The sequence below is a fragment of the Mobula birostris genome, chromosome 8 (assembly GCF_030028105.1).
Source record: "Mobula birostris isolate sMobBir1 chromosome 8, sMobBir1.hap1, whole genome shotgun sequence".
Taxonomy (NCBI): domain Eukaryota; kingdom Metazoa; phylum Chordata; class Chondrichthyes; order Myliobatiformes; family Myliobatidae; genus Mobula; species Mobula birostris.
This window is the reverse complement of record NC_092377.1, coordinates 49,524,588-49,631,591: the sequence shown is the minus strand read 5'-3', so window position 1 is coordinate 49,631,591 and position 107,004 is coordinate 49,524,588. Positions and strand designations below refer to the sequence as shown.

The following is a 107,004-nucleotide window of genomic DNA, read 5'->3' as shown; positions in this document are numbered from 1 at the left end:
GATAGGAGAAACTACGATGACGAATTTGTTCACTAAAGTGGAATAGAACACTGTATAAGTAGTAACCAGCTTCAATTACAAATAACACACAAGACAGAGCCTAAATAGTTTGAGAGTGGAATTCACTAGAACGCTATCATCATAATGAAATGTAAAACATATGCAGAATCCATTCTTAACTTTTCTGATGAGATTATTTAGCATTTTAACAATTGTACATGTCAAAAGTATTAAACCATGGAATGTACTTACTGAACAAACCACAGATCACAAGATATAGGACAAGAATTAGGCCATTTGGCTCATTGACTCTGCTCCACCATTCATGGCTGATTAATTTTTCTCCCAACCTTTTTCTCATGTCCTCGCTCCCTAACCCTTAACGCCCTACAAATCAAGAACCTAGCAACCTCTGCTTTAAATATTCACAATGACTTGGCTTCCACTGCCATCTGTGGCAATAAATTCCGGATTCACCACCCACTGGCTAAAAAATTGTTCATCTCTGTTCTAAAGGGATGCCCTTCTATTCTGATGCTGTGTCCTCTTGTTCTAGATTCACTCACTGTTGAAAACATCCTCTCCATGTCCACTCTTAAGCAGGTCTTTCAATTATTTGGTAGGTTTCAATGAGATCCCCCTTCATTCTTCTAAACTTCAGTGAGTACAGACCATCAAATGCTCCTCAGCCTCAACAATACATCCTTATTTTTATATTCTAGTCCCCTCAAAATGAATGCTAACATTGCATTTGCCTTCCTTACTACTGAGTTAACCTGCAAATTAACCTTTATGGAATCCTGCACGAGGAATTCTTAGTCCCTTTGCACCTCTGATTTCTGAATTTGTTCCCCATTTAGAATGCCTACACTTTTATTCTTCCTTACATTTCCCTACACAGTATCCATCTGCCACTTCTCATTTGTCTAAGCCCTTCCGCAGACTTCCTTTCTCAACACTACCTGCCTCTCCACCTACCTTTGTATTGTGTACAAATTTGCCACAAAGTAATCAATTCCATCATCCAAATCATTGACATATAACATGAAAAGCTGCAGTCCCAACACTCACCTCTGTGGAATTCCACTGGTCACCAGCAGTTATCCAGACAAGGACCCCTTTATTCCCACTCTGTCTCCTGTCAACCACTGAAGTCAGGCTAACCGGCTTATAATTCCATTTTCTGCCTTCCTTCCAGGAGATGAACCCTCTAGTCTGTCCTGCCTGAGCATTACGACATTTCCCTGACAAGCAATACCTCCTCCACCATCATGCCTGAAACATTGAGCTGCTAGTCTTGCAACTAAGTCTCACTAATGGCTACAAATGTGCTGGTTCGTGCTCTCATCTTAGGTAATGTGCCTTACCTATATTTGCATTAAAATAGACACAACCCAGAACATTAATCCCCATATGCTGAACTTTTTGGCTCCCATCTTTGCATGTAGGCTGAACATCTACTTTCCCCACACTACTCACTAGCTCCTCTGGTTTCCACCCAGATAGAATCATTTTTCTTGGTGTGCCCCTTAGGGAGGGAGGTGCTGCTAAAGATTATAAAACTAGATAACATGTTTAGTTTGAGGGGAGAAATTTAAAGCTGATACAAGAGGCAAGATTTTCACAGTATGTGGTAGCTACATGAAACAAGTTGTTAAGAGGAAGCAAATACCTGGAGAGGAAAGTAGTAGAGGGATAGGGGCCAATTGCAAGCACAAGATTAGTATAGATGAGAGGAATGAGTACTGTACATCTGTCAGAGGTAATAAGAAATAAATTTTGCAGCTTGTAGATCTTGGGCAGAAAGTGATGCAAGGTTGGACTACTAAGTCTATGGAGTTATCCCATTGTACTGTACATCCTAAGTGAGGATGCCATGTGATAAGGAGTCAAGAACGTAGCTTGTTCTTTTTCCCATGCAATTGGTGCCTTATTCCACACTTGGAAATTGAGATTGAAAAATACTTTTGCAGCAACTTTGGTAAGTACTTGCAATGTATTTGTATACAGTACAGCAAATGCAATAAACAATAGTAGAGTTAAGGTGATAACTATTTGCATATTTTATTCCTATAGAATGTTCTCTACAGTGAAAGATTTAAAAGAACAAGTAAAAAATTAAGATTTACTTGTTCAGTATAAATTCAAAGATCACCATCATGCACTGATAATCAGATGACAAAAATGCAAAATTGTACTTTAAGGTCAATTAATTTGAACAATTTCAACAATTTATAATTATTTAGATTCCTGAAGTAATTGAGACATTGATCTTGAATGGCACAGGCACGGTCAAAATCAAGGATAAAATTTTAAATGTACCTATTTTCTAAGGGGCACACTGCATCTTGAGCATGGGAGGAGGGGGAAGGCTTTGGTGCTCTAATGTTTGCTGTCATTCATTCTTTGGGTTTTCTTCTCTTTGTTTCATGGATGTCTGCGAAGAGTAAGGATTTCAGGTTGTATACATTCTCTGATATTAAATTGAACCATTAAAAAAACAATTCTGTCTCTGGATGGGAACCAGAGTACCAGGGCAGCTAATGGGAGTGGTGTGGGAGGAGTACATACAAAGACAGGAACCAAAAGGTTGAGTATGGTGAGATTAATGTTCCCCTAGCTGTGTCGACTTCAATGCAAAGAGTAATGTACAGCATGGATCAACACGTGGGATTATTAAAAGTTCCTATAATAAAGCATTGCTCCCAATTTAAGAGATCTTAAGTGAATCTACTGTATTTACAGTTTAAATTTTTTTAAAACCAAAACTGATGTACACATACAAAAGGACAGGTATAATTATTGATCTTTACAATATTAAACAAAATGTATTAAGGTGTGCTACATCCTTTATTAAATGCATAACTGACAAAAGTTTAATTTTTCTGTATCATATTTAGACACACAATGTTCATTTTCTGAATAAAGATTTGCTCAGTCACAATATCACAACTGAACAGAATGCTAGAGAGGCTCTTAGTAAAGCTGGAGGAAAAATAAGTCAAACAAAAACTAAACCATTTTTCACATTTTCAAAAGGATGTTGCAGTCTTTTCAGATAAATCAATACTTGTAATAAGAATTGTGAAATGCACAAAAACAAAGAGCAACTAAATATTTAAATCAAGATCCATACCAGTCTAGCATCTTCTGTAGAAATGAAGAAAGATGACAAATATGTTATATTACACATTCTATCATGCTTAATATTCTATTTCATTTTCTCCCTATTTTATGGACATCCAATGTTCTGTTCAATCATGTAGCTAGTATGAACAGACTCAGTCAATTACATGTTGATATTGCCATACTTTGTTGCACATTTGGGTATTAATTGCTTAACATTCACTGAAAACAACTATATTTTATACAGGAATATACAAAAATGTTGGGTCTAAACATCTGGCAGGGTTTATTGACCAAGATGCAGTCTTCGCTTTGGATATTTATAATTAACAGAAGTATTTGTTTTTCTCTTCCTTGAACTACGATTCTTCAGCAATTTCTTTTTATCTGTCTCTATGGGAGTGATATCCGTTTTTCCAAGGGGAAAAGCCTGTCCTTTTTCATTTTGGAGTTCCATCCCTGTATGGTTTGAGAAGACTGTCTTATTTGTCTGTGAGTGCTTCATGACAGAAACAAGATGTAGAGTTTGCAAAAGTCCTTGTGCTTTCTCCATAAAGGCTGGTAACTCCTAAAGGAAAACAAAAATATGGTTATTAGTGCTATTACACATTTATTTAGTTCAAACCATGGAAAATACACAAAAGCTAAATGATTTTTCACATCTTTTTCCCCCAGGTAATTCCTGCCCAGTTTGCCAAGTCAAGACATTGCACAGCCTCAGTAATCAAAGTACTTCATCTAAAAGTTACCTCTATCAAATGAAAAAATCTTAGAAATTAAGGCATAACAAAGATGGGAATTCAAGAAAATGTCTTGCAGCAGCTCTTTCAACGGAACCCTTTGTAGCTGCAATTAGTGCCAGGAGATCTGTGCACATTTCAATAGTACCAATGAGGTAGTAACAGACCAGTAATCACTAGCATGTTACTCATGTAATATATGACAGATGTGTGCCCCAATATGCTACACTAGCATCACAGTTGATGTAACCACAGCTGACTTAGTGCCCAGAAATTCATATTTAGACATGGTATGGTCCCAAGTTCAAACTAGGTAACAAATAAACTAACTGTCAGTCCCACAGGATTAGAATAGCAATTAACAGTTTCCCTAACTTACATCATTCGCTCCAATGTTTTACTATTCAATTGCAGTCACTGAATGGAACTCTATATAGTTTGTAGTGTTATTCTTGGTCTCTTAATATTGCCATCTAGTGGCTAAAATAAAAAAAACATATCCTACAGTCCTGATGCAGGTTAAGACTTAAAATGTCACAATTTCTCATCCCCTCCCATCCCTAAACTAATGAAGCTCAAAGGCATGGCATAAGATGTCTGCATGGATATCCTGCTACAATAGTTTGTTCTTTCAGATTCCAGAAACTGCATGTCTCCTCTGGGCAAATTTAACTGCTGGTTAACAATGACGTACATTAAAGGATTGATTCTGAATCACATGAAATTATGGACCCTGATTCAGACAACCAATTAAGATTTTTTTGTCTGGTACTTTTTTTGGATGGACAAATATACGAATCGCCATAATTATCAAAAAGTTTTATGTAGGCACTTAATTCAAATTCCAATACCCATCTTACTTTAGAGAAATTTTCACACTGATTTTTGTACTTTATTATTTGGAAGATGGAACTTGAAAGCCCCTCTAGGAGAACAGAAGGCCTCACACAACAAACAAGGGTAGGACTGAAAGACCTGAATACTTTCTAAAAACTCTAGTTGAAATGTTTCTGAAATTTGTTAACTGCTGATCGAGTTTCCTCTAGATAAAACTCAAAATATGTGGAATTCTTACCTTCATGGCTTCACTCATATCTTGACAATTTTTTGATGTACTTTCCAATATTTCTGCTTCCTTGAACACTAATGAAAAGCATACATATTAAAATTGGCCAATGCACAAATACCAAAAAGAGTTAGCACCTAGTGGTTGGGGTGTCATGTTGCAAGGTGTTGTTGGTGAGACCACACTGAGTATCGTGCAAACACGAGGAATTCTGCAGATGCTGGAATTTCAAGCAACACACATAAAAGTTGCTGGTGAACGCAGCAGGCCAGGCAGCATCTCTAGGAAGAGGTACAGTCGACGTTTCAGGCCGAGACCGTTCGTCAGGACTTGTGCAGTTCTGGTCAATCATAGGAATGATGTTTGTAAGCTGAAAAAGGTACAGGAAAGATTCACCAGGATCTTACAGGGACATGAGTACAGTACAAGTGGCTGGAGAGACTGGGACCTTTTTTGCCTTGAGCACAGAAACTGAGGGGTGGAGAAAGTCTTTTTCCCAGAATAAGGGAGTCTAAAACTAGATTACATACTGTAAATTTAAGGTGAGAGGAGAAAGATTTAATGGGAACTTGAGGGACAACTCCTTTTCCTCCAACCACACAGAAAGTAGTGAGCATGTAGAACACGCTGTCAAGGAAGTAGTAGAGGTGAGTACCATTACAACATTTAAAAGATGTTATCCCTGATGTAAAAGATTACTTGATAACTACCTTCTGTTGTTTTATTGTGTTAATTAACTCAGGTCTATAGCAAAAATTTATGCTAGGTGATTACCTTGTTCTGGATGGGTTTCCATTTTCATTTGCAGATCTACCATTGGCTGATAAAGCTTCTGCAACAATGAAATGTATTAAGTTTATGACAGTAATAAACAAAATCAGTTAAAATATTTTACTATTAAAGTAATACTACTTTTGAAGCTTGTACAGACTGAGTAATAGTGGTCTAGAATGCAGACTTAATCATGCATGGTAAAAGGAATCAAGGGGGCAACCAATTTCATCACCCTTTACAATTAGTACACAGACCAAGATGTGATACTAATTGAGATGTAAAGAGCATAGTATATTTTGCTGCATGTCAATACCTCTGCATATCAGCAGGCAGCACAATTTCATAACTTCTGAACATCACTTAAAACCAGTCTGTACTGCAAAGCACGGCTAGACCAGGTGATGGGAAATAGTAAAGAACACCTAAACAAGTGAAAGATCGGGCGTTAAAATTTTCAGTGGAGATCTACGAAGAAGGACATGGGATGTTTTGTGTTGCTGGGCATCAAAAACCACTCAAACCACATGGGCATAAAGGCTGGTAAGCAGAAAATTAGTGAACGCCTCTTTCTGGCTGGCACAGCTAGTAAATCTTTGTTCTTTCCTGATTTCTGGCGCCATGGGGAGCATTCATGTTCTCCTTGTGACTCCATGGGTATCCTCACACATCTCAAAAAGTGAAGGCAGGTAGGTTAATTGGCCATATTAGACTGTAGGTGAGAAGCAAGTTGATAGTTGTGTTGCCACTGTAGCATAGTGATTAGTGTAATGCTATTACAGGTGGAGTGTTGAAGTTCAATTCCAGCTCTGTCCATAAGTTTGCATGTCCTTCCCGTGAGCATGTGGGCTTCCTCTGGAAGCCCCAGTTTCCTCCCACATTCCAAAGACGTACCAGTAAGTAATTTAATTGATCATTGTAAATTGTCCCGTGATTAGGCTAGGATTAAATAGGTAGGCTGCTGGGTGGTGTGGCTTATTGCGCCGGAAGGGCCTGTTCTGAGCTGCGTCCCTAAAATAGCGGAGAGAAATTTAAAAAAGATTAGACAACGGGGTCACCCGTTGGGGCACCCTTTGATGTGACCAGAATGAACATTAAATTTTCCTGAATGCCATTGGTATCACTTTGCTTTGGAAACTGAAGTAGAAAACCTCAGTTTATTGAAGAAGAATGATGCACAGCAAAGCAAATATAGCTGCTCATTTAACGAAGGACACTTTTGATGGCATCATTTCTGGCTTATCTGCCATCCAGGACATCTCAAATGTCCTCTTTTCTTAAAGATCATGGTTTCCCTTCTGCCGTCATCAATGATGCCCTCACCCGCATCTCCTCCATTTCCTGCACTTTGGCCCTCACCCCATCCTCCCGCCACCACAACAGGGACAGAGTTCCCCTTGTCCTCACCTAGCACCCCACCAGCCTCCGGATCCAGCACATTATCCTCCGCAACTTCTGCCACCTTCAACAGGACCCCACCACTAAGCACATCTTTCCCTCTCCACCCCTCTCCGTTTTCTGCAGGGTTCGTTCCCTCCACGACTCCCTGGTCCACACGTCCCTCCCCACAGATCTCCCACCTGGCACTTAGCTCTGTAAGCACAAGTGCTACAGCTGTCCCTACACCTCCTCTCTTGCCACCATTCAGGGCCCCAAACAGTCCTTCCAAGTGAGGCAACACTTCACTTGTGAGTCTGTTGGGGTCATCTATTACAGCAGTCCCCAACCACCGGGCCGCGGACTGGTACCAGGCTGCAAAGCATGTGCTACCAGGCCGCGACGAAATGATATGAGTCAGCTGCACCTTTCCTCATTCCCTGTCATGTACTGTTGAACTTGAACATAGGTTGCCAACAGTCCCGTATTTGCTGGGACATCCTGTATATTGGGATAAGTTGGTTTGTCCCATACGGGACCACCCTTCTCTCGGATTTCTCCCACTAAGGTAGAATGTTCCTATAAAACCTTTTGTGCCAAAATGGTGTGAAGCGAAGGAGCAATTACCATTAATTTATATGGGAAAAATTTTTGAACGTTCCCAGACCCAAAGAATAACCTAATAATTTAATACCAAATAACACATAAAACTGAAAATAAATAACACTAACATATAGTAAAAGCAGGAACGATATGATAAATACACAGCCTATATAAAGTAGAAATAATGTATGTGCAGTATAGTCGGGAAGATGAAGGCAAAGCTGATTTGTGGGGAAAAAATTCGGCATGTACGTGCATGCGCACATCACATGCGCACACAGGTGCCCGCGCAAGGCTTCATGGTCATGGTAGTCCTTCCTGGTGTAAAGTGTCCCGGGATTTGACTGCTACTTTTATCCCTTATTTGGGAGTGCGAAAGTTGGCAACCCTAACTGTAAAAGACATGCCGAGGTGAGTTTAACCCTATTTGAAACCCCCCCCCCGCCCCCAGCCCAGTCCACAAGAATATTGTCAATATTAAACTGGTCCATGGTGCAAAAAAGGTTGGGGACCCCTGATCTATTGCCTCCGATGCTCCCAGTGCGGCCTCCTCTACATCGGTGAAACCCAACACAGATTGGGGGACCGCTTCGTTGAGCACCTCCACTCCGTCCGCCACAACAGACAGGATCTCCCGGTTGCCACCCACTTCAATTCTGCTTCCCATTCCCATGCAGATATGTCCATACATGGCCTCCTCTACTGCCAGGATGAGGCTAAACTCAGGTTGGAAGAGCAACACCTCATATACTGTCTGGGTAGCCTCCAGCCCCTGGGCATGAACATAGAATTCTCCAACTTCTGGTCATTCCCTTCCCCTTCGTTTCACTCTGCCCCCTCCCCCAGCTGCCTATCACCTCCCACATGGTTCCGCCTTCTTCTACTACCCATTGTGTTTTCCCCTATTCCTTCTTCACCTTTCCTGCCTATCACCTCCCTGCTTCCCCTCCCCCAGCCCTTGATCTTTCCCCTTACTGGTTTTTCACCTGGCACCTACCAGCCTTCTCCTTCTCACCTCCTTTATAGGGCCACTGCCTCTTCCCTCTTCAGTCCTGACGAAGGGTTCCGGCCCGAAACATTGACTGATCATTTCCATGGATGCTGCCCGACCTGCTGAGTTCCTCGGGCACGTTGTGAGTGTTGCTCTGCCACCCTTGTGCCTTTCGTTGACATTCACCCCCACCCCCCCCGTCTCTTCATCCCTTCTGCTGTTTGTTGTTTGCCTCTGATCCTGGAGACATGCATGCCTCCCCTCCTCTGTCTCTTCTTCTCTCATTTTTTTTGTCCTGACTCTTTGATCCTGGAGTCGTGCGGCCCTGGCCTCATCTGATTCTTGTTCTCTCCCTCTCCTTGCCACTTCCTGACGACGTCTGGCATCATCTCTTGACCATAATGTCCCCCTTCCCTTTCCACGCGGCATAATTAGGCTGACCATTTTTTTTTTACCCTAATGCTGGATAGAAGATACAAAGCACTAACACCAAAGGATGCTGATTATTCTTGATGATGTGGTTGGCGCTCTCCTAAATGGATGTGATATAGTCACCGCTGTCCTTTGACTGCAGCAAAGGGTTTTATGGGTGTCCTGGAGTACGTCATTACAATAAGATTTAATTATCTCTTATTGATGGGTGGCAGTTAGATCTGTCCCAATCCTGCACATGCTGATGGTGATGATTAGCAGAATGTGACCCCTCAAAATAGAGCTGCCCTGCCCTTTTGCTCCGGTAGATGTCGCTGCTGAGGCTAGCCGTGTGCATGCGTCGGGCTGTCACGTCCCAATTTCCATGATGGCCGATCGCATCTCGGGTGAAAGCCAGCCTGTTGATTTTTGGCGAATGAGAAATCTTATACCAATATATAACCCTGAACTTTGCCTGCATTCTGTAAGTTAGCGCATTTTAATTCAATTTAGCCCAAAAAAGTGCTGCTGTAATGCACCGTTTGCGCTAATTGGAGGTCACAAAAACAGAAAAAACAGAGCGTGAGAGTTTTAGTAGTATATAGATTAGAGTAGGATTAGTATTACCGGGGCTTGAAGATTGGTGTGGGCTTTGTGGGAAATGGTTCAACTCTCAGTTATTAATGCAATACTCTGGACTGATCTCCATGTATAATTACATTAGTTAGGGATGAGATCACAAGAGAATGCAAATGATTTTTCTGATTTATTGACAATGAAATGCTTCCACAATAGTGAGCTCTCACAACAATAAATTCCTAGTGAAAAAAGGTGAAGACAGTTGTTAATGAAATTAAAATTTATCAAGTATTTTCAGGGCAACGATATAGAACACAATATTGTGAACTTTGTGCAGAAGTAAGTAGGAGAAAGTTGGGAGGCAGAGAAAGTGAAAAGGTAATTAGCTTACACTTTGAAACCTGGGATTAAAAATGAATAACTATGCATTACAACACTGGTATCAGTCTTATTTTGCCCAAAATTTGAATCAAAATGTGATATAAAAAAGAAAAAGTTGAAACTGAGAACGAAACTCATGATGCAAGATTTTGTGTTGAGAAAGATAAACACAAGGAATATATATATATGACCAATAGGAAATCTCATGACAACTGGAGATTAGGGTCATGTGAAAGCAAACTGAATTATTTGACAATGAATGTTCAAGTAGTGACAGTATTCCTTTCTTTGAAACCCTGACTTGAAAAAGAAAAAGACTACGGTTATTTGCTTCCACTCTGAACTTTGCCGTTTTAGAGTTGAAAGTTGTTTAATCCATAATACACTTCAGTTTTATTTTGGAAGCATTAAGATCTTTATGTTTATACATGCATTATTCCTGAGATACTGAAGTGCATTCTGCTGTGTACTTTACACACTGATACTGCCAGATTCCTGTCCTTGCACTGCACACATTGATCCTTCTGTGTGTCCCTTCTCCACATCATCTCTTTCTGAACTGAGTTTTCAGAACAGAAATAGTCAGGAAAGGGAGGAGCAGCAAAGAAATTGACAATGATTACTGTAGCTAAAAACTTAAGTGTGATCCAATATCGTAGAATTGCAAAATAAAAATCATAGCGGTAGGGTGCCTGGTGATTTAGTTTAGAATCAAACGGAGCATTAACTAATGCACTTTTTGAAAAGAACAGTTGCTGAATGTCTGTGTTTGAAATACAGTAAATACTCCAAGTACAGAAGGTGGCACAGTGATATCACTTTCTAAAATCTCCAGTGAGTTAAGGACAATTGGGATGCAGCACGTGCTCCCTATTGACAGTAGGGTAACTCCTAGGGGTTCTGCTTTCTTTCCACACCCTAAAAACATTCTGGTTGTTAGATTCATTGACAACTGTGAATTGTTCCCAGCAGGGGTGGCTCATGGAGAATCAGATGGGTATTAATGAACACATGAGAAGATAGGTTTAGGGATGTAAATGGTGGAGTGAATCTGAGACCTAGCATCAATGAATCAAAAAGCCTCCATTTGAAAAGATACATTTCAAATAATGTAAGCTAGATTGCTTTTCCGAAGTCCCAGTTTGCAGGAGGATTTCTTTAATTACTATTCTTTTAAAAAGAATACTTGGATGTTAATAACCTGTAACAAGATAAACTGGAGTAGACCTGTGACCTTTTACCTCTACCACTTTCCTACACTTAACCCATACTCCGATACTATTAATATCTGAAAACCTACTGTACATATCTCTAACAAGAGAAAATCTGCAGATGTTGGAAATCCAAGCAACACACACAAAATGCTGGAGAAACTCAGATCAGGTAGCATCTGTGGAAAAGAATACAGTTGACGTTTTGGACTGAGACCCTTCAACACTCCGCCCGAAACATCGACTTCTCCCTGGTAATGACAACTTCACTAACTTTTGCCCAATGACACTTGAACCTCTGGCATACTGACAGTGTCTTCCACAATGAAGACTGATGCAAAATACTTATTCAGTTTTTCTGCTATTTCCTTGTCCCCATTACTACTTCTCCAGCAACATTTCCAGCAGTCCAATATCTATTCTTGTCTCTCTTTTACTCTTTATATATCTGAAGAAACTTTTGGTATCCTCTTTAATATTATTGGCTAGCTTACATTCAGATTCCATCTTTTCCCTCGATGACTTTTTCTGTTACCTTCTGTTGGTTATTAAAAGCTTCCAAAATCCTCTAATTTCCTACTAATTTTTGCTCTATTATATGCCCTCTCTTTGGTTTTCATTTTGGCTTTCACTTACCTTGTCAGCCACAGTTGCATCACCTATCTTTAGAATAATGCTTTGGAATGCAATTATCCTGCGCCTTCCGAATTGTTCCCAGAAACTCCAGCCATTGCTGCTCTACCATCATTCCTGCTAGAGTTCCCTTCCAATCAACTTCGGCCACCTCTACTCTCACATCTCTGTAATTCCCTTCACAGACTTCTAAAATCTTGAGAATGCAGGCTTAGTCCACTTAATCTTTAATTAAACACAAACCTGCCAAACCAAGAACTAATTCTAATCCCCTTTTCATAAATCCATGAAATCTGGAGTAATACAAATCACGTTATACAAGGGGTGATTGATAAGTTCATGGCCTAAGGTAGAAGGAGTCAATTTTAGAAAGTCTAGCACATTTATTCTTCAACATAGTCCCCTCCTACATTTACACACTTAATCCTGGGGTCATGGAGCATACGGATCCCTTCTTTGTAGAAGTCGGCATCTTGGACCTCCAGAAAGTGGTCCACAGCCAGGGGTGATTGATAAGTTCGTGGCCCAAGGTAGAAGGAGATGAGTTATACAGCTCTCATTACATGCATATGCAGTTCAACTCTTTGAGTGACTATGCAGAAAGTTTGAAGTTAATAACAAGAGGAGGAGAAGATGACGGCGCGACAGCAGCGCGCGCGGCCTCTCCGGTGAACGATATCTGTAATCTGTCAAGTAGGGGACCGTGCACAATTCTGATTTGATGGAGACAGACGTGAGAGTACGGAGGAACATCTGGAAAACTTCTGAAATGCCCGCTTCACTGCCGCTGCTACTGTATGGTAACCAGAATCTCTGGAGCAGAAGGCCTCGAATCCTCGGCTTTGCTTGCTTCAGCAGCCGGGGCTAGGTCGAAAGTGCTTGGCAGAGGATGGCGCTCGGGAGGCTGCACCGAAGGGGCTGGTTGGAGGCTCGACGTTTTCGGACAGATGGACTTGGTGTCCGCTGCTTCCAAGGCATCGGCAAGTTGACGGTGCCTGGAGGTTTATGGCAGGGAATTTCTCCCTTATGCCGCCTGCTATCGGGGACTCGGGAGTCAATCGACTCCGGGACTTTGAGACTTTTTTTACCGTGCCCATGGTTTGTTCTTCATCAAATTATGGTATTGCTTTGCACTGCTGCAACTATAGGTTATAATTATGTGGTTCTGTCAGTGTTAGTCTTAGGTTTGTCCTGTTTTCTGTGATATCACTCCGGAGAAACATTGTATCATTTCTTAATGCATGTATGCATTTCTAAATGACAATAAAATAGGATTGAGTGTTCTCATAATCTAATCTCCTTCTACCGTAGGCCACGAACTTATCAATCACCCCTCGTACAATACATTTACAAGACTATGAAATGAATAGACCATTAAACAGTACAGCACAGGAAGTGACTCTTAAGTACGAGTACTGACTATGCTTATTTTAACTAATCTCATATGGCATACATCCTTCCACCTATTGTGCCAATCTAGAGGTTCTTTATCATATCTGTTTCTATCACCTTCACTGGCAGCACAATCCAGGTACCTACCAGTCTGTTTAAAAAAAACTTCGCTTCATAAAATCTACTTTAAACTTCCCTCCCTCTCACCTTAAACTCATGCTCTCTAGTATCTGACATTTTCACCCTGAGAAAAAAAACTCAACAGCACAAAAGATACAAAATCGAAAACACATACCAACAATTCCCTTTCTGCTTTCATGATTTTAGCAAGATGTCCAACGACCCTTCTGGGAAACTGTTTACGTTTTGAGGCTGTCTCCTTAATACATTCATCCAAATCGTCATCCAAGTTCTTTATGTCATTTCCTGAAAATAAAATTGTTAAAGCAAGATATTTAGTAAAAATTGGCTTTTTTTTGGCCAGATATTAACACCACCAATTACTTTAGGAATTAATAGCACAGCCTATCGAACTTACTTTCTCTACAGAAATAAAACAGAAAAAACATTAAAATCCTGTTGACTACCATAACACTTCAACATTTAAATTCAGAAAGATTTAAATTACAAAGTAACTTCTTCTGCTTACATAACCAGAATTTAATTGAAGTGCAATGTCTGCTGCCAGCATGCAAAAAATAAAGTTATGAGGTTTCATCATAATTCAAAATTTTGATTTGAATAAATCAAACCATTTAAATAGAATTGAAACAAGGTCAATTGTTAAATGTCCATTGCAATTTGAGATACCTGTACAAAAAAAAAGGACAATTGATGGAAATTAATAGTACCCTAATTATAGTTTTATTTAATATGCATACCTAGTCTTAGTTCCCATAGATGAAGGAAATGCAGACTGCAGAGAGCAGGATGACACCAAGACTCAAAGTTCTGTAATGAGCAATGGATGGATTCCCACAGCAAACCATTTAAAAGCACTGACAGAGGAATCAAGTCAATTCCATTCCATGTCACTAACAGCTAATATTATATATTTTCTTTCATTTGTTTTTTGCTGTTGCACCAGAGGATTTTGAATAGGATGTCCAGGTTATTCCATTCCAGTTAAAAATGCTTTCAACTCTTATTGATCAGTGTTCAAGGATCAAATTTACACTGAGTTTAACTCAAAGTATCTCCATCTTCTGTAACAGAATCACTTTCAATTACTATAATATGCTCCTTAATATTATTCCTCTAAGTGCTTGCTAAATATATTTGTGTATTAATTTGAGGACTAAGCTCACAGATATAAGGAAAGATGGTGCTAGTGTACAATGCTCCGTCAGTCAACACCTTCCAGATAGTGCATGAAAATGTCTATTTTAATTCCTTCACATCTGTTTCTCATCTTAAATGTATTTCTGGGACTGTTACAGCCTGTAATTTACAATTTGGAGATCCACTGAGTGATCCATTGCTTTGCTGTTTCTGAGAAGATTCTGGGAAGTGAGCTTGTACTTGGTGGGGCTCGATGCAAAGAAATTTAGAGGCAAATTTCGACTCCATTTTGCTGATTGAAGCATTGAGTAAGATTGAGACATAAAGCAAATGCAAAAGGTGAGCGAGAGATCAGTGCTGACAGCCTGTTTTGGCTGTGAGTGGATAACCATAGTGTGGCTAGCCATGGTAAGCAGATAGGCCTCTGCCTCTCTTTCGATGAATGTCAGAGGATGCTTCGTGGTTCTGTGTTTATGGATTGTGGACTTTTTATGACTATGGTTTTTATATTCTGTGTTTTTGCCAATTCCTTTCTACTTTGTTGTGCAGGGGAAGGGGATTTGGGAGTTGTTCTTATTGCGTTTTGTGCGGAGGAAGGGGTTTGGGGGTTGATGTTGCATTTTCTATGGGGGAGGGGGTTTAGTATCGATGTTCTTGCTGCACTTTGTGTGGGGAGGAGGATTTGGAGGTCGAGGTTCTTGTTGCATTTTGTGCAGGGGAGAGGGTTTTGGGGGCAATATTCTTGCATTTTGTGCATGGGGAGGGGTTTGGGGGTCAATGTTCTTGTGTTTTGTGTGGGGAGGGGGATGGGGGTTGATGATGACGATGCCATTCTTTTTTGTGCAGAGGTGGGTTTGATGTTTCTCTCTGGGTGACTTTTAAGTACTTTCTTTATTTCGTGGCTATCTAGAGAAGACTAAACTCAGAGTTGTATACGGATACGTACTTTGATAATAAATGAACCTTTGAACCTTATTGAACAACTCTCAATCTGGACAGTGACAGTGTTCCCAAAAAAAAAAAACTTGGTCTAGCTAATACTTCATAAGAACATGGACACCCAAGAATAGTTTAAAATGGAGACACAACAGAGTGTAATATGTTGGAAATCTGGGCAACTCCCAAAACGCTAGAGCAATTCTCAGTGCGACAGGCAGCATCTATCGAGCAAAATGGACAGTTGATGTTCCTGGTTGAAATCCTCCTTCAGGACTGGAAGGAAAGACGGAAGATAACGGTATAAAATGATTGGGGGGGGGGGGGGAAAGAGTGTTTGCTGGACAGAGCTGTCAAGTGATGAGTGAAAGGTGAAGGGGTAGACAGGCAGATCAGGGTGGGGAAAATGGGAATGATGTAAGAACTTGGAAAGTAATAGGTAGAAGCGAAGATGATGAAATCTCATAGTAGTGGACCTTGAGGTGAGAAGGGGAACCAGAGAAGTAGGTGATATGCAGATCGAGAGAACAGGAAAGGGTATTGGAGTGAGTGAGATAAGGGAAAAGACAGTAGTGACAGAGGTAGTGGATTATTCTAAGTTGGAGAAATTGATGTTCATGCCATCAGGTTGAAGACCACCATGGTGGAATATGAGACACTGTTCCTCTAATGTGCATCAAAGCCTCAATTTAGCAGTAGAGGAGAATGTGGACAGCCATGTTGGTATGGGAGTGGAAAGTGGAATTAAAATAGCTAACCAATTAAGCAATTGAGCTGGACAACTACAATCAGAATTCAAAGGTAAGACTTTTTGTTAAGTTCAATATTTATCTTTTCACCTCTACATCCACCACATACTCTGATAATGAGCTGGAATTTAGTGCTCCATACCATATCTCAATTCATCATCCTCCGCAACTTCTTGCCATAACATTCCATTGATAAGGATGTTCTCCTGAACAGCTGTTTCAAATATCTACAAAAATTAATGCACATATTAAAAAATAGATATACAATTTAACCATAAGATATAGGAGTGGAATTAGGCCATTTGGCTCATTGAGTCTGCTCCGCCATTCAATCATGGGCCGATTTTTATCCCTCTCATCCCTATTCTCCAGCTTCCTCTCTGTAACCTTTAACACCCTTACTAATCAGGAACCTATCAGTCCCCACTTTAAATATACAGGTGCCCCCCGTTTTTCGAACGTTCGCTTTGTGATACTTTGCTGTTACAAAAGACCTACATTCGTTACCTGTTTTCGCTAACAGAAGGTGTTTTCACTGTTACGAAAAAAGGCAGCGCATGCCCCGAGCAGTCAAGCTCCTCCCCCGGAACTGCATTCTAGCTGGCATCGCTTAAACACGTGCCTGTGAGCATCTGTGCTTTATGTCGATTTATTTTGAGCATCCATTTGCAAGATGAGTTCTAAGGTGTCGGAAAAGCCTAAAAGAGCTCGTAAGGGTGTTACACTTAGTGTAAAACTAGACATAATTAAACGTTTCGATCATGGTGAACGAAGTAAGGACAAAGTGAGTTTGGCTTGTGGAAGTTAACGAAGATGATGTTGAAGAGGTTTTGGCATCCCATGACCAAGAACTGATAGATGAAGAGCTGATGCAATTGGAAGAGGAAAGGATAACAATCAAAACCGAACGCAGTAGTGAACAGACCGAAAGTGAAGTTGTCCAAGAATTGAACGTGAAGCAACTGCATGAGATTTTCGCTGCAGTGATTGCAGAAAAGTACCACTTTAATTTTGAAAGGGCATATTTGCAGGATGGTTTGAGTGCTTACAAAGAACTGTATGATAGAAAAATGCGCGAGGCTAAGCAATCAAGCATACTGTCATTTTTCAAGCCTTCCACACCAGCCACAGCAGATGACGAACCTCGACCTTCAACAATGAGGCAGGCAGACATAGAAGAAGATGACCTGCCTACCCTGATGGAAACAGACGACAATGAGATGACATCTCAGTGTCTCACCACCCCAGTGGTCCCAACATTCGGGCCGCAGACCGATACATTGCCGCGAACTGTGCAGTGGTGCAGCGGTAGCCGGGACGCACCCAGCACATCTTTAAGAAAAAAAAGCCGAAATAAACAAGCTAATTAATTTGGTGCCGGGCAGCATCTAATTAATTAGCTTGTTTATTTTGGCTTTTTTTCTTAAAGATGTGCTGGGTGTGTCCCGGCTACCGCTGCACCACTGCATTCTTCGCGTATCGTTATCGGTCTGCGGCCTGGAGGTTGGGGACCACTGCACCACCCCAACCTCCGACGACTCAGCCTAACACACCATCATCAGTGTGCTTGGCGCTGTCTTCCCAATTCCGGTAAGTGATACTACACTGTACATACATTATTTCTACTTTATATAGGCTGTGTATTTTTGTGTTATTTGATATGATTTGGCCTCTTCATAGCTTAAAGGTTACTGGAGAGAGTGTTTCTGCCGAGGGTGCTTGCTTGAGATTTTTGCTACAGTGGACAGTGTGGCAATGATTGTAGAAAAGTATTCTTAGGCTGTGTATTTATCATATCATTCCTGCTTTTACTGTATATTACTGTTATTTTAGGTTTTATGTGTTATTTGGCATGATTTGGTAGGTTATTTTTTGGGTCTGCAAACGCTCACAAATTTTTCCCATATAAATAAATGGTAACTGCTTCTTCACTTTATGACATTCCGGCTTACGAACCGTTTCATAGGAATGCTCTACCTTCGGATGGCGGGGGAAACCTGTACCCAATGATTTGGCCTCCACAGCAGTATGTGCCAATGCATTCCAGATTCAGCACCATCTAGCCAAAAGAAAACTTCTCATTTCTGTTCCATAGAGATGTCCTTCTATTCTGAGCTTGTGCCCTCTGGCTCTAAACTCTCCCACTACTAGAAAAATCCACTTCACAGCAGCTCTAGGCTTTTCAATATTCTGTAGGTTTCAATGAGCACTCCTCGCATTCTTTGAAACACCAGCGAGTACAAGCCTGGAGCCATCATAAGCTCCTTGCGTGTTAACCCTTTCATTCCCAGAACCTTTCTTGTAAATCTCCTCAGGACCCTCCGCATCATTTCTTAGAAATGGGGCCTAAAACTACTCATAAAACTCCAAATGTGGTCTGACCAGTACCTTATAAAGCTTCAGCATTACATTCTTGCCTTCTATATTCTAGTCCTCTGGAAATGAATGCTAAATTGCATTTGCCTTCTTAGTACTGACTCAACCGACACTAGGATTCCCAAATCTGTTTGCACCACTGATTTCTGAATTCGATCCCAGCTTAGAAAACAGTCCACGATTTTATGCATTTAACAAAACATGGCCATACACGTCCTTCCACTATAACTTGGAAAACCAAACTACCCTCCCCAGTGCCTCACCCCTCCATCCTCCTCCGTCTCTCCACCTATACCCACTCTCTCTGTTCCCCCCCCCCCCCACCACCACCTCCACCTCCACCTCCACCTCCACCTCCACCTCGGGGCCTTTGTTCACCCCACTCACCCGCCGAGCCTCCAGCTGCCGCTCTCCCTGCAACCGATCGCACAGAGCCTCCGACAAGCGCTCAAGCGCCGCCGTCACCGGCCGCTTCGAGCAGCAGAGCACTCGGCCGCCCGGCAGCGCCATCCATCCACCCGTCGGTGCAGCTCTGGAACCACTCCAACACTAGGAGACTTTGCCGCCACTTTTCCAAACAGACGAACTTCCGCCGAGTGCAACCCTAGAGAATTCCGGTGAAAAACATTACTTCTAATACCGGTTCCGCCAGAGCCCTGGTCAGCCACATCACGGAAGGAATGTGCGTCCCAATTTTAAAACAAATGGTTTAGAGCCCAACCTGGTATTGCTCGTGAAGAATATTCTCCCCCCCCCCGAGAATTCCTAAAATAAGCAAATCCGAAAGTAAAACGCTGCACTTCACTAATGTCAAAGGACGGTGAGGTGCATCCTGTGGCGTTCCGGGCAGTATGAGCGGATTTATCGATTGTCACTGTCACTTAGCGGCGCAGGATTTCCTAACAGTAAGACCTTGGGCTCCAGGCCCTTTCATTCTCAGCAAAAGCTACTGCCCGCTTAAAATGTGAATTATTATTGTGTAATATTTCAGGTCTGCATTCCTGGGCGGAGGATTCATTCCTGGCGGCCTTGCTGTTTCGAGCTTGGCACCATTCTTTCAGACGGGAGAAAACAAACAGGGTGATCCTGATGGAGGGTCTCGGCCCGAAACGTCGACTGTTTACTCTTTTCCATAGAAGCTGCCAGACCTGCTGAGTTCCTCTAGCATATTTCAGCATCCCATATTTTTTCTTGTTTGAAACGAGGTGATCCTTGTGTTTTTTCCCCAATGAAATCAAATTAATAACGTTTATATTGCCATTCAGTATTGCAGTATTAAACCTTTTAATAAAACACATTTACGTTCTTCTTAAGAAGACCTTCGGGCTGGAGGGATAATGTTTCGTATGTCAATATCATTGATGCTAAACGGGCTGTGCTTAACTCCATTAATGGCAGAGGTCCCTGGACAGGACTGGTTGTAGACAGTTCTTGGCACCAGAAGATTAACAAGCTTCAGGCAGTCCAGACCTTCCAGCAGTAGTCAAAGCTTTTCTTCATATGTGGCAAAGCAATAGTGTATAGAGTTCAGTCTAGCATCATGCAGCTGGTCAACATAAATCTCGACGAAGACAACTGGATTAATTTCTAGACAGTCTTCAAACTATACAGGAAGGTGAATGACCTTCTCAGCATGCAGCGTATTTAGATTCCTGGTATACATTAATGGTCTAATAGGAGTTGGGTGTTCTCAAAATGAATCAAGTGACTTGGTGCTTGTTTGAAATTTCTGTTGATGAGGCACTCTGTCAGACAGAATCTTTTGCATTTTCCTCCAGGACAGCTTTGTGGTGAAAGGTGCTTTTCCAAATAAATTTTACAATGAAGGACCGGTAGTATGGCATGGCCCACCTAAATGGAATGTTCCATGGCACTGACCCATTCTTCTCCACATCAGGGACAAGTACAGCCTCGACAAGTAGTGACATCTGATAATTGAGTACCCAGAATTTATACAGTGCTTAGTTTAGCCACAATCAAAGGTAGCCATCAGGTGATGGTTAAGTTACATTCTTCCCCTCTTTCTCAGGAGAACTATACATCACATCCCTGTGGATATGATCCACTTTGGATTAATAAATTAAGTGGCAGATGAACAGCTACATTGCTGGAGTGGCATTTGGGCCACTCCAGTACCACACATAGCAACACCAATAACATTGTGTGCTTGATGACCAGATTCTTTCCTGTCTGAGAAAGTGCAACTCCTGCATTCCCAGCTCTGTTATATCATGGCTTTTCACTCCCAACAAATTCCTGCTGCATGCCCTGGCTCCTCTGAACCAGATTTTGATAGCACTTTCCCATGTAACTGAAGGAAATGCAATGCCTGTGCATTCACCTTTTTCCTTCCCACCAACCAAGAATTCAAATAACAGTCCAAGTGAAGCAGTGATTCATTTGTACTGCATTCAGTGCTCATGATGTGGCCTCCTCTACATCGGAGAAATCAAACAGTTTGGATCACCTGCAGTGGAGTAGCAGCATTCAATTCACAGGAGTGACCTTGAACTTCTGGTTGCCTGTCATTTTAATTTATTGCCCCTCTAGCATATTAAGCCCTGTTTTTGGTCCCCTGCACTGTTACAGTGAGGTCTAATGTAGGCTCTGGGAACAGTACTATTTTTGCTACCCTGCTTCCCTTCCCTCTTTTATTTTTTCTTGCACGATATACATCCCTGTAAGCCAGGCTGTAAAATGTCACCCAATTCAAAACTGGTGCCAGATGCTGATCAATCTGCGGACTGACAGTGAGTCTGTGCAGAAGATGGCAGCACTATTCTTGCAATGGAAAACTTTTTGGTTGCCTATGCAAACTTTATTCACAGCCAGATGCACTCTATCAACTCTGTATGCTTCAGAACCAGAATCAGGTTTATTATCATCGGCATGGACATGAAATTTGTTAACTTAGCAGCAGTTCAATGCAGTACGTAATCCAGCAGAGAAAGAGGAAAAAAATAATAAATAAAATAAAACAAAACAATAATAAATAAATAAGTAAATCAGTTACATATATTGAATAGATTATTAAAAATCTGCAAAAACAGAAATACTGTGTATTAATAAAAGTGAGGTCGTGTTCAAAGCTTCAAACTCCATTCAGGAATTGGATGACAGAGGGGAAGAAGCTGTTCCTGAATTGCTGAGTGTGTGCCTTCAGGCTTCTGTATCTCCTGCCTGATGGTAACAGTGAGAAAAGGGCATGCCCTAGGTCCTGGAGGTCTTTAATAATGGATGCTGCCTTTCTGAGACACCGCTCCCTAAAGATGTCCTGGGTACTTTGTAGGCTAGTGCCCAAGATGGACCTGACTAGACTTACGACCTTCTGCAGCTTCTTTCGGTCCTGTGCAGTAGCCCTTCCATACCAGAGAGTGATGCAGCCTGTCAGAATGCAACTATAGAAGTTTTTGAGTGTGTTTATAGACATGCCAAATCGCTTCAGACTCCTAATAAAGGATAGCTGCTGTCTTGCCTTCTTTATGACTATGTCAGTGTGTTGGGACCTGGTCAGATCCACAGAGATCTTGACACCCAGGAACTTGAAGCTGCTCACTCTCTCTACTTCTGATCCCTCTATGAGGATTGGTATGTGTTCCTTCGTCTTACCCTTCTTGAAGTCCATAATCAGTCTTTTGCCCATTAAGTCTTCAACAGCCTCCTCCAAAATACGCTACCACCAATCTTTCTCCACGCAGTCCCAGTCCTTTCCCACTGATAGCATCCTCAGATCAGTCTGCCCTGACACTGTCCCTCCTTGATACTTGAAACTTCCCAAGAAATTCTAGAATATTAACTCCCAGGGGAAAAAATAAATTAAACATTTTTAAAGCCATTGCTGTAACATTTCATTTGATCTTTAATAGCTTTGTAGATACATTCATTAAGTTTTTTACCATTGAGCCAATAGATTTGAAAGACCAAGATTATGCAGTATTTGTAACAAATCGTTTTCTGGCTCTTTACACTTAATTGTAAAGATATAACAAAAAAATAGCCACTAATACTGTACTGGTTACTGACTACAATCCAGAAGTCTTTGGTGAAAAGTATATGGAGGTGTTTGTAGAATCAGGCTTCAGTGTGAGTACCTGCATGATAAATAGTACAGTATGGCCTAATGGTTATGCATGCACAATATGAGGAGTGAATGGACCACAAAACAAACCACTGAAAGAACTCAGAAGGTCGAACAACATCTGTGGGGTGTGGGTGAATGGCGGAAGAAATTGTCAATGTTTTGGATTAAGAACTTGCATTAGGACTGAAATTGACTGATAGGTTGTTCTAAGGCAATAGAATTTTTTCTCATTTTCAACCTATTTGATTTGAACATAGCAGACACCTGTCATTTTAATATATATTTTTAAACAATGATAAATTTCTGCTTTTAAGATGCTATCATGTGGATAAAGGAGTTGATGAGAGCAGCTGGTTCAGTGTAGTTTGTGACCCGTAGAAATGAAAGATAAGTGATTGGCCCACTTGGTTGCAGTTCTAGTCTGATCCTGCGCTAAAAATATCATTTTATTCTTGGAGTTTATGGGACTATATAGTTTAAGTTTCCAAGCAATCATACGAAAGCAATTATATTGTCTTGTGAATAACTGATTTTAAAATTGCATCAAAGGCATAAGGATAACAAGGACATAAGGGCAATGTCTCATTGACTTTCTGCTGTGAAACAAGCTAACTTGCGTTAATGAACATTGACTTCTCTAACTTCCGTTAATGCCCCACCTCCCCTTCGTACCCCATCCATTATTCATTTATTTATTATATATAAATATAATTTTAAAAAAATTTCTCTCTCCTTTTTCTCTCTCTGTCCTTCTCACTATACTCCCTGACATCCTCTGGGCTCCCTCCCTCCCCCTTTCTTTCTCCCTAGGCCTCCCGTCCCATGATCCTATCATATCCCTTTTGCCAATCAACTTTCCAGCTCTTGGCTCCATCCCTCCCCCTCCTGTCCTCTCCTATCATTTCGGGTCTCCCCCTCCCCCTCCCACTTTCAAATCTCTTACTATCTCTTCTTTCAGTTAGTCTTGACGAAGGGCCTTGGCCCAAAACGTCGACTGTACCTGTTCCTATAGATGCTGCCTGGCCTGCTGCATTCACCAGCAATTTTTATGTGTGTTGCTGGAAATGGTCAGCATGCTTTCACTCCATTAACCAATGCCAAGGGCACCAGAGGGCAGTATTGCCACATATTCCTGTGCAGAATTATAAGCAAGGTTCAGCCAAGGGTCAAGTACTGGAAGATTGGAGGGTTACAATGTGCCTTTTTAAAAAGAGTAGCAAGAATAAGCCGGAGAGTCTAACATCATTGGTGGGAAAGTTACTGGAGGGGATTCTGATTGACAGGACCTACCAGCATTTTGGCACAAGGACTGTTGACGCCCCCTCCCCTCCTCCGGGGGAGCGCGTCTTGGGGTTGGAGGTCCATGCAAGTCTGGAGTTTGAGGGCTGGAGATAAAGTCCATGATCAGTGAGTTCTGGGATCGATAATGAAGGATAACATCTGAAGGTCGAAGACCAAAGTTGGTTAGTCCAGAAATCAAGGCATGATGGGCAAAGTCTCTGAGTTGGCATGTCTGAAAATCCAAGGCCAAAATCTGCAAGTCTGTGATCCTGGCCCAGGAAATGTGGGTTGGAGGCCTAGAGGCGGTCTGTCCTGGGGTCAAAGGCTTTTGTTTGTGTGTGAGTGGGTAGGAGGGAGGAAAGGGGCTTGTTTTGTTGTTGTTTTGTTACTGTTGTGGTTTGTGTTGTTATACTGAACATTATGGGCATGCTATGTTGGTGCTGGAATTCGCGGTGTTATTTGCGGGCTGCCATAGGTCGTGTTGGTTGTAACTCAACAAATGACACATTTCACTGGATGTATCAATGTACATGTGATAAATAAATGAATATGAATTCAGAAAGATGAAGAATGATTAGGATAGTTATCTTGTCTTTTTGCATGGGAAATCATATCTCGCAAATTTCAGGGAGTGTTTTTGAAGAGATGATGAAGAATATTGCCATGGGCAGGGCAGAGATAATTGTCTACATGAGTTAGCAAGGTTCTGAATGGTAGATTAGAAGATTAGATCACATGGAATCCAGGTGAACTGGTTAACTAGAGACTAAATTGGCTTAGTGGAGGGAGTCAAGGTGGTACTGGAGTATTGTTTTCTAAATTGGATGATTGTAACCAGTGATGAGTTGTGTGGATAAGTGCTGGGTCCACTGTTAATCTTTTGTATTAATGATTCAGATGAGAATGTAGTTGGCATTCTCATCCAACTTGTTAATATAGATGAAGACCTAATGATGTTATAATGGGCAGTGAAGATTACAGTGGGATAGAGATTGACTGGGGAAGTGGGCCATGAAATGGCAGATGGAATTTAACTTGGATGAGTGCAGGTGTAACGTTTTGATAAACAAATCTGGAGCAGGACTTGCACAGTAAATATCAGAACGATGAAGAGTATAGTAGAACAGAGAGATCTAGGGATTCAGATACATAATTCCCTGAAAGTGTCAACGCAGGTGAACTATATGGTTTAAAAAAAGCATTGCTATGTGTGCCTTCTTCAATGAGTTATCAGAAGAAGCTGTAGAGGCAGGTACAATTAATTAAAAAAAAATTAGACAGTTACACGGATAAGGAAATTTTAAGACATATGGGCCAAATGTGGGCAAGTGGGACTGATTGACTTCATTGGCATAGATGAGTTGGACTGAAGGCCCTGTGAAATATGATACTATGAATGATAAAGTTTCAAATCATTCATTTCTTTTGCTGATTACAGAACTTAATCGCAAAAGCAAACAGGTTTGATCAATCCACCTGGCAACACATACCATATCAAGAAATGTTCGTGTGATGTTAACACAACGAACTTCCTGCTGCTCCTTACTTTGTAGCCTTGCATACTGAAGGTATTATTTCTGGTTTATTTTATTAATCAGGCGTTTTATATCATTCATGTTATTTTGGTGAGTCTATTTTACTGACGTATGTGTTCTGGATCTTTGCACTGGCAATATATATTAAATAAAATTTTCTTTGATCTGAATTTTTAGTGTTCAAAACATCAAGGGCATAAAGCTCACATGACCACTCCCAATGTAAACAGCTATTCATCCTTGACTTTTGCATTGGTCTCAATATGCATTGACCTTAGTTCTGAAGAAGTTGCTATCTTCCTGCCATCAATCGGGATGTTAACTCCTCAAAGGTTTATAAAACTAGACAAGCAAAAATTATTTGCCATCGATAAATAAATATTACAGCAGTACATCTTCTATTTTCAATAATTTGTAAACTTGGTTGAATGATTTTATAGTATTTCTTTTCTAAAGCTACAGCCTGAATTTTAGCCGTAAAATGCAATCATTGTAGTCATTTTCATTTATTTGCTGGTATACTCACTTCTGAATCAAGGAGTTATGAGATCATTATGATGTAGCTGAGTACATGATCCAGACTGAGAATAAGTGCAGTAATTTGTGAGTAGTGTTTTTTTTAAGATAGTGCTTTAAATAGTTTCACAGAAGAATAGAACTCTTTTTAGTATCATAGTATTCTACTTTCAAGATTCAAGTTTTTTTAATGTCATTTCTAGTTCCCAAGTGTAAAGGGTAACAAAATAATTGTTACTTCAGATCCAATACAGCCAGCACAAAAAATCACAATATGATAATATAAATAGATAAGATAGCTTATATACATAGATTAATTGTATGTCCATAAAGTGACTCTAGGCACAGAAGTGCCTGTACTTCTAAAAGGACTGACAGGAAATGATAAAGGAGTGATGGTTGGGGTGTAGTGGGGTGGATTAGTGGGTGGAGGTGTTGATCAGCCTTACTGTTATAACTGTTTTTGAGTCATGTTGTCCTGGTGTGGATGCTACATAGCCTCTTTTCAGATGGAAATGCGACAAACAGCCCATAAGCAAGGCTGGGTGGGATCCTTCATGATGTTACTGGTTCTTTTCCGGAACCTTCTGTACATATGTTCTTATTGGTGGCGGTGATGCATTGGGCAATTTTTGACTACCAGTTGTAGAGCTTTCCTGTCTACTGCCGTGCAGTTTACATACCAACCAGTGATGCAGCATGTAAGGATGCCTTCTACTGTGCCTCTATAGAATGATGTGAGTATATATGTGCATAGTCCAGCTCTCTTCAGCCTCCTCAGAAAGTAGAGGCATTGGTAAGCTTCCTTGATTGTATGGAATGTGTTCTGGGAACATGAGAGGTTGTGCGAGATATGCAGTCTCAGGAGTTTGAAACTGCTCGCGGTTTCCACTGTTGTGCTGCCGATGTAAAGAGAGTTGAGTGGTGTAAATTCTTCTGAAGTTGATGACCATTTCCTTTATCTTGTTGACACTGAGGAAGAATTAATTTGCCTGCACCAAGCCTCGAGTTATATGCACAATTATAACATCAACGGTGAAGTCAGATACTTTTGTGTGCCAGCAGTGTAATGTTGAATTTTTGTTACAAATGTTCTGTATTTTTGATGTCCATCTTTATGGACGTTGTTTAACAAATATAGTGGAATCAAATTGTGTGAAACAAAAACGGGTTCAGTTTGTTTTGACATTAAAGATTCAACGCTCTGCTGCCGGGGAGTTTGATGTGTCTAATGTATTCTCCATCACTAGAGTGACATGGACATTATTGCTCCTGTCTCCTTCACGCCCCTACCCAACTACTATCTTTGCTTTCTGGATTGTCATCCAAACAATCATCATCTCCCCAAGTTAAACAACCCTTCCTCTTACGCCTTCTTTCATCTACCTGAACAATTTCTTTCCCATCTTGATACTTGCCAAGTGATCCCTTACAACCAGTTATCTCATTCATCACTCTGAATTTCCATCACCCTGAACTCTTCTGTAACTTACACCCTCCTCCCCCACCATCCCCATCCCCAGGACATCCATATCGCTCCTCTAAATCATCTTTCCAACATTACCACCACTTTCCTGACTACATCAACCCACTCCCCAAACATTTCAAATAAACCACCACCACAATTGCTTCCCAATACTTATGTCCTTTCTTAACTTCCTGCTTTCAGCTGGTGGATTCTGGTGTTTAATTCTGAGGTTCTTTTAGAAGTCAGGAACGAGGCATAAAACTTGTTACTTCACAATTGAACAAAGGGACAGGCCTACTTGAAGAGAGAAACTAAAGTAAGATAGCCCATGGCACAATGCAAATACTTTCATACAAGGGTCCCCAACCTTTTTTGCACCGCAGACCGGCCGACTGGGCGGTGGGGGGGGGTGTTGGTGTTCCAGCAGGGTAGCAATCTTTCTCACTCCCAAGTAAGGGACAAAAGTACCGGTCAAATACGGGACACTTGTGTTTATCCCGAGAGAGACTACCATGACCATGAAGCCTTGCGCAGGCACCTGTGTGCGCATGCGAGTACGTGCCGATTTTTTTTCTACAAATCGGTTTTGGCATAATCTTCCTGATTCTGTTAAGTTAAACTACACTGTACATACATTATTTCTGCTTTTATAGGCTGTGTATTTATCATATCATTCCTGCTTTTACTATATGTTAGTGTTATTTTAGATTTTATGTGTTATTTGGTATGATTTGGTAGGTTATTTTTTGGGTCTGGGAACGCTCAAAAAATTTTCCTGTATAAATTAATGGTAATTGCTTCTTTGCTTTACGCCATTTTGGCTTACGAATGATTTCATAGGAACGCTCTACCTTAGCGGGGGAAATACGGGACAAGGGCGGTCCCAAATGGGACAAACCAATTTAGCCCAATATACGGGATGTCCCGGCTAATACGCATCAGTTGGCACCCCTATGTTCAAGTTCAACAGTGCATGACAGGGAATGAGGAAAGCTGCAGATGACTCATATCGTTTCCTCATGGCCTGCTAGCACATACTTTGTGGCCCGGTACTGGTCTGCGGCTGGGTGATTGGGGACCACTGCTTTAATACTATAGAGATAAGAAAAATTTCACAGATAAAAATAATCCAGTTAGAAAATATTTATTTAATACTTTATCAGCTAATGAGAAAATATTCATTCAGAACAAAGAAGGTAAGAAGCTTCCAGAACTATACTTTGTGTAACACTAAACTTTTATGTATATAAAGGATACTTAAAATACAGGCAGATGATTGATTGTTAAACAACAAAGAAAATGACAATTAAAATTAAACAGTCGGATCCAACGCTTCCATAATTATATCTCTACCCCTCTATTACAGATCAGACTCAATAAAATTTCTTCATAATCTACATCCTCATCCTGTGCAAATGTAGAACATGGCAGAAATAGCTTTGTGTGTGTTTAACCAGATATAACCAATCATTTTGTGCATGTGCCTTGGACTTCTTGCATGATTGAAAGCAGCCTAGGGATCTTGCAGAACTGAGACTCATGCTTTACAAATCTAAAGCTTTTGAAACATTAAATGGGAGACTTAAGGCAAATCGAGACATGAGTTGTTAATTCTAAAGCAGTGTTAATTTGTCTAGAAAGAAATTGCACATCAATAATGGTATTCAACAGAAATAAAATATAGTTGCTAGTTAACAAACGAACACTGCTATCATTAATAAGTGACATTTTATATTTGTGTTGTGGGTGCCATTGTGGAAGTTGTGGTAAGGCAAGGGTTAAAGACAATGTACATGTAAAAATAGTCTGGAGCAGTTGTAGTCAAGTGAGACCTTTAAATGGAGACTGCCAGAGTTACTACTACAGCCGAAATAGACTAGGGTGACCATGGCACCGTGTACTTAAGCCAGATGAGTGAGCAGTCTTGTGAGACTTTTCTAGAAAGGCTTTCCTAAAACATAGCATCTCTTTACACAATAGGAGGTGCTGGAGACAGACAAGATGGAAATAACGGGACGATGTCAAACACACCCAAGAGCTAAGAGACATTTGCTTTACTAACTTTAAAATATCAGCTTGAAGTTTCGATTGACTTTTAACACCCCTATTGTGAATGGCGATTTGACTTTCCAAACAAGGCACTCAGACAAATTTACCAAATGGTCAATATCTATAACTGATAAGCTAATTCTGTATAAAAATAGCAGTTTTCTGTCCTGGCTTCAGAACAGTGTGGACCACAGGGGCCCATGCTGTTCTTCTTGTGCACAAGTAAAAAGAATGCTTGAGTCCTAAAAGTGTGTTTGTTCTGGGCCCAGTTATTTTATTATTGGCAATGACACCATTACTGATCTTGTTCCTTTTATTTTAGGATATTGATGCAGTGATAGAGCAATCTAAAAAGGTAAGTGCTAATGTATTTCAATTAATCAATCCTTTGATTAAATAAAATACAATATAACTATGTGTGTTAGTGGCAAAGATATCATTTACACACAAGCTTTGAGGACCAAGTAACCCTGAATTGCATTGCACTTATCAGAGTTCTCTGATACTTGTCAGATTTTTCCCCACTTTCTTTCTGGGATCGTATTTGGGAAATAAGCATGTAACTTTGAAAATAATCCAAATTCATGATGGATTAATTGGCTACTCTCAATTATCCCTGGGGTAAACTAGAGGTTGGGAAATTAGGGGGTGGAAGGAGAGAGAATAGGTTGTAGGGAAATAAATGGACTGAAGAATTGCTCTGGCAGCTGGAGTCATCTTGTGGGTTAAGTAGCCTTGTTCTGTGTCGTGAGAAAATAATGATTTTTGTCTGACATAAAAATATTCTAAAGAAATGTGTTACTGCTTTGTCAATAATACTTAGTGTATGAATAGCTTGATGGGACTTCAACCACTGTCTCTACCCAAGTGCAACATTTGCCCATTTCACAGCCTCTGGTACAATAAGCAGCACAGTAGATTGTCACTCCAGCTGATCTGGAGGAAGTGTATTAGGAATTGGTTATCATGTGAGCATTTCTGCTGAATATGTGATCTTTAATTGGAATTGGCCTATATTAGACTGCATAACAATGGCTGTTGCTGGTGCAACTTGTCAATGCGGCATCTTTTCGTTTTACAGGTTGGACTCCTCGCTCTTGTGGCAGTAGCAGAGCATGCTGGAGAATTTGAGAGACTAATAGAGCTTTCAAACAAGTATGTGTGTCATATTTTCATGGATTTGAAAAATCTCAAATCTTTAAATTGCTTTCATTCAGATCCTGTGATTTGGAAGTGAACAGTAGGGATCATGCATGTTTTGATTGGTCCAATGCTGAGATAGCTGACACCAGTTCCAATTTAGTAGAGGTGCAATATAAAAAACAGAAGCAGAATTAGACTAGTTAGCCCCTGAGCTAATTCCGCCATTCAATAAGATTTTGGCTAATCTTCACCTCTATGCCAGTATCCTGCATGAAATGTATTATTGCTTGACTCACTTAGTTTCCAACACAAAACCTTCTGTTAATCTGCATCTTGAATTTACTTAGCAGCAGAACCTCTGCTGCCTTCATGGGTTGAAAATTCCTGACCCCTGGGTGAAGAACTTTTTGCTCATCGCTGTCCTGAATAGCTTGTCTGGTATTTTGATACTCTAACCCAGGGAATACATATGCACATAACCTCAAAGTTCACAATAAATTTATTATTGAAGTACATATATGTCACCATATGCAACCCTAAGATTCATTTTCCAGCTGAGATACTCAGTAAATCAATGAAAGACCGCACGCGTGAGGACAGACAACCAGTGTGCAAAGGACAACTGCAAATATAAAAGAAAAAAAAGAAATAATAAATAAGTGAACAATAAATATTGAAAACATAAGATGAAGAGTCCTTGATAGTGAAAGCTGTTTGTAAAGAGAGGTTGCTTCCGGGTTGCGGGGTTTTACTTCCGGTTTCTACCGTGGTGCATGGTGAGAGAACTATGCGCACTGGGCAGAAAGAATGGAACTAAAACCCCGCGACCCGGAAACAATCTCTCTTTACAAACAGCTATCAGTAGCTGGAGTATTGCTGTGTTACCATTATCCTAATTAGTATTACTTATTTTTATAATGCTCACATTACAACAGTATTTGTGTATTTATTTTTCATTTTTTTTGGGATCTACTGGGAAAGTCTCAAAGATCAACCGGTCGATCACAATCGACCAGTTGGCGATCACTACTCTAAAGCATACAGGGACAACTAGCTTAATTTCTGCTTAAAGTATCCCAGTCTGATGAACCTTCACTGGAGATCCTCTATCACAAGTTTATTTTTGCATAGAAGTACCAAGTATACGCCAAATTCCATGTGTGGTTCACTAAGGCTCTGTGTAATTGCAGTAGGCCACCATTACTCTAATAGTCAAATCCTTTAGCAAAAAAGGCCAGCATCTTATCTGCCATCCGAATTGTGTGCTGTAACTAAATGTTAACTTTCAGTAATTCATGTACAAGGACACCCACCTCCCTCTGAAAACCAATGCCTTTCAGTTTATTACCAATTCAAAAATAAATCTTTTTTTTTTGTTTTCTACCAACATCGATGATCTGACATTTTTTAATATTCTATTCTATAGGGCAGTGTATCTGCCATATTTGTCCATTTACTCAGCCGGTCTCAATTCCTTTGAAGACTGTCTACATGCTTCTCCCTGGCAAACTAATTTACGTCATCAATAGAATGGATAAAGTATGCCTGGATCTCTCACTATTTTTGGCATCAAATCACTTGGCTAGGAAAAACAAGTCAGCCAGCAGACAGCAGGTCACAGTTTCTGCGGAAAGAGAAACGGAGTTAATTTTACATGTTGAAGACCCTTCATAAAAGCTAGCAAATAGAGGAAACAAACCAATTTTAAATTACAGGGAACTAAGATGGGAAATGGAGTCAATGGATTTCTCTGAGAGCTAGCATAGACACAGGCTATGAATGGCTCAAACTATGTCATAAGAAAATATGAAAGGTATTTCCTTTGCCCTATCCATTCCCCACTGTCCTCTCTGCATTCCTTAAACTAATTTCTTTTCTATTCTTCCCAGGTCTTATGAAGGACCCTCAAATTGCAATGTTAATTCTGTTTGACCTTTCTCCAATTCTGTCTGACTTGCAGACTTTTTCCAGCCTTTTCTGTTTTTAATTCAGATTTCCAACAGTTTTATTAAATATATATTTTGAATACTCTGGGCTTGATCTATTGTCTTTGCATCCTTGACAGAATCTTGCTCCCTGTAAGAATAAAAATAATGCACAATCTAGAAAATGCAGAAATGAATCTCTGAACTTTCTCTTTGTTCTTCATGCATATTTTTATTCTTTAAACTGGCATGGAATGCCCTTCTGTTTCATTATTCTTCCTATATAATTTAGATTGTAGTTTGATGTTACCAAATGCATGGTTTTTAAGTTTTGAATCGTTCACTGATGACATTGTTAAAAGTATAGGGGGGGTGGGACTTCAGGGGTAAAGAAACACAATCAAAGTGATAATTACTTTTCATAACAACAGTACTGATATTTATATCTTCAGAGTTAAAATTGCAATGTGATTGGATATGCAATCCTTTTAGAATTTGGCCTCTTGACTGAAGCTCCATCCTTTGTGCCAGAGTTTGTGGTCATGCTTTCCATTGCTTGGGCATAATGCTCTGAACTTGTTTCTTATACTAACTTACTTTACTCTATAAAATCCTTTTTCACCTACTTAATCATTCCTCTTTGTAATATTTCCCCGGCTCAGTATCCTTTTCAAATTAAGGCTCTGTAAATCACCTTGGGAAACCTTTCTATTTAAGTATGTAATATTAACATGTACTTAAGAAAATGCCTCCCTGAGTATTCATTGAAAGGAGCAAATTTGGTGGGACAATACATGTTTTGCTGGGTAGCTTACCAATTCAAAGTTTATTTGCGACAAAAATGTGTTACCTTGTTCTCCTCTCCCAATGGAAGCCTTGTGAGATCAGCACAAGCTGGATTTGTAAGATCATAAGACATAGGAGCAGAATTAGGCCATTTGATCATTGCTGATTTACTATCCCCTTCAACCCCATTCTCCTGCCTTCTCCCTGTAACTCTTGACACCCTTACTAATCGGGAATCTATCAACCTCTGCTTTAAATACACCCAATGATTTGAGCTCCACAGCCATCTGTGGCAATGAACTCCACAGACTGACCAACCAATGGATAAAGAAATTCCTCCTTATCACTGTTCTGAAGGGATGTTCTTGTATTATGACGCTGAGCCCTCTGGTCCTAGACTTCCCCACTACTGGAAACATCCTCTCAATGTCTATTCTATCTAGGCCTTTCAATATTTGATAGGTTTTAATGAGATCCTTGTCATTCTTCTAAACTCCAGTGAGTACAGGCCCAGAGCCTTCAAATGTTCCTCATACATTAACCCTTTCATTCTCATGAACCTCCTCTAGACCCTCTCAAATGCCAGCACACTTTTTCATAGACAAGGAACCCAGAACTGCTCACAACATTCCAAATGCAATCTGACCAATGCCTTATAAAGCCTCACCATTACATTCTTGCTTTTAAGTTATTAAAATGCTAATTTCTTGCTCTCAAAATAAATGCTAATACTGCATTTACCTTCCTAAGTACTGACTCAACCTGCAAGTTAACCTTTAGAGAATCTTGCAGGAGGTCTCCCATGTCCATTTGTACCAGTGATTTCAGAATTTTCTCTTCATTTAGAAAATAGTCTACCAAATTGCATGAGCATTTATGTACTTCCCTACACTATATTCCATCTGTCACTTCTTTATCCTTTATCCTAATCTGTCTAAGTTCTTCTGCAGATGCCCTGCTTCCTCAACACTGATTAGATTCCCCTCCACTTACTGTTGTATCGTCTGCAAGCTTGGTCACAAAGCTATCAACTCCATTATCCATATCATTGACAAAACATGAAAAGAAGTGGTCCCAAATCCGACATCTGTGAAGCATCACTAATTACCGACAGCCAATCAGAAAAGATCCCCTTTATTCACACTCTTTGCTTCTTGCCAGTCAGCCAATCATCTGTCCATGCTAGTATCTTTCCTGTAATACGGTATATCCTTGCTTAGCAGCCTCATGTGCAGCACTTTGTCTAGGTCTTTTGAAAATCCAGGTATACAACATCCACTGACTCTCTCTTGTCTCTCTTGCCCATAGTTTCCTCAAAGAATTCCACCAGATTTGTCAGGCAAGATTTCCCATCCAGGAAACCATGCTGAACCTCCAACTACTCGAAAACCTCATCCTTAATAATGGACCCTAATGAATGTGACTGATTAATGGACTCTAATCTAAAAGAAAAGAGCAGGAAAAGGGATTCTGGGAAATCATTATCATTTGTTCAGGAGAGAATTTGGGGGAAACAACAGTTTGTGCTCAATGGAAAAGAGTATAGTCGATGTTTTGGGCTGAGACTCATCAGCAGCTGCTGCAGAACAGCAAATTTCACAACATATGCAGGTGATATTAAACCTGATTCTGATAAAAAGTCATAACAACAAGTTGTAGATGAACCAGTTGTCTGCAAAAAAATTGAAGGCAAATTTGTTTACCCCATCTTTTTGTTATTTTTCTTGATGTTTCTGGACCATTCCTAACAAGCCCAACTGCTCTCTTACATTTATAATTTTTTTTGCCACTTGAGTGATTTCACCGACGTGATATTTTGATGCATCCTTGTTACACAGTGTCATTCTGCTCCTGCTTCTCTCAAATCTTAAATGTAAACTTCCTTCATACCCATTTCATCAATGAAATTGTATTCAATGCTGTTTCGGAACTTTGTCTCAAACAAGATAAAGTCTGCAGATGTAGAAATCCAAGCAACACACACTGCTAGAGGAACTCAGCAGGTCAAGCAGCATCTATGGAAATGAGTGCAGTTGAGATTTCGGTCCGAGACCCTTCAGCAGGACTGGATAATAAAAGCTGAGGGGTAGATTTAAATGGTGGGTGGAGGGGAGAGTGAGAAACACAAGGTGGATAGGTGAAATCTGAAGGGGGAGGGATGAAATACCGAGCTGGAAAGTTGATTGGTGAAAGAGTACAGGGCTGGAGAAGGGGGAGTCTGATAAAAGAGGACAGAAGCTCATGGAAGAAAGAACAGGGGGGAGGAGCACCAGGGGGTAGACAAGGAGATAGGGAAAAGGGATGGGGAATGGTGAAGGAGGGGCATTACCAGAAGTTGGAGAAATCAATGTTCATTCTATCAGGTTGGAGGCTACCCAGACGGAATATAAGGTGTAGTTCCTCCAACCTTAGTGTGGCCTCATCACGACAGTGGAGGAAGCCATGGATAGACATAATCCAAATGGGAATGGGAAGTGGAATTAAATGGGTTGCCACTGTAAGATGCCACTTTTTCTGGCGGACAGAGCTTAGGTGCTTGGCAAAGCAGTCTCCCAATCTATGCCAGGTCTCACCGATATACTGGAGGCCACACCAGGAGCACCGGACACAGTATATGACCCCAACAGACTCACAGGTGGTGTTGCCTAACCTGGAAAGACTGTTTGACGCCCTGAATGGTGGTGGGGGAGGAGGTGCAGGGGCAGGTGTAGTACTTGTTCCACTTGCAAGGATAACTGTCGGGAGGGAGATAAATGAGGAGGGAGGAATGGACAAGGGAGTTGCTTAGGGAGTGATCCCTGCAGAAAGCAGAAAGTGGGGGGAGGGAAAAATTGCTTGGAGATGGGATCATAATTCTTCGCAACTTCCGCCATCTCCAGCGGTATCCCGCCACCTTTGAGTCTGTTCAAGAAATTGTTGTTCATACCTCAACAGATCGATCACTTATTTTATCAAAGAAACATGATAGCCTACAAAATTATAGCTGGCAGTGTTTTGAATGAATATATATATTTTTTAAAATGCCAGAAAGATATTCCGTCTGGGTAGCCTCCAACCTGATGGCATGAACATTGATTTCTTGAATTTACGGTCATGGCTCCCCCCCCGACCCTCTTTCACCATTCCCCATCCCCTTTTCTCTCTCTCACCTTATCTCCTTGCCTGCCCATCGCCTCCCTACGGTGCTCTCCCCCCCCCTTCTTTCTTCCATGGCTTTCTGTCTCTTTCACCAATCAATTTCCAAGCTCTTTACTTCACCCTCCCCCCATCCCCGTTTCACCTATCACCTGTGTTTCTCCAACCCTCCCCCCCACCTTTTAACTTGACCCCTCATCTTCTTTTCTCCAGTCCTGCTGAAGGGTTTTGTCCTGAAACATCAACTCTACTCTCTTCCATAGATGCTGCCTGGTCTGCTGAGCTCCTCCTGCATCTTCTGTGCGTTGCTTAGATATCCAGCATCTGGAGATTTTCTCTTCTTTCAGTTTGTACCCAAATCATCCTTTGCCTTTCAAAAGGAGGAGGATCAGGTCAGACAGCCTGTTGGAAAGGGGGTGGGGGGGAATAGTAGGTTAAGGCCTGGACCCACTGCAGTTTGCCTATCACCACAATAGGTCAACAGCAGACGTAATCTCAATGGCTCTTCACAGTCTTAGACCACCTGGACAATACAAATACTTATGTCAGGATGCTGTTCATTGACTATAGCTCGGCATTTAACAATATCATTCCCACAATTCTGATTGAGAAGTTACAGAACCTGGGCCTCTGTACCTCCCTCTGCAATTGGATCCTTAATTTCCTAACTGGAAGGCCACGATCTGTGCGGATTTGTGTTAATATCTCCTCCTCGCTTATGATCAATATTGGTGTACCTCAGGGGTGTGTGCTTAGCCCACTGCTATACTCACCCTATACCCATGACTCTGTGGCAAGGCATAGCTCAAATACCATCTATAAATTTGCTGATGATACAACCATTGTTGGGAGAATCTCAGATGGACAGGGTATATGGGAGCGAGATATGCCAACTAGTGGAGTGGTGCTGCAGCAACAACCTTGCACACAACATCAGTAAGATGAAAGAGCTGATTGTGGACTTCAGGAAGGGTAAGACGAAGGAACACATACCAATCCTCATTGGGGGATCAGAAGTGGAGAGAGTGAGCAGTTTCAAGTTCCTGGGTGTTGAGATCTCTGAGGACCTAACCTATTCCCACATATCAATGCAGCTATAAAGAAGGCAGGACAGTGTCTATACTTCATTAGGATTTTGAAGAGATTTGGTATGTCAACAAAAACATTCAAAAACCTCTATAGATGTACCATGGAGAGCATTCTGACAGGCTGCATCACTGTCTGGTATGGGGGGGGGGGGGTGCTGCTGCACAGGACCTAAAGAAGCTGCAGAGGGTTGTAAATTCAGTCGGCTCCATCTTGGGTAGTAGCCTACAAAGTACCGAGGACATCTTCGGGGAGTGGTGTCTCAGAAAGGCAGTGTTCATTATTAAGGACCTCCAGCACCCAGCATGCCTTTTTCTCACTGTTGTCATCAGGTAGGAGGTACAGAAGCCTGAAGGTACATATTCAGCAATTCAGGAACAGCTTCTTCTCTTCTGCCATCCAATTCCTAAATGGACATTGATCTCGTGAACACTACCTCACTATATATTATTTCTGTTTTTGCACGATCTATTCTTCATATGTATTCTGTAATTGATTGATTTATTTATTGTTATTATTTTTTCTTATTCTATATCATAGAAACATAGAAAACCTACAGCACAATACAGGCCCTTCGGCCCACAAAGCTGTGCCGAATGTGTCCCTACCTTAGAACTACCTAGGCTTTACCCATAGCCCTCTATTTTTCTGAGCTCCATGTAGCCATCCAGGAGTCTCTTAAAAGATCCTATCGTATCCACCACCACCACCGCCGCTGGCAGCCCATTCCACGCACTCACCACTCTCTGCGTAAAAAAACCTTCCCCTGACACCTCCTCTGTACCTACTTCCAACCACCTTAAAACTGTACCCTCTCGTACTAGCCATTTCAGCCCTGGGAAAAAGCCTCTGACTATCCACACGATTAAAGCGAAACTGAAAGTGGATCTCTGCAGGCCTGCGTTTCCATCTATTTGACTCGCTAACGAACGAGCGCTGCAAAATAAACTGGATTACCTGCTGCTGCGTCTAATCCAGCGGGAAACGAGGGATGTTGTATGCTAGTCCTGACAGAAATGTGGCTTTAAGACGCCATTCCAGAGTCGGCCATCCAGCTGGAAGGAAGTCTCTTTCCAGGTGGATGTATTACATTGAACTGCTGCTGCTAAGTTAACAAATTTCACGACACATGCCGGGGATAATAAACCTGATTCTGATCTATACTCTGATGTAGGGGTACTTATCTGGAGGCCTCCTTATTCAGTATTGTAAAAGTCAGCATGTTGTCTGACAGTGTCCAAAGAAGCCCACAGCCAGTCCAACGTGTACAAAGCTCTCCTCCTAGAGGAGAAATGCAAAGGAAATATGTTGCCTCACTTGTCTTGACTAGCAAGCTGCTTCAAGGTCAGAAGGTGCCTACTATGTGAATGCACAAGGTTGAGTTTCCAATGTAACATGAAGCACAATGATTTTCCAAACGCAGTGGTAGTGTTCATTTTCTTCTACTGAAATGTTTGAATTTTATTATTTTATTATTGAATTTTATTATGAATTGAATTATTGAATAATATTGTAAAGATTCTAAAAAAATGGGGAAAATGTTTTTCAAACTGATTTGTTAATTCAGTGGTAATACACTAGTACCGTAAGGGTAAAGATAACCAGCTTGATAGAAAAGAAATTGCAGTATTTCATTTAGTTATCCAATAGTAATACGACAGTGTTAAGAGAGCTGTGGGTAAGAGTTTTCTGAAGGACAGTAGTCTGGTTTGGTGTCTTTGAGCGGGAGCTGCGGAGTGGATCAGAAGGGAAGATGCCGAAAAATGATGTTGGAGGGAGGGTTTCTGTTGCAGGAATTGCTTTGTGCAGACTAATTGGGGGGGGGGGGGGGAGAGAGGGGGGAAGGGGGGGGAGAGGAGAGGAAAAAAAAGACGGAGAAGACGGAGATGTTGCGGGTGCTGTCACACAGGTAGTGGGTCCAGCATGTGAGTAAGACATACACCCCCCTGTATACTCCAGTATGAGCTCCAATAGTTACGTGCACATTGGAGTAGTTTAACTGTAATGGGTCCTGTTCTTTACTTTTATTTTTCCTATTAACTGTTAGATAAAGCTGAAACTGGTAAATATTCTTTATAACTTTATTAGATATACGATCCATTATTTCTTGCTGACTGATAATTGTGTATGGGCAGTATTTAAACAGTCTTCACTCAAATCTAGGTTTCTTTAATCGGAATGTCATGACATTCCTGTTTGGTTAAACCCCAAATCATACCTACCCTGGACGTATATTGTTTATGAAAGGTGGGCTTCTCACCGCTGAGTCATGTGGCTATTAGCCAAGTTTGCATACGAGCCCATTCAAAGGGTTACAGTTTGTGGAGGCTCGTCTGGGATTTTGGATGTTGTTTTAGGATTGATTAAGCGGTTTGTGTGTTTAAGCCTGTGTTTAAACTAGTGTCGGGGAAAGTGATTAAGGTACTTTATTATGGATGCCTCAGGGATAAAGGGTGGGTACAATTCAAAGTGGTTATCCACAAATAATGCTGGTGTTCTGAGTGGTGTGGATGTTCGAATTCCTGATAAACTGCTACTGAGACTGCTGAGTTCTGTAAAAATGTTGGGAAAAGTTACAGTGATTGAACAATATTTTGACCAATCAGCTGGCAAGGATGTTGTGTTAGTCCAGACTAGCAGTGACGTAACTGAAGTTGTGCTGCTGATACGTTGGGAGACTCTGGAAAGGCGGGGTCATGGGCAGTCCATATTTTTAGAGAAAGGAACATTTAGCTGAGGGTGAAGGCTTTAAAGGCAAGTTGTTCTTGTTTCTGCGAAGTCGGGAAAGAGTTGTCTGATGTGAAAGATCTAACGGGTCCTTCAGTTGATGGAAATTCTGAGCTGGTTTTGGCTATACTGTTATTGGCTGATAAATGCCAAAGTTGTTGTAGGCTGGAAGTGTTCTCTGGAGTCAAGCCCACACCTAGTCGGGAAGAAGAACATATGGAGCAGAAATCTCAGTTAATGGCTGAGTGGCAGTGCTCAGGTAATATGAGAAAACAGAGACTGGTAGATAGTCTAAAGGGTCCGCCGGCTGATATAGTGAGGTTCCTAAAGGCAGAAAACCCATAAGCTTTGTCGGCTAATTTCCTGCAAGCTCTGGAAGATGCTTTTGGCACTGCTGAAACGGCAGCTGATCTTAGGATGAAGTTTAGGCACACACTCCAGGGGGAAGGAGAAAAGCTGTCTGCCTTCCTTTTCAGGCTGGAGAAACTGCTGCACAGCTTGTGCCACAAAGGGGGCATTCCACTGTCTGAGGGAAATTGTTCGAGGGTGGAGCAAGTTGTGAAGGACCCGCTGTCTCATGACATGATTGCTCTACGTATTCGAATGACTCACCCAATGCACCCTCCTCCATCTTTTACCGAGTTACTCGGGGAAGTTAGAGAGGAGGAAAACATGATTGAGAAGTAGAACATTTCCAAAAGCTGAGAAGTGTCTTCAGTTGTATCCTCTGCTGCTAAAGTGACCCCTGGTGCCACAGAGTTAGAGGTTTTGAGGAATAAAGTGGGAAACCTTTGACCTGTGAGTGCATAGTTCATTGAAAGCGGCATCATTTGTATACAAGGTTATAAAACAAGAATTTAAAATGCTGGTCTTCTTCAGCAATGAGTATAGAAGCTGGGACATTATGTTACAGTTGTGTAAGTCGATGGTGAGGCTGTACTTAGAGTACTTTGATCACCCTGTTGCAGGAAAGAAGTGGTTAACTGGAAAGAGTGCAGAAAAACAGTATGAAGAAATTGCCAGGACTAGATGGCATAGCTCAAATACCACCAATAAATTTGATAGAAACATAGATAGCTAGAAAACCTGACGATACAACCATTATTGGTGGAATCTCAGGTGGTGACGAGAAGGCATAAAGGAGTGAGATATGCCAACTAGTGGAGTGGTGCCGCAGCAACAACCTGGCACTCAACGTCAGTAAGATGAAAGAGCTGACTGTGGACTTCAGGAAGGGTTAGACGAAGGAACACATGCCAATCCTCATAGAGGGATCAGAAGTGGAGAGAGTGAGCAGTTTCAGGTTCCTGGGTGTTGAGATCTCTAAGGATCTAAGCTGGTCCCAACATGTTGATGTAGTTATAAAGAAGGCAAGACAGTGGCTATACTTTATTAGGAGTTTGAAGAGATTTGGTATGTCAACAAATACACTGAAAAACTTTATAGATGTACAATGGAGAGTATTCTGACAGGCTGCATCACTGTCTGGTATTGTGGGGCTACTGCACAGGACCGAAAGAAGCTGCAAAATGTTGTAAATCTAGTCAGCTCCATCTTGGGTACTAGCCTTCAAAGTACCCAGGACATCTTCAGGGAGTGGTGTCTCAGAAAGGCAGCCTCCAATTTTAAGGACCTCCAGCACCCAGCATGCCCTTTTCTCACTGTTATCGTCTGGTAGGAGGTACAGAAGCCTGAAGGCACACACTCAGCGATTCAGGAACGGCTTCTTCCCCTCTGCCATCCGATTCCTAAATGGACATTGAATCTTTGGACACTACCTCACTTTTTAAAAATATACAGTATTTCTGTTTTTGAATGTTTTAAATATATTCGATATACATATACCGTAATTGATTTACTTATTATTATTATTTTTTTTTAATCTGCTAGATTATGTATTGCATTGAACTGCTGCTGCTAAGTTAACAAGTTTCATGTCAGATGCCGGTGATAATAAACCTGATTCTGATTCTAGAAGGCCTGAATTATAGAGTTAGTTTCGCTATGCTGGATCTTTATTCCTTGGAACAGAGAAGAATAAAATTATAGGAGACATTAATTAGGTGGACATAACTATCTCAGGTTAGTAGAGAGCAGAGATTTGGGGCGAACTATGAAAGATTTAAAAGGGATTGCAGAGGATGGTGAGTTTATGGAACAAGCTGCCTACAGGAACAATAATAGCATTTAATATGCACGTGAATAGGTACATGTGCCATTGCCGATTAACTGGACTCTGAAAGCATACACCCATTCATCAGTCACACTATTAAGGAATATGGACTGAACACTGGAAATTGGGACTCGCTGGGTTGGTACTGTGATTTTCATGGACATCTTGGGCTGAAGGGTCTGTATCTGTGCAGTATTGCTTTTTGTTTCTATGATACCATCCTGAGATCCACTTGATGACTTTGCTCTGGAAGTGGCAGATATTTTAGAATAGGAGTATGCTAGCATAATCTCATCATCAGAATCAGGTGTAATATCACTGGCATATATTGTGCAAATTGTTTTGTGGCAGCAGTATATTGCAATACATATATTTTTGCAAAACTATAAATTTCAACAAGAAATACAGTGGATTCTGGTTAATTGGGCCATTGGTTAATCAGGGCTGCCATTTATTTGGGACAACTTTTAAAGAACAAAAACTAAATTGAGAAAATAGCCAGGATTCCCTTTGTTTATTTGGGACAGTATCCCGCTTAGTTGAGGCAGAAGACTGATACTGAACGTTTTCTAACTAGCATCAATTGCATGCACTTGCATAATCATTAGATACTACAATGTGGTCTATGCTGTTCCAAAGATCAGTTTTTAAACCGTATCAGTTGTGCATATTTGTGTTCAAAAAGCAGTTTTTTTTTGTCACTGACACAACATCCATTCAGGCAACCTGCACTGAGTTGGATGGCTGGCTGAAATCTGTGGACAAGTCTGGCCTACCTGGGAAGTTTAAAGCCTGGGTGTATCAGCATGGCATTCTTCCCAGAGTCCTGTGGCCCCTTCTTATCTATGCAGTTCCGATCTCGACATTCGAAACCTTAGAGAGGAGGGTTAGCAACCACCTCAGGAGATGGCTGGGGCTGCCAAAGAGCCTGGACACCACAACAAACTGCAACTGTCCTTCAAATCCTTGGAGGAAGAATTCAAGGTAACAAGAGCTAGAGAAGTGCTACAGTATAGGGACTCAAGTGACCCGAAGGTGGCTAGAGCAGGGATCCAAGTAAGTACTGGCAGGAAGTGGAGGGCAGAGGAGGCTGATCAGGAGGGAGAGGCGAGGCTGTGTCACAGGAGGCTGGTGGGAGTGGTCACATGAGGCCGAGCTGGGCTAGGATCCTTTCCAATTCCCCAAATGGACACCAGAGGGAAGGAAAGGCATCGTCTAATTCAGGAGGAGGTGAGAGCAGTAGTGGAGGAGATGAGAGCCTGCAAGGCAGTGGGAATGAAGCAACAGGGAGCTTGGACAAGATGGGAGAATGCGGTTGAGAGGAAAGTGACCTGGGCTGATCTTTGGAAAGCCGAACCACACCGCATCCAATTTCTCATCCAGGCAGTGTACAATGTGCTTCCAAGCCCATCAAACCTGCACACATGGGGCAAGGCAGAGTTATCTACGTGCCCACTGTGCTCCAAGCGAGGAACCCTGGAGCACATCCTCAGCGGCTGCGCTAGGGCACTTGATGAGGGACGGTACAGGTGGAGGCATGATCAGGTCCTGAAGACCATCGCTGAAGCCGTCAGCGCAGGAGTTGAGTGGGCGAAGCGGTCCCGACCCTCCAAGCAGACAATTGCCTTTGTCAGAGCTGGGGAGCAGCCAATACCTGCCAAAAGAACATCTGCAGGCATTCTGACCTCTGCAAGGGACTGGTAGCTGTTGGTGGACCTCGAGGGGCAGCTGAAGTTCCCCAACCATATCACAGCCACCACCCTGCGACCAGACGTTGTCCTAGTGTCTGAGTCTACTAAGCAAGTGGTGCTGCTGGAGCTGACAGTCCCATGGGAAGATAGCTTGGAAGAGGCCTTTGAAAGGAAGCTCTCCAAGTACACAGAACTGGTCAGCAACTGTCAGCAGGCTGGATGGAGAGCGAGGTTTCTCCCAGTGGAGGTTGGTTGTAGGGGATTCGTAGCCTGTTCTTTCGTTAGAGCCTTCAGCATTTTGGGCATCGAGGGAGAGAGGAAGAGGAGAGCCATCCGCAGTACTGCCGATGCGGCAGAGAGGGCCTCAAGATGGCTGTGGCTCAAAAGAGGGGAGCCATGGAGTCATAGTAGCTAGCCATCTGGACACAAGCTGGGGTCTGATCAGCCCTGGATGGGTCACCTGGAGGAGGTTGTATGATGTTGAAAGACCTGAAACACCCGATGATTCCAGGATCAACACTGAAGATGTGTCCAGAAGCATCAATAGATGTATGTACACAGTGGTGGGAAATAGTAGTAAGACAATTTGGTACGGTTTTTCTTACCATGGTTTCAAGCATATAGGCTTGGAATTGCCAGAAAGGGCTGGGAGTGAAAATGAGATGGTTACACAACTTTAACAAGTTAGGAATTATGAAGGTATTTACAATCATCTTGAATGTTACAAAGACAATGAAGATTTGGAGGATGCAATCATCTAAAGTATTGTATGAAGGCAGTACATTATCTGCAATACGTATCTGCACTGGTTTTGTTCATTCACTGTCAATCAAAAGAACATAGCAGATGAATTGCGCTGCAAATAATTTAGGAACTAATACACAATTTTATAGTATTGTGGAGGTATTATTTGTGTTATGTATTCATTTAAATACATAAATTGTTACTCAGTTAAATGGTAGTTTGTCTTTTTTGTACCTTTAAACTATTTCTACGGAACTTCGCCTAATTGGGGCAGCCACTTAATTGGGCCAAAATATACTGGCCCTGACATGCCCCAGTTGACACATTAACTGTATACATGAAAAATTAAACAAAATAAGTAGTGCAAAAATAGCATGCGTGGATGTATTGTCTATCAGAAATCTGATGGTGAAAGGGAAGAAGCTGTTCCTAAAATATTAAGTGTGTATTTTCAGGCTCCTGTAGCTCCTCCTTGATGGTCGCAATGAGAAGAGGGCATGCCCTGGGTGATGGGGTTCCTTAATGAAGGATGCTGACTTTTTAACACATTGCCTTTTGAAGATGTCCTCAATTATAGGGAGGCTAATGCCCATGAGATAGAAACTTCCTGGAGCTTTTTCTGATCTTATGCAGTGACGCCTCCGTACCAGATGGTGACACAACCAGTTAGAATGCTCTCCACAGTACATCTGTAGAAATTTGTGAGTGGCTTTGGTGACATACCAAGTTTCCTGAAGCTTCTAGGAAATACAGCTGCGTTCATGCCTTCTTTGAAATTGCATCAATATGTTGGGCCCAGGACAGATTTTCAGAGATGTTGATATCCAGGAACTTGAAACTGCTTACCCTTTCCACTGCTGAGTAGTTTCAATTTCCTGTGTGTCAACATCTTTGGTATTCTCATCAATATTTATCAAAAGGTACTTAATCTATCAGTGATTGTCAAAATCAATATTTTTTTGCCAAATTGTTAGTATGTTTTGACAATGGTCTCATTGTACTTCAGCATGCTTTTGCTAGGAGTATTCCAGCTCCATCGTTTAGATTCAGTGACTACACCATATATGTGAGCATTAATGAGAGGCGGCTAAATCAATAAACAATTGGTTGATAAAAGACCAGAATGGATTTTGTTCTATTTGTGGAAAAAGAGTAAATAGGGAATTTTCTGCTTTGCTAGGTAAATGTTGTTGATTATTGGAGCTTGGCTAGAGATGCCGCAAATTTCAGAGCGTTACAGTAGGTTGTTGTCTGATCTCGTATCCAGTGCTGTCTACCTTTTCTTGACGTCACAATCTGAATTGGCTGTCTGCTTCTTTGATGGGAGGGAAACAAAGGCAAATTCATCATATACTTAGCTTTTCTGAATAAAGATGTTTATAAGTACTTTAGCCTTTCCCTTAGCACTCATGATCAGATCGCCACTGTCATTGAGGATGAAGATAATTAGAATCAGGATTATCATCACTGACATAAGCTGTGAAATTTGTCTATTTGTGGCAATGCAGGCACAACAATTAGCCATTTAATTGTCCACCTTCATTTAGAATTGCTGAGCATTGATCTAATTTCTAGATAATGTGATCACACAACTCTTTCTATTCCATGCTGCTTTGCATTTTAGTTGATTATTGCAATATTTTGATACTGGCATCTCATCTTGAAGGATGTCTGGTTTTCTGTTCTGTAATCCCCACCTAACATTGCCTAACACCAATGGTAGAGTGAAAAATATACTGGGCTAAGTAACGCAGTGACCTACAGTATTTCATGGATGCCCAGATTTGAGGTGACAGCCTGTCCGCATCTATCATGTTTACCACAATGGCAGTCTTACTCATTGTGTTGTAAACTGTCCTCTGTTGCTGACATTGTCTAACAACACCAGGCATGGACACTAGTCAGTATTCTTTTGGTCAGTTTTACTCAGTATTTCTTCATATTGTCCATTTACCTGAAAAATCATTTATTTCACCATGCTCCTCAGGATTTTTTGTGGAATATTTGCTGTCAAATTAATTGGACTCTTAAAGGTATCTGGCATAAAAACAGGTCCTTTGCCTGGTTCACTTATTCTGACCAAGATGCCTATCTGTATAAAATCCCAGATCCATATATACCTTTCCTATCGATGAACCTGTCCAAATGTCTTTTAAACATTGTAAAAAATACCTGCCTGTAATAACACCTCTCACTTTAAACCTGTGCCTTACCTAGGTAAAAGACTGTGACTATCTATCCAATCTATGTCCCTTATAATTTTATGAAATTCAGAACTGCTTATAACCTATATAATATGACCCTTATAATTTTATAAACCTATAAAGTTGCCCTCAGCCTCCTTTTCTGCAGGGAATGCAGCCTCAGCCTATTCAATTTCTCCTTATAACTCAGGACCTCTAGTCCCAACATCATTTCTTCAAAACTTTTCTGCAACATCTCTAGCTTAATCACATCATTACTGTAGCCTGACAACCAGATCTGTACATAATTCACTACATATGGCCTAACCAACAATTGGAACAACTATAACATAGTATGCTAACTCCTATGCTCAATGTGTTTATCATGGAAGGCAAGCATGTCATAACAGTTTCTTGACCACATTGCCTACCCTTGTTGCCACTTTCAGGGAACTATGTTCTTAATGCCCAAATGTCTTGCTGTTCCCTCCCCAGGTCCCTGACATAAATTGTGTATATGCTGGCCTAGTTTAACTTCACAAAATGTATCAGCTATTCCCTTGCCCATTCTAGGTTTTATTGTGACCTTGGAGAAGCTGCTTCAATGTGCATTGTACAACCCATTTTGGTGTCATTTGTAAACTCACTAATCATGCCACCTATATTTTCTTCCACATCATTATTTTATATGATGAACAATAAAAGACCAGCACAGATCCCTGTGGCATTCCATTGGTTACATATATCCAATCCAAAAAACAGCTCTCCATTACCACTACCACCAAGTCCATGTCTTATCCATGTATTCTAATGTTATGTACTAGCCTATCAAGCGAAACTTTGGGATTTATCCATCTTCATGTGCTTCAAGACCATAGGCACCTCCTTCTTTAAGATGCTGATATTCCTTAGGATATCACTGTTCTCTTCCTGAACTCAGCAGCTTCTATGTCCTTCTTCATGGTAGATACTGACGAGAAGTATTCATTGATGTGGTTCTATCTATATACTTTACTTTGTACTTTGTACTTTATTGTCGCCAAACGAGTGATACGAGAATGTACAATCATCACAGCGATATTTGATTCTGCGCTTCGTGCTCCCTGGATTACAAATTGATAGTAAATATTAAAAATTTAAATTATAAATCATAAATAGAAAATAGAAAAATGGGAAGTAAGGTAGTGCAAAAAAAAAAACCGAGAGGTAGGTCCGGATATTTGGAGGGTACGGCCCAGATCCGGGTCGGGATCCGTTCAGCAGTCTTATCACAGTTGGAAAGAAGCTGTTCCCAAATCTGGCCGTACGAGTCTTCAAGCTCCTGAGCCTTCTCCTGGAGGGAAGAGGGACGAAAAGTGTGTTGACTGGGTGGGTCGTGTCCTAGATTATCCTGGCAGCACTGCTCCGACAGCGTGCGGTGTGAAGTGAGTGCAAGGACAGAAGATTGGTTTGTGTGATGTGCTGCACCATGTTCACGATCTTCTGCAGCTTATTCCAGTCTTGGACAGGAGAACTTCCATACCAAGTTGAGATGCACCCTAGAAGAATGCTTTCTACGGTGCATCTATAAAAATTAGTGAGGGTTTTAGGGGACAGGCCAAATTTCTTTAGTTTTCTCAGGGAGTAAAGGTGCTGGTGGGCCTTTTTGGCAGTGGACTCTACTTGGTTGGACCAAGTCAGATCATTTGTGATATTAACCCCGAGGAACTTAAAGCTTTTGACCTGTTCCACTTGCACACCACCAATGTAAATTGGGTCATGTGGTCCGCTACTCCTTCTGAAGTCAACAAGCAATTCCTTCGTCTTGCTGACGTTGAGGGATAGGTTATTGTCTTCGCACCATGCCACCAGGTTCTTAATTTCCTTTCTGTACTCAAACTCATCATTACCTGAGATACGGCCTACAATTGTTGTGTCATCAGCAAACTTATATATTGAGTTCGATGGAAACTTGGCTACACAATCATGGGTGTACAGTGAGTACAGCAGGGGGCTGAGCCTTATGAGGCACCGGTGCTCAGAGTGATTGTAGAGGAGAGCTTGTCCCCTATTTTTACAGCCTGAGTCCTGTCTGTGAGGAAGTTGAAGATCCAGCTGCAGATCTGAATGCTAAGGCCCAGGTTCCGGAGCTTAGGAATCAGTTTATTTGGAATGATGGTATTGAAGGCAGAGCTGTAGTCAATGAAAAGGAGCCTTACGTATGCATCTTTATTCTCCAGGTGTTCTAAGGAGGAATGTAGGGCCAGAGAGATGGCATCTGCCGTATATGGTTTTCCAATACCATCTACTACTGATAATTGAATTGACTTTTATTCTTACATTTTTCATATACATGAGGAGTAAAAATCTTTGTTAGGTTTCCGTCTAAATGTGCAATGTGCAATTTATAGTAATTTATAATAAATAGTATGTACAACAGGACCGTCAATATAGCACAGAAATACAGTTGTATCAGCATGAATTAATCAGTCTGATGGCCTGGTGGAAGAAGCTGTTCTGGAGCCTGTTGGTCCTGACTTTTATGCTGAGCTACTGTTTCCTGGATGGTAGCAGCTGGAATAGTTTGTGGTTGGGGTGACTTGGGTCCCTAATGATCCTCTAGGCCATTTTTTACACACCTGTCTTTGTAAATGTCCCGAGTAGTGGGGAGTTCACACCTGCAGATGCGCTGGGCTGTCCGCACCACTCTCTGCAGAGTCCTGTGATCGAGGGAAGTAATTGTTAGTCTCCCAATATTAATAAACATAAAATAAATATCTACGGCAATGGTTTTGGTTATCCTCAATATTCTTCTCCAAATAGTATATTTACAGTCTTTCTGATTGCTTCACCTAACGTCATAAAAGCTTTTAATCTCTTTTAATCGTTAATTGCTCATAGGTCCTCCATTTTAACTTTAACTTGCTTTATTTTTGTTTAATTTCATTGTCCATTCCTAAAATATTATCTCAATTTGAATACTTTAGTTGGAATTTCAAGTTCCTTTGTTTCCTTGACACTCATTTTGAACAAGTGCAAACATTCTACTTGGTTATGGCAGAGTTTAAGCAAACTTCTCAAGGTAGAAAGCAACAGAGTGCTTTATTGAGCAATGCCTCCTGCTAAAATAATATCTAAACTTAAATGTTGGAATAAAGGAAGGATCAAACATTACAAGTATTCACAAATGAATTTCTTTAGAAATTCTAAGCAACTTCTAGAGTAGATTACATGGTCGGCACAACATGGTTGGCCGAACGACCTGTAATGTGACGTAGATTTTCTATGTTCTGTGTTCTATTTTTGACATTTCATGGCAATGCCATCTTTGAATCCCCAGCATTAACATTCTGGGTTGATCAGAATCTTAACTGATAGGAACAGTCACATAAATACTGTGGCTGCATGAACATAGGCTGCGTATTCTATGGTGAGTGACCTGTCTCTCAACTTTCCTAAGTCTTTCCACTATCTGCAAGTCACAAGTTTGTTTTGTGAAGAATTAACTGGATGGGTGCAGCTCCCACAACACTCGAAAAGTAACTGGTTTGATTGACACCAATCTATAATGCTGAGCATTTACTTTGTTCATCGCTGGATCTAGTCAGATGCATATAATATCAACAAAATCCATTACAACGCTCATCAAAGCTTTACAGTACCACAGAAGCCTACTGAAAGGGTAACAGACACCTAAGAACACCATTTGCAAATTCTCTTTACCTAACAGCATTATAGGAATACCTTCACCAGAAATATTGCCATGGCTGAAGAAAGCCATTTGCTAGTACTTTTTAAGAAGGCGTTTAAGGAATGCTTTCTTTAAAAGTGGGAATTGCGGAACTTGCTAAGAATATCTACATTTCAAAAGAGAATTACATAGAAATAATTTGAAATGTTGCTGGAATATTGCACAACAAATATCAGTGCATTTTAGGGAAGGAAAAACGTATTTTTCTGGCATTTAAAAAAAATTATTCACTCAAAACACCTAGTTATAATTTTGTAGGGTAGAATGTTCTTTTGATAAAATGAATGATAGATCTCTTGAGGTATGTTTTAATTTGAAAAAACATATGGTACTGTTTGTACATCTGTAGTATTGATTATTGTGCAGTTGTGTATAGCAACGATGATTATTGTTTGGAGCAATCTGTTCTCACAATTCTTCCTTGACTTATTCCACCCTGATACTAGCTACCTTGAGCATAGTTCACAAACTTTCTTATAAATTCATGTACTCTTACCCAAAGAATATACTTTCTTACAGGCAGCCCATATATTTGTGAGCTTGCACAATAGTGAATGATGTAATAGGAATTATCTATACTGGTACATACATGATGTGATCAACATTGATGATATATCCGATGATGTAATCCTTATTGTTTGAATACAATCCAGGACGTGCATTAAAACAACATTTTAAAATGAGAATACTAGAATACATTCATCGTTAATTCTACTCAGCTTGCATTTCAAGTAGAGCTCTATGAAGTATCCGTTATATTATTAATCAGTCCTACTTTATAGTGGATAGGATGTGATTTACCAACATCATATTTGATGGATTTTAAATATTTTTGCACTGTATATGTGGAGTAACAGACCTCAAACAAATAACCTTGAACCAATATTATAGTACAGACTTGGATTCATTCACATGGAAAGAGTAGCGAATTTGCTGTCACATAGAATTGTTGAGGAAACTGGCATAAAGGGGAAGCTGACATGAGGAAAGAATTAATAAAGTGGTTCAGGTTGGATGAAGTAGGTAGGAGGGAAATGTCAAACATAATCTGATCTAAACCTGCTGAGTCAAATTACCTTTCCTGTCTTGTTAGTCCAATATGATGTTTTATTTTATTTCGCACTACAGCACAGAGTAGGCCCTTCTGGCCCTTCGAATGACGGTGCCCCAGCAACCCTTGACAAAACTGATTAACCTTAACCTAATCCTGGGACAACTTAGAATGACCAACTAGCCTACCCAGCATGCCTTTGGATTATGGGAGGAAACCAGAGGATCTGGAGAAAACCCATGCAATCCATGGGGAGGATGTACAAAGACTGATTACAGAATGGTACCGGAATTGAACTCTGAACTCCAGAACGCCCAAGTGGTTTTAGCATTGCGCTAACTGCTACACTACTGTGGCAGCTCACTAAGACATGGAAGTGCTGAGGCAATTTACAAAGGAGAACATCTTCTCATTGACAGATTGTGTTGCCAATGTTTGAATGTTGAAGGTAAGATGTCTGAATAGCAGTTTCTAAGGCAACACTAAAATGAATTAAAGTTGTATAATTTTAAGGCTTTATAGGACATTTGTCAGACTGCACTTGGAATATGGTGAGCAGTTTTTGGTACCCAGTCTAAGAAAGGATGTACTGGCATAGGAGAAGGTCTAGAGTACAGGCCTAGAGCATTCAAACTCTTGAGAATGATCCTGGGAATGAAAGAGTTAACATTTGAGAAGGCCTGTGCTAGGACAGAGAAAGTTAATGAGAATATACTTGCTGGAAGAAAGAGGGGGTAAAGGCCGAGAAAGGATGGACATAGAAAGGATGTTTCCTGTTGTGGGAAAGTCTAGGACCAGAGTGCACAGCCTCAGAATATAAGGATGTTAATTTAATACAGAGATGAAAAGGAATTTCTTTAGCCAGAGTGGTGAATTTGTGAAATTCATTGCCACGGATGGCTGTGGAGGCCAAGTTATTGGGTATATTTAAAACAGAGGTTGATAGGTCCTTGATTAGTAAGTGCCAAAGGTTACAGGAAGAAGGCAGGAGAATGTGGTTGAGGCAGATAATAAATTAGCCATGATAGAATGGTGGAGCAGACCTGATGGGCTGAATGGCCTAATTCTGCTTCTTATTTTTGTAGAGTTAATGACTGACACACTATCAACAGGAATATAAGAGTCTTTCCAAGAAATATTTTGATCTTTTTGTACCTTATCTTTATTTAATAAAATAATGTACAATAATTACTTTCAGATATCCTGGGTTTGTGCTACCATGTTTTGGTGTTCATCCAGTGCAAGTAAATCCATCACAAGAACAACGTAGTGCCACTGTTGAGGTAACGCAAGGCAAAGTTCAGTGACAATTTTCATGATGAAATAAAAGGAATGTTAAGATGCATTTTTAAGCTAAAATTAATTCTCCTACTTTTCGTATACATATAATAACCCAGATGGAGACCATTTGGCCCATTGGATTGATGCCATCTCCAAGGTGAACAATATCATTAGTTCCATTGCTCCTCTCTTTATTTCTCTCTTCTCTGTCATACATACTCATCAAATCCTCTTTGATTCTTTTTACCATTAGTCTACAACATGGGATAACTTACAATAGCTGTTTACTATACCATTGTGCTAACTCATCGCAAAGTATGTTTAAATTAATTATGTGGATTAATTAGCCAACAGGCAAAATGGCTATCAGAAAGGTACTTTTCAGTTTCCATTTAGTTTTACATATTCTAGGGAACAAACAAATGTGTGCATTTTACTCCATAAAGAAGGTACAATAGGCTGTTCTCTTCAGTCCTGTATGAGTAATATAATAGATTGAAATTTCATTACACAATATTACACAACTGTAAATTGAAGTCCTGATTTGTAACACACCTCATGTTATTAAAATGTTCGTCAGTCTACCTCTGGAAGATAAGCAAAGTGCAAGGCTATGGACATGAGATTGCTGTATTCTGTACAAACAATGAGGAGCTTTGTTGGTACACCACATTGAATCATGCCATCATATACTAGATATTGCGCAAAAAATTGAATGTTCTGATAACGAAACCAGATTGTTGGTTTAGAAATATCCACTGATTGTGATGCTGTGATACAAATTAGATAAGATCTTTTGTACCTGTCTTTGTATTTACATAAATAGGAACTGGTGTACAAACACGTTAGCAGTGGTGTCCCATTGTTAACCGATGATTGAGTTTATTTTTGTGAAGTGCAGACCATTTTATATATGGAGGAAGTTCACGAGAATTGTGATGATAGGTGTATATATATTCCGCCTCCCCCCCCCCCCCCCATCTGGTGCCAGTGAGAAACTGCGAGAGCTCAACAGCGCCATTGGTGGTTTTCAAACCAAACACCCCAAAAGTATTTTCATTATTGTAGGTGATTTTAACCATGTGAACCTAAAGATGTCCTGCTTAAATTCTACCAGCATGTTGATTTTGCTTCCAGAGGTGAAAATACGCTAGAGCTAGTTTGCAGTAGCATACCAGGTGCCTATAAAGCAGTCTGTCACCCACACACTGGAATCTTACATCACTTATTTGTAATGTTAATTCCAGCATACAAATCCGTGATCAAACTGGTTAAACCAATTCTAAAGGTGCTGAACACCTGGTCTGAGAGTACAACCTCTGCTCTGCAGAACTACTTTGATAATACAAACTACAGAGGAATATATGGATTCTGTGACCAGCTACACAGAGAAGTGTACAGTACTGAGAATGTTACCATCATGAAACACATACAAATGAAGGAAACCAGAAGCCAAGACTTACTGCAGAAGTCTGTGCTGGACTGAGGGATCGTGATGCTGCTTTTAGATCAGGAGATGCGACTGCACTCAGCGAAGCAAGAACTGTGCTTTCCCACTCCATCAGGAAGGTGAAATCCCAAATCCCCCTCCAAGTCACTCACCATCCTGACTTGGAAATATATTGCCATTCCATCATTGTCGTTGAATCAAAATTATGGAATTCCCTCCCTAACAGCATTGTGGTGTACCTATACCTCAGGGACTGCAGCGGTTCAAGGAAGCAGCTCATCACCATCTTCTCGAGGGCAGCTAGGATGGGCAATAAATGCTGGTTTAACTGGCGACACCACATGTCGTAAATGAATAAATTTTTTAAAATGGGAGCATTCTCGGAGAATTTACAGCCACTTCTGTGGCACCAGAGACACGAGGCACATGTGGTAGGGAATTTAGAGGATTACAGACTACAAGTCTACCCTGCACCTCAGTGACCAAGATTCTTCACTCCCTGAGAGGCTGAATGTCTTCTACGCCTGGTTTGATGCACAGTACAAAGTGCTGGCAAGGAAGGCACCCCTCCCCCCCTCCCCGAGGGGAACAGACTCTCTGTCTAGCTGAAGCTGAGGTGAGGAAGACCCTGGCTAGAGTCAACCCACACAAAGCTGGGGGCCCAATAATATACCAGGTTGGGTTCTGAAAGACTGTGCAGCTCAGCTGATGTAGGTGCCAACGGATATATTCATCTCTCTGGAACTATCCAATGTCCCCTCAGTCTTCAAGATGGCAACCATCATTCCAGCGCCAAAGAAGGTGACAGTAACCTGCCTAAATGACTGTCGTCCAGTGGCACTGACATCAGCCATTATGAAATGCTTTGAGTGACTGGTCAGGGGGACACATTAAAGCCTTACTCCCGGCTACACTGGTCCCTTTCTAGTTCGGTTATTGCTCGAATCGGTCTACTGATGATGCATGATGTAATGCCTCTGCCCTCCACTCTGTCCTGTCCCAGCTGGAAAATGGGGTCTCATGTGCCAGACTGCTGTTTATAGACTTCATTTTGGCATTCAATACCATTGTACCCCAGAAACTGGTGGGGAAACTGTCCTCGCTGGGTCTCAACACCTCCCTCTGCAGTTGGATACTGGACTTCTTAACAGTAAGGCCACAGTCAGTCGTGTGGGTAGCAATGTCTCTCGTCCCATTAAGTTGAGCACTGGGGCTCCCCAAGACTGTGTGCTCAGCACACTGCTGACGCATGACAGCTCAAACTGTGACATCAAGTTTGCGGATAATAATGAGAACGATGATGAGGCGGAGTATAGAGAGGAAGTGGAGCAGCTGGTGGATTGGTTTGAGAGGAACAACCTAAGCTTGAATGTGGAGAAGACAAAGGAAATCATTGTGGACATCAGGAAGGTGCAGATAAACCATCCCCCTCTGTGAATACATGACTCCTCCATAGAGTTAAGTGCACCAAGTTCCTGGGAGTTCACATCACAGATGACCTCACCTGGTCCTTTAATATCATCTCCCCGAACAAGATGGCACAGCAGCAGCTCTACTTCATAAGAAGATTGAAGAAAGCGAGGCTCCCTCCCCGCTCATCTTAACTGTGTTTTACAAGAGCACCATTGAGAGCGTCCTGACAAGTTGCATCTCCACCTGGTATGGGAGCAGTCGAGCATTGGACCGGAAATCCCCTACAAAGAACTGTGAGAAGAACTGAGAGGATTATAGGGGTCTCCTTACCAATTATCGGGGATATTTATCAGGAGCATTGCACATGCAGGGCTCTTAGTATTATTAAGGGTCCCACCCATCCATCCAGCATCCTTTTTGACTTTCTACCATCAGGCAGGAGACTACGATACATAAAAACACAAAAGGTCAGAATGGGAAACAGTTTCTTCCCCCAGAGCATTCGGCTTCTGAACTCCTGGCTTCATCAAAGTGGCATTGATTAATCTGTTCTATACCTTACAATATTTAATATTAATGCACTTTAGTTTGTTATTTATGTGTGATTCATCTGTAGATTGTATCCATACCCTTCATGAGTTAATTTGTGTTATGTGTGTTATTGGAAGAAACGTCGTCTTGCTTCTATATACATTATATGGTTATATATGTTATATATGTGTATGTAGTTAACAATAAACCACTTCACTTTCCTTATTTTTACAATAATTTCATGTACAGAGAGAGGCAATGGCCAGTTATTTAAGACTAAATGTAATGATTTTAAAGGATTGCTTTTCGCATCTGTCAGCAGATTTGAAAATTGTAAATGACAGAGTTAACCTCTTGTGGCCTGAAAATAAACAGGCATGAGGTTTTATTCCTTTAATTTATGGTTTGCTCTAAGTGAATGTAGTCAGATTTAATTTTCTTCTTTTGTGTCTTGTTCCTACCTTTGTTCTCCAGATTTTTTTCTTTTCTTCTTCTGCATATCGTGTAAAATTAAATTCACCCATTATAATACACTCTCATTAGTTCTGTTTATTTTTGAATGTCTCATTGGTTAAAGAGAAGTATTTTTGTTGCATTATTAATCAGATGTGGATGCCCTCCTATCTTAACAATGTTATTATCAGTTCATAGTACCAGCAAGGGCCTTTGGAAAGTAAGTTTAAAATTTGGACACGCAATTATGTAATCCTAACTTTCAGGACAAAATAGAAGCCTAGCATCATCATAATTAGTCTATAATCTGATCTTTGGTCATTTCTTTGAACTCATCACTTTATTGTGCTTTTATCTAATTAAAGATCATTATTTACTTTCTTCCAGGATTTGGAGGATGCACTTCCATTAATAGAAAAATATAAGGAATGTTTACTGGCAATTGGAGAGGTAATATCCAGTTCAGCATTTAAAATATTGTGGTTTATTTCTAGGGTACAAATGTTGGTTGTGTGGAAATCTCATTATCATACTGCTTCTGGAATATGTTTAGTAAAACAATAATGTGATTCTTGTACCTTATTTTGATGCTGTGGTCAGTGTGGTGCACTGTTACCCACTGAAAATGAAAATACAATGGATTCTGGTTAATTGGGCCATTGGTTAATAGGGGCAGCAGCCACTTATTTGGGACAATTCTTAAAGAACAAAAACTAATCCAGAAAATAGCCGGTCTGTCCTTTATTTATTTAAGCCATATGCTGCTTAATTGGGACATGAGAATTTTGCCGAACAGTTTTTAACTAGTATCAGTCACACGCATTTGTGTGGCTGTTAGACACTACACCGTACTTAGAGCGAACAGTTTTTAAATAGTGTCATTTGCAAGGATTTGTGTTATTTATGTTATTCATTTGGGTTGACTGATGCAGAATTAAATAGCAGTGAATTTTGACACTACTCATGTAGTCTATCACCTGCACCAGGTGTCTGCACTGGTTTTGTTCATTTACAGGCAATCAAAAGAACACGGTAGCATGCACTGTATGTATTCCTCCGATAACTGTTAGGAACTAATACACAGTTTTGTAGTACTGTAGTAATATTGGTAGTGTTCGAAATTGTTCTGTATTTCATTTAAATAATTTGTTACTCATTTAAACAGTAGTTTGTCTTCTTTAAACTATTTCCATGAAACTTTGGCTAATTGAGACAGCCACTTAATTGGGTCAAAATGCACTGGACCCTGTGTGTCCCAATTAACTGCAATCCACTGTACATCTAAATCACTGAAATTTGTTTTTTTATATATAACAACTTGCATTTATGTCTTTAAAATAGTAAATCATTATATGTAATCTTGTACAGTTTTTACATCCCTGTCAAGCTAGTGTTTGATTTCCTTTGTAAAATAACATTTGGAAGCAGTATATTAGTACAGTAATATGAAGCATGACATATTGAAGGTGTAACATGCTTGGACACTTCATGGTTCTCAGATTTCTCCAACAGTGGTGATTTCCTGGTGTTATTCTAGATTTGTTATCAACTAATTAATACAATTGATTGCTGTGATTAGTTAATAATTGCATTATCATTATATGATGTGATTCTCAGAATAGTAGAAAGTTAATGAGAAGAACCATGGCCTTGATTTCTCCAGTTATTGTTCTGTTTCAGTGAAAAATAATGAATGGTATACCAACTGGCTGTTTCACTTTTTCCGGTAATGAAGGATGCAGTTTAATACGATACTTCATTGGTGAAAAATCCTTGTGCATTTCACTCACCTACCACAAGTTATTCACGTGTTGAAGTCTCATATACAGTATCAATAGTGACTCCTAAACACAATCTGATAGTAATGTCTTTTTCTGCTTGTCCCTTTTCAAATTTTTTTCATCATTGGATGTAGAGAGAAAAAAGACAATTTATTTCCTTTCATTCTACCTATTATCATTATTTTTCATTATTGATTTAATTTGCTTCAGTTTCCACATTTTCTTCTGTTTCTACCATTGCTATTTTCCTTTATTGGTTGAGGAGGAAGTTGTTGGACAATTTGTTAATGAGGTCCCAAATGCAACATTACATTGCTATACCAACATCAGATCAGTAGCCTAAAATACTACAATATCAACTGGGGAGCATAAAAATCTGCTCTAAATGCATTTAAAGGCAAACCAGCTATAACTGAAGTAATGTTTCTGTTAAAAAGAAACTGTTGATATCAAGACAACCCAGAAACGCATTTCCTGGCACTAAACTATATAGACCCTTCATTTGTCCCATCCTTTTTACAGAAAATAATTAAATAAAAGAATAATCCAAATAATGCAAAAGAGAAGGTATGACAGTCCTGCAATATTCTTAAAACTAGAAAAACTGGATTATTTTTGCAAAATAAATTTGAAGAAATTGTACAGAATAGGGAGAGGTTATTTAGCTTTTCTTATCTGTGCCAGCTTTTGAAACAGCTGCTCAATTAATCCCATCCTTCCAATATTTTCCCATAATTTTGCAGCTTTTTCTTGTTCATAGGTGCAAGCTAATATTGAGAGCACTCGTATGTGTCTGCTCATATTTTACCAACCATACTGTGTAAACAAATGTTCTGCCTCTCCCGTTCCATTCACCCACCCAGCACCACTTTGCTCATTCCAGCCAACCCAAGCAGCTTAAACAATTATCTTTAAACTATGTCCCTTGGTTATTGATCCTCCAGTCAGTGGGGACAGAATTTCCTTGCGTAGTCTATCAAACTGGGGTGTAACTCGGTGGCACGGACTGGTTGGGCTGGAAGGGCCTGTGCTGTGCTATATCTCTTTTGTGAAAAAAAACTACCATGAACTCAAACTGAAGCCTCCCATTAATCTTCTCTAAGAAGAAAACAAAACTTCTTCCCACTTAACTGATGCCTGTCATACATGGTAGAATCCAGCTAAATATTCTCACCATCCTTTCCTAATGGTTGATATAATTACTGAAAATAGGCTAAGATTTCTCAGATGCCCATGTTTTACTCAGTGGCACAAAATAATATCCAATAATATTGCTTGTTAAAGCATAAATTTTCAATCGTGCAATACAATAGAGCATTGAAATTGTGTCAGCCTACTGAACACTAGATGGTTCATATCACTCTGTCAACCAAAGCAAGGTATTTTTAATGAAAATTCTGCAAATGCCATTGAGCACATCTACGTGAAATGTTGCCGTAGCAAAGGAGCATCCATCATCGAAGATCCTCATCACACAGGCCATGCCCTTTACTTGTTGCTGCCATCAGCTAGAAGGTTCAAGTGCCTCAGGACTCACACGTCCATGTTCAAGAACAGTTATTACACCTCAGCCATCAGACTCTTGAACAAAGGGGGATAACTACACTCATTTAAGGACTCTTTTATCTTTTTTTCATGCTTATTATCTATTGCTGTTTAAATATAATTATGGTCATACACTCACAGATAGTAATGTTTACTCATGTAATGAAAAAATTTAAGTTTACAACTGACAAAAGAAATGTAGTTGAATGGAACATTAGTGAACTGTGCCAACATCTAAACACAACAGCTGACAGTTTGGCTTTTATGATCAGTAGTACTCAAATTCAAACCAATGCCAGTTTAGTCGTCCACGCTTCACAGCAAATAAGGTCTCTGATTGTTCTAATTTCAATATCAATCAGACAATTAAATAAAGTCTGAGCACAAGGAAATTTGTTTATACATTTCCACTTTTAAAACAGGATATAAAGGTTAAATGAATCATATGTGCAACAATGTTTTTTTTCACTCCATGGTTTCAAAGGCAGGGATAAGAGCAAGATCAATTATTAGATATTTTCAGCTCTCATTTCAGAAGAAATATTGGACTGTAAAGTAACATTATAAACAGGTTTCATCTACAATGTCAAGATACACAGTATTTCTGTCATGAATTTAATGCAAGAATTTAATAAAGCTCGATGCACGGTCTGTTTAAAGATACAAATGGGTTGAACCACTTCCTTGCAAAATGCAAAACAGTTGTGTGTAATACATAGTCACAGGGTGTATCATTTCCAGTGGAATTTACAGATTTATACATTATACATTACCTATTATAATGTGTAAATCTGTAAATTCCACTGGAAAATACAAGAGAGGTTAGTATTGGAATTTTCATGGCAGTATAGAGTACTTGACAGCAAAATATTATTAAACGGTAGTTGAGATTACAAAAGCAGCAACCCATCTGTATATACCAGCTCCCTCAAACACATAATGTGAAAGCACATTTTTTGTTTTTGCGAGACGTTGATATGAGGGTCCGTGTTATTGGCCTAGACTGAAATTAACCACTGCTCTTCTTTGAATCTTTTATGTCCATCTGAGAAAGCAAACTGATCAATGTAAAACTAGTAAAATAACAAATGTTGGAATCTGAAACAACACCAAAAAATGATGGAAGAACTTAGCCATAACTATTTAATTTTGTACTTAAAGATGCAGTTCTCCTTCGGAGAAACTGAAGGAACCAGTATATATGTGCTCAATTTATTGGAACAGAACTTCAACCCAGAGCTTCTGACACAGAGAAAAGAATACTACAAACTGATCAACAATTGACACTTAAAGAGAGATTCTGTAGTTAGTAATGGACTGGAAATAGTATTTTTGATAATTTTTATTTGAAATTCTATGTCATGTTTGATGAAGTGTTTATATACAAAAAAATCCTCTCATCTGTGCTTCTGATTTTATTCCAGGTTGGATTGGATTTCACCCCACGATTTGCCAGCACTGAGGTACAGAAGAATGAACAAAGAAAGGTCTTCATTGAACAAATTGAAATTGCAAAGAAGTTGGATTTACCTTTGTAAGTACAGTAAAAGCTCTTCCTTATGAAACAGCAAGGATTTTAAGGAAAAATTGAATGAAGTCATGTAACAACAATGGAAAAAGAAAGAGTTCATGTTTCAAGCTGATGATCTTTTATCAAATAAATCATTAATCTAAAATGTTATGTTTTTCTCCCTTCTAGTATCTTCTTTGGCTTTTGTCAGGTCTTGCCTAATGTTGCATTCATAATGTTATGCAGGTTGCTTTACTATGCTGTAACCTTGTTGTTCAGAAATGCAGTTTTGAGATTTAGATTAGATTAGATTAGAGTCAACTTTATTGCCATTGTGCCGAGTACAGATACAAAGCCAATGAAGTGCATTTAGCATCTGACCAGAAATGCAAAGAATAGTGTTATTTACAAAATAGCTGCAAATAAAAAAAATGCTACAGGACACAAATATAAAAGTACTGAGACAGTCCAATATGGGTGCAATACTGCTTAGTGCTGTGATGAGAGGTTCAGCAGTGTCACAGCCTCAGGGAAAAAGCTCTTCCTGTGCCTGCTGGTGCGGGAGCAGAGCCTACCAGATGGGAGGAGAAAAAGTCCATGGTTAGGGTGCGATGCATCCCTGATAATGTTTTTCACCCTGCCCAGGCAGCATTTATGGTAGATGTTCTCAATGGTGGGCAATTGAGTACCAATAATCCGCTGGGCAGTTTTCACCACACGCTGGAGTGCTTTGCGGTCCGATACGGGACGATTTCCATACCACACTGAGATGCAGTTGGTGAGTATGCTCTCAATGGTTCAGCGGTAAAAGTCCATCAGTATCCTGGGACAGAGGTGAGCTTTCTTCATGCTCTGCAGGAAATAAAGGTGCTGTTGCGCCTTTTTGATCGGGATGGAGGAGTTCAGGGACAAGGTGAGATCCTCGGAAATGTGGACACCAAGGATTTTGAAGCTTGGTACACGCTCCACTACAGTTCCACTGATGTAGATGGGGACGTGAGTGTGACTCCTGGCATGCCTGAAGTCCACAATGATCTCCTTGGTCTTCTGGGTGTTAAGGGCCAGATTGTTGTCGGCACACCACGCAGCCAGGTGCTGGACCTCATCCCTGTAGGCCGTCTCATCACCCCCTCTGATCAGACCAACCACCGTGGTGTTGTCTGCGAACTTGATTATGGAGTTAGAACCATGTACAGGAACGCAGTCATAGGTGAAAAGGGAGTACAGAAGAGGGCTCAGCGCACAGCCTTGAGGCACGCCAGTGTTCAGGGTGAGGATGGAGGAAGAGAGGTTGTCTAACTTAACTGATTGGGGTCTGTTAGTCAGAAAGTCCAAGGTCCAATTGCAGAGGGATATGCTGATACCAAGCTGGCGAAGTTTGGCGATCAGCTTGGAGGGGATCACAGTATTGAATGCCGAGCTAAAGTCAATGAACAGCATTCTGATGTAAGAGTTGGGGCTGTCCAAGGTGGGTCAGGGCAGAGTGAAGTGCCATGGAGATGGCATCCTCTGTTGACCTGTTGGTGCGATAGGCAAATTGATGGGGGTCCAGGGTAGTGGGCAGACAGGATTTCAGATGTGATAGAACTGGTCTCTCAAAGCACTTTGCAATGATGGAGGTGAGTGCAACTGGACGGAAGTCATTCAGGCCCGTGGCCATGGAATGCTTTGGCACTGGCACGATGGTGGCGATCTTGAAGCTTGTGGGGACAACTACCTGGGCCAGGGACAGATTAAAAATGTCCGTGAAGACCCCGACCAACTGCCCTGCACAGACTCTGAGCACACGACCAGTTATTCCATCTGGACCAGCTGCCTTCCATACATTCACCCTGCTCAGGGTGGCGCAAACATCAGAGGTGGAAAGTGAGAGAGGCAGTTCACCAGGTGGGAGATCTGCTGTCTTAGGCTATGTAAGATTAGTTTCTTCCATGCTATGTTTTAAAGTTAATATTTCTCAAACCCTGTCCATTTTAAGTGCAGTAGCTATTTGCATTGCCATGGAAATTAACAGTATGCAATTTAAAATGGGTTTTTGACTTTCCCTGGCTAATCTTCCTTGATACCTACTTGACTCATTGTTTATTATTAATACCAAGTATTGATGAATAGGTGACAATTTTACATTTTGGTGTCTGAAGAACTTACACTGAAGAACTATTGCTGGTGTAATCTATTCACTGGACGGTTGGTGCCAGAGGGCCAGTCATTGTCATGATTGTCAGTCAATGCAATTGTTTCAGTCTAGAAGATTAATTTTTATTTTAGCATATTAGTGGAGGTGTATTGTGGACTGGTCCAGTTTCAGTATCCCCAAAGACAAAATTATTACTGAAAGTCAAAGTGACTCCCAGATATTTATTTCAAAGTGATGTTGCCAAAGTAGAGGTTCCACAGACCAGGTGGAAGCTCATTTCACCACTGTAAATCCTCAAATTTTCTTTAGTGGTTTATCTTGCCATCCATTAAATCGCTTCCTGTATAAAGCAACCTCAAGATGTTTCAAGAAGTGGTTAAGAAAAATGCAGAGCAACGCACGCAAAATTCTGGAGGAATTCAGCAGGTCAGACAGTATCTATGGAAATGATTAAACTGTTTATGTTTCAGGCCAAGACCCTTTTTCAGGAATGGGAAGAAAGGGGGAAGAGCAGAATAAAACGGTGGGGGAGGAGAAGGAGGACAAGCTAGGCAATTGGTGAAGCCAGGTGCGTGGGAAAGGTGAAAAGTTGGAGAAGAAGGAATCTGATAGAGGAGGAGAGTGGGCCTTGGGGGAAAGGGAAGAAGGAGAAACACCAGGGGGAATTGATAGGCAGGTGAGGAGAAGAGGTAAGAGGCCAGAGTGGGGAATAGAGAAAGAGGGAAGGGGGAGGGGATAAAATTACCAGAAGGGGAAATCAATATTTATGCTATTGGGTTGGAGGCTACCTAGATGGAATATGAGGTGTTGCTCCTTCACTCTGAGAGTGGCCTCATCACGGCAAAAGAGGAGGTCATGGACCAACATGTCGCAACGGGAATGGGGATAGGAATTTAAACGGGAAATTCTGTTTTTGGCAGAGGGAGTGGAGGTGTTTGACAAAATGTTCCCCTGATTTATGTCGGGTCTCACCAATGTAGAGGAGTCTGCATTGGGAGCACTGGATATAATAGATGGGGTATTTTTTAATATCTCTAAGCACGCTTGTCGATCTATTAGCTATTACTAGAACTTTTGATTCAAAACAGAGTGACTGACCACAAACATAAACGTGTATGTTCAAGGCCTTCTGTTACTTTCACCCACCCACTTCAAGGTTCAATGTGTTGTACATTCAGGGATGCTCTTCTGCACACCACTGTTGTAACGTGTGGTTATATGAATTACTGTCACCTTGCTGTCAGCTTGAACCAATCAGACCTTTCTCCTTTGACCTCTCTCATTAACAAAGCATTTTCACTCACAGAACTGCTGCTCCCTAGATGTTTATTGTTTTTTGCACTATTCTCTGTTAACTCTAGAGACGGTTGCATGTGAAAGTCCCAGGAGACCAGATTCTGAGATACTCAAACCACTCTATTTGACACCAACAGTCATATCACCGTCAAAATCATTTGGGGTCACATTTCTTCTCCATTCTGTTGTTTGGTCTGAACAACAACTTAACATCTTGACCATGTCTGCATGCTTTTATACATTGAGTTGCCGCCACGTAATTGGCTGATTAGATATTTGCATTAATAAAAGGTATTGTACAGGTATACCTAATAAAGTGGCCACAGAGTGAATGTACCACAAGTTCCAATTTATGGCCCAGAATTGCCATTAGGATTTCTCAGTGCATTGAGGGGAGATTTCACTTCCTGCTGCTGGAATAGAGAGCATGTGTCATTAGGACAAAAGGATTTGCCAAGTTTGCTACCTTCTTTAAGACTTGAGGGATAATAAATTGATGTTACATTTGTGGCTACACATGTGAACTCAGAGCTTCTGATGAACTTCAGAAATGACCACACCCTTTTGCTTCCACCACAAACATAGTGGTAAGACTGTGATCAAATATTGCAAGACCTGACCACCATACAGACTTGGAGCTTCATGTGACAGATTACCATTACGATACATCTGTGCCTACAAGTGTAGACTGCAAGGCTGTTCCTCAGTTAGGCTGATGATGGCTGCCTATCTCCAACCCTACGACTCAGTTTGAAACATCACTGCAGCCATCTTGTTACCACTAAGTTATTTACTTATTTAGCGATACAGTGTGGATTAGGCCCTTCTGCCCTGTGAGCCACACTGCCCCATCATCCCCCATTAAATATGATTAACCCTAATCTAATCACAGGACAATTCACAATGTTATGATATACTTGTAAATGTACTCGTGAGCAGACGGTTAAAGCTGGTGCGCATGCACCGTTGTTTTTGTCTGAAATATCTGTCTCGAAACAACCATTTAACCTACCCGGTACATCTTTGGTTCAGAACAAACCCACACATTCCATGTGGAGGAGACATACGGAGACTCCTTACAGAGCAGCAGCGGAATTTAACTCCGAATATCAGAACACCCTGAGCTGTAATAGCTTTGCGCTAATAGCTACACTACTGTGGCTGTAGTTGAATATTGCGGTTTGATCTGTTCCTGTCTAATTATGTGCGGTCATTCCTTTCAGCAATGATTGAGCGGTTGTACGTTGACTTCTAGCCATGGTTTCAAAGACATTCAACATTTAATGTCAGAGAAATGTATACAATATACATCCTGAAATGCTTTCTCTTCACATACTCCCATTAAATCAGTTGGATTTAATGGGAGTATAATGTAGTTTAATGCTGATTAATTTCAATGGATGTGAAATTTCTCATCTTAATATACACTAATGGGGCATTCAATATCAACTTCAAATTAAAATACACACAAGCACTTGCATGAAGTGCAAGTGTACCACTGGCACTGGAACATCACAACTCCCCTCATCCTTCCCAACAACCAACACCCCCCCCCACCCCACACACACAGCTCTCCCCACTATAACGCCATTTGTGTTCATGCATTTCTAATCTCTCATTCAAGAAGGATATATTGGCCTCAGGTGCACTGAGACAGATTCTGCAAAAATAACACTAGGACTAAAAAGGTTTGATAACGTGGAGGTTGAATGTCAAAAATTGTGTGGGGATCCATTCTAAATAATTACTGAATTTTATAGGGTAGATAAAGAAAAATTTCCTCTGGTGGTGAGCAACCAGATTTGGAACAAGGCAAATAATATTAAGACTACAGCCATGTCATTTAGGAACAAAGTGAAGAATTAGTTCTTCACACTGAAATCTGGAGCCTGAAAAAAGGCTGTGGTTACAGGTCAATTGAAGCTTTCAAGATTAAGAGCATAGGCTGTTTATTAAGTACAGTATATGAAGGAATAAAGTGGGTATGGAGCAGCCATTGTAGGACTGAATGGTGAAAGCAAACTCCTGTAGTTCCAAAGTTCCTTTCTGCATTGCCCCCATTAACAGTGATGCTAATGTTTTCAACATACAGTGTAAATGAAATTTTATCGATAACATGAGGTGCAGTATAAAAGTGCCACTACCATTCATGTTTTGAGAGAATTTCAGAGTGAGATTGAGTTGCCCACTAATTCAATTTGCTTGAAAATTGCTCAAGCTCTTGCAGTGTATTTTAATATATCTTGTATGTATTTTCCTTTGAAAGTTGATTCACTTACATTGTGCTGAATCATACCTCATAATGAAAGTACAGTAGTTCTATTTTCCATTTTTAGTGACTGACTATTTGGATGTAGTAATGCATGTGTGGAATGTTGCCAAATTGTCCTTAATTGGTAGACCATGGTTAGACTTCCCTGAAGGCAGAACATGCATTGTCCTTTGATATATAATAAAATGATAGGTACAGAATGTATAATTATAGACGTAAAATTATATCACCATGAAGAGAAGGAATTTTTTCGACATCATGTTTCTATATAGAGATGCAATAACAATGAAATGTCTCAATTTAGAGTTCTTATTAATCAGATGTGGATTTCTCAATGTTTTATGGAGAATTTTAAGACATTCATTACTGCGGTTCATAAAATTACTTTCATCTGTGTGTTTTCATGCATGTGCATTTAGATTCTCAGATCTTTCAGCAGATCCACAAGTGAGGATGGAAATAAATCAAAAAGCAATTGTGTTCCTGCATAAAAAATAATGACCTTTTAAGCACTAAACGTACAGTCATAATGTTTCCATTTAAGAATTAGTTTTTTTTAAAAAAACAGCAAGTTAAGTCATTTTATTAGCTATGTTAGCAACAGAAAATGTTGGAAGCTCTCAAAAAGCCATACAACATAAATGGGGAGAGAAAAAGAGTTAACATCACAGGTCAATGTTAAGTGAGTTACGTGCAACAATCTTTAGTTTCAGTGCTACTAGAACCCATTTCCTCAATTCTATTCCTCCTTACACAGATGGTGTTGATTGTTTCCAGCATTTTCTTTTTTTTTTAGAGATTTCAGGCATCTGTGTTTGTTTTTATATAATTTTCCTTTTAGGACGACCTGTCCTCGGCCCAGTACATAAGTGCAATGATGAAGAAAGTAAGATAGTGCCTTCACTTTCTTATGAGTTTGTGAAGATTCAGCATGATATCGTCTGATCAGGGAGAGTGAGGAGGTTTTAGAGAGGAGCTATAGGCAGGTAGTCACTCCAGGGCCTGGGGAGACAGAGAAGAGAGTGACAGTCAGGAGAGGGAAGGGCAAGAAGCAGGTGCTAGAGAGTACCCCAGTGGCTGTCCCCCTTAACAATAATTACTCCTGCTTGAGTACTGTTGGGGGAGACTGCCTACCTGGGGGTAGCAACAGTGGTCGCACCTCTGGCTCAGAAGGGTAGGGAAACGAAGAGGATGGCAGCAGTGATAGGGGACTCTATAGTTAGGGGGTCAGACAGGCGATTCTGTGGAAGCAGGAAAGAAATGTGGATGGTATTTTGCCTCCCAGGTGCCAGGGTCTGGGATGTTTCTGATTGTGTCCACGATATCTTGAAGTGGAAAGGAGAACAGCCAGAGGTCGTGGTACATATTGGTACCAACGACATAGTTAGGAAGAGGGAGGAGGTCTTGAAAGCAGATTACGGGGAGTTGGGAAGGATGTTGAGAAGCAGGACCTCAAAGGTAGTAATCTCGGGATTACTGCCTGAACCACGTGACAGTGAATATAGGAATAGAATGAGATGGAGGATAAATGCATGGCTGAGGGATTGGAGCAGGGGGCAGGGATTCAGATTTCTGGATCATTGGGACCTCTTTTGGGGCAGGTGTGACTTGTATAAAAAGGATGGGTTGCACTTGAATCTGAGAGGGACCAATATCCTGGCAGGGAGGTTTGCAGATGCTATTGGGGAGAGTTTAAACTAGAATTGCTGGGGGGTGGGAACCGAACTGAAGAGAAGGAGGAAAGGGAGGTTGGTTCACAAATAGAGAAAGCTTGGATATAGTGCAAAAGGGAGAATAGGCAGGTGATAGAGAAGGGCCACACTCAGACCGATGGTTTGAGATGTGTCTATTTTAATGTGTGGAGTATTATGAATAAAGCGGATGAGCTTAGAGCGTGGATCAGCACTCAGAGCTATGATGTTGTGGCCATTACAGAGACTTGGATGGTGCAGGGGCAGGAATGGCTACTTCAAGTGCCAGGCTTCAAATGTTTCAAAAAGGATAAGGAGGGAGGCAAAAGAGGTGGGGGTGTGGCACTGTTGATCAGAGATAGTGTCACAGCTGCAGAAAAGGAGGAAGTCATGGAGGGGTTGTCTACTGAGTCTCTGTGGGTGGAAGTTAGGAATAGGAAGAGGTCAATTACTCTACTGGGTGTTTTTTATAGACCACCCAATAGTAACAGGGACATCGAGGAACAGATAGGAAGACAAATTCTGGAAAGGTTTAATAATAACAGGGTTGTTGTGGTGGGAGATTTTAATTTTCCAAATATCGATTGGCATCTCCTTAGAGCAAGGGGTTTAGATGGGGTGGAATTTGTTAAGTGTATTCAGGAAGGTTTCTTGACACAATATGTGTCTACAAGAGGAGAGGCTGGACTTGACCTGGTATTGGGAAATGAAGGTGGTCAGGTGTCAGGTCTCTCAGTGGGAGAGCATTTTGGAGATAGTGATCACAATTCTATCTCCTTTACCATAGTAAAGGAGAGGGATAGGAACAGACAAGTTAGGGTAACGTTTAATTGGAGTAAGGGGAAATATGAGGCTATCAGGCAGGAACTTGGAAGGATAAATTGGAAACAGGTGTTCTCAGGGAAACATACAGAAGAAATGTGGCAAATCCTCACGGGATCTTTGTGTAAGGTTCTGCATAGGTATATTCCAATGAGACAGGGAAAGGATGGTAGGGTACAGGGACCATGATGTACAAAGGCTGTTGTAAATCTAGTCAAGAAGAGAAGAAGAGCTTATGAAAGGTTCAAAAAACTAGGTAATGATATGAATCTAGAAGATTATAAGGCTAGCAGGAAGGAGCTTAAGAATGAAATTAGGAGAGCCAGAAGGGGCCATGTGAAGGCCTTGGCAGACAGGATTAAGGAAAACCCCAAGGCATTCCACAAGTATGTGAAGAGCAAGAGGATAAGACACGAGAGAATAGGACCAATCAAGTGTGACAGTGGAAAAGTATGTATGGAACCAGAGAAAATAGCAGAGGTACTTAATGAATACTTTGCTTCAGTATTCACTACGGAAAAGGATCTTGGCGATTGTAGGGATGACTTCCAACCGACTGAAAAGCTTGAGCATGTAGATATTGAGGAAGAGGATGTGCTGGAAAGCATCAAGTTGGATAAATCACCAGGACCGGATGGGATGTACTCCAGGCTACTGTGGGAAGCGAGGAAGGATATTGCTGAGCCTCTGGCAATGATCTTTGCATCATCAATGAAGAAGGGAGAGGTTCCAGAGGATTGGAGGGTTGCAGATGTTGTTCCCTTATTCAGGAAAGGCAGTAGGGATACCCCAGGAAATTATAGACCAGTGAGTCTTACTTCAGTGGTTGGTAAGTTAATGGAGAAGATCCTGAGGGTCAGGATTTATGAACATTTGGAGAGGCATAATATGATTAGGAATAGTCAGCATGGCTTTGTCAAAGGCAGGTTGTGCCTTATGAGCCTGATTGAATTTTTTGAGGATGTGACTAAACACATTGATGAAGGTAGAGCCATAGATGTAGTGTATACGGATTTTAGCAAGGCATTTGATAAGGTACCCCATGCAAGACTTATTGAGAAAATAAGGAGGCATGGAATCCAAGGGGACAATGCTTTGTGGATCCAGAACTGGCTTGCCCACTGAAGACAAAGAGTGGTTGTAGATGGGTCATATTCTGCATTTAGGCCAGTGACCAGTGGTGTGCCTCAGGGATCTGTTCTGGGACCCCTACTCTTTGTGATTTTTATAAATGACCTGGATGAGGAAGTGGAAAGATGGGTTAGTAAATTTGCTGATGACACAGAGGTTGGGGGTGTGTGGATAGTGTGGAGGGCTGTCAGAGGTTACAGTGGGACATTGATAGATGCAAAACTGGGCTGAGAAGTGGCAAATGGGGTTCAACCCAGATAAATGTGAGGTGGTTCATTTTGGTAGGTCAAATATGATGGCAGAATATAGCATTAATGGAGAGACTGTTGGCAGTGTGGAGGATCAGAGGGATCTTGGGGTCCAAGTCCATAGGACACTCAAAGCTGCTATGCAGGTTGACTCTGTGGTTAAGAAGGCATATGGTGCATTGGCCTTCTTCAATCTTGGGATTCAGTTTAAGAGCCAAGAGGTAATGTTGCAGCTATGTAGGACCCTGGTCAGACCCCGCTTCGAGTACTGTGTTCAGATCTGGTCGCCTCACTATAGGAAGGACGTGGAAACCATAGAAAGGATGCAGAGGAGATTTACAAGGATGTTGCTTGGATTGGGGAGCATGCCTTATGAGAATAGGTTGAGTGAACTCGGCCTTTTCTCCTTGGAGCGACGGAGGATGAGAGGTGACCTGATAGAGGTGTATAAGATGATGAGAGGCATTGATCGTGTGGATAGTTAGAGGCTTTTTCTCAGGGCTGAAATGGCTAACACGAGAGGGCATATTTTTAAGGTGCTTGGAAGTAGGTACAGAGGAGATGTCGGGGTAAGTTTTTTACGCAGAGAGTGGTGAGTGAGTGGAATGGGCTGCTGGCGGTGGCGGTGGAGGCGGAAACGATAGGGTCTTTTAAGAGACTCCTGGATGGATACATGGAGCTTAGAAAAATAGAGGGCTATGGGTAAGCCTAGGTAGTTCTAGGGTAAGGACATGTTCGGCACAGCTTTGTGGGCCAAAGGGCCTGTATTGTGCTGTAGGTCTTCCATGTTTCTATATCTAAAACTTTGACAAACTTCAATAGATGTGTAGTGGAGAGTACATTGACTGGCTGCATAATAGCCTGGTATGGAAATAACAATGGCATTGAATGGAAAATCCTACAAAATGTAGTAGATACAGCTCAGTTCATTACGGGTAAAGCCCTTCCCACCACTGAGCACATCTACACGAAATGCTGTCGTAGGAAAGCAGTATCCATCATCTGGCACACATGCCCCCCACCCCCCTGCCACTACCCAGAACATACTCTCTTCTCACTCTGCCATCAGGAATGTGGTACAGGAGCCTTAGGACTCTCACCACCAGGTTCAGGAACAGTTATTACCCCTCAGCCATCAGGAATGTGGTACAGGAGCATCAGGACTCACACCACCAGGTTCAGGAACAGTTATTACCCCTCAGCCATCAGGCTCTTGGACCAAAGAGGATAACTTCACTTGCTCTGTCATTGAAATGTTCCTACAAGCTATGGACTCACTTTTAAGGACTCCTCCTCTCATGCTCTTGATATTTATTGCTCATTTATTTATTATTATTATTTCTTTCTTTTTGTGTTTGCAGAGTGTGTTTTTTGCACATCGGCTGAATGTCAAAGTTGGCGCGGTCTTTCATCGATTCTGTTATGGTTATTATTCTGTGGATATATTGAGTATGTTCGCAAGACAGTGAATCTCAAAGTTGCATATAGTGACCGCTTATGTACTTTGATAATAAATTTACTTGGAACTTTGTGGAGTCAATTATATTTTAAATAAGTCATTTATTGTATTCCTTGCATTTTTGTGCTAATTGTTCCTTTCTTATCCTTTCAGAAATGTACATTCTCGCTCTGCTGGACGACCAACCATTAACCTACTGAAGGAACAAGGTTTAACATTTACATTTTTCTTTTGGCTTCATATGCAAAACCAAATGAAACTGTCATTTTGTTTTCTTAACGTCCATCATATTTTATTTACTCTCATCTTGCTGCATCCCCTTCCTCCCAAGTGCAGTTACCGAGCCTTTTTGGCAAATTTGACATGCTTTAATCTGGTTTGATAACTGAATGACATCTTACATAGCAGCTCTACTATACAAAGGGAAGTAAAGACCTGGACAGAAGGAGCATTATGGGACTGTTCTGAAAACACGGACTGGAACATGTTCAGGGAGGTGACTACCTATCACATTGCCTTTGAATATGCGGGATCTGTGATTGGCTACATAGAACTGCATTGAGGACATCATCGTTATTGAGGACGTCATCTATGTGAGGAAGGGCAAATCAGAAGCCATGGCTGACAGCAGAGGGCCACTCACATCTGAGAAATCGGGATGCTGCCTTCAGATCAGGCGATAAGACGGCTGTCAGGGTGGCAAGCTGCACTTTCCTGTGCTACTAGGAAGGCAAAACGGGATTATTCACAGAGAATATACGACCATTTTAGTAACACCAGAGACATGGGGCACATGTGGCAGGGCATTCAGACCATAACAGAGTACAAGTTCTTGCACGTCAACGACAATAATACCTCTCTTCCTGATAAGCTGAGTTTCTCTTACACACAGTTTGATGCATGGAATGATGTGCCAGTGAGGAAGGCCTCCCCTCCTCTCCAAGGAGCTTGCAGTCTGCCTGGCCTCAGCTGATGTGTCAGGATCAATTCACATAAGGCTGTGAAACCTGGTAATATACCTGGTCAGGTGGTGAGGAACTGTGCAGCCCAGTTAATAGAGGTTCTAGCAGACGTCTCCTACATCTCTCTGGATCAGTGCACTGTCCTCTCAGGCTTCAAGGTGGACACGTCATCCTGTTGGCTAAGAGAGCGACAGTAATCTGCATCAATGTCTATCGGCCAGTGGCACTAACCTCAACAATAATAAAGTGCTTTGAACGGCTCATCATAGATTGCATTAAATCTCATCATCCTGCTACACTGGATGCTTTCTCGTTCTCTTACTGCTTAAATTGGCCCACGGATAATGCCGTAGCCTCTGCACTCCACTATGTCCTGTCCCATCTGAAAAATGGTGCCTCATATACCAGGATACTGTTTATTAATCAGCTTGGCATTTAATATGATCATGTCTCAGAAGCTGGTGGGTAAGCTATCCTCGCTGGGTCTCGACATATCTCTCTGTAACTGGATCTTGGACTTCTTGACAGAAAGTCCACAGCCAGTCTGTGTTGACAGCAACATCTCTAGCTCCATCACGTTGAGCACTGGCACCCCCCAGGGCTGTTTGCTGAGCCCGCTGCTGTTCATGCTGTTGATGCATTACTGCACTGCTGATGCAGTTCAAACCAAATCATCAAGCTCGGCCTCATCAGTGACGATGACACAACTGCATACAGAGACGAGATACAACAGCTGGTAGAATCCAGTGAGCACAAGAACTTGAATCTGAACGTGAACAAGATTGTGGACTTTAAGAAGGTACAGGGTCCTTGGGGCACATAAGCTGCTCCTCTGTGGAGAAAGTTGGGACCACAAGTTTCTGGGAGTGCACATAATGGACAAACTCACCTGGTCCCTCAACACCACCCCTTTGGTCAAGAAAGCGCAGCAGTGTCTCCACCTCCTGAGGAGATTGAGGTGAAAGAGGCTTCCCCCAACCCGATTTTAACCCCTTTTAACAGGAGCACTATCGAGAATGTCCTGACCAGCTGCATCACTGTTTGATACAGGAATTGCAAGGCATCTGACCACAAGTCCTTACAAAGGATTGAGAGGACTGCTGAGAGGATCATCAGGGTCTCTCTTCCACCCATCAGAGATATTTATCAGGAGCGCTGCATACACAGGACTCTTAGTATTTTCAATTATCCCTCCTATCCATCCTGCAATTTCTTTGGCTCTGTAGCATTAGGACAAGAACTGTTAGGATGGGAAGCAGATTTTTCCCCTAGACCATAAGAATACTACCACCACTCAGGTCTCATTACATATGAAGTGTCAGTGGTATCATACTGTTAACTTTTTAAATTGTGTCTTAAATGCACCTTATTATTTGTTAATTTAATTGTGGTAATATTAATTATGTGATGTGTGTTAGTTATATGTACTGTGTTGTGCACCTTGTCCAGAGGAACACATACACTTACTCCTCAATCATACTTAATGCTTCTGGTCCATAGTGTACAAATATACACACTACTGGAGTGCTTTAAAGGTTTGAAATAGGAGACTTTCATGTTATGATTCACACACATACAATCAAGGTGTGCGCACGTACACACTTCACACTTGTCATGCTCCCGTAGAGTCTGACCTGGACCAGGCTAACTTCTTCCTGTGCTGGATCAGGGCAACCCCTTTACTTAACGTGCTCCTGTAGGATCTGACCTGGATTGGAACGCCCCCTTTATTTAAGGTGTTCCTGTGGGATCTGACCCAGATCAGGACACCCCCTTTATTTAACGTCCTCCTGCGGGGTGCAACCCGGATTAGAGCAGCCCCTTTTTTTTTTACACTGCAGCTTTTCTATGTCAGCACCTAAGGTGTTGGTGTAACTTGACTACTCCATACAAGAGGAAATTAATGTTCCAGCAGCTCAACTGTGAACTGCCTAGGATTTAGGACTGATCAGCTACTAAGGCTGAATTTCTTACTCACGCTTAACAAAGTCGAAGGTTAGCCATCATTTACAATAATGCAAATGACCACAAATAAATTGAGTGAGTGTGTGTGTGTTCTGAGTGCAGTTAATTGGCAACAACATGTATACAGTCAAATGAAACAATGTTCCTCTGGACAAGGTGCACAACACAGTACACATAACTCACACGCAACACATAAGTAATATTACCACAGTTAAATTAACAAATAATAAGCTGCATTTACAACACAAGTTAGAAAATAAACAGTATACACCCTATCCTCGTTATATGCGGGGGATACGTTCCTCGCAGTCGACGCATAATGTGAAATCGCATAATGTGAATAATTATTTAAATGGAGAAAATAGGGATGCGTTCCAGAGGGCTTCATAAGTATGCTTTATCTGTAACTTATTCACATTTTCATACCAATACGATACAAAAGCAGTACCACAAGGCAATATTCATATTATATTTCATCAATTTAAGGTAACATTCGATGTAATAAATCATAGAAAGTTAACATACTAGGGTGTACAGTACAGTACTCACCAAAAGTGGCAGGTGTGTTCGCTCTGGGAGATGACTGGTTGTTGTGGTCGTCAGGATCATATCAAGCACAGCAAGGGGTGAAGGAAGACTCACAGAACTCTTACAACTGCCGGCAGCAGGAGATGACACTGATTTGAAGAAAGTGGTGAGCGTTGCTTGCTTGGCAGTATTTTGTTTTTCATCATAAATTTGCTTGTAGGGAAGAAGAGTTGACGGCAGGGAACGACTGAAATGCTGACTCCGTTCTAAACTTGGGTCCATGTCCATCGTCATTTGTGCCAAGTGTTCCGACTTCCACCATTCCTTCACCGTTGGTAAATTCCCGGGATTTTCAAAATCGTCTGTTGCTTCCAGCATCTGAGGGATAGTTCACTGTAAAAAATAATGCCTTGAATATGGATCACACCTTAGTCGTGTGGTTGAACCAGTGATGCTGTGTTAGGCAGCAGGAAACGCACTGTTATGTTAGGATGAACGCTGTTCAAATACTTAGGATAGGCTGGCACATTGTCAAGCAACAAAAGAACTTTAAAGGCAAGATTCTGTTCCTGGCAGTAGTGTCCCAGAGCTGTGTTACCTTCAGTTGATGCTGCACTGTTTATAATTTCCAACTTTTTTTCAAGTGTTAAAGCGGTTCTCTGCCGCTCGGCTGATAGCGCAGGACATGACATCGGATGCTTAGGAGGCATAGTTAAATATTTCAAGCACAAAATCACTGCACCGTAGGTAAAACCAACAAAAGTTTAAGAGTGCAAAATCACGCATCCACACCTTGTGAAAACCAATGCGAGACTGGCAGGAGTGAGATTGTGAGGCGCGCGCACCTGACTTGTATTGGCGGGAAAGCAGTGCTGCTCACATAACTGTGAGTTTTGGACGCATACAAGGAGACATTGGTAGAAATAGGTTCCTCACATAACTGTGAATCTGCATTGTCTGAAGACGCATATAACGAAGATAGGGTGTATCGCTACTGGCACATCATACGTATTGAGACCTGGGTGGTGGTGAACCTCCAAGTAACTGTCATAACTGATTAACTCAACTCTGAACAGACACACATATTCCTCAAACATACTTTATCTTACTTGAGCACAAGGAGAACAACAAGGGCCTTGTCATCACACTGTTCTGAAGTCAGAACAAAAAAAATGCTATTTTTATACAGAATTGCCCTATCAGTTACGGATATTGACAACTTGATAGACTGTGTATGTTTGAATTTCTTACTGCAAGATCAATCATTATTCTTAATATGGTGTTAAAAGTCAATAGAAACTATAAGCTAACAACTGATGATCCTTTGAAGTTAGTTAATCAATTATCCCTTAGTAAGTGTCTTTGTTTCAATCCTTTCATTATATTCTTGTCTTCAGTAAGTGAAACTGGCTCTGGGAACCTGTTGTGTAAAGGGAGAAGAAAGCCCTTAACTCTGAGTGGAATCATTGGGACGCCGTCATGACGGCGTTTTTTTAGCAGGCTTTCTTATTTTTATGAGGCTGAGTTGCTAGCTCGTCACTCAACCCAACACGGATGGAAAGCGTGCAAGGGAGCTGGCTGGATTCGAACTCAGGAGCCTTTGCTCCGAAGTCCGACGCTGATGCCACTATGCCACCAGCCGATTGTAGTCACCATCTACAGGAAGAAAGGCGACCGTAGTGTTTGTGGAAACCACTGAGGAATCTCCCTTCTGTTCACAGCTGGCAAGATTGTGGCGAAGATACTGCTCAGCTGGCTCAAGATCATCTCAGAAGATGTGCTTCCTGAAAGCCAATGTGGCTTTAGGGCTGGAAGAGCAACCTCTGACATGATTTTTACTTTGAGGCAACTCCAGGAGAAGGTGGTAGAACAGCAGCAACAATTGTACATTGTCTTTGTTGAAGTGATCAAAACTTATGGCTGTCCAGATAGGCTGATTAGGATGATCAAGTTGTTTCTTGAGAACATGTCTGGCAAAGTATCTATCGGAGGAGACGTCAGCGAGGCCTTCACCTTCAACCACGGGGTAAAACAGGGATGCGTTCTTGCTCCAACTTTGTTCACACTATGTCTTGCTGCAGTTTTGGAAATAATGGACCATAATTTGGACAAAGGTGTGTACATCAGGACTTGCTCAGATGGAAAATTGCTCAACCTGTCAAGACTCAAAGCCTCAACCAAATCAAGAGAAATATGTGTCAGAGAGCTTCTGTATGCAGACGACTCAGCCCTGGTTGCTACTGATGTTAATGTGATTCAAGAAATTGTAGACCACTTCTCGTTTGCTGTCACTCCTTTTGGCCTAAGAATCAATGTCTCCAAAACCGAACTTCTGTACCAGCCCCCTCCTCTGTGTAGTCCCAGTGAGACCCAACCACCAGTCATATCGGTCAATGGGGTAGTGCTGAAATGTTCTGACTCTTTCACATACTTAGGAAGCGCTGTGACCAACACTAACTCATCAGATCTGGAAGTTGAGAGGAGAATTCAATCAGCTACAAAAGTCTTTGGTGCTTTGCAGAAGCGACATTGGTCTCACCACGATATTAAAATGGCAACCAAGGTCAAAGTGTATAACACAGCTGTTGTACTATCTCTGCTTTATTCAACTGAAAGGATGACATTGTATCGGAAGCACATCAAGAAATTGACCAAGACACAATACAGGCATTTATGCCAAATATTACACATCAATTGGCAAGAGAGGGTACCAGATGTGGAGGTGCTCAAACGTGCTGGGACAGTCTGCGTAGAATCGCTCATTACAACCTCTCAGCTGCGTTGGACTGGTCATGTCACAAGAATGAGCGATGATTGTTTACCCAAAGCTATTTTCTATGGTGAGCTACGTGAAGGAAAGAGGAAGCACGGTGGTCAGAAGCTGCACTACAAAGATGTGCTCAAGCGCCACATGAAGAACACTCACGTGAATGTCAACACCTGGGAGAAAGATGCTTTGGACAGAAGAAGTTGGCACTGCATTGTCAAGAAGTCAATCCCAGCTATCAAGGAGAAAAGGCAGAAGTATATGAAGCAGGTCATGAACGCAGACATTCAGTGCTAGACCAGTCAAAACACAAATGCAACCGATGTGGGAGACAGTGCCGATCCAATGCTGGTCTTGTGGCCCATAAATGTGCCTGCAGAGACTAAACTCTCAGCACAGTTAACATTGAAGAAGTGTAAAGGGAGGCTTTGGTCTTCAAAGATCTTCCTTGCCTGGGCCGGTTGCGCTCGATTTGCAATCTATCCTTGCCTGGACATTACGTTAACTCTTGCCTTACCATAACTTCCACATATTTACAACACAATTTAAAAAGTTAATAGTTTAACACTACTGGCACTTCATACGTATTGAGACCTGGGTGCTGGTGAACCTCCAAGTAATTGTCATAACTGATTAACTGGACTCTATTTGAGACCTGGGTGTTCAATTGTTCATATGTTCAATTTTAGAAATGACAATAAAGTTGAACTTGAACAAAGTCACTGAGTTTGCTAAACTTTTACACTGCTAATCTCTAGTCTTAAAAAAAAAGTTGAAGTGTTGAAATAAGGAGGAATCTATGGTCTTCAGAGTGTGCTTGGTCTCATTAAACATGTTGTTAGGTTATCTTACATATAATATGTGGGTAACTTGAAGGAAATACTAAATATTTCAAGAGCCAAGAAACAATTCCAGGAGAGGTTAGAGGCAACATTGGATGCACATTAACTCTGGCAGGGTTTGCAGGTCATTACTTCCTATAGAGCAAAATCCAACATCATGTATGACAGTGATGCTTCACTACCAGGCAAACTCGACACTTTCATGCTCGCTTTGAAAGGGAGAATAAAAATACCAGCTATGAGGATCCCTGTAGCATCTGAACACTCTGTGTCTCAGAGACCGACATCGGGCTGCCTTTCAAGAGGGTGATCCCTTGCAATGTAGCCGGTACCGAAAAGGCAGGGTACCTAGTAAGGCTCTGAAAACCTATGCCAACCATCTGGCGGGAGTATTCAAAGACATTTTCCATCTCTTACTGCTACAGTCGGAAGTTCCCATCTGCTTCAAAAGGGTAATGATTATACCAGTGCCTAAGAAGAGCCAACGTGAGCTGCCTTAGTGATTATCGTCCAGTAGCATTCACATCTACAGTGAAGAAATGTTTTGAGAGGTTGGTCATGGTGAGAATTGCTGAGTGTGGAAGGACCTAGACCCACTGCAATTTGCCTATTGCCACACTAAGTCTACAGCAGATGCGATCTCAATGGCTCTCCACACAGCCTTGGATCACCTGGACTATGCAAATACGTATGTCAGGATGCTGTCTGTTGATTGTAGCTCAGCATTTAACACAATTATTTGTACAGTCCTGATTGAAAAGCTACAGAATCTAGGCTTCTGTACCTCCCTCTGCAACTGGATCCCCGACTTCCTAACTGGAAGACCACAATCTGTGTGGATTGGAAATAACATTCCCACCTCGCTGACAATTAGCAGTGGCACTCCACAGGGATGTGTGCTTAGCCCACTGCTCTCCTGTCTCTACACCCATGACTGTGTGGCTAGGCATAGCTCAAATACCATCTATAAATTTACTGATGATACAACCATTCTTGGCAGAGTTTCAGATGGTAATGAAAGAGTGTACAGGAGTGAGTCACAGCAACAAACTTGCACTTAACATCAGCAAAACCAAAGAGCTGATTGTAGACTTCAGGAAGGGTAAGATGAGGTAATACAAACTAATCCACATAGAGGGATCAGAAGTTAAGAGAGCGAGCAATTCCAGGTTCCTGGTTGTCACTGTCTCTGAGGACCTAACCTGAACCAAACATATTGGTGCAGCTATAAGTAAAACAAGACAGAAGCTATATTGTATTAGGAGTTTGAGAAGAATGGATTTGTCAACTAAAATATTCAAAAAATTTTTACAGGTGTGCTGTGGAAGACCTGGCTGGTGGCGTAGTGGCATCAGCATCGGACTTCGGGACGAAAGGTCCCCGGTTCGCATCCAGCCAGCTGGCTCCCCCGCACACTTTCCATCCGTGCTGGGTTACGAGCTGGTGATCTCTTTGGAAACTCACCCAGCAGAAGGCAATGGCAAACCGCTGCTGTAACTTGCCTCGTACGTGATTCCCCACTACATCAGAGAGGCGTGGAGGGAAATTGTCCGCTAACCGGAGAAACTCTGGATGCGATGCACCTTTCCTTGTACTGTGGAGAGCGTTCTGACAGGCTGCATCACCGTCCAGTATGGAGGGTCTGCTGCACAGGATTGGAAGGAGTTACAGAAAGTTGTAAAATTAATCAGCTTCATCAGGGGCACTAGCCTCCACAGTATCCAAGACATCTTCAGCGAACAGTGCCTCAGAAAGGTGGTGTCCATTATTAAGGACCCCCACCACCCAGGACATGCCCACTTTTCACTGTTACCATTGGAAAGGAAGTACAGAATCCCAAAGGTAGATGCTCAGCGATTTAGGAACAACTTCTTCCCCTCTGCCATCCGATTTCTAAATGGACATTGAACCCATGAACACTACCGCACTACATTTTTATTTCTGTTTTTTTGCATTACTTATTTTAACATAACTAATTAACAGCCATACTATATATATATATATATATATATATATATATATATATATATACTTACTGTAACTCAGTTTTTTCCCCTCTATATTTATTTATCGTGTAGTTCATTGTCCTGCTGTGGTAAATTTAACAGATTTCATGCCATATGCCAGTGATATATTAAATCTGATTCTGATATAGTAATGATAAAATAATATGTATTTTTCTAGGAGCTCAGAAGGTATTGCTTCATGCTTTTGATGGAAAACCCTCTGTGGCTATGGAAGGTGTGAAAGCTGGATTTTTCTTTTCAATACCACCATCCATTATACGAAGCGAGCAGGTTAGATCAAATAAAATTTTTAGATTGTATGTTAGATGCACAGAGATTCTTTTAACTAGAGTAATAAAGACAGTTTTGAAGGTTCATTGATTTTCACTAGTTCATCTTTTCCATGCTGTCTTACTCTATGACACAATATTTATGAAAAACAAAGTACCTGTAAAAGAATTTCATTTTTAGTTGATGGTACTAAGTTTTCCACATTAATGGTAACTATGAATTATTCTGCTTCTAAAGCTACAGTAGAAAGTACAGGTCAGAAGTGGGAAAGAACATGCAGCTGCCACTATTCACTGGGCTTAATACCACCAACTGAACGTTAATTTCAAGGCAGCAATGTTAGCTTGTTCCATTTTTCTATCATGACCATCATGAGTAAGAAATTCCTTTTCTTTGCTGGTATGATCCCTGTCTTTAATCAAAGACCACACTCCTCACACCACTGCTATAACTGTCCATTACAGCACTAGATGAATAGCACAAATGCTACCAAACCTGTACTCTTTTAACACTGGCGCACCTCAGGGGTGTGTGCTTAGCCCAGTGCTCTACGCTCTGTATACACATGACTGTGTGGCTAGGCGTAGCTCAAATACCGTCTACAAATTTGCTGACGATACAACCATTGCTGGTAGAATCTCAGGTGGTGACAAGAGGGCGAACAGGAGTGAGATATGCCAACTAGTGGAATGGTGCTGCAGCAACAATCTGGCACTCAACGTCAGTAAGATGAAAGAGCTGATTATGGACTTCAGGAAGGGTAAGATGAAGGAACACGTACCAATCCTCATAGAAGGATCAGAAGTGGAAAGAGTGAGCAGCTTCAAGTTCCTGGGTGTCAAGATCGCTGAAGATCTAACCTGGTCCCAACATATCGATGTAGTTATAAAGAAGGCAAGACAGCGGCCATACTTTATTAGGAGCTTGAAGAGATTTGGCATGTTAACAAATACACTCAAAAACTTCTATACTTGTACTGTGGGGAGCATTCTGACAGGCTGCATCACTGTCTGGTATGGAGGGGCTACTGCACAGGACCAAAAGAAGCTGCAGAAGGTTGTAAATCTCGTCAACTCCATCTTGGGTACTAGCCTACAAAGTATCCAGGACATCTTTAGGGAGCGGTGTCTCAGAAAGTCAGCGTCCATTATTAAGAATCTCCAGCACGCAGGGCATGCCCTTTTCTCACTGTTACCATCATGTAAGAGGTTTAGAAGCCTGAAGGCACATACTCAGCGATTCAGGAACAGCTTCTTCCCCTCCGCCATCCAATTCCTGAATGGACATTGAACCCTTGGACACTACCTCACTTTTTAAATATATATTATTTCTGTTTTTTGCATGATTTTTAATCTATTCAGGATATGTATACTGTAATTGATTTACTTTTTTTTATATTATGTATTGCATTGAACTGCTGCTGCTAAGTTAACAAATTTCACATCACATGCTGGTGATAATAAACCTGATTCTGATTCTGATACCTCTTTAATTGAAGAGAGGGTTTATCTTCCTATTCCTGTGATGTACCAGTCCGCAAGAATCTACCTTTTGTTGCTTGCGCTGTAAGACAGCAGCACTGTAGCAAAGATGCTGCTGTCTCACAGATCCTGTGTCCCAGCTTCAATCTTGATATGGATGCTTTCTGTGCAGGATTTGCACATTCTCCTTGTGACTGTGTGGGTTTCCCTCAGATATTTTGTTTTGGGTCTTATCCTAAAAATATGCTGGTATGAGCTGGCTTGTTTCAAATGACCATAATACAGGCTAATGGCAAAAGAAGTCAAAGTGATTTGATGGGCATATTTGATAGTAAGTAAGTTGCATTAACTTAAGGAAGTAAGGAGAGAGGAAATAGGACTAATTAAAGTACTTGGCTGGGAACTGCATGAATCAAAGGGTGAAAAAGCCGCCTTCTGTTTCATTATAAGATCTGCATTCTGCCCCTTGGCAGCATCATTTATAGATACGCATGTTAGAGATACTGGATTAGTTAACAACTAAGTGCCTTTGTTTTGTCAGATTAGTTGTTCAGATAATATCACTTGCCAGAGAAAAAAATCTCACCATATTTGCGCAATGTCAGGCTGAGAAGTGAAAATTGCATAGTCTAAGACTTAACAGGCTCAGAAGTACAATCACATGAATTGGGTCTTGAAGGATTGCTCCCATCTACGGATTTGTACCATATTTTGACAATTGCATATTGTGAAGAAAAATCTGCTAAACCAGTTGGTTCAGTTAGGTGTATATATACAGTATGTTGACATTTGGTAGTCACTGAGAATAATTTGCGTACTGTGGCGGCTCGCCCACGCAGCAAGCGAACCACCTCCAGCAGTCACGGGTGAGTCCGCAGCCAGTTGCAACCGAGAGGGCTGTGGGTGTGGGGCAGACCTCGGCCTGGAAGTCGACGTCACTTCCGCCCTGCAAAGAGCGGGGGATGCTGGGAGCTGGCACTTAAGCGCGCGCAGATTGAAACAGTAAACAGTTCAACCAGACCCTGCTCAACTCAGTGTGTTGCTTTCACTCGTTGCATATCAGCATGGCCACATTGGTGACCCCGACGGTCCAACGGCATTTGGACCCAGCATGAACGACTCGGCTCTGCAGAATGCAGTTTCTGTTAAACTGCCAACCTTCTGGACCACTCAACCCCTGGTCTGGTTCGACCAAGCAGAGGCCCAGTTCCAGGTCAGGCAAATTGTCTCAGACGCCACCTGGTATTACTAGGTGGTGCAAGCCCTCCACCAGGAGACAGCGGGCTGCGTTATCGACTTTCTGCATCAGCCCCCGGCAACAGACAGGTACGAGGCACTCAAGGCCCTGTTTATCCACACATTTGGCCTCTCCCGCTGTGAACAGGCCACGCAGTTACTGCATATGGACGGCCTGGGCGAACGCGCACCATCAGCCCTGATGAGCGACATGCTCGCACTGGCAGACGGCCATAAGCCTTGCCTGCTTTTTGAACAGATCTTCTTGGAGCAAATGCCAAAAGACATCGGCCTCCTGCTAGCAGATGAAGACTTCAGAGACCCGCACAGGGTGGCTGCCCGTGTGGACGTGCTTTGGCGCGCCAAACAAAATGGCGGAACCACCATCAAAATTAGTGCTGCGGCATGGCTGAAAGCCCAGCCCTCCCGCACCCCAGCAGTGGAGCACGTAACACCCACACCAAGGGATGGCACCACTTCTGAGTCTTGGTGTTTTTATCATCAAAGGTGGGGTTCCGGGGCCCACCGCTGCCAACCGCCATGCTCGTTCCAGGGAAACGCCAGGACCAGCCGTCACTGATGGCTATGGCGGCTGGTCATCGTGATAGCCTCCTCTATGTTTGGGACAAGCACTCCGGGCATAGATTCCTGGTGGATACAGGGGTGGAAATCAGTGGCCTACCCCCCTCGAGCCACGATACCCGAACTAGAAGAACAGGACCAGAAATTGCGGCAGCCAATAGCAGCACCATCCGCACCTACGGCACAAGAACCACCCCCTTGCAGTTTGGTTCCAGCCGCTTTACATGGACATTTACACTGGCCGCAGTGTCACAGCCATTGCTGGGTGCAGACTTCCTCCGCGCGCACTGCCTGCTGGTGGATTTGAAGGGGCGATGATTGGTCGATGCGAAGACGTTCCAGACTTTCCCTCGGTGAGGCCAGGTTACCGGCCCTGCACCTAGATTCCGTCACTTATTCCGACAACGAGTTCGCCAGAGTGTTATCGGAGTTCCCATCTTCATCACGCTGCTGTCTTCCTCAACAGACCCCAAGCACGGCGTGATGCACCACATCCCCACACAGGGACCTCCCCTTCATGCCCGGGCCCGCAGGCTACCGCCTGACAAGCTCCGCCTCGTGGAAGAGGAATTCAAGAAGATGGAGGAGATGGGGATTGTGTGGCATTCCGACAGCCCGTGGGCCTCCCCACTCCATATGGTGCCCAAGTCCGCTGGAGGGTGGAGACCGTGCGGCGACTATAGGAGGCTGAGTGATGCCACCACGTTCAATTGCTATCCGGTACCACACATCCAGGACTTTACAGCCAACCTGCACGGGGCACGCATCTTTTCGAAGATTGACCTGGTCCGAGGGTATCATCAGATCCCAGTCCACCCAGACACCCAAGACGGCCCTCATTACCCCCTTTGGCCTGTTCGAGTTCCTCAGGATGCCATTCGGGCTGAAAAATGCAGTGCAGACATCCCAGAGCCTGATGGATGCAGTGGCGTGAAATTTGGACTTTCTGTTCATCTACCTGGATGACATACTTATCGCCAGCCGCTCCCGCCAGGAACATCTGGCACATTTATGCCTGCTCTGCTGCCGCCTAAGCAACTACAACCTGGCTATCAACCCCGCCAAGTGCCAGTTCGGCCTATCCGCCATCGACTTCTTGGGACACCGGATCGACTGCCATGGAGCTGTGCCCCTGCCGGCAAAAGTTGAAGCCATCCGCCAATTCGCCAGACCCAGCACTGTTAAAGTTCTTTTATCACCGTTTCCTGCCCTCAGCGGTTTGGATCATGCGGCCCCTTTTCAGATTGATGACCGGCAAGATCAAAGAGGTCACCTGGACAGAGGAGGCGACGGCGGCTTTTGAACAAGTCAAGAACATACTAGCAAACGCCACGCTCCTAGTCCACCCCCGGGTTGACGTCCCCATTGCCCTCACTGTGGATGGCTCCGACACGGCAGTTGGTGGCATGCTCGAGCAGCTCATCGAAGGCCAGTGGAAGTTGCTCGCTTTTTTCAGCCAGCACCTACAATCCCTGAAACTTAAGTACAGCGCTTCTGACAGGGAGCTGCTGGCCCTGTACCTTGCCATCTGGCACTTCAGGTATTTCCTGGAGGGGAGGGAGTTCACGGCCTTCACAGACCACAAGCCCCTCACTTTCACGTTTGCCAAAGTGTCAGACTCCTGGTCGGGCCGCCAGCAATGCCACCTGTCGTATATCTCGGAGTTTACCACCGCGATCAAGTACATCTCCGGGAAGAACAACGTGGTAGCCAACGTTGTCACACACCTCCATCCAATCAGTGCACTCTCTGTCTCCAGGGGTGGATTATGCGGCGTTAGCTAAGGAGCAACGACTGGACAGCGAGATGCCGGCGTACTGAACCGCAGTCTCAGAACTCCGCCTTGAAGACATACCCATTGGGCCCGAAGGTAATGAGCTCCTTTGCTATGTGTCCACCGGGCAACCTTGGCCCATCGTCCCGACCGCTTGGAGGCGCTGCGTTTTCGACGCCTTGCACGGTTTTGCCCACCCTTCCATCCGGCTGATCGTAGACAGGTTTGTGTGGCATGACCTACATAAGCAGGTCGGGCACTGGGCCAGACATGCATGCACTGTCAAACCTCCAAAATCCAGAGGCACTTGAGGCCCCACTGCAAGCCTTCCAGCCAACACATAGGAGGTTTGAACATGTCCACGTGGACATCGTCGGCCCACTGCCGGTTTCGAGAGGAGCGAGATACCTGTTCACCATAGTGGACAGGTTCATGAGGTGGCCAGAAGCTATCCCACTCGCTGACACGGCCACGGAGACATGCGCCAGAGCCCTGATTACCAGCTGGGTGGCATGGTTCGGACTCCCAGCCCACGTCACTTCAGACGGGTGTGCAGTTCACATCGGCTTTGTGGTCTGCACTGGCACAACTCCTCGGAACCCAGCTCCAACGAACGACTGCTTACCACCTGCAGTCCAACGACCTGGTGGAACATTTCCACAGGCACTTGAAGTCAGCCCTGATGGCACGCCTCCGAGGGCCAGACTGGGTTGACGAACTCCCCTGGGTGCTACTTGGCATCCGCACGGCACCCAAGGAGGACCTGGCCGCATCATCGGCCAAACTTATTCACGGTGCCCTGTTCACAGTTCCCAGTGAGTTTGTGCCAGGAGGACACACCTACTAAACTAAACTCCGGGAGTGGATTGGAACACTTGCCCCAGTCCCGACGTCCCATCACGGAACAACACCCTCTTTCGTGCCCGAGGACCTACAACAGAGCAAGTATATTTTCATTCGCAGAAGCGCGCACAGACCACCCCTGCAGCGACCATACGAAGGACCCTACAAGATGGTGCGCCATAATGGGACGACCTGCGTTTTCGACATCGGCGGTCGTGAAGAGACTTTTACCATTGACCACCTCAAACCGGCGCATCTAGACCTTGAACGCCTGGTTGCAGTGCCACCCCCACGACAACGAGGCCGGCCACCTCAAAGAACTGACGGTGTGCAGGCTATGGACTCTGCACCTCCTAGCGCCATTTCTGGGGGGGGGGGGGGTCATGTGGCGGCTTGCCCACATGGCAAGCGAACCGGCTCCAGCAGTTGCCGGCGAGTCGGCAACCAGCGGCAACCGAGAGGGCTCTTGAGTGCGGGGCAGATCTCGGCCCGGAGGCCGACGTCACTTCTGCCCCGCAAAGAGCAGGGGATGCTGGGAGCGAGCACTTAAGCACGCGCGGATTGAAATAGTAAACAGTTCAACCAGACCCTGCTCGACTCAGTCTGTTGCTTTCCCTCGTTGCGTATCAGCGCAGCCACAGTACACTTAAATCTTGCTACCACAAACCTGTGAAACAGAGTACTCTTACTGTACAATATTTTACTTTTGAATAGTTGTGATTGCATTTTTTTCTGTGGGTTAAAATGTTTTGAAAGATTTTTAATTTGAATTTTTGCATTAGCTTTGTGGAGTTCAACCTGTGATCAAACTAATGTTTTTGTTATTTTGTCCAAGAAGCAAAAACTGGTGAAACAATTGCCATTAGAGTGTATCTGCTTAGAGACAGACTCTCCTGCATTAGGACCAGTAAAACAGGTAAGATATTTCTTTGTCCAATAAAATTGGTTATATATCTGATTCTTGTAATAGATATGTCATCTCCTTCAAACCAAGAAGAATACTGTATGGAAGATTAACTTTGAACGTCTTTAGAGCTGATAACTAATGTTTTGATAAATTTAAAAATCACTTAGATAACTTTTCATTTGGCTGAAGGAAAACAGTGGCAGAGCCTGACAGAGTACCCTAGGAAACTTTCAAAGCTTGAAAAGGCAAGAACTGCCATGAACATAAATTAAAAAAGAAATTTTAACATCTGGTTTATGCCGGTACTTAAGCAGGTTTAAACAAGACTTGAATTCAGCTTCAGATCTATCCTCTTCCAGTTTTAAAGGAGGTTATGTTTTGGCTGATAGGCAGTCAATCTGCCTTTAAGAAAAAAACCTCCTTTAAACATCTCATGCTTCAGAAATAACTTCCATTTCATATTTAATCGTGTATGGCTGGGTTTTTTGGGTCTGACGAAAATTGTCAGGAAGAAGGAAGTGAGGTCTGCTGGAACTAGTATGTGCACTTTTATTAACTGGATTCAATTTCTCAACTTTACGTGGAATTTCCACTAAACGTTTCATTTTGCTCCTAGGTATCTCTAATCTCTCCATTTGCCCACCACTTCCAAGCTTACTTTTACTTTTCTAATCTGTTGTCAAAACCTTTCTGATATCAACCACCAACCTTTCTAATATCTGAATGAGGCTTTTTAGTCTCTTCCATTGCTAATAATTCCATTCCCCCTAACCCCATCCAGCTCATCTCAAAGACAATTTTTTGTTCCAATACTGATCCTTCAGATATCGTTCTTCAGTCTGTTCGCTTCCATGATACTGAAGCCACATTTGGCTGCTTAAAGGTCGTGTATCACTTCTCACCATTCCCTGACTGGGATCTTGTGCTGAAAACTTAATATTCAGCCAGCCACATCAGAGATAGATGTTAAATTTAGTGCAGAACCACAACGAATTCTCAAAATCTGAAGAGGAACAGAAAATAATACAGAAGGTATTGCATGGGATTCTGGTAGGTCTATCCCATTGAAGCAGGGGGAAGGATGGCAAACATAGAAACATAGAAAACATAGAAAATAGGCGCAGGAGTAGGCCATTCGGCCCTTCGAGCCTGCACTGCCATTTATTATGATCATGGCTGATCATCCAACTCAGAACCCCGCCCCAGCCTTCCCTCCATACCTCCTAACCCCCGTAGCCACAAGGGCCATATCTAACTCCCTCTTAAATATAGCCAATGAACTGGCCTCAACTGTTTCCTGTGGCAGAGAATTCCACAGATTCACCACTCTCTGTGCGAAGAAGTATTTCCTAATCTCGGTCCTAAAAGGCTTCCCCTCTATCCTCAAACTGTGACCCCTCGTTCTGGACTTCCCCAACATCGGGAATAATCTTCCCGCATCTAGCCTGTCCAATCCCTTTAGGATCTTATACGTTTCAATCAGATCCCCCCCTCAATCTTCTAAATTCCAACGAGTACAAGCCCAGTTCATCCAGTCTTTCTTCATATGAAAGTCCTGCCATCCCAGGAATCAATCTGGTGAACCTTCTCTGTACTCCCTCTATGGCAAGGATGTCTTTCCTCAGATTAGGGGACCAAAACTGCACACAATACTCCAGGTGTGGTCTCACCAAGGCCTTGTACAACTGCAGTAGTACCTCCCTGCTCCTGTACTCAAATGCTCTCGCTATAAATGCCAGCATACCATTCGCCTTTTTCACCGCCTGCTGTACCTGCATGCCCACTTTCAATGACTGGTGTATAATGACACCCAGGTCTCGTTGCACCTCCCCTTTTCCTAATCGGCCACCATTCAGATAATAATCTGTTTTCCTATTTTTGCCACCAAAGTGGATAACTTCACATTTATCCACATTAAATTGCATCTGCCATGAATTTGCCCACTCACCCAACCTATCCAAGTCACCCTGCATCCTCTTAGCATCCTCCTCACAGCTAACACTGCCACCCAGCTTCGTGTCATCCGCAAACTTGGAGATGCTGCATTTAATTCCCTCATCCAAGTCATTAATATATATTGTAAACAACTGGGGTCCCAGCACTGAGCCTTGCGGTACCCCACTAGTCACCGCCTGCCATTCTGAAAAGGTCCCGTTTATTCCCACTCTTTGCTTCCTGTCTGCTAACCAACTCTCCACCCACACCAATACCTTACCCCCAATACCGTGTGCTTTAAGTTTGCACACTAATCTCCTGTGTGGGACCTTTTCAAAGTGAAGGAACCATGCAAATTTAAGGACAAGCATACTTAAGGTTTAGGAAGCAAGGATCAAATAGGATTCTAGAGAGTTACAAGGCAGCTAGGAGGCAGCTGAAGAATGGTAGACTTAGGAAAGATAGAGGGGGCATGAGAAGGCCTTGGCAAGTAGTATTAAGGAAAATCTCAAGGCATTTTATACGTATGGGAACAACAACAGGATGACCAGACCGATCAGAGATAAAAGAGGAAACGCACACCTGGAGTCAAAGAAGGCAGGGGAGGGTTAATGAATACTTTGCTCAGTATGGACCTTGACCAATGTGAAGTCGGCATAGAACAGGCTGATATGCTTGAACATGTCGAAGTCAAGAAAGAGGACGTGCTGGAAACTTTGAAAAACATTAGGATACAGTAGAATAGTCCCCACGTTGCTACAGGGGACAATGGAAATGATTGCTGTGCCTTTGGTGATGACCTTTGCATCCTCACTGACCACATGAATAATGACAGAGGATTTGAGGGTGGCAAATGTTATTCCTTTGTTCAAGAAAGGGAGTCGGGATAATCCTGGGAATTATAGAGCAGTGAGTCTTATGTCAGTGGTAGACAAACTGTTGGAGAAGATTCTTACAGACATGATTTATGAGTATTTGGAGAAGCATAATCTGATTAGGGATAGTTAGTATGGCTTTGTGAGGACATTGGCCTCAATACCTCCTTGGACAATTGGATCATGGATTTCCTCACTCATAGACTCCAATCAGTTCAGATTGGCAATATCATCTCCCCCACAATCTCCATCAGCACAGGTGTGCCACAGAGCTGTGTTCTCAGCTCCCTGCTCTACGTGCTTTACCCTTATGGCTGTGTGGCTAAGTACAGTTTTAATGCCATATTCAAGTTTGTGGTTGTGGGCTGAATCAAAGATGAATCAGCATACAGAAGGGAGATTGAAAATTTGGCTCTGTTGTTATAGCAACAGCCTCTCACTCAATGTCAACAAGACTAAGGAACTAATTATAGACTTCGGGAGAGAGAAACCAGAGGTCCATGAGCCATTCCTCATCGGAGGATCAGAGGTGGAGAGAGTTAGCAACTTTAAATTCCTGGGTGTTACTATTTCAGAGGATCTGACCTGGATCCAGCATGTATGTGCAATTGTGAAGAAAGTAGAGCAGTATCTTTACTTCCTTAGGAGTCTGCAGAGATTCGGTACGATATCTAAAATTTTGACAAGTTTCTAGGTGTGTAGTGGAGAGTGTATTGACTGGCTGTATTACAGCCTAGTATGGAAACACCAATGCCTTTGAATGTAAAAGTACATCACAGTTAAAGCCCTCTTAACCATTGAATACATCTGGATGAAACACTATCGTAGGAAAGCAGCATCCATCATCAGAGATCCCCACCATCCAGGCTAGACTCTGTGCTCACTGCTGCCATCAGGTAGAAGGTTTAAGAGTCTCAGGACTCTTACCACCAGGTTCAAAAACAGTTAATACCCCACCACCGTCAGGCTCTTGAACAAAAGGGGATAACTATATTCAGTTGCCTATCCATTGAGATGTTTCTACAACCAATAATCTCACTTTAAAGACTCTTTATCTTGTTATCTGATGTTCTCCATAAGACCATAAGATATAAGAGCAGAAATAGTCCAGTCAGCCCATCAAGTCTGCTCTGCCATTCAATCATGGCTGATCCAATTCTTCCAGTCATCCCCACTCCCCTGCCTTTTCCACATACCCTTTGATGCCCTGGCTAATCAAGAACCTATCTATCTCTGCCTTAAATGCACCCAATGACTTGGCCTCCATAGCTGCTTGTGGCAACAAATTCCACAGATTTCCAACCCTCTGACGAAAGTAATTTCTCTGCATCTCTGTTCTAAATGGACGTTCTTCAATCCTGAAGTCATGCCCTCTTGTCCTAGAATCCCCTACCATGGGAAATAACTTTACCATATCTAATCTGTTCAGGCCTTTTAACATTCGGAATGATCCTATGAGAATCCCCCCTCATTCTCCTGAACTCCAGGGAATACAGCTCAAGAGCTGCCAGACATTCCTCATATGGTAACCTCTTCATTCCTGGAATCATTCTTGTGAATCTTCTCTGAACCCTCTCCAATGTCAGTAAATCCTTTCTAAAATTAGGAGCCCAAAACTGCACACAGTACTCCAAGTGTAGTCTCACAAGTGCCTCATAGAGCCTCAACTTTACATCCCTGCTCTTATATTCTATACCTCTAGAAATGAATGCCAACATTACATTCACCTTCTTCACCACTGGCTCAACCTGGAGGTTAACCTTTAGGGTATCCTGCACAAGGACTCCCAAGTCCCTTTGCATCTCTGCATTTTGAATTCTCTCCACAACTAAATAATGGTCTGCCTGTTTATTTCTTCCACCAAAGTGCATGACCATACACTTTCCAACATTGTATTTCATTTGCCACTTCTTTGCCCATTCCCCCAAACTATCTAAATCTCTCTGCAGGCTCTCCGTTTCCTCAACACTACTTACTTCTCCACCTGTATTTGTATCATCGGCAAATTTGGTCACAAATCCATTAATCCAATAGTCCAAATCATTGACATATATCGTAAAAAGCAGCAGTCCCAACACCAACCCCTGTGGTACACCACTGGTAACCGGCAGCCAGTCAGAATAGGATCCCTTTATTTTCACTCTCTGTTTTCTGCCGATCAGCCAATGCTCCATCCATGCTAGTAATTTCCCTGTAATTCCAGGGGCTGTTGTCTTGCTAAGCAGCCTCATGTTCAGCACCTTGTCAAAGGCTTATTGACCCAGTTTGTTATCTTCTGCCTCCGGTTGATCTTTCATTGATCCTGTTACGGTTTCTATTCTGTAGATTTGCTGAGTATACCCACAGGAAAATGATTCTCAGGGTTGTATGTGGTGAAATATACTTCGCTAATAACTTCGCTAATAAATTTACTTTGAACTTTGAATTATTTGAGGAAGTGACAAAATATATTGATAAAGGCAGAGCAGTGGATGACATTTGACGAGGTTTCCCATGGTAGACTCCTTCACTAAGTCAAGAAGCATGGGATCCAGGGAAACTTGGATGTGTGGATTCAGAATCACCTTGCCCACAGAAGGCAGAGAATATAGTAGATGGAGCATATTTTGCCTGGAGGTCAGTGACCAGTGGTGTTCCACGGGGATCTATTCTGGGGCCTGTACTCTTTGTAATTTTTCTTAAGTGCCTTGGATAAGGAAATGGAAGGGTGGGTTAGTAGTTTTGCAGATGACATGAAGGTTGGTGGTGTTGTGGGTAGTGTAGAAGGTTGCTGTAGGTTAGAAAAGGATATCGATAGGAAGCAGAGTTATAGAGTCGTAGAATAGTTGAGCACAGAAACGGGCCCTTTGGCCCATTTAGTCTGTGTCAAACTATTAATCTGCCTAGTACCATTGACCTGCACCCAAAGCGTAGCCCTCCACCTAAATTTCTATTAAATGTTGAAATCAAACTACACCCACTACTTCCACTGGCAGCTCATTCAACACTCTCACGACCCCCTGAGTGAAGAAAATCCCCCTTGGGTTCTCCTTAAACATTTCATTTTTCACTCTTTAGCTCATGGTCTCTAGTTCTGTCTTGCCCAATCTCAGTGGAAAAAGACTGCTTGCATTTACCCTATCTATACCCGTCATAATTTTGTATACTTCTATCAAATCTTCACTCATTCTCCTACGCTCTGGGGAATAAAATCCTAACCTATTCAACCTTTCCCTATGACTCAGGTCATCAAGTCCTGGCAACATCTGCATTCTTTCAATCTTATTGATATCTTTCCTGTAAGTAGGTGACCAAAACTGCACACAATACTCCAAATTGGGCATCAGCAATGTCTTATACAACTTCAGCGTAACATCCCAACTCCTGTACTCAATACATTGATTTATGAAGGCCATTGTGCCAAAAATTCTCTTTACAACCCTATTTACTTGTGAAGCTACTTCCAAGGAGTTATGAATCTGTTCCCCCAGATCCCTCTGTTCTACCACACTCCTCATTGCCCTGTCGTTCACTGTGTGAGTCCTACCCTGTTTGGTCCTCCCAAAGTGCAACACCTCACACTTGTCTGAATTAAATTCCATCTGCCATTTTTTAGCCCTTTTTTCCAGCTGGTCCAGATCCCTTTGCAAACTTTGATAGTCTTCCTTTTTGTCTACTACACCTTTAATCTTGTTCAGCTGCAAATTTGCTGATCCAGTTAACCACATTATCATTCAGATCATTGATGTAAATGACAAATAACAACAGACCCAGTACCCACTAGTCACAGGTCTACAGTCAGAGAGAGGCATCTATCTACTACCACTCTCTGGTTTCTCCTGTGAAGCCAATGTCTATTCCTAATTTACGACCACATCTTGATGTCAAGTACTGAATCTTCTTGACTAACCTTACATTCAGTACCTTAGCAAAGACCTTGCTGAAGTCCAGTGCCTTGTCTTCTTCCATTTTCCTGGTTTGTTCCTTGAAAAACTCTACAAGATTGGTTAGACCCAATTTACCATGCACAGAACTGGGTTGATAAGTGGCAGATGAAGTGCAATCTGGAAAAGTGTGAAGTGATTCACTTTGGAAGTTCGAACTTGAAGGTAGAATACAGAGTTAATGGCAAAATTCTTAACAGTATAGTAGAACAGAGGGATCTTGGAGTTCACGTCCATAGATCCCTCAAAGTGCAGCGCAAATTGATAGGGTGGTTAAGAAAGCATATGGTGCATTCATCTTCATTAGCTGGGAACTGATATCAAGGGCTGTGAGATAATGTTGCAACTCTATAAAACTCTAGTCACATCATATTTAGAATATTATGATCATTGCTGGTCACCTTATTATCAGAAGGATGTGGAAGCTTCAGAGATGGTGTGGAGGAGATTTACCAGGATGTTGCCAGGTTTGGAGAACATGTCTTATGAGGATAAGCTGAGCAAGCTAGGACTTATTTCTTTAAAGAAAAGGAGGATGAGAGGTGTACAAAGTAGATAGCCAGTGTCTTTTTCCCAGGGCTGAAATGGCTAATATATGGAGGCACAACTTTAAGGTGTTTGAGGAAAGTATAGGAAGGATGTCAAAGGTAGTTTTTTTTTTAACACAGAAAGTAGTAGTTGTTTGGAATGCACTCCCAGGGTTGGTGGTAGAGGCAGTGCCATTCAGAACATTTAATCTACTTTTTGGTGCATGGATGAAAACAACAGAGGGCTACGTGGGAGGGAAGCTTTAGTTTGATAAAGGGTCGGCACAATATCATGGGCTGATGAGCCTGTATTGTACTCTGCAGTTTTGTGTTCTATTTTCTAAGGCTAAGAAAGAGTTAATAACTTAGAGGAAAAGTAAATTTTATTACAGAGAGAAAAGTGAGTTGGGAATTGGAAGAGAGGGAGGAGAGAACACAAGGGAACATCTGTGCTAGGGTGAAGATCAGAAGAAATGAAAAGGTTAAAGATTGACAACTCATAGTGAAAGAAGATTGCGAAAGTATTAGTAAACAACAAAAGTATAGTGTGGAGGGTATGCCCTTTTACTGGCTGTGAAATATTTTGGGATATACTGAGAGAGTATACTGAGAAATGAATATTCAAGGGTATACGTCCTATTGAAAGGACAGACTGATGGGCAGAGGGGGTGGGGTGGCTCTGTTGGTGAGGAATGATATTCAGTCCCTTGTGAGGGGGGGACATAGAATTGGGAGACGTAGAGTCAGTATGGATAGAACTGAGAAATCCTAAGGGTAGAAAGACCCTAATGGGAGTTATCTACAGGCCCCCAAACAGTAGTCTGGATGTAGGGTGTAAGTTGAATCAAGAGTTAAAATTGGCATGTTGCAAAGGTAATGCTATAGTTGTTATGGGGGATTTCAACATGCAGGTAGACTGGAGGAATCAGGTTGGTACTGGACCCCAAGAAAGGGAGTTTGTGGAGTCCCTCCGAGATGGATTCTTACAACAGCTTGTACTGGAGCCTACCAGAGAGAACGCAATTCTAGATTTAGTGTTGTGCAATGAACCGGATTTGATCAGGGACCTCAAGGTAAAGGAGCCATTAGCAGGTAGTGACCATAATATGATAAGTTTTAATCTACAATTTGAGGGGGAGAGGGGAAACTTGGAAGTGTCAGTATTACAGTTGACCAAAGGGAACTATGGTGCTATGACGGAGGAGCTGGCCAAAGCTCAATGGAACAATACCCTAGCAGGGATGACAGTGGAACAGCAATGGCAAGTGTTTCTGGGAATAATGCAGAAGGTACAGGATCAGTTCATTCCAAAGAGGAAGAAAGATCCTAAGGGGAGTAAGGGGAGGCCGAGGCTGACCAGGGAAGTAATGGACAGTATAAAAATAAAAGAGAAGTATAACATAGCAAAGACAAGTGGGAAGCCGGAGGATTGGGAAACTTTTAAAGGTAACTAAAAAGGCAATACGTGGAGAAAAAATGAGGTACGAAGGTAAACTAGCCAAGAATATAAAGGAGGATAGTAAAAGCTTCTTTAGGTATGTGAAAAGGAAAAAAATAGTTGAGACCAAAATTGGGCCCTTGAAGACAGAAGTGGGTGAATTTATTATGGGGAATAAGGAAATGGCAGACGAGTTGAACAGGTACTTTGGATCTGTCTTCACTAGGGAAGACACAAACAATCTCCCAGATATACTAGTGGCCAAAGGACCTAGGGTAATGGATGAACTGAAGGAAATTTTCTATTAGGCAGGAAATGGTGTTGGATAGACTGTTGGGTCTGAAGGCAGATGAGTCCCTGGGACCCGATGGTCTGCATCCCAGGGTACTTAAGGAGGTGGCTTTAGAAATCGTGGACTCATTGGTAATCATTTTCCAATGTTCTATAGATTCAGGATCAGTTCCTGTGGATTGGAGGGTGGCTAATGTTGTTCCTCTCTTCAAGAAGGGAGGAAGAGAGAAAACAGGGAATTATAGACTGGTTAGCCTGACGTCAGTGAAGGGAAAGATGCTGGAGTCAATTATAAAAGATGAAATTATGACACATCTGGATAGCAGTAACAGGATTGGTCCGAGTCAGCATGGGTTTACGAAGGAGAAATCGTGCTTGACTAATCTTCTGAAATTTTTTGAGGATGTAACTATGAAAATGGACAAGGGAGACCCAGTGGATGTAGCGTACCTGGACTTTCAGAAAGCCTTTGATAAAGTCCCACATAGGAGATTAGTGGGTAAAATTAGGGCACATGGTATTGGGGGCGGAGTACTGACATGGATTGAAAATTGGCTGGCTGACAAAAAACAAAGAGTAGCGATTCCCTTTCGGAATGGCAGGCGGTGACCAGTGGGTTACTGCAGGGTTCAGTGCTGGGACCGCAGCTGTTTACAATATATATTAATGATTTAGATGAGGGAATTAAAAGTAACATTAGCAAATTTGCCGATGCCACAAAGCTGGGTGGCAGTGTGAAATGTGAGGAGGATGTTATGAGAATGCAGGGTGACTTGGACAGGCTGGTTGAGTGGGCAGATGCATAGCAGATGCAGTTTAATGTGGATAAATGTGAGGTTATCCACTTTGGTGGTAAGAACAGGAAGGCAGATTATTATCTAAATGGAGTCGTTAGGAAAAGGGGAAGCACAACGAGATCTAGGTGTTCTTGTACATCAGTCACTGAAAGCAAGCATGCAAATACAGCAGGCAGTGAAGAAAGCTAATGGCATGCTGGCCTTCATAACAAGGGGAATTGAGTATAAGAGCAAAGAGGTTCTTCTGCAGTTGTACAGGGCCCTGGTGAGACCACACCTGGAGTACTCTGTGCAGTTTTGGTGTCCAAATTTCAGGAGGGACATTCTTGCTATTGAGGGAGTGCAGCATAGGTTCACAAGGTTAATTCCCGGGATGTTGAAAGATTGGAGCGACTGGGCTTGTATACTCTGGGATTTAGAAGGCTGAGAGGGGATCTTATTGAAACATATAAGATTATTAAGGGATTGGACACACTGGAGGCAGGAAGCATGTTCCCGCTGATGGGTGAGTTCAGAACCAGAGGCCACAGTTTAAGAATAAGGACTAGGCCATTTAGAATGGAGTTGAGGAAAAACTTTTTCACCCAGAGAGTGGTGGATATATGGAATGCTCTGCCCCAGAAGGCTGTGGAGGCCAAGTCTCTGGATGCTTTCAAGAAAGAGATGGATAGAGCTCTTAAAAGATAGCGGAATCAAAGGTTATGCGGATAAGGCAGGAACTGGATACTGATTGTGGATGATCAGCCATGATCACAGTGAATGGTGGTGCTGGCTCGAGGGGCCAAATGGCCTACTCCTGCACTTATTGTCCATTGAGTCATGAAAGTAGCTCTACGAATGCGTATCTTTCGCTGTTCTATATATTGTCATTGGTTTAATCGGATAACATTACTCTCCTTTTAAAAAATCTATTATCCAGCAAGCACTGGGTAAACTGTTTTTGGTTTGTTTCTTTCTTTCAGTGCTGTCTATAATTGTACTCTGCTCTAATGAAAGTGACTGAAATTATTGTTTTCCAGATAAGAAATGAGCCCCAGAACATATCAATTTCCTGTCAGTACATTGCACAGGTTAAAGGACTTTCAGTGGAGAAAGTCATGGAGGTGACGACACAGAACGCAATCAAACTTTTCCCAAAACTGCAGAAATTTATCCGTTTATAAATTATCTTTGCAATAATTAAGTGACAAAAAATAGTATAAATTTGTGAATGCAATTTAAGCTTAACATAGAGTTGATGCATAATAAAGTAAGCCTCAAAGTGCAATATAATAGTTGTGTCAACATTATGACATGGCTATAAAGTTATGGAGCAAGGAAAAAGCTGCTTCAGCCCAACTTTTCCATGTTGAGCAAGGTGTCCACTTGATCTAATCCCATTGCCTGAATTTGACCCATATCTGCAAATGTTTCAGATTCGTGTAGCAACCAAATATCTTTAAAACCTTCTAATTATACCTACCTTTACCTCTTCCACTTCCTCTGCCAGCTGGTTCCATATGTTCACCAGTCTCTGTGTGGAAAAACTTGCCTCTTGCATTTTCTTTAAACCTTTTCTCTTGTCTTAAATCTATGCCCTCTAGTTTTAGACTCTCCTGTGGGAGAAAGACTGACAATTTATCTTGTCTATGCCCCTAATGATTTTATAGACTTCTATAAAGTTAACCCTCAGCTTCCTCCAGTTCAGGGAAGACAAATTCTGCTCTTTTTATAACTCAAGCCTTCACTCTGGACAAAGTATTTTATGAATCTTTTCTGGATCCTTGAGTTTAATCACATCCTTCTTATAGCATGGCAACTAGAACTGCACATAATACTCAAGTACGTTCTCACCAATGTCTTGCACAGGTGGTTTACTTAAAAGTCTATCCACTGATTCTAAGGTTAAAATCACTTTCATTATTCACTAAACATTGTTTATGCAAATCTGAACTAAAAAACTTTTGGTGAATATATTTTACTTTTGAAATAAAGAAGTTGGGAATTCACAATAAATCCATCATTATCTTAAGTAACAAAAGTACATTAGCATTTGAGTGTGGAAACTTTATCACAGTATTCCATTATTTAGTTGTCAAACTGACATTATTTACAGACATATCAAAAAACTTCTATTGAGCAATGATTCAACTATTTTGAATTGTTGTTCAACTTTGCTGTATGTCTAGTAACTTTGAAAATACACTGTGGCCACTTCATTAGGTACCTCCTAGTACCTAATAATTCTGCTACTGTAGCCTATCTACTTCAGGATTTTATGGGTGTTCAGAAAGCCTGCTCTGCAGGTAACACATGTTTAATTGATTTACTGTCACCTTGCTGTCAGTTTGAACCAGTCTCTCCATTCTCCTCTGATTTCTGTCATTAACAAAGCCCACAGAGCTGCCACTCACTGGATTTTTTTCTCTTTTTGAACCATTCTCTGTAAACTGTTAAGACTGCTGCACGTGAAAATCCCAGATCAGCAGTTTCTGAGATGCTAAAACCATTCTGTCTGGCACCTTAATCATTCTACCGTCAAAGTCACTTAGATCATGTTTTTTCCCTATTCTGATGTTTGGTCTGAAAACAACTGAACCTCTTGACCATGTCTGCATGCTGTTATTCATTGAGTTTTGACCATATGATTGACTGATTAGATATTTGCATTAATGAGCAGGTGTACAGATGTGCCTCAAAGAGTGGCCACTGAGTGAATATGTATTGAATTGCAGATAGCTAGCTTCTGGGGATGCCTTCTATCACAAAGATGACACTTTTTGTAATGTCCTGACATAGTTGTCTTGAAATTTTGGATTTTGTTGGTGCAAATCATCTTTTGTGTTGTTTACATATGAAACCGCGGGTAACAAAATAATCAAATCAAGAATGCATAAAATTATCTTTTAATAATTATTTTGTCAACATTTATTCCACTGATCTTTTCTGAAAAGGACGTCCATCCTAAAGGAAAATGGAAAAAACAAAGTCCTATTTTTATTATTTTGCCAAATATATACCAAAACACTACAGCAACACAAGAACTAGATTTACGTGCACACTAATTCTGAATTATAAATGCAAAAAAAGGAAGGAAGATTCATGGCATAATCTGCCACAGTTCTTAATTAAGCCAAATATTCAGCCTGTAAGTAGAATCATGCCTGGAGAAGGATCACGCAGAGTTTTAGAGCTGTTTTTCCCACAGTCTTCAATATGCTGAAATCCCTCGTCAGTCACATGACTTTACATAACAAGGAGATGCATATTTATTTTGTTAATAAAGGAAAATTTGCCTCAAGACTTAAAAGCACAGACTGCACTTATGAGAGATCAGATGATTTGTATTTTCAGCTTTGTTACTAGGGAAGTTATATTTAAAAGTGAAGTTCAGCCAAGTTACATCGCAAAACTTTTATCAAGAATGGGATTTTAGTATAAAACAATATGTGCTTGCCTGATTAGAATTGTGCTTCAATCTAAAAACCTTGAAAAAAAGAGTCAAAAATCAGGCCCATTTCCATCCACAGTGCATTAAAGTGCAAATTTTAACTGGTAGTTCGGGATCTTAATGCCATTTTTCTTTATAAGCATCATTTAACATTTTTGCCTCCAGTGAACTAACAATCAGGAAGATACGATTATGAACGCAGGGAACAGTATACCAGAAACAGTAAATTAACATCCAGGAGATGATTTTTAGGAAAGAATTATAATTGAGTTAAGAGGTGAAAGAGTAAAGTCTTCTTATAGAGTCTGGATGAGGAATCCTCCTGATCCTCGTGGAAACTTAAAAGGTTGAAAGCTGCTTTCCTTACTTGCCCTTACCAGAGCCTGGGTATTATGAGCCCTTGAGTCTGGAATTGGGTATCAAACACATGGCATTCAAAAATCCATTTGAAGTTGATTGACATAATTGGACCCCATCCATTGATTGTTTTTGAGATCCTTACAATCCAAATCTCTGTTGATGAAATTATAACCAAGAAAATGTAACAGCAAATTGGAAGGCAGGATGCTCCCTCCACTTCAATCACCAGCCTACCCGGGTTTGTCTCCCTTCAAATCATGGCCCAGAAATCCTTTGTTGGTGCAGAATTATCTTGGAGTACTTTGGAATTGAGTGTTCCAGGAATTATTCTTTTTGGGAATATACAGTAGGACTTTTATGACTGAACATAATGGGAGATTTGTTTTCTCTGGCAGAAGAGAAATAATTATGGCAGAATTAAGGCACCCTTTATTGGGTGCCACGGAACCTTAGATCCCAATTAGCCAAGTGCCATTTTCTGAATTTGATGATAATTCCAGAGACAATCTGCAGTGCAGCAAGACAACTTGTGAATGGACAAAAGCTTACACAAATTCAATTAACTCAGGATGCAAAAATCTAGGAAAATATTTAACTGGTGTTGGTAATTAGAGATATATTTAGGTGACTGCATGGCAGAACAGTTAATTCCTTAATGGAACATTGAGCAGGAAAGCAGCTGATACCTGTGATGTCCCCCCCATGCATGCCCTGATGTGACAAAAGGTGGTGGTAGTCATGATTTTCACAGACACAGTCAATATAGAGTGAACGATTGCCTGCCTTACAGGTTTCTCTGAACCAGGTGGCATGCTTCAGTGTCTATGTACTGTATACTAAGTCTGAAATGTATCGAAGAGTTTTTCTCCATCAAACACATAAGATTAGCTTTATTCGTCACATCTATGTTGAAATATACCATGAAGTGCATCATTAACATCTATAACCAACACAGACTGCCGATAGGGGCAGCCTGCAAATATCGCCATGCTTCTGGAGCCAACATAGCTTGCCCACAATCTACTAATCCTAACCCTTACATGTTTGGAATGTGGGAGGAAACCGGAGCATGCGCAGGAAACTCAACAGTCATGGGGAGAACGTACAAATGTCTTACAGGCAGCAATGGTAAATCTGGTTCTATCAGTATAAGTTTTTTAACAATATCATTCATCATGGGATTCCTGACAAAGCATCTTCAAGACATTCCTGTATTTATAAAACCTGGATCAATGTTTAACAGCCCTTGGTTCATTGACTACTATATAATGATAATTCAAATACTTGTTCAGATACTTCTTAAATTTTGTAAGGGTTTCTGTCATCTCTCTCTCTTTCCCCCTCTCTCTCTCTCTCTCTCTCTCTCTCTCTCTCTCTCCCCCCCCCCCCCCGTCTCTCCCTCTCCCTCTCCCCCCACCCCTAGGCAGTGTGTTTCAAGGTTCCAAACATCCTCTGGTTAAAAAGTTCTTCCTCAGGTCCCCTCCTAACCTCTTCCTCCAAAATAGGGATACTTTGGGTACAGGGTACAACTTGGCAGCATGTTGACAGTTGAAATAACATCCTTTGGCCCACTATGCCTGTGCTATGATCCTAATTTAAACCACTCATCTGCCTACATGTGGTCTACATTGCTCTACAGCCTGCCTGCTCCTCTGTCTTTATAAATTCTTGTTCTATGTTGCTATCATATGTTTCCAATACTCACCGTGGCAGCATGTTCTAAGCACCTAACACTTTCTGCTTCATAAGCACAAGAGATTCTGCTGATGTTGGAAATCCAGAGCAACACACACAAAATGCTGGAGGATCTCAGCAGGTTAGGCACCATCCATGGAAATCAGTAAACAGTTGACATTTCAGGCCAAGAACCTTCTTCAGGATTGGAATGGAAGGGGAAGATGTCAGAATAAAAAGACTTTGTCAAAGGTCTTCTGAAAATCTAAATAAACAACATCCACTGACTTTCCTTTGTTTATCCTGCCTGTTATTTCCTCAAAGAATTTCAACAGATTTGTCATGCAAGATGTCCCCTTAAGGAAACCATGCTGACTTTGGTTTATTTTGTCATGTGCCTCCAAGTACCCGGAAACATCCTTAATAACAGACTTCAACATCTTTCCATCCACTGAAGTCAGGCTAATTGACCTATAAATTTCCTTTCTTCTGCCCTCCTCCAGAACCATTCCAGAATCTAGTGATTCTTGAAAGATCAGTGCTAATGCCTTCATAATCTCTTTAGCCAACTCTTTCAGAACCTTGGCGTGTAGTCCATGTAACTTATCTACCTTCAGGCTTTTCAGCTTCCTCAGCACCTTCTCCTTAGTAATAGCAATGACACTTGCTTCTGCCCCCTGACACACTCACATTTCTAGCATTCTGCTAGTGTCTTTCACTGTGAAGACTGACACAAAATACTTAAGTTCATCCATAATTACTACCTCTCCAGTGTCATTTCCCAGCAGTCTGTTATCAATGTTTGTCTCTCTTTATATATCTGAAAAAAAAATTCTCCTCTTTTATATTATTGGCAAGCTTCTCTTCATATCTAATCTTTTCTCTCTTTATGGCCTTATGGCTCTTTAAGTTACCTTCTGTTGGTTTTTAAAAGTTTCCCAATCCTCTCCCTTCCCACTAATTTTTGCTATGTTATATACCCTCTATCTTGCTTTTTTGCTGTCTTTGATTTTCCTTATCAGCCACGGTTGCCTCATCCTTCCTTTAGGATACTTCTTTATCTTTGGGATGTATCTTTCCTGTGCCTCCCAAATTGTTCTCAGAAACTCCAGCCATTGCTGCTTTGCTGTCAACCCATCCAGTGTCCCCTTCCAATGAACTTTGACCAGCTCCTCTCTCTTGCCTCTTTAATTCCCTTTACTCCACTGTAATACTTATACATCCCATTTTAGCTTCTCCTTCTCAAACTGCAGGGTGAATTCTATTATAATCATTGACTCCCAAGGGTTCCTTTACTTTTAAGCTCCCTAATTACATAATACCCAATCCAGAAATGTTGTTCCCCTCGTGGGCTGTACCACAAGTTGCTGTAAAGAGCTGTATCATAGGCATTTTACAAATCCCCTCTCTTGGGATCCAGCATCAACCAGATTTTCCCAATCTACCTGCATGTTGAAATCCCCCCCATGACAATTGCAACATTGCCCTTTTTCCACACCTTTTCTATTTCCCTTTGTAATTGGTTGCTGACATCGTGGTTACTGCTCGGAGGTCTGTATACAACTCCCATCAGGGTTTTTTTACCCTTGTAGTTTCTTAACTCTACCCACAAGGATTCTACATCTTCCTATGTCACCTCTTTCTAAGATATTGGTTACCTCGGGTTCAGGAGTAACCTGTCCTCTTCGTACAGGTCATACTTTCCCCAAAAGATATCCCAATGATTCAGAAGTCTGAAGTCCTGTCCCCTCCTTCAATTCTTCACCCGCATATTCATCTGATAAATCATCCTATTCTTACCCTCACTGGCACGTGACACAGGCAGAAATCTGGAGATTACTAACCTTAAGGTCCTGCTTTTCAGCTTTCTACTTAACTACCTGTATTCTCTCTTCAGGACCTCCTCCCTTTTCCAACCTATGTCATTGGTACCAATATATACCATGACTTCTGGCTGTTCACTCTCCTCCTTTAGAATGCTGTGGACCTGATCTGAGATATCCTTGACCCTGGCACCTGGGAGGCAACATACCATTTGGGTGTCTCTTTCACATTCACAGAATCTGCTGTCTGCTCTCCTAATCATGGAATCTCCTATCACTACTGCACTCCTCCTCTCTCCCCTTCCCTTCTGAGCCACAGAGGTATTCTGCTCTGGCTGCCTAATCCCTTTCCCTCTCCTGACAGTCACCCAGGTCACTGCCTCCTGCGACTTAGGGGTGATTACCTCCCTGTACCTCCTATCTGTCACCTCATTTTCCCTTATGAGTCAAAGGTCATCCAGCTGTGGTTCCAGTTCCTTAACACGGTCTTGAAGGAGCTGCAGCTCAGTGCACTTTGTGCAGATGTACTTATCAGGAGGTTAACTTCTTTAGGGTAGGTATAAATCCCCTTTAAACTTTCCCCCCTCTCACCTTAAAGCCATGCCCTGTAGTATTTGACATTTCCATCATGTAAAAAATATTCTGACTATCCTATGTATGTTTTTGTCTTGTTCACTTTGATCTCTTCAGGTTGAAAGACTAGCATGTGCCATTTGTTAATGATGGAAAGGCAACAAGAGATCATTAAGTTCTGCTCATTTCTCTTTGTGGTTTGCATTGACATATGTGAATAATTTTCT

General features: G+C 41.8%; 2 protein-coding genes across 4 annotated transcripts; one reads left to right on the top strand and one right to left on the bottom strand.

Moving 5' to 3' along the window:
• Positions 1 to 2,137: 2,137 nt before the first annotated feature.
• On the bottom strand, positions 2,138 to 19,234 carry nsl1 (NSL1 component of MIS12 kinetochore complex). Its single transcript, XM_072265163.1, has 6 exons — positions 19,011 to 19,234; positions 16,390 to 16,474; positions 13,577 to 13,707; positions 5,707 to 5,764; positions 4,942 to 5,009; positions 2,138 to 3,694 (listed from the first exon to the last, which is right to left on the bottom strand). The coding sequence occupies exons 1-6, from the start codon at positions 19,131 to 19,133 to the stop codon at positions 3,413 to 3,415; spliced, it is 747 nt and encodes a 248-aa protein (XP_072121264.1). The 5' UTR covers positions 19,134 to 19,234; the 3' UTR covers positions 2,138 to 3,412.
• A 16-nt stretch (positions 19,235 to 19,250) lies between these two features.
• On the top strand, positions 19,251 to 102,205 carry LOC140201296 (putative deoxyribonuclease TATDN3). Of its 3 annotated transcripts, XM_072265162.1 has the most exons (12): positions 19,251 to 19,528; positions 19,615 to 19,828; positions 29,485 to 29,666; positions 29,876 to 29,908; positions 30,635 to 30,708; positions 53,126 to 53,210; positions 57,443 to 57,505; positions 61,806 to 61,915; positions 73,101 to 73,156; positions 82,196 to 82,308; positions 89,060 to 89,140; positions 99,937 to 102,205. In XM_072265162.1, exons 3-12 carry the CDS (start codon positions 29,664 to 29,666, stop codon positions 100,078 to 100,080), a joined length of 762 nt encoding a protein of 253 aa, XP_072121263.1. In that variant the 5' UTR covers positions 19,251 to 19,528; positions 19,615 to 19,828; positions 29,485 to 29,663; the 3' UTR covers positions 100,081 to 102,205. The 3 variants fall into 3 exon arrangements, with proteins under 3 accessions (XP_072121263.1, XP_072121262.1, XP_072121261.1); XM_072265161.1 differs by lacking the exons at positions 19,615 to 19,828; positions 29,485 to 29,666 and having other exon boundaries at positions 89,063 to 89,140; XM_072265160.1 differs by lacking the exons at positions 19,615 to 19,828; positions 29,485 to 29,666.
• The last annotated feature ends 4,799 nt before the right edge of the window (positions 102,206 to 107,004 follow it).

Excerpts from the sequence above, each read along its gene's own strand:
- nsl1 (XM_072265163.1), bottom strand. The coding sequence starts at position 19,133 with ATGGCGCTGCCGGGCGGCCGAGTGCTCTGCTGCTCGAAGCGGCCGGTG. Across the intron at positions 5,010-5,706 it reads GGAAACCCATCCAGAACAAG|TGTTCAAGGAAGCAGAAATA; the intron begins GTAATCACCTAG and ends GCTTTTCATTAG. Across the intron at positions 3,695-4,941 it reads ATATGAGTGAAGCCATGAAG|GAGTTACCAGCCTTTATGGA; the intron begins GTAAGAATTCCA and ends GTTTTCCTTTAG.
- LOC140201296 (XM_072265160.1), top strand. The coding sequence starts at position 19,475 with ATGAGCGGATTTATCGATTGTCACTGTCACTTAGCGGCGCAGGATTTC. Across the intron at positions 57,506-61,805 it reads GTTTACTGGCAATTGGAGAG|GTTGGATTGGATTTCACCCC; the intron begins GTAATATCCAGT and ends ATTTTATTCCAG. Across the intron at positions 82,309-89,059 it reads CCATTATACGAAGCGAGCAG|AAGCAAAAACTGGTGAAACA; the intron begins GTTAGATCAAAT and ends ATTTTGTCCAAG.